Source organism: Cavia porcellus, unplaced genomic scaffold (genome assembly GCF_034190915.1).
Source record: "Cavia porcellus strain 051 isolate PalLab524CR breed Dunkin Hartley unplaced genomic scaffold, mCavPor4.1 scaffold_1, whole genome shotgun sequence".
NCBI lineage: Eukaryota > Metazoa > Chordata > Mammalia > Rodentia > Caviidae > Cavia > Cavia porcellus.
Genome location: NW_026947484.1, coordinates 131,479,961 through 131,624,139, shown reverse-complemented (window position 1 = coordinate 131,624,139; position 144,179 = coordinate 131,479,961). Strand labels below are relative to the sequence as shown.

General features: G+C 37.1%; 3 protein-coding genes and 2 pseudogenes across 15 annotated transcripts; 4 read left to right on the top strand and 1 right to left on the bottom strand.

The window, feature by feature from the left end:
• The first annotated feature begins 55,078 nt into the window (after positions 1-55,078).
• Dennd2d (DENN domain containing 2D) lies at positions 55,079-74,142 on the top strand. 5 transcript variants are annotated; one of them, XM_013142814.3, is made up of 12 exons: positions 55,079-55,320; positions 59,765-59,940; positions 60,740-60,852; positions 61,479-61,548; positions 62,230-62,307; positions 63,485-63,625; positions 64,809-64,957; positions 67,123-67,300; positions 70,054-70,095; positions 70,646-70,733; positions 71,071-71,310; positions 71,817-74,142. In XM_013142814.3, exons 1-12 carry the CDS (start codon positions 55,263-55,265, stop codon positions 71,885-71,887), a joined length of 1,404 nt encoding a protein of 467 aa, XP_012998268.1. In that variant the 5' UTR covers positions 55,079-55,262; the 3' UTR covers positions 71,888-74,142. The 5 variants fall into 5 exon arrangements, 4 of the variants coding, with proteins under 4 accessions (XP_012998268.1, XP_063111697.1, XP_003479048.2 ...); XM_003479000.5 differs by lacking the exon at positions 55,079-55,320 and adding an exon at positions 58,840-59,184; XM_063255626.1 differs by lacking the exon at positions 55,079-55,320 and adding an exon at positions 59,352-59,461.
• A 442-nt stretch (positions 74,143-74,584) lies between these two features.
• On the bottom strand, positions 74,585-112,274 carry Cept1 (choline/ethanolamine phosphotransferase 1). Of its 5 annotated transcripts, none has more exons than XM_013142815.3 (10): positions 112,154-112,254; positions 110,548-110,705; positions 105,278-105,687; positions 99,340-99,487; positions 96,759-96,900; positions 84,003-84,087; positions 77,279-77,410; positions 76,675-76,833; positions 76,012-76,137; positions 74,585-75,364 (listed from the first exon to the last, which is right to left on the bottom strand). In XM_013142815.3, the coding sequence occupies exons 3-10, from the start codon at positions 105,614-105,616 to the stop codon at positions 75,245-75,247; spliced, it is 1,251 nt and encodes a 416-aa protein (XP_012998269.1). In that variant the 5' UTR covers positions 105,617-105,687; positions 110,548-110,705; positions 112,154-112,254; the 3' UTR covers positions 74,585-75,244. The 5 variants fall into 5 exon arrangements, with proteins under 5 accessions (XP_012998269.1, XP_023417000.1, XP_012998270.1 ...); XM_023561232.2 differs by having other exon boundaries at positions 110,548-110,702; positions 112,154-112,239; XM_013142816.3 differs by lacking the exons at positions 84,003-84,087; positions 110,548-110,705 and adding an exon at positions 90,906-90,990 and having other exon boundaries at positions 112,154-112,274.
• Dram2 (DNA damage regulated autophagy modulator 2) lies at positions 112,273-135,479 on the top strand. 5 transcript variants are annotated; one of them, XM_003478999.5, is made up of 8 exons: positions 112,273-112,397; positions 119,070-119,211; positions 124,185-124,252; positions 125,993-126,132; positions 132,964-133,141; positions 133,640-133,722; positions 134,575-134,667; positions 135,142-135,479. In XM_003478999.5, exons 2-8 carry the CDS (start codon positions 119,084-119,086, stop codon positions 135,247-135,249), a joined length of 798 nt encoding a protein of 265 aa, XP_003479047.2. In that variant the 5' UTR covers positions 112,273-112,397; positions 119,070-119,083; the 3' UTR covers positions 135,250-135,479. The 5 variants fall into 5 exon arrangements, with proteins under 5 accessions (XP_003479047.2, XP_023417001.1, XP_012998272.1 ...); XM_023561233.2 differs by having other exon boundaries at positions 112,273-112,409; XM_013142818.3 differs by having other exon boundaries at positions 112,298-112,409; positions 119,073-119,211.
• Positions 135,480-139,146: 3,667 nt separating this feature from the next.
• The window catches only part of LOC134477503 (integrator complex subunit 3-like), a 13,325-nt pseudogene continuing 8,292 nt past the window's right edge, over positions 139,147-144,179 (top strand).
• LOC134476599 (integrator complex subunit 3-like) overlaps positions 140,365-144,179 on the top strand; it is a 12,107-nt pseudogene continuing 8,292 nt past the window's right edge.

Below are 144,179 nucleotides of genomic sequence, written 5' to 3'. Positions count from 1 at the left end.
CACAATGTTCATTCTTCCTATCCATGAACAAGGGATGTCTCTCCATTTTCTGAGGTCTTCTTTGATTTCTTTTTTCAGGATATTATAATTTTGCCTGAGTAGGTCTCTTACTTCTTTCATTAGATTAATTCCTAAGTGTTGCATTTCTTTGCATGTTACTGTGAAGGGTGTGGCTTCTCTTCTATCTCAGTGGTTTTGTTGTTAGTGTATAGGAATGCTATTGATTTTTGAGTGTTAACTTTGTATCCAGTTACCTTACTGAATTTATTTATTATACCTAGGAGTCTTTCAATAGTGTTTTTGGACATGTAGGATATCATGTCATCTGCAAAGAATGATAATTTAACTTCTTCTTTTCTTATCCTTACTCCTTTTATCTCTCTCTTTTGTCTAATTGCTCTGGCTAGTATTTCCAGCACTACATTGAATAGGAGTGCTGATAATGAACATCCTTGTCATGCTTCTGATTTTAAAGTAAAGGCTTTCAGTTTTTAGCCATTTAATATGATGCTGGCTGTTGGTTTGCCATAGATGGCTTTTATCATACTGAGGTAAAGACCATCTATTCCAATTTTCTGTAAGATTTCTATCATGAATAAAAGTGTTGGAACTTATCAAAAGCTTTTTCTGCATCTATAGCAATGATCGTGTGGTCCTTATTTTTGGCTCTGTTGATATGGTGGATTACATTTATTGATTTATGTATGTTGAACCATCCCTGCATGCCTGGGCTGAATCCCACTTGGTCATTGTGTATAATCTTCTTGACGATTTGCTGCATTGTTTTTGCCAAAATTTTGTTGAGAATTTTCACATCTGTGTCCATTAGGAAGATTGACATGTATTTCTTCTTTTTTTTTTTTTGGTTGAATCTTTCCCAAGTTTTGGTATTAGAGTAATGTTTGCTTCCAGGAATGAGTTAGGGAGAATTGCTCCCCTTTCAATTTCATTGAAGAGTTTGAGGAGTGTCGGCATTAAATCTTCTTTGAATTTCTTGTAGAATTCCACAGTGAATCCATCTGGACCTGGGGTTTCATTTTTGGTAGGGATTTAATTACATTTTCAATTTTGTTAATTGAAATTCAGTGGTTTTTATGGGGCTGGGGGTTTAACTCAGCGGCATAAGCGTCTGCCTTGCAGGTGTGTGGTCGTGAGTTCGATCCCTGGTACCGATAAAAAAGAAAAAGACAAAAAAAAAAAAAGAAGAAGAAGAAGAAGAAGAAGAAGAAGAAGAAGAAGAAGAAGAAGAAGAAGAAGAAGAAGAAATTCAGCAGTTTTACATCTTCTTGACCCTTCTTTGATAATTCATATGTTTCTAGGTATCTGTTCATTTCTTCTGTGTTATCAATCCTATGAGAGTAGACATTTTCAACATAGGTATTAATGATCTTCTGTATTTCCACAGAGTCTGTAGTGATTTCACCTTTTTCATTCCTTATTGCATGAATTTGAGTTTTTTCTTTCCTTTTTAAAATAAGGTTGGCTAGAGGCCTGTCGATTTTATTTATTCTTTCAAAGAACCAACTCTTTGATTCATTGATTCTTTGTATTGTTGTCTTAGTCTCTATTGTATTGATTTCTGCTCTGACCTTTATAATTTCCTCCCTTCTTTTGGTTTTGGGCTTGATTTGCTTTTCTTTTTCTAGATGTTTGAGGTGTAGCATCTGGTTGTTTATTTGTGTTCATTCTGTTTTCCTGATGTGGGAGTTCACCACAACAAATTTTCCTCTGAGAACTGCTTTCATTGTATCCCACAGGTTCTGGCAAGATGTATTTGTGTTTTCATTTGCTTGCAAATATTGTTTAAGTTCTTCTTAATTTCCTTAGTGATCCACTGATTGCTCAGGAGTGTATTCAATTTCCATATGTTTGTGGGGTTTTTGTAGTTTCTTTTATCATTAATTTCTAGTTTTATGCTGCTATGATCTGATAACATGCATGGGATAGTTTCAATTCTTTTGCATTTCCTTAAGCATGTTCTGTGCGCTAGTTTATGGTCTACTTTGGAGAACATTCCATGTTCTGCTGAGAAGAATGTATATTCTGATGTTGTTGGATGGAACACTCTGTATACATCTACAAAGTCTATTCATTCACAGATGTGATTCAGTTCTGTTATTTATTTGCTGATTTTCTGTCTAGTTGATCTGTCTCTGTGTCAATGGTATGTTAAGGTCTCCTGTTATAATTGTATTATTGCTTATTTGATTTTTCATTTCTGTTAATATTTGTTTTGTATAGCTGGGTGCTCCCAAATTTGGTGCATATATATATATATATATATATATATATATATATATTTAAGACTGTTATCTCTTCCTCTTCAAGTTTTCCCCTAACTAGTATGTAGTGACCTTCTTTATCTCTTTGGATCATTCTTGAATTGAAGTTCACATTGTCTGCAAACAGAATAGCTACTCTTGCTTTTGTGGGGGATCCTATTGCATGAAGTATTATTTTCCATCCTTTGACTTTCAGTATATGAGCTTCCTTTTGGGTTAGATGGGTCTCCTGTATGCAGCATATGTTTTGATGTTATTTCTTGATCCACTCTGCCAGTCTGTTTTTTTAAATTAGAGAATTGAGGCCATTTACATTAAGGTTATAACTGATATATACTGGTTTACTTTTGACGTGTTATTTTTCTGCTGTTGATTTTTTTACCTTTCCACTCTGTTTAACTGTTTGCCTTGCTTAGTGTTTTTTTCCTATGTCTGTCTAGAACGTCTTTCAGTATTCTTTGCAGGGTTGATTTGGTGGTCAATGAAGTTCTTCAGCTGTTCTTTGTGATGGAAGTATCTTATTTCTCCACCCATTTTGAAGGGCAGTTTTGCAGAGTGGATTAGTCTGGGTTGGAAGTCATTTTCCTTTTGGATCTCAAATACTTTACTCTATGCTCCTGTTGAATTCATTGTTTGTGTTAAGAAGTCTTCTGTGATTCTGATAGGCTTTCCTTTATAGCTGACCTGTATCTTCTCTATAGAAGGTTTTAATATTCTGTTCTTATGTTGGATTTCTGGGATTTTGATTATTATGTCTCTTGGCATTGTTTTATTTTGATCATGGTTATTTCGAGTTCTATATGTTTCACTGTTCTCTATATGAGTTTCCATTCTCTTGTTTGGGAAATTTTCAGCTATTACTTCTGTAAATAGCCTCTTGATATGGTTTGTGTGGTCATCTTCCTTTTCATTTATAACTATTAATCTTATGTTGTTTTTTCTTTACATCATCTTGCAGTTGTTGAATTGTTATTTCTTGGTTCTGTGTTATTTTAAAAGATGCTTCCTTCCCTGTTTACTATCTGCAACCATGTCTTCGAGGTCTGAAATCCTATCTTCACTTTCTTTGAGGTGGTTTTGCCAACTTTTGATGGAATTTTTGATTTCTTGCATATCTCTTTGAATCTGCTTTATGCGTTCTGTTTGTTTCTTGTATTCTTCATTCAGAGTTTCCATCTTTTTGCATTGTTCCCCTAATTTTTTGTTTATGTCTCCTTAGATGTGTTTAGCATATCTTTCATTACATTTATCATTTCTTCTTTTATCTGGGAGACTATTTCTGATTTGAGTTCTTTTATAACTTCCTGGAGTTGTTCTTTACTTTAGTTGATATCATTTCAGGTGCTTGACATATTTTCTTCAATGTCCATGTCTCCTAGGCTTGCTTGGGTTGGGCTGGAAGTTTGAGAATGCATTTTGCTCTTTGTTTTGTCATTTTCCTATATTTCTGGGTTTCCAATGATGTTTCACGGTTTCCCCCATGTGTTGAGAATCCCCTGGCCCACTTTTGGCTCCTGGGGAAGACAGCAGGCAACAACTAGCCATTTAGAGTTCACTGGGCGTGAGCCAGTTAGACCCTCAGAGACTCCAATTGGACCTCTTGTGATTTCAGACTGGAGTGTGGTCTTACCACCTGGGAACAAAGTTTCAAGGCTTCCCTCTGTGCTGGGTTTCAATCTGCCCACACTCTGGGCCCAGGACTCAATTAGGACCCCTGACAGCTGCTTGGAGTTTGCTGGGCATGGCTCAGTTAGGCCCACTTGGACCTACAGGTGTCCTTGGGTGGTTTCAGATGTGGGGTGTGGTCTCACTGCCTGGGAGCAAAGTTCTATGGCTTCCTATGTGCTGGGTTTCAACCTGCACATATTCTGGGCCCAGGGCTTAATTCAGGTCCCTGCCAGCTTCGCTTAGTTAACAGTTTGTATAATAAATGGTAGCCAAAAGTATTATCCTCGTTACCCAAAGAGTCTGTGAGAAACTTACCCAAAGGACAAAATCAGCCTAATAATGAAAAAACATGCAGAAGATGTAAGGGAACATAAGAAAGGATCAGTTCAAACCTGTGAAGATGATCTCCCCATATTATGTGTGCTGCACTGCTCTTGGGCCCACTCCTTCCTAACTCCTTATCTTGTTAGTGGGCCAAGGTTTCTTTTGACAGCTTGGACAAGAGTGTAAGGGCTCTAGTGGCAGGATTGGCCAGTGAAGTCATCTAGATCAATAGTTCAGATATGAGCTCCACAAAAGGTTAAATTATTTACAAACTGTAGGAGGCAGAAAGTACCACCAAGATTAAAAGAGACTTTAAATGACCTTAACCAAATCAGATTCAGATGAGGACTTGAGCTTCAAATGCAGAATCAAGAGTTATTTGCTTTATGGAGTTAGAATGAAAGTGGCTCAGGGAGACAAAGACAGCCACTCACTATTAATCACCTCTCAGTTTGACTTGCAGTCTATTCTCCAGGTCTGGCTTTCTCAGAGACTATGAAAACTTTCCAGGCAAATACTATGGAATTGTCACTCAGACACTCATGCCTCCTTCTTACCTTAGGTGTGGAAGGGAAACAAATATGTTTCCCAAATCTAAGAAAGGATAGGCTCAGAAATGTGGAGCCTTCTGGTAAAGTCATTCATGAAAAAGAATGAAGGGTTTGTCATGAAAGCAGGCAAAATAGACAGGCACCCTGTGTTGGCACCAATATGTACTTAATTCTCTCTCTCTTCTCTCCCCTCTTCACTTTTCCACTTAGCTTCAGTCTTTCACATCTTTTTCATCTCTCTTACCTGTGTCACAGGTACTTACAGGTATGGCTATGGGTCACAACTAGACTTGGGCTGCAAAAGACATTGGATGACATCTTAAACTTGAGACTCAGAAGCTTTGGCTTTTCAACATGGAGTATTGAGACATTTGACACACATTCACATTCCCCATTTAAAGGAATATACTCTGTCCTTGAGCCTGCTTCCCACCTACTGTGGTCTCCATATTCTTCACATCATTGTAGCTCTCTGAGCAGTTCTTCTTGACTGCATAAAGAGTCTTGTGATCCTAGTTTCTTATAGTAATTGGAAGAACTATGGGGCAAGAGGAACAAAGGGGTCATTAATAGGCTCTTATTGAAACTTTATGAGATAAATAATATATGTTAGTCACTAAGGACCTGAGAGAAATATTAAAATATTTATACCCAGTATTAGACAATGACATAACTAACCCACTGCATCCTATGGAAGGGGTGATCCAAGGCAAAAAAAACTGTGGTAACGTCTCATAGGAAATGTCACAAGCAGCTAGAAATCAGGAAATATTCAAATTTCAGATCAGACCTCAGCATTGACCAATAAATTTCTCATTTATTTATATGCAAAATTGAAGTATAGTAACACTTTCTAAATACTGTAGTTATCTCACAGTGTTGTTGTTAAGGTTTAATGAAAGAATTCAGTGATCCTCAGTTCACAAATGCTTTTGTTTGTGAACAATTCTTTTCAAAAACAAAATAATTTAACAAAATGTTGTTTTTGTTTCAAAATCTACATCAGGTGACAAATGTGACTGCAGTTATCTTTTCCACACAAACACCAATGTGGCAATCTTTTTGAAAATCATGGATAAATTAAGCTTGTGAACTGAGGTACCACTGTATGTTTTGAAATATTGTTCTACCAATGTGAGGCACTATGACTATCATCACTATTGTGCCTTACCTTATGCCTTATTATCACCTCACTCTCATCACTCATATTCTATCCTCTCCCATTGCCAGTGTACTACATCCTAGGATACCCCAACCATCCATCACCAGGTAATTTTTCTTTCTATTAATGTAAGTAAGATCTCCTAAAAATATCTCTATTGAAAAAACGCGTTTCAACATCCAATAGAAATTTAATTCTGAATTAATTATGCTTTTTGGATGATTTCCACTCATATTTACCTCAATAAATCAGAAGATAAAAGTTGGATTCAAGTATATATCAAATTGTCAAAGTTATATTGACCTGGGTAACAAAACAATCAAACTAAACTTTCCATGAGAAGAAGATGTCCATGTGCAGTGGTCCAAGTGAAAACTCTACCTGTAGATTACAAGAATGACCTCACCTGCCCTTATATTAAGGTGTTGCTTCTCTTGACCTAAACTACTCAAGGCTGGAAGTGTAGAGTTATCTTCTTCCTACTTTTGATTTGTCAGGTGCCTTGAGATTAAATGAGGACTTTCAAGACGACCCATGTCCCTTTGCCTCTGCCAATTCAATTGATAGTGAATCAATCACTCCCCAGTATGTGACACAGGAGGAAAACTGAGCAATACACTGACTAGGTGCCTCAGTAGGTGGTGATTCACTCCATGGAGCCTTCTCAAGTCATTCATCTCTAATCATATGACCTTCCCCACCATTAATTGACCACTGAACCACTTTGTTTGGCCACAACTTTGTAGTTTTATTAAGTATTATATTTGTTTTATACATTTACTTAGCTGCATTTGTATTCTACCTTCTTCTTACCTTGATTAGCTCTTCAAGACAAGGATACAGAATTATATATTTGTAGCTCCCAGTGGAATAGGAAGTATCCCAAAAGTTTCTGTTCATCAAGTTTTTATTAGATTTCTAATTTCCTCTATGATTTTTAAAATTGCCCCAGGTTCAGGGACAGAGATAAATGATGATCTGGTCAGTTGAACTTCAATTTTCATTCTTATAAGCTTTTTGACTTCTGGAAAGAATCTGACACATTTGACCTTCTTGAAACACCCACTTCCCCGAGCTTTGGCATACATTGTATGGGCTCCTTCTGCCTCTCTTGTTGATCTTTGTTGGCTTTTTTAATGGGCTCCTCTTCCTCTGCACAATCCTAGGTGCAGCAGGCCCTTCGGATTTTTTGTGGGCTCTATTCATTTCCTACTGTGTGTTATGGCTTCAAATACCTCTTTTTTGAGAGAGGGTCTCACTATATAGTGTGCACTGGACTTGGATTCACTATGTAGCCCAGGCTGGCCTGCAACTCATGGCAATTCTCCACAGTGTTGGCAATTCAGCCTCCACAATGTTGCCATTACAGGTGCACGCCATCACACCCAGGCCAAATATCATTTTTATGGTGATGATTCTCAAAACTATACTTCTGTAACACAGACAGACCTTTTGTCATCCAAATCCACATATTCAGCCACTTAGTTGTTATCTGTATGTATCCCAGGCATTTGGAAGTCCCATAAGTTCCTCAAATTCAGAATGTCTCATGATCAGGACCAACAACGTGCTATGCTTCTTTCCTGGAATCAGTAAAGTTTAGAGAACCACATTATATGGAAGAGATTAATGCTTTCCTCCCCATCCCACATGGTGAAGTCTTGCGGCTGCTCAGGGAGTCTCCAAATCAAGCAAGAGGACTCAGCCTCACTGATTTTCCTCCTAATATTCTCTGATTCAACTGATAACTCTTTTTTGAAGCTCAGGAAATTCTATATTCCCATGCCTTTTAATTTTACTTGGATATTGATTTGATTTAGTGTTTTTGTTCATTACATAAGGGGTCTCTATTTGATGTCCCTGCTCTGAACTAGAAAATAGAAGTTTTCTCTCCTACCAGTGAAGTCTTCTGAAAAACAGGAGCTGTGTCTTCCAACACACACTAATCTCTTCCTTTTTCTCTCCAGTGTGGCCATGGACTCTTCAAGTTAAGGCCAGGGTACCATAACTTTTGGCTTACATGAATCAGCACAGGGAAATGAATGTTGTCTTTCAGATCTGTATAGATCCAGTTTACATCCAATCCATCAAATTTATGGTTCCTCAAAAACAGAATTACAGAGTTAATAAACTCCAGCTATGAGGTAAAAGAAGCAATTATGGGTGGAATCTGGTTAGAATCAATGCAGGTGTTTTTTTGGAAAAAAACAGGTAATAGCTGTACGTTAGAGAAATGCTGAATACATTAGTATTAGTGTTAGAAATTCTGAAATAGTCTTCCTTTCTACAATAGTCACTAATTTTTTTATCTATCTCAATCCTTTTCTTTTTTTGGAACATATTGGAAGAGATAGGATTTTTAGGTCAGATCAAGCAAAGGAAGATTGGAGTCTCTGTACACCTTCCTGTGGGGAAATGGAGCTGTGTTTGAAAAGACCTTCTCCTTGGCCAAACTAGACTGGTTTCTCTGAGCCATCTTATCATTTTTGGGCTTTCATGTCTATCTTTGCTGAATATAATTTTAGGAAGAACTCTGCTATTGTAAAAAATCCACCTTTGAGTCTGATCACCCTCAATATTTTATTATACTCACTTTCTATCATCTCCCAGGTCTCCCTTTAGCTAAAATTTTGTTGAGTCAGATTAGCAAGGAACCCTTCCATCTCCCTAATGTTCCTTTTTTAAAAACAGTTTTTAATCTACTGATCTGATCCTTGGCTGTACATCTCCATTTGCCTTTGTTATATTAGGAATTAAACCCAATGTTATAAAGGTTATACTGATGTCTCTTTTCTCTTATTATAATACTTGCACCATCTAATATTGATATTCCTCACCATCTTTTTTTTAAATTTTATTTTGAAAGTATACAACAGAACAAGACAGAATAAAGCCAACTAAGATCGTACAATGAAACTGGTACAGAACTTCACAGCAAGTTACCGGGATAACAGTAATAGGTATCACAGTATATTTTGTTATCTTTATAATAGTTGTTCTTTCAATCACGTATATCAAAATGAGATGAAATAGAATACTATAGAACTTATTAAAACAGAATATTGAATAGAGCAGTACCATTAATCAGAAAAGAGCAAAACAGTAATAAAAATATTTGCCTTCAAAGAGATGGTAGAAGGAAGTCCCGTTATTTGCTATGTCAACCCCCCAGGAGACACTCAGATCTCTGGTTCCCATTTGCTAATGGGCAGCAGGGGTGGGGAGAGAAGGAGGATAGGGGAATGGGATATTTGGCTCTAGGCCATGCATCAGCATCAGTAGGTTCACTTTTGCTTAGCAAGGAAGCAGGCTGGTTGTTTGGTTTCACAGCATCCTAAGTTCCAACATGGTGTGGATCTCAGGAGCTGCTGCTGGTTCTCCCCGTGGAAGTGCAGCAGTTTTCCAGACCACCACTGCTTACCAGGGAGGGGGGCTGCTTGGGTGGCTTCCCAGTTTCTTAAGTTTCAACATGGCATGGATCTCAGGGTTGCTGCTAGTTCTTCCTCTGGAAGGGCCACAGTTTTCCAGACAATCACTACTTACCAGGGAGGGGAGGTGCTTGTCTGGCTTGCCAGTGTCTTAGTTCCAACATGGCGTGGACCTCAGGAGACACTGCTTGTTCTTCCCCAGGAAGGGTGGCAATCTGCCACACTGCCACTCTTATCAGAGAGGAGAGGTGCTTGCTTGGCTTCCCTGTGTTCTAAGTTCAAACATGGTGTGGATCTCAGAAGACACTGCTGGTTCTTCCCCTGGAAGTGCTGCAGTCTGCCAGACCACCACTGCTTACCAGGGAGGGGAGGTGCTTGCTTGGTTTCCCAGCAGCCTAAGTTCCAACATGGCATGGATCTCAGGAGCTGCCGATGGTTCTCCCCCTGGAAGGGGAGCAGTCTGCCACACTGCCACTGCTTACCAGGGAAGGAAGGTGTTTGTTTCTCCTCACCATCTTTTGTACTTGGTGAAGCACTTACAATGGGATGGGTTTAGAGTCAGGGGATTTGTGTTCAAGTCTTAGGTTAGAATCAAGGTACAAGTTCATTGGAAAGAAAGATTTGTATTATTATTTTTTTTTCTTCTTTGTAAGAATTTGTTTTGGTTTATACTTTGAAGATAACAATGCACAGTATATTAACTATTGTTATTCTGTTATAATTTTGTTATAAATGTTTTTTATAAATTAGAACAAAGTTGGAAAAAAGGCTGCTTTGTCATTAACCTAATCTCTGAGTTCAGTCATCTCTGAAACAGGATGGAGGATACTAAATTTTCTACATTGTCTCAAATAAAAAATTTTAACAAAGATCAAAATGTAGCTGCATGCAAATACCCTAAGTTCTATACCTAGTACAAAAAAATAATATACTCAGAGTAAGGGTTGAGTTAAATTCACCCTGAGTACCTCTCATTTTTTAATGGGTTTCCATAGCATTGATCTTTCTAGATTCTTAAATTCTCTTAGCTTTCATTAAGTGTTTATTATACATCAGTGTAGTGGTTATAAGGAGGGTTTTAGAGATAAACATATTTGGTTTGGATTTCCCTTTAATTATATGCAGGCTGTACGCAAATCATATGGCTACAGGTAAATTCTTCAATATCTCTAAGCTTTGTTGTTTGTTTGTTTTAACCACATAAAAAGAATAACAGTCTCAGTTAGTGGTTTTCATGTCCTGTGGCCTGATTAGCAGAGAACCTAGGAGCCCGTCGAGCCACGGAATGGTTAAGAACAAAGGACTCGAGACTTCCAGGAGAACATGGCAGACAAATAACAGCAGCCACGGAGGCTCTCTAAGATTACCAGTTTAGAATCCAGGAGCGGTGCCGTGTGAGGAGTCCTACGCGAGGGGAAATATACCCTGCCGACCCAGGAACAAACTAAGCTGAGAGAAACCAATTGGAAATGCAATCCTGATGCTACAACAGGAACAGATAAAATCTCAGTGTGCAAGCTGGAGCCCACGCCATTGGAAGCTGCGATTTGAATTTCCTGCTGCCACTACTGCGTCCCAATCCACACGGCAGGGAAAGAGACCCAGGAAAGCTCTGAGAGCAGGAATCAGCAAACCAAACAGCATTGAGAGCAGGACTGGCAGGGAGCCCTGATTGACCTGCGGTGAATGAGAGAAATGGGGACCCTTTCATAGACTAGGAGGCTCCAACAGAGGACATTCTGGGAATGAGCAGACTAGCTAGAACAGGGCCCTGCAGTGACTTTAGTCGCATATTCCCCTTTCAAGCAGGAGTGGTGGGGAGTGCTTGGCCTGGTGGCACCATGGACTAAGATCTAGTAGGCTAGCCCAAATCAGGTCCCTGTGCCTGGCAGTGCACCCTAGCAGTGAAGCATTCAGTAGGTTGACCTGGAGGGGCAGGCCCAGCAGAGGCTGCCCAGGTCTGTGTCTCCCTAGTACACTGCAGTGGGCGGGAAAACCTAGCAGGCAGATTCAAACAAACTGTAACAGACAAAGGGAAAAAAAAACTGGGCCTCCTATATATGCTTGTATGGAAGGAACAAAAATTATGGGAAAAGGGAGCAACAAGAAAGGGTCCTCAGTCCCCAATCTTGAGAACACTGATTCAGGAAAGGTAAATGCAAAAGAGAATGAAGACAGAAAACATGCAATATCAGACACGGCACCAATAGACATGAAGCAGTATTCCGGAGCCTCATAGACGAGTTCAAAAATGAAGTATTTAATGTAATAAAGCAAGAAATAAGTAGAATAGTTAGAGAAATGCTAAGCACCCCCAAGAAAAAACAAATGGTGGAATGGAAGAACAGAAAAAAAGGGGAGAATTGTTTGATGGAGAAAATAGAGAAAACAGAATACGTGAAGCAGATTCAAAGAGATTACCAGGAAACTAAAAACTCTATTGAAAGCTTGCATAATAGCTTGAAAGAAACTAAGGATAGATTATCAGAACTGGAGGACAGATTTGTAAGGTGGGAGCATGAAATAAAAAACTTCTTAAAAATAACAAGAAAACAAACAGAAATAATACAAAGGCTAGAAGATGATAAGAGGATCTATAACTTAAGAATTAAGAATCTAAAAGAAGAAATAGGGACTCAAACAAATGAACTACAAAAGCTATTCACAGAAATAATCCAGGAGAATTTCCCTAATTTAACAAAAGGTAAAGATACTCAGATGTATGAGGCATACAGGACCCCAGCCACCTACAACCCAAACAGAGCTACAACCAGGCATATGATAATCAAAATTCCAGAAATCCAATACAAGAACAGAATATTAAAAGCTATCAGATACAAGAAACAGATCACTTACAAGGGAACACCCATCAGAATTACGGCAGACTTCTCAGCACAAATCACCAAATCATGAAGAGCGTGGGGGGAAATAATTCAAGCTTTGAAAGATAATAACCTTCAGCCAAGATTGATATATCCTGAAAAAGTGTCCCTAGAAATTGATGGAAAAACAAGGTGCTTCCAGGATAAAGAGGAACTAGGGGGATTTGCAACCACCAATTCAACTCTACAGAGATTACTGCAGGATATTCTAAAAATGAAAAATACCAAGATTCCAGAAACAGTGGCAGAGCAGCCACAATGAACAGAGCAGAAAGCGAAATGAAGACAAACTGACAACTAATGACAGAAAAAGAGCTCAACAGAAATGAGGCAGAGAAGGTTGGATGGTAGGAACAGCCATTTTGGAGAAAACAAGACACCATAATAGGTAGTGCTGATTTAATATCCTCTTGTTTTGAAGTCCCATCAAGCTTTTGTTCTTCTGTCTCCATCGGTTTTAATGTGTTATATCTTATTGGATTTTATTATATGTGATAATATAAACAAAAAATTTATAGACAAGGAGATTATACAGAAACCATTGTTCATTTTCTGTTAGTTGATTCTAAATACCCTGTAATACTGTTATTCGCTTGAACGGTTTTACATTGTCTTGATATGTTTGATGCTATAGTATACAAAGTTATACCCAAAGATTTTAAGGGAAGAGACACTATGGTAACTACTATTATATTGAGATTATCTTGTGGTGAGACACTGTTTTGCTTAAATGGCTATGTTTTGACCTGCGCTGTTTTGTTGTTATGCCCTCTTTTTTATCTCAATCTCCTTTTTATTATCTACTTTTTCATGTTTATCCTTTATATAAGGGAAAAATAAATAAAAAATAGCAGGATACATTATATTTGATTTCCTAATAATTTGGTTTGAAACTCTGTATTGCTCTCACTATATTATTGTGACTGATTTTCCTCTATTCTGTTATGCTTGATAGTATCAAGTTTGAAAGTATAGGCAACAACTATGAAGACAATAAGATTCATTGTGAAGCCCATTCTGGTTGACTATTATCTTCTTTTGAAGTCCTCTAATGTCTCCAATGTTTTGGTTTTATTGGTCTTATTCTTTACTGTTTTGTTCAATTTTATTATAACTGATGATATAGGCAATTCTTTTTAAGATAACAAGAGGCATTATGGTAACCATTGTTGATCACCTTGTATTTTGTTTTTACATTATGTATTATGTCCATCCTTTTGATTTGACTGACTCTGTCCTGGTATGTCACATTTGGTTTTACTTTCTTCAAAAAAAAAGTAGTAAGAACTGTGGGAGTAATAAAACCCCAAAATGTGTAATTGTCATTGTACAAAAGAAAGGAAAAGAAAGTTCTCTAAAAGATATATAACTACATATATATTTAAGTGTATAAGATAGATAACCATATTACTGAGTTTTGTTGGATCATTGAACAGAACTATTTGCAGTCTCACTGTTTGAAAGTCCCCTCTATATGCTTTAATTTTGTAACTTGAACAACTATTTCTAAGAAGACAATATGTAATTAACTGGTGATTTCCTACTGTTTATTTTTTCTGAAATTCTGTTCTACTATAGTTCCTGTGTTGTTTCTTGCATCCTTTTTCTGTTTTTTTTCTTTTTTTCCTTAAATAAAATTAAAAAAAAAAAGAATAACAGAATCTTCTCTTTGATGATATTGTAAGGCCACGCAATATAAACATATTGTTTGATAGTCCTTATATGAAATCTAGGTTCAATAGTTACATTGATTATTGTTATATTATTTTTATTATTATTAGGTAAATTCTAGGTTTTGTGTAGAAAACTTAAATATGTATAATACACAGACTTGCTTCTAAGGAGTAAATCAGTAAATTTCTGTTATGTTATGTGTTCCTCTTTTCTAAAGTTGAAGGTGCCTTTCTAGTATTTCAGATGTATCATCTCTCATTGCAAGCACTTTGAAATGGAAATGAGAACTTAGAAATTGTTGTGTACCATGATTTTCCCCTCATATGAACAGCTAAAATAACATAAGACCCAAATTTCAGTTTAATACTGACTGAACTAGTACTGGGATTACAGGCATGTTCCACCATGTTCAGCTGTAATGGAGTTAGCATGCAATCAAATAAAGTACCATGATTTTTCTTCCATTCTTCTTTGTGTGTAGGCATCTACATAGGTCTTCTAATAACCAATTCCATATCTCCTCCAGCTATAACTAAGTAGTGAAAATCAGAGTGAGGATGCTGTAGAATCTGACTTCTGGGACAACAGAGATACTCCTCGCTGAGTTTATTTTATTTTTTTTTTAATTTTTAAATTTTATTTAAAGAAAGACTAAACAAAACAAAATGGGTAGAAATAATACACACTTTCAAAGAAAAAATAAACAGTAAGAAATCACTAGTTGATGATTACAGATTGTCCTCTTACCAATAGTTATTCAAGATACTAAAGTGGAGCATATAAAGTGGGGATTCAATCAGTGAGACTGCAACCAGTTCTGTTCAACTATCTAACAAAAACTTAGAAATATGGTTATCAATTCTATACACTGGAACATACATGTAGTTATCCATACCTTCAATTATGTTGAGATTGAACAAACACAAGCAGGCTAATATCACTCTGAACAAACAGTAATACTACTGCTGGGTTTCACATTATGACCCTTCAGGGTCAGCACTGGGCACTTTAGTGTCTCTTTTTTTCAGAGTATTTGTTCATTTCATCAGTTCTCAAAAACTATTTATAGGTTCTACACATGCAAGACAAAACAAAACACATTCATATAAATTCATGAAGTGAAAAAGACATATAAGACTGTTGTACAAGGTGTTCTACTATAGTTCCTGTGTTGTCTCTTGTTATCTTCAATAGAATTGTCTATATCATCAGACATGGTATAACTGAATATATCAGTACATAACAGTATGAATAAAAATACAACTTTGTTATAGTATAAAACTTCAAAAACAGAGAGTAATCAAACCAGAATGTGTATCATAGTGAGTGTTGTCATCTTCAGTGTAGTGGCTTATACTCTTAGACTTGATACTATCAATCATATCAGTTTTGAATAAAATCTGTTGATACCCAACAGCAATCAAACAAACCAGATTTAAATAAGATCAGTCATGACAAAACAGTGTAAGTCATACAGGGCTCCAGATTAAGATGATTACTGTTCTATATCCTGATGTTTTGAGGATAGCTGCCTGTACCCTCAAATCTAATGGAAGTAGACAAACTGGGACAGAATAAAATCTATCTAAGCAGAGTGGTATGAGTAATGTCGGTTTTAAATCCTGATACACTATTAACAATATCTTCACCATCTGTTTTAAGACTCTCCCTCCCCTTTCACTTACCCAGGGTACACTGTGCATTGTTGGGTCTCACCAAGACCCTTGGTTTTAAATTGGGGGGAGGGGAACCTGCTATTTATCTAAGTGGTTCTGAACCTTCTCTTTCCTGGACTTGATCTCTAATTGTATTCCTTTACCCATTAAAGCCTGTCTTTCCAACCTATCCACAAATACTGGTCTAATTGCCCCTGTTACTCTCTGGTTCTCTGTCACATAGAGCATTGTTTTCTCATATTTGATTTTCAGTCCATGTACTCTTTTTCATGTTAATTTTATTTCCAAAAATAGCATCTCGGTGTACCTTACCTCCTGATCTACTCTATGTGTGGTTCTTTTTTTAAAATTTAGTGTATCAATGCTATCTATATTAGAGATTATAACCAACCTTCTCTGCCTCACTTCTGTTAAGCTCTTTTTTTTGCCATCAGTTGTCTGTCTTCTTCATTCTGTTTTCTGCTCCATTCATTTAGGTCTGTCTGCCACTGTTCCTGGAATCCTAATACTTTTCTCTCTCACTAGAATGCCCTGCAATATTCTCTGTAGAGTTGGAGTGGAGGTCGTAAGTTTCCCCAGTTCCTCTTTGTCTTGGAAGCATATTGTTCTTCCATTAATTTCTAGAGACAGTTTTTCAGGGCATATCAATGGGCTGGAGGTTATTTTCTTTCAAGGCTTGGAGTATTTTGCTCCAGTCTCTTCTTGACTTGATGGTTTGTGTCGAGAAGTCTGCCGTTATTCTGATGGGCCTTCCTTTATAGTTGATCTGTTTCTTATCTCTAACAGCTTTTAATATTCTGTTCTTATATTGAATTTCTGGGATCTTGATTATTATTTGCCTGGGTGTAGCTGATGTTCCTGGGTGTAGCTCTGTTTTGGTTGTAGGTGGCTGGAGCTCTGTATGCCTCATACAGCTGAATATCATTTCCTTTTCCTATGTCTGGGAAGTTTTTCTTAATTATTTCTGTGAATAGCCTTTGTAGTTCCTTTGTTTGTATCCCTGCTTCTTCATTCACATTCTTTATTCTCAAGTTATAGATCCTCTTGTTGTCTTCTAGCCTTTGTATTGTTACTGCTTGTTTCCTTGTTATTTGTAAAAAGTTTTTCCTTTCATAATCCCACATTGCAAACCTGTCCTCCAGTTTGAATAATCTATCCTTAGTTTCATTCAAGCAGTTTTGCCATCTTTCCATAGTTTTAAATTTCCTGGTAATCTCTGAATCTGCTTCATATATTCTGTATCTTCTTTATATTCTTCATCAAATGGTTCTCTCCTTTGTTCGAGTTCCTCCCTTCTTCCATCTGTGTCTACTTGAGGGGTGCTTAGCATCTCTTTTATTAATCTTCTTATATCTTGCTTTACTTGGCTAAATATTTCCCTTTTGAACTCATCTTTAAGGTCCCCAAAATATCTCTTTATGTCCACTGGTGCTTTGTCTGATATTGCATGTTTGCTGTTCTCATTCTTCTTTGTGTTTACCTATCCTGGGTCAATATTCTCAGGGTTGGAACCTGGGGGCTTTGTTGTTGCTTCCTCTTCCCATCTTTTTTGCTTCTTCCAGGAAGCCCCAGTTTCTTTCTTTGTTGGTTACAATTCTTCTGAAGCACTCTGGCTAGATGACCCTTCCCACTGCCATGTGCTAGTGAGTTGCAAACAGGGGCAGCATATGCTGGTCCCTCCCCTCCAGATCAGTCAACCTGCTGAGGCCTTCACCATATTAGTGTGCTCTGCCTCCCCTCCAGGTTAGTCAACCTCCCGAGACTTTCACTGCATTAGTGTGCACCACCACCATAGGGAATTGGTTTCAGATAACCTATTGGGTCTCAGCCAGGTTGTGTGACCCAGGCCAAGCTCACTCCACCAATCCTGTTTGGGAAGGGAACAACTGACTGAAGTTACTGCTGCCCCTTGTTCTTGTGCTGGCTGAGTTTAAGATATTTAGACTTTTAAAAGTGAGTTTTAAAAATAAAGCAAAAGATATTCAAAATTAAATGAGCTAGAGATTGAGAAAAATATCTTCTATTTTTCCATCTTTGTACTTCTTTAGTCGATGTAAATGAATAGAAAAGATAATTTATAATATATGTTTTGAATTAGTTACTATTTTATTTTTAAGCAAAGATGACTCAATTGTTTCCTCTGCTGCTCTGCTAATTCCATCTGTTGCACAACTCTGACCGAGGCATTGCAGTCTACTGACAGCTATGGGTCAAGGGTGAGTTTTGAAGTGAAAATAACCACCCAGGCCATTTTTTCCATCTAAAACCATCTTATCATAACTTTTGATGTGAAAAACCTTAATGTAAAAATGTTTACTGATTATTGCTTGGGATTCAGTTTCCCTCTGGCCTTAAATAGGGAAATTTAGTCAAGCTCCTGCAGAAAATCTAGAAAATCTAGATTTCTAACACAGAAAATCTAGCAGTAATCCTCAACTTGTGATAAAACTCTGATCAGTTTTGCTACCTGGCTAAAAATATAACTCTCAAATTTTAGAGTTCACTGTTACTTCTCAAGTGGAGCAAAAGTGGTGATGATAAGAAATTATGGGAAAATGAATCAAAAAACAGGGACTATGACCTTTGCAACCAAACAAATACCTTCCAATAGACAAGAAAATCTTCAGTTTGGGATTCCTGGAGGAAAAAAAGGAAGCTGGCTATTTCTTATCTTTTCAGGGAAATTTTGCTTAGCAGTAGCATTCATGATGTGAAGAATATGGACATCAGAGCCTGGCTGCCTAGCAATGCCTTCACTGGAATTGATGAGGCAATGGAAGAACAGTTAGGATTGGAATTATACTCAAAGCAATACATAAAAAAAAACAAGCCAGTAGGTCTTAGCCCCAATTTCCCCTTCCCAAAACCAATCCAGGATGCTTCCATCAACCTACTAAGTTTTCTTAGACTGTCTTGTTACTGAGGCTGGCAAATAAATAGATGATGTGAAAGAATAAGAAAGGGTTGGTGTTTTCAGGAGTGAATTCTCTTGTTTTCTGCTGCTCCTGAGACCAATTTATAAAATAAGAAACCAATTTGTAGGCAGAACCTAGAATAAAGTGAAAAATGTCAATGAGACCTTAGTGCTGTTACTTAAGATCACTGAGAGCTAAAGATTTCCCTGGTGCAGTCCGTAAACCTTTTTTTCTCATTTGGACAGAGGCTCTGAGGGTCATTCAGCCTGGGTTCTTAGTGCTGACTCTTGAATACCCTGACCCCAGTTAGGGGGCTGAGGGACAGAGGTACCATAAATATGTAAAAAACCACAAAACACTGAGAGTAAATGTGTGTAGATGGGTAGATGAATGACACAGACAAAATGAGAAACAAATGATTCACACACTGTGTATATATGTATGTATATTTCTACACACATGCATGCAGTGAAGTGTACATGTGTGAGGGAGTGTGGGAGAGAGATAATGAGAACTGTGGACACACAAAGGCACACAGAACAAAAACACAAGTCATAAATATGTTAGAGTCAGAATCTGAGAGAGTAATCAATAGAAAAAACATGTGGCAAAGACAGAAACCAAATATCACAAATATAAGAACATAACCAGGAGACCCAGGGAGTATTGATTCATTAACTACTTACTTCCCTGTGGAACCATCAAGATCACTAAAACTGTAGTAGAGGGACAGAAAGAGCCACTGAGCCAAACCTAGTTCATCTATCCCAGACAGTGGCAGTGAGTATGTGGGTGCATGTATATGCAGGACTTAGTGACATTTCTCTGAATTCTCCAGCTACAGATGTGGTCCATATAGGGCCTCAAAATCTCCAGCTCTTGGGTTCTCTGGTATCCCTATAATCCTGTTTACAAGATAGGAGTTCATTTACTCATTCATTTATCCAACAAAGTTTTATTAAATCATCTGCTCTGTGCCGGGGTGTCCTGAGCCACATTTCCAGTGTGCACAAGAGGCACCTCTGTGCAGACTGAGAACATTCTGACAGTTCACAGACTCTGGCAATTGCTGATTTCTGGCCCATGGAGGAAAGGTCAAACTGTTGCATTAACTTGAGATGAAGAGAGAGATTAAAATGAGCAAGCTCACTTCACAGGTCTGCCTTATCTCTTCTCTCCTCGTCGTCTTTCCTGTGGAATTGTAAGTCCCACATTCACCTGTCCAGAAAGACTTTTGGCCCCATGATAATCACTTCTGTATTCTTTGCCAGCTTCCCTGGGAATGCCCATGTTCTGTACTTTTTATGTTCTGATGTTTCAAAAGCCTGGTTACTGGAAGGAAGCAAGAAGTCTAGGAGACTCTAGAAACTAGTCCTTACAAATTTGCCTTGAGAAACTTTTAGGGAATGATACTAAGACTTGAGCAATTCCAGTGTTTACATGTTAGAAAAGATGCCCTGAAAGGAATTTTTCATTTAATGTCACCTTAAAGGGACCTGTCCTTGGAGAATGGAAGGTGATACATCTTTGGCTCTATCTCTTTATATCATTGGTCAGCCTCCATGACTCATCGCTCATAATCTGTCCTCTGTTTCTTTCCTGTTCATTAACTTCTGCACTCACACCACATGTGGCCTGCTTCTTTCTGTTCATTTAATTGGACAGTGCTTACTTTTCAGCTGTTTTTCACTCAGCAGATATTCTTCACCTGTCACCTTCAAATGACACTTCTCTGTGGGACCTCACTTATTTATCCACTAGCTGGGAATAGCTGAGTCCTGTTCAAAGCACATTAAGTTCCCATTTCCACATTGTATTATTTGTCTCCTAAATTGACACTAGAGTATAAGAACTACGTGAAACACAAAACAATAACAGCATTAGCGAAAAGCAACTCAACAAATGTTTATTGAGGATTCTCCACTAACTTGTTAGAATGAATTAAAAAATTAAGGTTCTCAGAGCCTATCTAGTTCCTAACTAGCTTTCTAGTGTCTTTGAATAGCTGAGTCTTTCTGTGCCTCTCAGCCTCTCAGTTTTCATGTTTCTGTTACCTTATTACTCCCAAGAGCCTTCTGCTAGGTGTTGAGCTTTTGGTATACCATTTTCCACTTATCAGGTTTGTCATGGTTTGAGTCTGGATGTCCCCTCAGAGCCTCATGCAGTCACGTGGGTGGGCTTCTAGAGTTTGTGAATGACTCATGGTCCAGTGCTGAGATTATGGGTGTGAGTGCCACACCAAAGTGGGTGTGGCCAACATACAACATAAAGGACAGAAAGACTCTTCTCTTTGTGTTCCCCCCTTTTGCTCTTGTTGCTTGTGCTGTTTTCCACTGCCATGAACTGTTAACCTCTGCCATGTACCACTCTACTTTGGAGCCAACTGATTATGAGCTGAAACCTCAACAAACTGAGCTAAACAAACCTTTCCTTCCTTAACTTTGGGTGTTGGATATTTTGTCTCAGCAGTAAGAGACAAATAACCAAGACAAGTGTGAGGCAAGTGGGATTGAGAAATGTACTGTATCTATTTTATATCCTGACCAATGTTATTAGATAGTGTCTGATGGTTGGAGGGGTACCAGAAAGTGGGGGCTGATGTGGAACAGTGATTTGAATAAAATGTACTGTGGATAGTGATTCACTGTACATGTGAATGAAGATGACTGCAATGAACCTACAAATAAGCCCAAGAGAAGAAGCAAGTGCTCTAATTAGTTCTGTGCTCTTTATATGAGTATCATCTCTGCATGACAAGATGCAGAAGCTGTAAGTGAAGACTGACAAATTAGACTAGATAAAAGTGTATTTTTAAAAATTTCACAAAGACAAAGTGGAAGGTTAAAATCAGGAAAAAAATGTGATAAGTATACTAAAATGATTATATAATATAGAGAAAACTCCTAAAAGGTGATACTAAACTCTTCCAGGTCTAAGAGGCAAGAAGCCATCCTTGGATTGTTCCAGTGAAGTGAGATGTATGCTATTCTTTTTACCACTCTTCCCTATCCTCTTGCTTTGACTAGAACTGGCTCCAAAATCATAAGCAGGATGGAAAATGAGAGATGAAAGAATAAAGCAAGGAGTGAGAGTAGAGAAATGGCTGCAAGTTGTCTGGCTGAGGAAGATTTAACATTCAATCAAGCCTGAAGTGTTTATTAATATCTGAGACTAGCTCTGTTCTATTTGATTTTTACTTATGTATCTTCATGTATTTTGAAGACAACAAAAGGCACCATGGTCACTATTATTGACTGCATAAGATTTTTGAAGTCCTTTATCACTTATACTGATTTATTTTGATTGGTTTTATTTTCCTTGGTTTTATCCTCTTTAAAATAAAATCATGCTAAAACAATGCTAAACTCTGAGTGCAGTGGGGGAGGTGACACAATGAACTTTAATAAAAACTCTCTGGGATTTCTAGTTGAGGCAGATTAAAAGGGACAAGAGGGACTAAGGGTCAGTTAGGAGGCTGTCACAATAACCTGACAAGTGCTTTTTGCTCCAAGCACCAGGGATGTTTTGCACACATAGTCTACACTTGGCTGCTTGGTTTTTCTCTTTCTTTTTCTTCCTCTTCTTCTTCACCCTCTTCTTCTTCATAGAAAAAAATGAAAAACAAAATTTTATAATAGAATAAAAGGAGAATAATAATAGTACATTACATATTGTTATCTTTAAAGTAGTTGCTCAAGATAAAAGATTCAGGAATAAAAATGTCTCCAATCAGTATTAGCACAAACCTTAATTTTTAATGAACACTAATAATATAACTTATTTGCATTTTTCACGTTTCCCTAATGTCCTGTCCTCAGTTTCTTAAGGAGGCTGTCTTTCTTCCAGTGAATATGTTTGGCCCCTTAGTCAAAGATAATGTGGTTGACTGTGTTTATAGATGTGATTACATCTTCTAATGTCTCCCACTGGTCCACAAGTCTGGTTTCTTTTCTTTTTTTGCCAGTATCATATTGATTTTATCACAGTAACATTGTAGTATAATTTCAAGTCAGTATTTTGATGCCTCCTACCTTGCCTTTGTTGCTCAGGATTGTCTTTGCTATTTTAGGTCCTTTCTGGTTCCAGATGTATTTTAGGAATGTTTTCTCTAATTCTGTGAGGTATACTAATGGTGTTTTGACCAGAATTGCCTTAAATCTGTATTGGCAATATGGCCGTTTTCACTATGTTGGTCTTTCCTATCCATAAGCAAGGGATATCTTTTCATTTTCAAATATCCTCGTCAATATTGTTTTTCAGAGAACTATAATTTTCAATGTACATATCCTTTACTTTCTTTGTTAGGTGGATTCCTAAGTATTTCAGTTTTTGGATGTTATCGTGAAGGATGTGGTTTCCTTAATTTGTCTCTCATTGCATTTGTTGTTTGTTTACAGGAATGATATTGGTTTTTGAGTGTTGATTTTGTATTCAGCTATGGTATTGAACTTGGTTATTAAATCCAGAAGTTTTTTGGTAGAGTTTTTGGAATCTTCTATGTAGAGTATCCTGTCATCTGCGACTAATGATAATTTAACTTCTTTCTTTCCTATCCTTATTCCTTTTATTTTTTCTGTATAATTGCTCTGGCTAATGTTTACAGAAGTATATTGAATAGGAGTGGTAATAGTGGACATATCTAAAAGACTGTCTTCAGTTTTGTCCAAGTGGTTTTGCCAGCTTTCCATGGAAATTTTAATTCCCTAGATATCTGTTTTATACATTATATTTCTTTTCTATATTGATTGTTTAGTTTCCATCTTTTCCTACCCTCATTTTTTATCTACCCCTACTTGAGATTTGCTGAGCAATTCTTTTATAAATAATAACATTTCCTTTTCTTACCTGAGATACAATTTTTATCTGATTTCCTCAATATCCTCATGAAGTTTTTATTTACTTCAGTTGCTATCATTTCAGAAATTTCAGTGTGTGTCTTCTATTTTCCTCTATCTTCTTGTCTCCTGAACTTGTTCTAGCTGGGCTGGAGGTCTGAGATTACATTTTGTGTCTGCATCTTGTCATTTTCTATTTCAAAATTTTTATTTGGCTTTCTGTGTTGACACTTGTAAGTTTCTTTTGTATTGAGTAGCTTTATCACTAGCATCAAGTGACTTCTCTAGGCAAGGTATGTTCTTCAGGATGTCTTCTGTGTGTAGGAAGTTCTTGTTTTGTGCCTGTCCCAAGATCCTATCTTTCCAATTAATTAAGAGTGAGATACTAGCATGTGTTTAGCTCAGTTCCCAGTCCTTCGGTCCTGGAGTGTGATGAGGTTTTTATCCCAGGACTTCCCCATATTGTTACATAAGTGAGAACAACTGATTAAAACAGATATAACATCTAGCAAAAGTAGTATATTAGCATGGATAATAGAACAAAGCACAGTTTAGAAACAGACAAAATGTGGTAATTTTATACCTTTTGGTATAGGAACAACATATACACTTATATAATGGAACGAATTGTAAATTGTGATATTGTATGTAATGTGTTTCCCCTTGGTAGAATGACTTTAACCTGTGGTAGGAAAATTTAAGAAGGATTGTGGATAGAAAGGAAATAAAACAGACTCTAGCCTGGAGAACAAAAGATGACTACACGAGCTTTGTGAAATTAGAGAAGAGGGTAAATCAGAAAGAATGAAGTAATAAGAAAGGGATTGTTGCAGTTGATCAGAAAAATTAGAGACTATTCACTCCTATGAAAATATAATTAAGTCTAGAGAGCTAAATTGAGGAAAGAGGAAAAAAGATGAATAGATTAGAACAAAAATATAGGTAAACACCAAAAAACGGCAAAGGAATGGGAAACAACCCACAAGCCAGGAAAGAAAGAAAGAAAGAAAGAAAGAAAGAAAGAAAGAAAGAAAGAAAGAAAAGATAAAATTACAAAAACAAAGTTCATCAGGTGTCCATTGAAAGTCCAAAACTACTGGATAACAGTGCCAAGTCTGAAGCAGAGTTTGTGCTGGATTTGAGACTGATCTTGGTCTCCAGATGTGCGTCTTAGAGTCAGTCTTCAGCCAGTAGTGTGTGTATGCCCTTTAGTGGCCTCCCACTCCTTGCCCTGTTGGTCTTGATGGTGTCTCTCTCCCAGTTGCTGTGCTGTTTTCAGAGAGAGACAAGGAAAGGTTCCCAGTCCCATGCATCTCTGGCTCTTTCTGGTCTTTGTTCAGCCTTCTGTTTTCCTCCTCCACTGCTAAGTCTCTGTCCTCTCGGGTAGTTTGTTGCAGTGGGGTAGGATACGGTGATATGGTCTCAACCTCTGTTCAGTCTCAATTCTTAGTCCTATCCTGAGGTGGGGGCTTAACTTCTCATTTGTTGCTTTCCAAGTTCCACTGTCACTGTTACCCACCTTTACTATAGTCTGTAACTTCCTCAAGCAAGATGAGGAGGTACTGTGAAGTGTCTTTCTGCTCTCTCCCACAGCAGTGTGGGGCCAGCCTGGGGTTGCACAGTCCTGAGATTCGAGGGCTGCTTAATTTCCCACACCTTCTAACCACAGGTCACTGGGAGAAATTAACTGTACTATTTATTACACACCCCTGTGGTCTTTACTCATTTGTGACTGTTCCAGTTGGTGTTCTGGTGCACAAAAGCTATAGGGAGAAAAGAAAAAAAGAAAAAGAAATCAAAAAGAAGAAAAAGGCAAGAAGAAATTATAGAAAAAACTGGCCAAATGTCAGGGAGGGAGAAGTTCATGTTGACAATTTACAATTTACTGCTGAACTATAGCATCTTCTGTTTGGAGGAAGGCAGAAGAGGCAAGGGACTTTATTTCCCAAGTCTATTCTGTATGGCTTGATTTAGCCACATTATTTTAGTATTACCTTCTTCTCATTTTTCTTTTAAGATTCCAAGTATGACAGAGAGTCCAATCCAGTGACACATCAGCAGCCAGGTGGGCTGGCTGGTTGTTTTTAAGTACTTTATCTACGTTTGGTTTAATCTGGTAGTCTTGCATCAGACTGATTTTAGTTTCAGGGTGTATGTACCTATCCTTTCTTTCAATTACTTATGTTTTAGTTGAATTTCTCTGAGTGACTCTGCACAAGGCTCTTTCTCCATTTAGTGGTACTGTCTCATCTTCTTTTTAAAGACAGGATCTCACTATTTAGTTCTGGTTGGTCTTGAACTGACCATGTAGTCCAGTCTGACCTTGAACTCTCATGGGTATCCTCCTGTCTCAGCCTTCCAAGAACTGGGTTTACAGGGGTGTACCACTACATCTGGCTCCTGTTGACAAGGTGTATTCAACGGCACATTAGCATCTCCTCTTTGGGCCTGGATTACTGCCTTCGTGTCACTAAGAACTTTGTTCTTTTCAGCCTAGTCCTGATTCTGCCAGTGTCTGCAACCAGCAGGACATACAGAATTTAATAATTTTAGTAGCAATTTGAGAAACAGCACCTTAAGTGTGTGAGAGCGTGAGTACCAGCAATGATGGGACAAGCTGACTTCATGGATCTCCTGATGTAGTGCCTTAAGAAGGACACATATTTCTTAGTTGTATCCCCATAGAAAATGTATACGTCAATGTAATCCTGAGGAAACAGGACACAAATCCAGATTGGGAACGTCCGCAGCATAACTGGCCTGTGTTCTTCCAACTGTCAAGGTCATGAAAGGCCAGAAATGTGGAAAAGCTGTTTCAGATAAAAGATTGAAGAGATGCAACCATTAAATGCTACGTATACTTCTGGATTAGAAAAATGTGCTAGAAAGGACAACATGAGACATTTGGGGGAAAAATTGAATACGAACTTTAGATTTGGTAATGATGCTCTGTCAACAGCCCATTTCCTGATTATTGTGGTTGAACTGTGATTATGAAACAAAATGTTCTTATTCTTGGAAATACACACTGAAGTATTTAGGAGGGACTTGTTACATAGGCCAGGCTGGCAATGCACTAGCGACAATGCTCCTGCCTCAGCTTCCTCAGTGCTGTGATTATAGGTACCACTCTACTTGGGTTCTTGGAACTTTTCAACAGAAATGTTCTAGGAAAAATTAGTTTGTGTAAGAAAAGCATGCTATTGATAAACAAAGTACTTCTATATACAGGGGTCTCGCTCTGCTCCCCAGGCTGGTCTCTTATCTCAGCCTCCTGAGTAGCCTGGACTACAAATGTGTATGATTAGACTACCTTTCAGTGTTTGATCTGTAGAAGTACCCTAGATGAGTTTAACATAGGGTTAAGGAGAAGAACTGGCCTAGAGTTCTTCTTCACTTTTTAGGACAATCATAGTCACACCCTAAGACATATCATGCAGCAGAAATGACAACCCAGGAAAGCAGCATCGTGAAAATTTGACAGGATCAGCAAAATCCAACTCTTTTTCCTCTTAGCTTCCATGAGATTTTTCTTTCCTGGTGCTTACTGTTTTTGCCTTGAATTTAATTCTTTATATCTTTTGCTTACTAGACTGCAGACTCCTGGAGCACAGAATTCATGGAAAAATATGTATTTCTGTCCATTGTGGACTTTATCTTTTGCAAGGTTCCTCCCATTGTCTCAGCTTTTTTGGGGGAGACTATTCTTTTTCCATTTAATGGTTACCTGCACCCCTGTCAAAGATCCATAGATGTGTGGATTTTTTCTGGAATCTCAGTTCCACTGGTTTATATGTCTGTCTTTATGTCTGGAATGACTTGGCCTCTGTGTACTGAGGATTTTTTTAAAGCTAGAGTTCAGGCTAGCCTTGATCTCACTATATATAACCCAGGCTGGTCTTTGCGATCTTCCTACCTTAACCTCCCAAATGCTAGGATTGCAGGTGTGTACCGCCAAGGAGTCAGTTAAACAGAATTTACATAACTCTTTAAATATGAAAGGCTAAACACTCTAATGACTGAGCCAACAGAAGGAAGAGGATGGAATTACTAAATTTTAGAAGCTCTGCAAGTTGGCGCAGTCCTCTCTGAAGAAACTACTGAAGCCAACAGAAAAGAGACTTCGCTCTGTTTTGTTGGCTCAGAAATCAAAAGCCAACAAAACAGAGCGAAGTCTCTTTTCTGCAGGTTTGCCGTTTGCGCTCTCTCTATCACCCTCTGTTGGCCACCTGGGAGCATCTGGCAAAAGGAACTGTCGCAGTTTGAACCCTCATGTCGGACAATTTTTGCTGGAATACAGAAAGAGTGGTTGGGTCCAGGATGAGATGAACTTGGGCTTCATCATGTATATTAGTCTTTGGCATGGAACTTGACTTGTCAAGAGATTTTTCCAATTGAAATGGACTGAATATTTATGCTGTCTAAAATTTACATGTTCAAGTCATAATCCCCATAGAAAGAAGGAGCTCTATAGAGATAATTCATGAAGGTGGGGCCCATATGAATGATGTCAGTGTCCTTATAAGAAAAGATACTAAGAGATTATCTCTGTCGGTTTCTCTCTGTTACTCTCTCATTTTCTCTCTCCTATGAGCAATTACAGCAAAAAGATAGCCATATATAAAGCAGGAAGTGGGATACACCTGATCTTGAACGCCTGGGCTCCCAGAACTGTGAGAAATAAAATATTTATTGTTTATATCATACTGTCTATATTATTTTGTAATGGCATCCCATATGGAAACATCTTTCCTGATTCTTGAAAGCTCCAGAAACTTCATAGCATAGCTCTATGAAAATAACAGCCCACTGAAAGAATGCCAGATAATTGGCATGGCAAGTCTTAATCTTATTCTTGTTTCTGCCGTAAAAAAGACAATATTAATATTAATAATTAATATTAACCCCATACTAACATTAATATTAAGCTTCATATGCATATGAATGTTTATTCTCTTTGAAAATTAAATTAAAATTTTAAAAACTGTTTAGGAAAATTCTTGTATGGAGTTATTAGTGTTTATGTAGAAAACAAATAGGCATTTTTAAGAAAAATATAGAGCTTTGTACTTTTGGAACTAGTTACGTCAATGGTTCTAAGTAGTGGTCATTAGACTAGTGCTGACTAGTGGTATTCAAATTAGGGGACCCAGGGGCTGGGGATTTAGCTCAGTGGCATAAGCGCCTGCCTGGGAAGCATGAGGTCATGAGTTCAATCCCCAGTACCGCAAAAAAAAAAAAAAAAAAAAAGAATTAGGAGACTTGGAATAATCTAAACTTTGGGTCCATGCTGATATAATCACATCTGTGAATTAAAACTTAGTAAAGCAAGGAGTTTAATATTTCTTTAATATTCAGAATACTAATTTTAATATTCAGAATATTTTGGTTGGAAAGAAAATCTCAAACCTTTTCAATTGCTTATAACTGGTGATATAATATAGATTAGGTGATCACATTTTTTTGTTTTGTTTTGTTTTTGTGATAGGGTTTTTCTATGTAGTTCATGCTGCCTTTGAATTCTTTATGTGGCCCATGACTTGAACTTCCTGCTATCTCCTGCTTCAGCTTGCAAAGAGCTAGTATTACAGGCATGCCCTGCTTAGATGATGAGATCTTACGAAAAACTTTCTCAGTACAGGTAGTTTGTAAGTTACTTTATGTTTCTATAACAAAATAGCTGAGATAAGCTGTTTTAAAAGATGAAGGTTTTATTTTGTTTTATAAGTTTAAGGTTTTAGTCCTTGTGCAGTTTGCTCTATTCCTTTTGGCCCTGTGATGAGGTCATATTTCATGGTGAGTGTGGGGTAGAGCAAACTGCTCATTTCATTGTAGCTGGGAAGTAAAGAGAAAAGACCCACTATATTCTGAAAGTTCCAGGTTGGTTCCACTTCTTGAAAGTTACCCCATCTTCCGATAGTGTCATGCTGAGAACAGATCCTTTAACACAGGCATTTGGGGGACATTCTAGATCCAAATATAGCAGTCTCCTATTAAAATGATTTGACTTACTACTTTACAGCAAGGAGTTTCATTTTTAGGTCTGTACCCTTTGGGCTCCTGTGTGCCCATTGTTTACTTGAATAAAGAGTTTTGTAGCAACAACAAAAATTTTGGAAATCACTTATCAATTTTAACTCCCTTATTTTTGAAAGGAAAAAAACTGTAGCATAGAATTCATACTTACATATATAAGATTTCACCCCCAGGTAGAATTAAAACCTAAAATTAAACTCCCAATTTCTTTACTTCAGTTTGACATTCTTTGTTAGTTTAAATTGAGGTCTTTCCAATGATGGCGGGTATTTCCTATCCATGGTTAGACGAGATAATGCCAGCATTTCATAAATGTACCTATGAATTACATACTGGCTAGTATTTTTTTACTGAGATGTCTCTCAGTATTTTCATCAAATGGCCAACTCCACTTGGTAGTACACTAAAGGAAATCAATAATGGTTTCTCTTTTCCTTCCTGACATTATGCCTTATTATGTTGGTGTATGAAGAGCTGTATCTTTCTGTGTTCCTTTTTCCCTAGGACAAAAACAGGAAATGGTTATATTTTGGCTTTCACTGTAAAAGTCATGACAATTGTTTGCAGATTTTCTTCTTAAATAAGTCTTCTTCCAGGTCAAAGTTATGGATTCTATTCCAAGCAAGGTCTTCTTCTACTCCATTGCCTATTCTAACTCAAAACCTAAATTGGGGACATTCCTTATCAGACTTCTGTTGCTTTCCAGTTACAAGAAACACTAGTAGATTCTAAGCTAATAACTCCATTATAGAAAAGAAAGAATATGGCAGGTTTGTAGCCCAGGGAGAACATAAAGGTTTCAATCATCAGCTTCTAAGTCCAACAACATGTATGCAAAAATCTATGCCTAACTCCTGAATATATAGAACATGCATACTTATACTGTCTTGGGGGAGAAAGTCAGGGCAAATATGTGACATACAGTTAAATACAATACCATAAGGAAAGAGGTAAATGTTAAATACAACATCACCTTTAAAATGTAAAAAAACCTCAATTTTAAATAATATTGATGGAATGTTTACTTCAGCCACTGTATAAATATGCTTTGTAAAGTAAACTAAAAATACATCAAATATGATTTGATTGTATATTTTTAGCGATTTACACTTTTAGTGGAAGAGACAAACATGTAATCGTTCTTTTAAAAAATTTAACTGTATCAAGCATACATTACAGCAAGACCCTTAAAAAACAAAAGAATTAAGTATATTAAAATATATACTAATTCTACAAAGAAGTCATTGGTAACACTTCAGTATATATCATTTCTAGCCCTCTTCTGTCTCCCTTCCTCTCTCTTTCTTCCTCCACCACCTTCAATAATTCATCCTTTTGTGTTATTGAAACATAGTCATGTACTGCATAACAATAATTCAGCAAATGATAGACACATACATGATGACAATCCCTTACGAGTACGTCACCTAGTGATGCTGTAGCTATCTTAGTTTGTGTAAAAACAGCACCATGAAAAAAACACTAATAATGTATTTCTTGGAATTTAGCTCACCATTAAATGAAATGACTATAGCTATATCAATTTATCTACCATTTTCAATGGCTACATCTTTCATTGATGGATAGTTTAGTGTTTCTACTTCAGAATCACAGATAATGCTACAGACTTAGAGTTGAGTGTGTATAAAGGAACACACATTTACTATGGCTAACCTAATCTTCCAAATATCCTTCAGTTTATATTCCTCCAGCTGTGTGGGGAGCATGCCTGTTTCTCTATCCTAATCAATAATTGATATTAGCATTCTTTTACATTTCTTACATTAAAAAATGGTGCCTTATTTTAATTTCTTTTAAACATTAAGCAACTATTTAAAAATATATGTATCACCAATACTATCATTCCTCTTTGTTGTTCATTCTTACTGGGTTATTTTTCTTTTTGGTATTTGCTTTTTAGGAGTTTTCTCCACATTATATAATTATTTTATCATAAGTTTCACCAATTTTTAATCTTTTATTTTATGGTATTTGTGTGCAGTTTTTAAAAACTATACTTTTATGTAGTTGAGTCTGTCTCTTCACTTACTGTTTCTGAAACTTTCCATGGAAAGGGGACAGAGGTGAGACCTATGTAAGAGACAGGATGAAGGAACAGATAATTAAACACAAACACTACTGCAGTGCACACAGAATGAAGGACTGTGGCGACTGAGAACTGCCCTTTTAGGCACTTGGCTCACTTCTTCTATGAAGTGAACTGTGAGCTGGGATCCAGGAAGAGTCTGGATGGTGCCAGAGAGAAGAAACTGAAACATGCACTAAAGCCAGAACTTCCCGAGGTCTCAGTGTGGGGACCAGGAATCATATGGCAAACAGGGGAACAAGTATGACTGATGGGGATTTAGGTGTGTCATGGGAACTAAGACTTACCAATGTGTAGGATAATGAATATGTTCATTTCTCATGTCAAGCTAGATTTAAATGTCAGCCCTTAGTTTCCTTGATTTACAGGGACCAGAGGGCAAAACCTGGTTCTGTTCCAAACCTCAGGGAAGCTCCTAAAGGTAGGATACCTAGATTTAGTAATCAAGATTGGGTCAGAAATATGCTTTAGGGATCTGTCTGAGGAGAAGATCAGAATCCATTTCTGCCACAAGGAGAAAATAATAATGCAGGAAAGCTTTGTCATAGTCAAGTAGGAAACCAAAGCACTGTCAAGGATCCAAGTGCAATCCCAGGCCAGAGCCCTACAGCACTTTGAATGGCCCTCGTCTTACTCCACAGAGAGCCTCTGCAGCAGGAAATCAGGAGAGGCCACACATTCTACTACTAGTTAACAGGCAGCTCAAAAACTGGTTGGTACCATGCCAGCATCCGGAGTTGGTTCTGTGCCATTAACTTCTCAGTCTCTTCTTGGCACAAGGTTATCTCAGGAAACCGGGGGGACGGGTAGGGAGAAAGGAATGATGTCATGGCCGTGGTCACTATGGAAATAGGTATGCAATGAAAAAGAGACAAGAGGGGAACAACTGTAAATATGAAGGGGTAAAACAGAAAATAAAATTAAGAAGAAAGTGGAATTTTCTTGTTTTGCCCTAACATGCCTGCATTCCTGAAGCTCGGTACCTCCCACCTTGCTTTCTAAGGCTTAGCTCAGGCCTAAACTTGGTGTAACAGAAAGGGGCTTTTGTTAATGTGTTTCAAGCCCAAGGAAGAGAAGGCTTTTTTGGCCTATTTCAGCACCTGGTGCTTGGGATGCCTGCCAATGGTACCATCTACAAGCAGGACGTTGGAGAGAGGGTTTACAGAGGCCAAGGGTATTTAGCAGTTGGAGTGGGAGGAGAGCATAAAGCAAATTTGGAGAGGCTTCTCACTGGTGAAATCTGTGGGCATGTGAGGAGCCCTGGTAACTAACTAAACTGAGGTCTAGTGAAGAACCAGGGAGAAAGAAAGCAAAGAGCAGAAGGCTTCTGCACGTCTACTTTCCTGGGAATCTTTTAACAAGTTACTATCTAATCTGAACTAAAATCTCCTGTACCTTTTACTGGATTTACATGTCCCCAGATGGATTTCTATACAATTGTTTAATACTAGACTTGAATTCTTCTCACTTCCATATGCACACCTGTAAACCCAGCACCAAAGAGGCTGAGGCAGGAGCGTTGCCATGAGTTTGAGGCCATCCTGGACTACATAGTGAGTGAAGTTCAGTTTGAACTACATAGAAAGACTCTGCCTCAAAAAAATAAATTCTTCTCCTTTCTACTAAGTGGAGTGTGAAGTCAAGACTGTTTTCTGATTCTTGCTATCTTCAGGACTTATGCTTCACACAAAATCAATATGAAATAAGCAAGTATAAGAATAAATGTATGAATCATTCATTTGTGCACTTCCATTTCCCCTCATCCTGGGATACATAACACATCCCCCATTGGTAGTCCTTTGGTAGTGAATGAATGAGTAACATCTTAAGAGCTCAGATTTAGTGGCTACTATGTTTTATGTGAGCTAAAAAACATTGCATAAACATTTGACTGTGTTGGCCTACACGTGGGAACTTTTTTTGAATGCAGGATGTGGGCTGAGAACTTTCCTCCTATTTTTGAAGGTAGAGGTTAATCTTTGAAACATACCTCTGAGCTGCAGGCAGGACTTAAACCAGGGGCTGCAAGATGTGCAAAACTGAGTTTAGAAAGGAAGGAACACAAAAAAGATGTAAGCATCAGCCAGTCATGAGACTGAAGCCTCCTATAAAGACCCACGTTGTAGAAGATGGGGTCAAGACCTTCAGAGGATCTGAAATATCATTCATCTTCCACCCATGGACTTGTCTCAACCCTTTTCAAGACAGTCTAGAAAAGACCCTGATAAAAATGGGGATGCTAAGAATGCCTCTCCCACAGGATTGTTTGAGGTGATTAAGTAGGATAATTCTTGTGAGGCAATTAATATAACTGGATCCAATATTAATTAAAATACTATCTAATCATATTTACCAATAAAAATACTATTTAAAAAACCTCGGAATCGTGCAGAATTAAAGCCTGTGGCATTAGGGTGGCCCTCTGTGCACTGCCTGGCCTTCTCTGGGTTGCAGAGAAACTGAATGCGCCATAGATCCCATAGCCCAGTGATCATTTTTCAGTGTCACAGGTTGGGTTCTCTGGAAGCAGATGTGGGGTGAGAATGTGGGCCCAAGTTGTTTATCAGGAATCTTATTTGTAAATGTAAGAGAGAGAGAGTGGAACTGGGCTGCAGCGAGAAGCTAGATTTTAATGTAGTATTGGCTGCTTGGGTGGAAGCTCTAGAACACATGATAGCTTGTCTAAAATTCCTGGGCCTTCATATGCATACCTCATTCAGTCACTTGCTGTAGGCTACCCTGATAATGGTATGACTGTGCAAACAGGATGTGTGTACCTTAGGCAGACCCTAAAATATAGCAGGAGGAGGCTGTCTGTTAAGGCAACCTCATTGTTGCCAACAAATCCCTAGAAAAAGAGGTGTTTATGATGACCTTTTGCCTGAAGTTTGGGTCTGACACATAGAGTCAATGTTTATTATTCCAATTATCTTTGAAGAACCTAATTTACTTCACAGCACATTTTTACATTGATGGTCTCATATTGCATGCTTTACATTAGTGAAGGAGGTCTTTGGGCCATCAAGCAGGCATCAAAGTGGTAACAATCAGAAAACTCACCCTTTAGAAGGAAACGCTCATTCCTTCCAAGTGATCTGATACATAGAGGCCTGAAAAACTGTTTCCAGCTAGTCTGCACTGGGGTCTGAGGAATACTGGTGATTGAAATACTGCTGATTGAAAAAGTCAGTATTCCAAGAAATACCAGAAGGCAAGAACTGTGTGAGAGGTGTGCTCAGAGCAGCCAAGCTGGGGAAGAAGTGATATAACTTCAGCAGGAAAGCACGGGCTGCAATGCAAAACCCCCGGAGTCTATTCTCTCTGCTAGCAGTTTTGCCTTAGGCAAGTAATTTTTCCACTGTGTGTTTCAGTTCTCTACCACATACAAACCAGTGTGGTATAACCCTAGTAACTAGTAACTAGCATGCTTCACAATCTGTGGTCACCTCTTGTCACGGCTCAGCAACTCTCACCCCTTGAACTAGAAAACTAGGTAAAACACAAAACCACTGTTTTCAGACATTCAGTAGTATGTAATGCAAGACTGTCAACACTGAGAAGAGGAAAAAAATGAGGCCAGTCTTATAGGCACTCCAGCTTTCTGCCTTGGGACAATGTCCAAATGGCAACATAAGGCCGAGGCCAAAGAAGACCATGGAAATCTCACTGAGCTGAGGAGACAAAGATTGAATGAAGTTTAGAGTCTAAGATGCATGGAAACTTCCATAGAGAGAATACCAGAGAGAACAAGCAATACAGAAAAAAAGAGTCAGACACCAGGGATTTAGCTTAGCGTTATAAGTACTTGCCTGGCAAGCACAAGTTCATGAGTTTGATCCCAGGTACCAAAAAAAAAAAAAAAAAAAAAAAGATTCAGAAAACTACATGGGCCTTTACATAAATGAGGTGAGACTCTAGGAGAATAGGTACAAAAAATTAGCCCCATCAGACAACTGAGAAGGCAATGACCACTCGGACTACCACAGGGCTGAGAGATGGTCAATTTTTGGCATGATGGAAAGTCCTTGTTGAGCATCTGGGAAATGTTACAATGACCTCAAAAGGATCAAACTGCAGAAAAGGGCTATCATGGCCCTAGAGTAAAAACCATCCTAGGCCTGCCCTAACTAAGTTTAAACAATAAGCTCCAAACTACTCAAATTGATCTACAAGTAAATTGACTGCCTGCTAAAAAAACTTAAACACTCCATTACAAAAATTACTACATATGACCAAAACAAAACAACAAAAACCCAGCAGAAAAGATTATCACTAGAAATGATAAAGATTAATGTATTAGAACTTTAAAGCAGCTGTCACAAGTATGCTCAACGATTTAAAGGAAAATATAAGCCTAATGAAGAAAGAAATAAAACTATGAAAACAAAGCACAAAAGAACTGAAGAATATAAAGTTCAAAATGAAATTCATTGGATGGGCTTAATATACTAGATCCCACAGGAGAACATACCAGCAAACTTGAAGACAGAGTTATACAAATTACCTAAACCAAAACAAACAAACAAATAGAATCCCAAACAAACCTAGAACAGAGAAGTATGAAACAATGCAGGTGCCCTGAACAGTGTTTTAAGGATTTTGTGAATAACATGGGCACCATGGATGAGTTTTGTGAGCAGGGTAATACCATATACTTTACATTTTAATGGAATACTGTTGGATTGAGAATAGACTGAAAGGGGGAAAGGGTTGACATAAGTGATCAATTAAGAGAATTCTGTATTTTTATGAGTGAGAGATGCTGATAGCTTAGATAGGTGACAGTAGGAACAATAAGAATTGATTGAAATATGAGATATATTTGAACAGTAGCATTGATAAGACCTACTCATGTACTGGATTTAGAATTGAGTGATATCACTGTATACATACTGAGCATTTAACCAATTCATGGGGCAAGAACTATGTATCAGGACTGCACTTAGGTACGGTGTATAAAATAGAAACTCGACTACAATAACATAGATAAGTGGGGCTTATCTGTCCCACACACCTTGGATGGGCTTAATAGCGGAGATCCCACAGTGGAATAACTTGCCAGTTATTCCTTGTTGCTGTCATGGTTGCAAGATTCCTGCTGTACTATGTCAGCAGGTATAATGTCAATTTTGCAGAAAAAAAAAAGAATTGGTGGAAGGATGAAAGGAGCCCAATCAGTTCAGTTGGTTCCTTTTACACAGAGAAAAAAAGAAAAATATTTTTTCTTTTATTTTCTTTTTTTTTCTAAGCTAGATGCCACATCCAGCACTTCCTGTCATATCTTATATTCAGGTAACTTATCAGGCCCAACCCTGTTAGCTTCTGAGACTAGGTAAGCTCAGGTCGTTATAGTTGTAGACTTCCCAGTAGATCCCCTTGGATTGTGTGATTAACTTTAGGAAACTGAAATTATCTTGTGAAATTTCCGTGTTGAAAATTACAAGAGGACACTGTTTTGGACTAGGTTCCTGCACTAAACCTCAATAGAACAAACTAAAAGACTCAGTCATACTAAAGGTCAAAAACCAAGTTCTAATCTAGGCTTCTGAGAAATCAGCAGAAAAAAAGGTAGCAGCTGAAATTTCTATTAAGTTGGTGCCTTAATGAAGTTTCCTCTGCTTCAATCCCTATATGAAAATGTAACCTGAAGTACCCTGAAGATTGGTTATTGGGTATTGTTTCATTTGTCTGTTATTTAGTTATGGTATTCCGAGGACTCTTTCTAGAGACTATTTCTAGGTTCTTTTGGTGCTGAACAAAGAACTGGACAAAACAAACACAAAAGGTAGTGAGGTTTTACATTTATTAAAGGAAGGAAAACAAACATTCTGCAGAACGACTGTGGGCTAATTAAAAGTAAAAGATTTACATTCTGCAGGGTGAGAGTGGACCACAGTGAGAGAGAAAACACACGGACCACAAGGAAGACAGCTGCTGTCTTTTGTATTCCCCAAGCCTCAGGCTATCCTTAGGTCTAGGCCAGTAGTGGCAAACTTAGGGCACATGTGCTGCAGTGGAATGCAGAGCCCTCTCTGTTGACACATGAGCTGCCCCTGCTTTGCCCCAGCAGCCAAGCATTGGATATTCAGGTTTAATCGCAGGGATGGCACTTTGCTATCAATAAGTAGGTTTTGGGTTGCATTTTGGGTAGCTGTTCTCTAAAAGGTTCACCATCACTGGCCTAGGCCATTCTATCAAAAACTTGACCACATTCTCATGAGAAGAACTGAAGATAGTATGTTCTGTTTAGTCCCAAATGCAGGGCTTTGGGAGCTCTTTTTCTGTGCATTCCTGAATCCTGACAAATCACCACACATGCTCACCTGGTTTGCCATGCCTCATGTTTCTGACTTATGCAGAAACATAAGCAGGGTGTTCTTTTGAACTCACTATGGCACCCAGGTTGGCCTCAAACTCATGGCAATCCTCCTGCCTCATCCTTCCCAATGCTGAGATTACAGGTGTGCACCACCAGACCTGGCTAAGAAAGTAACTTTGAAATGACCAATTCACTTTTTGTTCTTTTTGCTCATCCTTCCTATGTCTATAAAACAAACCCCTGTTTCTCACTGTGTTTTGTGGCATGGGGTGTTGCTTGATTTTAAATTGAAAACAAATTCAATTAGGATCTCTGTCACAATTACATTCTTCAACAGTCTCAATGAGGTAAATTAGAATTCTCCCTTCCTTAAAGTCAAAGAACTTGTTTTTCACAAGCAGGGATATTGTTAGCAGAGAAGAAGAGGTAGTGTAAGATGGGCAGGATGTTGGGTTGGTAATGGACAATTTCTACCATTAGTAGCCTTTTGCAATTTTGTTACAAAATATCATCTCCTTGCTAAATGTTTATATAATGAAAACATTTTGATAGGATATTGATGCAACGGCATCATAATTATGAAAGATTTTATAAATAAACTGTAAGGCATAGCAGACATTGTAAAGTCATGGGCTTTGAAGAGAGCAGTACACTGTGGCCCCACAGAGCAGATGCAGAAGATGAAAGGCCAGCTTGCTTATCCAGGGAAACACGAAGTGAGAAAGTAATAAAGAAAAAAATCAAATTTAAAAAGCATATATTTTTAGGAATTCTGAGAGATTTCTTTTCCTTCATTTTTGTTTTTGAAAGTCGCATTGTGTAGCCCAGGCTGGCCTTGAACTCTCAGTGATCCTCCTGTTGCAGCCTCCAAGTTCTGGGATCACAGGCATGTGTTACCACAGGGTACACCACCACACCTGGCTCCTCTTCCTCCTCTTCTCCCCTTTCCCTCTATCTCCTCCCTTCTCTTCCTTCTCCCGCTCCTCCTTCTTTCTTCCTGAGAAATGTGGATGGTCACTTAATTCTGAAAAGTTAAATCCTGGAATCAGGTTTTGAAAGCAAAAAATGAAACAGAAAACTAAATTGCTCTGCATAGAGTAGACAGGATTTTAAGTTCTGTTGGGCAGTGCAAGAGGAGATATAAAGGGAACTGAGAACTGAGCAGAAAAAGAAAAAAAGTATAAGATGGCTTCAGGATCTTCTCTATTATAGCCAGTGAGCACTGTACTCTGTCCTCAATTTATGGGGAAGGAGTCTCCTGAATAACTTGCAGATTGGCAGACCACAATCAAGCACAATTATTCATGACATGGAGTTAGTACTGTTCTGTCTACAGCAGTGTGCTGCTTGAAGTGGCCTGGGAAGCTGTTGGTTGGTAGTTCCCAGGCTCTCACATCTCCCCGTATCTGTCTCTGAGAACTCTAAGGTAGAGAGAGGCTCCCCTTCCTTGCAAACAGGTTCATCAGATGCAGTGGCAGGAAACCTCACAAAGACATTGGGGAAACAGTCAGTTTCCTCTGGTTAGAGCTGTGGTGCTAGTTCCACTGCCTTCCCCAGAACAAAATGATAAACAACTTTGGCCCCACCTTCTTCCCCTAAAATGCCTGCTGCAACCAGGCCTATAGGGCTAGCTAAGCCAATAGAGACCTTCCATTTAATTTCCTGATAAGAAAGGAACTGATGCGTGGGCCTCATACAGTAAGAACCAATTTGCATTTAGTTTCCCTTGAGGGCAAAATAAAAAGTTTTATGATTGCGTAGTCCTCCTTCATTATGGAAAGTTGGTACTCAGAGCTTTTCACATAATCCCCAATATGATTGTTGCTCAGACCTCATATCCCTAAAGTGTTCTATTTAGGTAGGATAAGAGAAATAAAGGTAAGCAGAAAGAAGACAAGAAAAACGATAGCTGTGTGTGGTGACGCACACTTGTAATCCCAGCCCTCTTGGTTGAGGTCGGTTGTCTGCAATTTTGAGCCTAGCCTGGGAAATTTTGTGACTTGTCAAAACGGTCTCAAAAAAAAAAAAAAAAAAAAAAAAAAAAAAAAAAAAAAAAACAGAAAGAAAGATTTTTTTTTTTTTTTTTTTTTTTGGTTTGGGATGTAGATCAGTGCAAAGGCCCTAGCTTTAATCTACAATACTGAAAAAAATTATAATTTAAAAACTGCTTTTAAAATTGCAATTTCAGGGCACAAAATTACTCAAGATTACAATTATTTATTTTCCTTTACAGGCTACACAATCAAAATTCCACTCAAAAAAATACAGTGTACTGGGCCTGTGTTTTTTGCCTTTCACTTATAAATCAACCATCACTTTTGTCCTGCAGAGTGAGCTTTCACTGGTAAATAAACATCACTGTTCACCTATAAATTGAGCCCCAAACCTTCTACAGATTCACAAATTCCACAGGTTTCCATCTCCAGGTATTGCTAGTTCTAGACCATATGTGTCTCTGCCCCGTCTCCATCTCTGTCTCTCCCTCCCTATTTGTCTCTCCCTCCTGCATTCCTCTCCAAGTGTACTGCTTTCTGCCTATATTAAACATTATTGTACCTCTCACTGATCTAGGGGTCATCTGCTTCTCTAAGGACTTCCAGTAGCTATGATACCTTGCCAATGCAGAACAAACAAAATACCAATTTAAAAAAATTTTGTCATTTAAGGGAAATTCCTGTGCAAATCATAGAAATGGGCACAGCAATTTGGGAGTGATGGTCTGATTGTGGTCACACAGGGTTATCTACAGTATTTGAGGATATGATGGGCAGCTCTAAGTTCTGGGACATTTGTCAAAACCATGGATGATTCTATAGCCCAGTAAATACAATAAACTCATTCAGATGCCCCAATATCCTGGAGATACATATTCCATTTGAGCATGAATTTAGGCCTCACTCGACTTGCTATGTGGATAGGGTCTCAACATTTCTGAGCCTGTGTTTTCACCTGCATAGCAAGAAGAGTGGTATCTAACCCAAAAGAATACTGACAATGGTATTTAAAATAATGTTTACAAAAAACTTAGCATAGTGACTAAACATATAAAGTGATTAGGCCATGAGACCTATTGTTTTCGTCTTGAGTGGTCAAGGAGCACTGGGAGCTTCAACTGAAATCAAGATGGTAGGACTACATTTTATTTCAAGGAATGTACATTGATAATCTGCTAATGTTTTATTCAGAGTGCTAGGGATTTATTCATTTGTTTGAAAAATTTATTGAACAATTATTTATAAAGTAATAACTTGTTTATTCTACTTAGATATTTCGAAGAGCCTGTTGGGGTTCTGTAAACAAAAGGAAACTAAAGGGTCGCACACACTAAGGGTGAGCAAAATGGCTGCTGCCCGGCCAGCCTAATCAAGTAGCTTTTATTGAGATAAAGAACAAAGAAACTCAAACTGCACATTTGAATTGTATAACTTATTTTCTTCTTGTCTTATAGGATCTCATGTTTTTACCTTGGGGTGGCGGCAAGACTTCAAGGCCTGTACTTTTTTCCATAACATCGTCAACTGGATTTGTCTGGGACAAAATGGAGTCAGTGTGGCCTCTCTACAAGATCTAATCTGAAAAAGCTACATATTACATGATTCCAACAAGACATTCTGGAAAAGGCAAAATTATGGAGTTAGTAAAAGACCAGTGGTTGGGGATAGGGCAGAAGCAAATGTGAGGAACACAGGATTTTTAGAACAAACAAACTATTCTATATGATGTCATAATGGGTACACATCATCATATACTTGCTAAAACCTATAGAATGTACAAGACAAAGATGAGCCTTAAGGTTAACTATGGACTTTAGTTAATAATAATATATCGATATTACCTCATCAGTTATAACAATATTTCACACCAACGGAAGAGGTTAATAATAGAAAACTATGTGTGAGGGGTACAATGGGGGCTTATATGGGAACTCTGTATTTTGATTCATTTTTCTATAAACATAAAATTGCTATAGAGATTCACCTGTTGTATTAGATAAAAGTAAAATTTCACAATTTATTTTATGTAACTGTTCTGACTCCTGAGGTTAGACTGCATTCTGCAGGCTGAAATGCTTGCTGTTTCTTCATGATCCTAGGCAATGCTGTGCTTATCTTAATCCCTGTAATTCTGTATTGTATCTTCCCCACATTAATGTTACCTCTAGCAGGTCTGGCGCTATGCCTCTTACTTCTTTGAGAGTTCATGTCAGTCTTGTTTAGACTTCCTATTTCAAATGCTTGATGTATTAAAGCAATCCTATGAGATAGCTACTAATATTATCTCTATTAAATATGAGAAAACTGAATCACAAACCAGTTAAGAAATTTATGTGATGTAACAAAAGTAATAGCTGGTAGAGCTGGAATACTGTTTTCAACATCTTCAGAAAAAATTATCAGAAACTGCCAGTTTTTGCAGTATTAAAACTCAAACCTAGGGTCTTTGAGTTGAACTACATTCTCAGTCTCTTTTTGTGCAGTATTTATTTTGGGACAGGGTCTCGTTACATAACCCAGCTACCCAAGTTAGGCTTGAGCTTGTGATCCTTCTGCCTCAGCTTCTTGGAGTGCTAGGATTACAGGTATGAACCACAATGCCCAGCCAAAACTGCTCTAAATTGTAGGGTACAGTAAATATTTTGGGCAGTAAAAGTATTCTAGAATGCCTCAAGCAAATATGGTTTTAAAAATGTAAAACTAGAATAGAAAGCCCCATTTGTTAATAGTGGGAACATTATTGCATTGTGAAATTTGTTTTATTCATATATATGGATATGAGTATATATGCATGTATATTCATATATATGTATATATGCATATATACATATACACATAATATATATTCATATATATACAAATAAAACAAGTGTATATATACATAGTGTGTGTGTGTCTTTTAGGATGTGTGTGCGTATATATTTAGGATGCCACATAAGATGTATTTAGGTGGATCTTGTTTTTGATCCACTCTCCCTGTGTTTCTTTTTGTTGGTGAATTGAGGCCACATTAGTGATTATAACTGGCATGCACTGGTTCATCTCTGCCATGCTACCCTCCTGCTGTTGGTCCTCCACTTTTCATCTTCATTCAGTTACCTGTCCTGTTTGGTGATCCTCCTCTGCTGTGCTCCTGGAACCATGGTCATATTTATCTCTCTCTAGAGTATCCTTCAGCATTCTCTGTAGAGTTGGTTTTGTGGTTATGAATTCCTTCAGTTGTTTTTTATTATGGAAGCACAATAGATGTTATAAAAGTGATAACGGAGCAAACATCTAATAAAGGGAAAGTGGTAACCATGTTAGTTTTCTATTGTTTTGAATTCTTGAACCATCTTCATAATTTTGTTAGGTTTGGTTTTATTCTTTGTTCTTTTGTTAGATTTTTTTGTTAGATTTCACTGTGTCTGATGGCATGGGCAGCTATTTGAAGATAAAGGGATGTATTAAAGGGTAACCATTGTTGATTTCCTATTATCTTGTTTTGAAGTCCTATAATGTATTCATTTTTTTGATTGATTTTATTCTGTTTTATTTGTTTTGGTTTTATTGTGTGTGATGGTATGGACGCTATTTTGAAGAAAACAAGAGACATTATGGTAGCCATTGTTGATGTCTTATTATCTTATTTTGAAGTCCTATAATGTTTTCATTCTTTTGATTTGTTTTGTTTCATTCTGTTTTGTTTAATTTTATTGCATGTGATGGTACGAACAACTATTTTGAAGAAAATGAGAGACATTATGGTAGCCATTGTTGATTTCCTGTTGTCTTGTTTTTTTTTTTTTACAGACAACGCTTTTATTATTTTGTGTTAGCAGTTTGCTAAGTTACATAAAGCCCATTAAACTCATGAGTGGCAAGTTAAACATGTTAGATAAAAATTTCCATGTTTTTGATAAATGTAGACATAGTGTTCACTTCATTTTTGTGTTTTTTTTTTTTTTTTTTGGAGGTGCTGGCTTGGCTTCCCAGAGTCCTAGGTTCCAACATGGCGTGGATCTCAGGAGACACTGCTAGTTCTCCCCCTGGAAGGGCTGCAGTGGGCCACACTACCGCCGCTTACCAGGGAGGGGAGGTGCTGGCTTGGCTTCCCAGAGTCCTAAGTTCCAACATGGCGTGGATCTCAGGAGACACTCCTGTTGTCTTGTTGTCTTGTTTTGAAATCCTCCATTACTTGTATTGTTCTGGTCTGATTTGCTTTATTCTGTTTTGTTTTATTTTGTTTTGTTTTATTCTCTTTAAAATAAAACAAGTTTAAAATATATTTAGAAAGTTTACTGCCAAGTCATAAGAGTTTTTTGCCACAAATTAAGTAGTGCTGTGCTAGGCAACACCATGTGAGCCAGTCCTCTCTGGCTCCTGCTCCATTTCCCTGACAGTATGTCATCCTTGTTGTGCTATGTGTGATGGCTTAATATTGGAAATTCTTGTTATCCTGTCCAAACCCAATGATATCTGAAGGCAAGAAAATACTATCCCTCTGAAGAAAATATCCCAGATGTTTCCAGCAGATCTTCCTTTGCCTCCCTGTGAGAATAGACTGCTACTTGTCTCTCACTGACCAGATCAGGATCATGTGTTCACTTTTCCCACATCAATTTTAGGGAAGTTGCCTCATACAACAATGATTAGATTTCACCCCTGAACACACCCAGAGCAAATCCTTCCTACAAGGATGAAAGAGAGGATAGATGTTAGACATCTAACCTTTGCCATGAGTAGAGCCCAAAAGGAAAAAATGTTTCAGTCAATTTCTGTCTCCTTAGATGTAGGAGCTTAAGGAAGAGTATTCATCTATACACTCATTCATTCATTCATTCATTCAATATGTATTTATACATTGCACTTTACTCCCTGGCGCTGTGGTAGGCAGTAGAGATACAGCGATAAGCAAGAGACAGCACCCACTCTTCTTGGAAATGATTTTAGATGAAGAAAGCATTTGAATATATAATCTCAGATATGTGCTATGATTTATATCTAGATGTGAGCAACTTTTTCTCTATCATACCCTTCTACCATGCTATCCTACCTTGATGTGCAACATAAGTCTCTCCTTCCTTAAACTGTAGGTATTGAGCATTTTGTCCCAGCAATAAGGACAATAAATAAAACAGATTTTGGTACCAAAGAAATGATATCATTTCTGTGGTAGTATCTGACCTGTGGTTCAGAAACTTTCGGAACTGGTTCATGGCAGTTTGAAAAGATTTGAAGATATGAGCTACAGTAACCCCAGAATGCTGTAAAATTGAGCTTGGCTGGAGATTCTGTCAGAGCTCATAAGACCAGAATGCTTATAAAGCTTCAGGAAGTAAAGAGAAGGCTCAGGGGGTTTCTTTTGGGAGAATTCATTCACAGCTAGACTGAAGATCATGTGTATTATGGTCTGGCAGGAAATTTGTAAATATTTTGCTCATATCCTGAGACTTCTTGAGAGACTGAGATTAAGGGCAGTGGATTAATTAATCTGGTAGAGGAAATTTCAAGGCAGTGTAACATTAATGCCATTGCATGCATACTGTTGGGGGCCTGTAGTCAAGTTTACATTGAAAGCTAAGAACAAAATGTCCACTTAAAAAGTTTTCAGTTATGGGGCTAGGGATTTAGCTCAGCGGCATAAGCACCTGCCTTGCAAGCAGGCGGTCGTGAGTTTGATCCACAGTACTGATAAAAAAAAAAGTTTTCAGTTATGTCAGAGAGAAAGTGCCTACAATGATAAAGCAGAATAGAGTTTGGTTGCTGAAAAGACTATCATTAAAAAGAAGCCAGAGTTTAGAGTGGTAGCACATGCTTGTAATCCCAGCACTCAGGAAGCTGAGGTAAAGAATTGCTATGAGTTAAAGGTCACCCTGAGTTACATAGTGAGACCAAGGACAGCCTGAACTACATAGTAAGATTCTGACTCAAAAAACAAAAACAAAAACAAAGCCAAATACAGTGTATTGGAACAATAGGAAGAATGTCTTGAGGGCACATGAAGAAATGGCAAGGTCCTATCTTTCATAGGCTCAAAATTGAAAAAATAAAAGCCTTTTCTTTGATAAGAGCATCTGAGAACACTGTACTTCAAAACAACAGCTTCTTAGACAATTTATTCCCTGGTTCATGTCACTGTTCCCAAGCTATTTTCTTAAATTAGTGGCAGGATGGCACTAACCACATGGAACTATTTTTACAAGCACGCAGACAAGAGATGTGGGGTCAAAGAGTCTTTCATTCAGATTTCAGAAAAAGGTCAGAAAGGCCAGGCAATGTGCACCTGAGAGAGCAATGCATAAAACTAAGAGTGAAGCCATAAATGCAGGAGAAGGTGGTAAAGTGGAATGTCTGAGGAAAGCTGCAAAGAATGAGCAAAAGCAGCCCAAAAGAGAAGCTCTGAGGGCTGCCCAAACACTTTGGAGTTCACATGTTACCTCAGCTTGCCCTGAGTGCTTCACATAGAGATACAGGACATATTTTTTTTCTCCATTGACTTTGGTTTTGCTGTGGTCCCGTTGTTTTCTATCCCTCATCTTCCTCTTCTGGGAAGTATTTAATTTGCTTTTGATATTTACAGGAGCTCACGGTCAAGAGTTTACCTTAAGTCTCAGAGAAGACTTTGAACTTGGATTTTCCAACAATGCTGAAATTTTATATTTTATTAATTGTAGAGATTGACTAAACTCAGTTTGCAAAAAGGAATGAGCAGGAGTCTTCTGGAGACCAGGGGAAGAATGTCATGGTTTATATCTATGTGTCCCCAAGAGTTCATGTGCTCATACATAGGGCTGTTGAATTATGAAATTGGATTATGGGAGCTTACAGCTGACTTGTTATTAGCAGGTAAGGACTTGTTGAAAGAAATGAGTCACTGGAGGTATCGCCTGGAAGAACTTTTCTCTATCCCCAGCTACTCCCTTCACTTTCTGCTTTCTTGTCCACCATACCATGAGCAATTTTTCCTTCACTATATCCCTCTGTCATGATGTCCTATCCCAGAACCAGCCAACTATGGACTGAAACATGAGTCAAAATAAAACTTCTCATTGTAGCTGTTGAGTATTTTGCCCTAGTAATAAGGAAACTAAGACAACATAAAACTATATATGTTATTATAATTATAAATATTCCTAAGTAAACAAAATAAAGTCATTATTTGGGGTTATAACATGAGGATTTGATTTAAATGGGAGGGAAGTCAAGGAAGCCTTCTCAGAAAGTTATTTAAGCAAGAAATAAAGAATGAATTGGAGGGAGTGTGTGTAAATGTTGGGAAGAACATACCAAGAAGAGGAATCAGTATGTGTAAAATTCTGGAACTGAATCCATCTTAGCACTTAAGAAGAATGGGACAAAGAATGTTATAGGGAGGGACAAGGTAGCATAAGATCAGGTCAAAGTATGAACAAAGAATAGATAAATCATACTAGCCCTTTGTTCAAGAAGGATCCCTCCCCAATAAAAGGACTGCCCTATTAGATTGCTGGTTATCAAATACAGAGCAGAGATTCTTGTTACAGAAAAAGAAATACAGGAGAGAGAGAGAGAGAGAGAGAGAGAGAGAGAGAGAGAGAGAGAGAGAGACAGAGAGAGAGACAGAGAGAGAGAGAGGCAGAGAGACAGAAACAAAGACAGAGAGACAGACAAAGAGAAAGAGAGCCAGCCTTCTAGGGTGGCCACCTGCAGAAATTTGAAATGACAGCTTGCTCTCTGGGTACTGAGGGGGTGGGCAGCCAAAGAGGAGAAAAGTTTGTCCCAAGACAAAGACTCATGCAGTGATTGTGGCTGTTGTGATAAATTCGTATTCATTTTGAAATTTTATATCAAAAGAAAAAATCCTTTTCTTAGAAATTTTCCAAACAAGTCAATTTTTATTTTATGAATGAGTTACAGACAACCAAGACTGTATTTTAGATTACAGGTGTGGACATTTCCCCCTGAAGGCATCACTGAAGCTTGCAAAACCATATGTCTGTGAATTTGAAAAATTTAAAATTTTCTCAAGTTCTAAAGATGGCAGCTTGATAGGTAGCAGGTTAGAGCCCCTCTCTGAGAAAAACAACTCTAGAATTTAACAGACGCTAGAATTTAACAACATGGAGAAGACCAGACAAAAGAAGAGGGATTCTCATGATCCAGGAAGAAACTGAGGAAAAAGCAAAGGAAAGAAAGAAAGAAAGAAAGAAAGATGGATGGATGGATGAAAGGCTGGAACCAGATGGGCTCACTGGGACCCGTCCGTGCTGTGCTGGGCATGCCATGGAGTCAGACAATTCACGGTCACACTGAAACCGGTGGCCAAAATCAGGAGTTGGTGAGTTCAGGGCCTTTGGCAGGAGGACGTGGTGCAGAGTAGAGTGGAGCCAAGGTGGAGAATTGCATTAATTCTCGGTGAGTGCTGGAAATTGGGTCCTGCAGCAGGTGGGGCCGGCCGGATGACATATTGGAGTTGGGCAGGACAGGCCTGAACCTGGAACAGCAGTGGCATCAGTCAGCCACCCTGGCCCAAAAATGACTGATGGGATCTGGTTGGGCTGGGTCACACCCCTGGTCGGGACCCAATAGCCAGGGATGAAACTATAATGAACCTGTGATGTTCGCACAGCACAGACTAGTGTGCTGAAGGCACTCACTGGTTGACTGGCTCAGGTCCCTGTATACACCTCAGATAACAAACTGGAGAAGGCAGTAAGCTCCCAGCCAACACACTATAGAAAAACTGCAAGCAATACAGAGAAGGTCTGAGATCTCCACCATACACCTGTCTGATAGAAATCAGAAACATGACAAGAGAAAGAAATAAGAAAAAGCTTCCAGCCACTTACCCTGGGAAAATAAGTCCAGGAGAGGTAAATACAGAAGAGATCAAGTGTAGCAATCATGCAATATCGGCCACAACATCAGCAGACATAAAGAAATACCTTCGTGACCTCATAGATGAACTTAAAACTGAAATTCTAATCCAAGTGAGGCAAGATATAAAAAGAAATGCTAAGCCCCTCTCAAGAAGACACAGGTGGAAGAATGGAGGAACCTGGAAAAAGAAGAGAAACCTTTGTTGAAGAATATAAACAAAATCTAGAATACATGAGACAGATCCAAAGAGATTACCAGGAAATTATAAACTCCACTGAAAGCTGGAAAAATGCCCTGACAGAAACTAAAGTTAGCCTTTCAAAAAATTTGAAGATAGATTTGCAATGTGTGATCATGAAAGAAAAGACCTCTTAAAAATAAAAAGGAGCCAGGAAGTAACAATACAAAGGCTAGAGGATGATGAAAGGATCTGTAATTTAAGAATAAAAAAGTGAGCGAAGAAGCAGGAGTAAACACAAATGAATTACATAGGCTATTCACAGAAATTATTAAGGAAAACTTCCCAAGCAAAGGAAAAAGAAATGATATCCAGATAAATGAGGCATAGAGAACTCCAGCCAACTACAACCAAAACAGATCTACACCCAGACTTATAATAATCAAGATCCCAGAAGTTCACCACAAGAACAGAATATTAAAAGCAGTTAGAGAAAGGAACCATCACCTATAAAGGAAGACCCATCAAAATAACAACAGACTTCTCACCACAAAGTATCAAATCAAGAAGAGCTTGTAGTGAAGTAGTCCAAGTCCTGAAAGAAAATAACCTCCAACCCAGATTGATGTACCCTGAAAAACTCTTCTCTCAAAATTAATGGAGAAACAAGATGTTTCCCTGACAAAGAAGAACTGTGGGAGTTTGTGACTACCAATCCAATCTTACAAAAAATACTGAAGGACATTCTAGAGAGAGATAGAAAAAAATACCAGAATTCCAGCAACAGTGGCAGAGAGGCCTCAATGAATGGGTCAGACGGTGGAATAAAGGAAAAAAGTGGACAAATAATAGCAGAAAAATAGAATAACAGAGATGAGACAGAAAAGGTGGGCTACAATCTCTAATATAGGTAGCCTTGATACACTAACAAAAAGTAACACAGGTAGAATAGATCAGGAGATAGGATCCATTGAGATGCTCTGAATAGGAAATATACTCAACCTGAAAGAGGATTAATAAACTGAAAGTCAAAGATGAGAAAATGATGCTCTGTGTGACAGGGAACCAGAGAGAAATAGGGACAACTCGTCCAGCAGCTGCAGATAAGTTGGAAAGTCATGACACTTTTGTGTAGCAGAGAACTACTCAGCTAGAAGGAAGGAAAACCTTGAGGCTTTAGTAAGTAAAGAAATACAGCTCAACATCAATCTCAGGGATAAAAAGGTTCAGCACCACTTCGGTAGATAATGGGTTGCCCGCCTCCCAATCTAAAAACTAAAGGAGTTAGTGGGTCCCAAAATATACTAAGCACCATGAGAAAAGGAAAGGGGAGAAATTGTCTAAAAAAGGAAAGCAGAGGACATTGTTAATAGTGTATCAGCATTTAAAAGCCACATTAGTCTTATCACTCTGTTTAGTTTGATTTTATTTTGTTCCAGTCTGTCTACTCATACTAGATTTGAGGGCATAGACAGCTATCCCAAAAATAGCAGGATGTACTCTGGTAACTATCCTTAATTTCCTATTAACTTAACCTGAAGCCCTATATTACTTACATTGTCTTACTATTACTGATCTTATTTGAATCTGGTTTGTTAGACCACTCTTTTGTCTTGACTGATTTTATTCGAATTTGGTATGCTTGATAGTATCAAGTCTAAGAGTAGAGGCAACTACTCTGAAAATGACAAGATGTAATAAGATACCCATTCCAGTCCGATTATTAACTGCTTTTAAAGTCCTACAATGTCTCCAAAGTTGTGTTTTTATTAAAATTTCTATGTAATGCTATGTTCAATTATATTATGCCTGATGATATAGACAATTCTATTGAAAATAACAAGAGACAGCATAGTAACTACTGTAGATCACCTAGTATTATGGTTTTATATGTCTTTTTCATTTTATGTTTTTCTAGGAACTTGTGTTGTTGTGTTGTATTGATCTGTTTTTCCATATAATACAGAAAAGATAGATATACATGTAGAGATTCACACACATGTAGAATTTCTAAACAGTTTACGGGAATAGATTATATAATGCATGATGTAATGAACAGATACTCTGAAGAAGAGACACTAAGCTACCCAGTGCTAATTCTGTTTCATTATGATATAAAATCTAGCAATACTATTCTTTCTGTTCAGAGTGATATTAGCCTAGTCTCTTATGTTTGATTTCAACATTCATAAAGTTATGGACAGCTATTCTGAAGAGAACGAAAGACATTATGGCAGCCATTGTTGACTTCCTATTGTCTAGTCTTGAAGACCAAAAAAGCCTTCATCATCTTGTTCTGATTAGTTTAGGACTATAATGTTCAGTATGCATTCACTGTGTATGAAGATGTGGACAACTATTTGGAAGAAAACAAGAGACAATACGATAGCCAGTGAAGATCTCCAGTGGTCTTGCTTTGAAATCCATGTTTCTTAGAATTGTTTCCTTATGATCTGTTTTGTTCTATTTAATTTTACCCTCTTTAAAATAAAAGAAAGAGAGCAAAAGAGGAGAATTTAGTTAGGCTCTAAGAATTCTTTGTGAAAATGCAAAGGTCATTTTTGTTTCCAATATTTAGACGTTCTCTCCTAATTTTGAGCGTCATTTTTTGCTCCAGGCAAATGTGTAAATTATTGTTCCAGTTTTTTGTCACAGGAGACCAGAAGCCAAGACTTTAGATGGCTAGAAGAATACATAGCTTAAAGTTCTGTTCATCTCAAGAGTAAGGAGACTAACGCAGGCTATTAATAGTGCACAGATGAGTATATTGCTTTTATTGTTGTTTTAAAGTCTTGGAAGAGGACAAGATTAGATCCCACAATGGGATAGGGTTACTATGAACATAATAAACATTGCCATTTTTCAGTCATTCTGGAATATGTTAATTCTAAGGTAGCGTTGGACTCAAGGGCATTTCCAATGGAGTCAAATCAGTGGGTCCCTGCAGCGTGAGGGCAAGGATAAGTGGAGAAGTGCCAAAGAGAGGACTCCTAGGTAGCTCACAATGGTAATACTTACTCTTTATGTTTTTCCCTTTCTTATCACAAAGCAAATTTAACAAACTTCCAGCAAGGTCTTAATAAACTGTATTCAGAAATCTCAACTATCAGTCTGAGATTGAAGATAGGGTCAATATTCAAATTAATCAAGGTGGCATGGAGAGAACAAAAGCAACTTGTCTTCAGACAGGAATGTATAACTGAAAAAAGAGAAAATAATCATTTGAATCTCTAAGTGAACTCTAATGAAAATGAGTCTCAGAATTGGTCTGTGAAGTATGCATTTCTTGGAGTTTCTCACAAATAGGTAGATTCAGAAGCCTGATAAAAGACTGCTTTCTGCATTTAGGAGAGATGAAGCTGATAGGACAGTTATTTGAAGATTAAAGGGATGTGGAAGGGATGTGAAATTTAGGTTACAAATGTATTTTTTCTAATCTTCATGATCATGCAAGGTAATTTTATTGTCTTAGGAGGGTGAGGCTCAAAGAGGTGCCTAACCCAAAACTCAAGGGTGACTAAGAAGCAGGCTGAGGCTCATGTCCCGGTTTGTGCATGCCAGTGCCCAAGCTCATTCTGCTACATCACACTGCCTCTTTGAGTGGCAGAAACATTTGCAAGACCTTGGAAAAAGGAAGCTGGGGTCATTTTCTTCCACTTCTGAGCTAGACTTCAGGGAACAGCCCCAGCTGTGTGATCCTCAGAGTAGGAGATGGCACTAAAAGAAAAAGGACCTTTACTTCAGAAAAGACTGAAGCCTCTTATGCTATTCTTTAACACTTGCTTCCTGAGTTACAAATTTACCAAGACTACACCCATTTTATCCCCACCCCCAGATAAAGTTCCCTTTTCCTATTCAAAATTGAACCTCTACAGATTATATCCTCCTTCCACTTCTCCCAGACCTAATCTTTCCATCTAACCTTGAAGCCCAAATCTCTTTCTCTCTACAGACCAGTTGATTTTTGCCTCTAAACTGCAAAAATGTAATACCCTGCAAAAATGTGATTGTATTTATTAACTGTTTGCTCACATCTCATTTCATTCTCAACCGACTTCTACTTTCATTTTACTACTATCAATTGTGTCACTCTGACATCCTAGTAGGTACTTTTTAAAAAATATTTTTAAAGAAAAATTTCCCCGCACATATAGGAAAGTGTCTTTGCATATACAGTAAAAAGAATGAGTACATAGTGAATATTCCCATATATCCACCATCAGGTTAAGAAATGAACACGACAGGGGCTGGGGATTTAGCTCAGCGGCATCAGCACCTGCCTTGCAAGCAGCAGTCATGAGTTCGATCCCTGGTAATGATAAAACCGAAAAAGACAAAAAAAAAAAAAAAAAGAAATGAACACGACAAGCACCACAAAGCCCTGTGGTATCCTCTCAATCATTATTTCCTTCATAATCCTAAAGGTCACACCATCCTGACTTCTCACACCAGATAATAGTTTTAAACATTATATAAGTGGAAATTTATGTCATGTGGTATTTTGTGTCTGGCTTCTTTTACTCAACAGTGTTTTTGCAATGCTATTGCATGTTGCAATACTGTATTCTTTTTTTTTGACAAGGTCTTACCATATAGTTCATGCTGGGCTTGAACTCACTATGTAGTACAGGATGGTCTGAAACTTACGGCTGCCCTCTGGCTTCAGTCTCCTGAATATTGGGATTACAGATGTGTGCTACCATTTCAGGCTTATTCAATTTTATAAGCACTCTACTACATGAATATACTGCACTTCATCCATTTTTCTCTGTCAGTTTATTTTCAGGTTGTGGCTGTCAAATAAGGGTCCCATTTTCCATGAATATCCTTGTCTTTCTCTTCTTGATGTACATATGCACTTTTCTTCATTTTTTCCCCAACACTTGGGATTTAACTAAGGGCCTTTGCATTTAGCTACATTCCCAGCCCTTTTTAAACTTTGAGACATGATCTTGCTAAGTCATTAAGTTGCCTGGGCTAACCTTGAATTTGTGATCCTCAGCCTCCAGAGTGCTAGGATTACAGATGGGTACCACCACACCTGGCTCATCTTCATCCGTTTATAAAAGAAGATAGCTTGATAAGCAGCACCATAAAATGGATTGGGAAAACTAAAGCACAATAATAGTTAACCAACTGGACAAATTTATCACGAGGTGCACCTCTGGACTTACAGAGGTGCATAAGACCTGTGCACAGTCAAGAGAAACCGCTTGGGAAAGAGCTATGTGTATCTTTGATTGCAGGAATCCGGAGAACAGGGAACTGAAACCGACTGTGTAATTAAATGCAAAATTGCCTATACACTAAGTAAAGACAGCGGTTAGAATCTTGTCTGCTAAGAGCAGATGGTTCAATGCTAATACTGGCTTCCCAACTCTTGTTTACCTCAATCTGTGACTAGAGAGTCATCTAGAGGCCAAGTTTGGGAACAGGGAAGAAGGCTGAGAGACTCGGGTCATTTCCCTGAAGCTCAAGCATGTTTGTGCCAGACTATCCTCTTCCCAGCCTCCCACTCCTGAAACTGAAGCTGACTCCTAAGTGAACAGTGAGTCTTTAGACTCACTTCCAGTCCTTACAGAAAGATGTCATCGGAGGACCTGCGAAGCCAGGGCAGCTCCTGATGGGAATAAGGGGTGCTATCAAAATGTGGAGGTTGACAAATCAAGTTTGAAGTCTGCACATACTTGAAAATCAGTGAAGGTGAGGAGAGGGAGGAAGGGTTGACGGGCTGCAATGGAATTTAGAATTAGAAGGGGGTGGAGATAGTTGCAATAACGCTTCGATTTGTAGCATTTAGTAACTTACAAAAAACTTTCTACTCCCTGTCACCTCTTTCTGGGAAAACTAAGTACGGACTACCCTCGTTTTGCTGATTTGTGGCAGAACAAGTGTGAATGGAAGACAGCGTGAAGATCCTAATCTGTATCTTCATTCCCTCCCCAGCAGCTCCAAGGTGAGAAATGAATAGGTCAGAAGACTTGGAAATGCTCAGAGGCCGGGAGCAGTCTGGGGAGAGGTAAAGGGGTAAGAAAGGTGTGAGGACTCTGGGAAGTAGGGTTACCTTCACCCACTACCCTGAGCGACTGGGGTCTGCGGGGTTCTCTAAGTTGGGCTTCAGGGAGGACGGCAGAGAGGTGGCACCGCCTTTCCCGGACGCGCGTCGAGCGCCCTCTTTCACCGCAAGCCCTGGTGCCCGGGACCGCGGAGAGCGGCCCGCCCAGGTGCGCCCGGGGTTGGGCCAGAGCCCGGAAGGTGCGCTGTCCCGCCCCAGGCGGGTCCCCACTGCCTTCCCCCCGCGTGAAAGTGAAAGTGTCGCCCCGCGGAGGTCAAGGATTGGGGGCGGGGCCGGCGCGGACCCGGGAGCAGGCGCTGGGCACTCGAGGGGCCATGGATGGGCTCGGTAGCCGCCTTCGAGCCAGCCTGAGACTGAAGCGCGGCCGAGGGGGTTAGTGCCGGCCAGGGCGCGCAGGGACGAGGGCGCGGGGACAGCGCGGGACAGAGCGGGGATCCTGGCGAGGGTTGGCGACTAGGGCAGGGTGGCGCAAGCGTCCGGGAGCCACTGGGCCGGGTGAAGGTCAGGTGAGCCGGGAGAGGCAGGTAGGGGGGAACGGAATCAGGTGGGGGCGGGGGCGGAGGTCAGCGGAGTGACCAGGCCTGCAGAGACCAGTGGGAGGTGTCAGCCCCAAGGAAACCGTTGAGGGGCTCCGGGCCCACGTGTCCTTCCATTCAGGAAGCTTGTGGTGCAACCGCAGGGCCTCTGAAGCTCCCCAGCTATGGTGCTCTCTAGGAGGCGCCTTCCCTGCCCCACATTGCTGCCTCTGAGGGTTGTGGCCTTTGCCCAATTCCTGGGAGACAATCTCCTTCTGACCCGCAAATAGCCACCAGCCGTGAAAATGGTCTCCCTAATGACGTTTCCATTCCCCTCTTGGGCCGCCAAGTGCCCTGGGGAGGGTTGCTGTGGCTGTCCTGTCAGAGCTGTGAAAGAGCTTGCTTAGCTGCTTCCTCAGAGCGTGATCTCAGATCCAGATAGACCTACCCCACTTCTCAGCTTCCCACAGTGAAAAGAAATAATTCATCTGTCCAGCAAGTGGAAATTAAATTAGAAGCCAATGTTAGCTTCTGCTCTTTGTTCTTAACAGGAGTCTTGGACTTTGGAAGGAAGGCAATTAGGATTTCATTAATTTATCCATTCATTTGTCAAACAATGTTTGGGTTGTAGCTAGTCAACTCTGTGTCTGAGTGGCTTTGACTCTTGGACACTTTACCTAAAAATCCTGCTTCTTAAGAGAAGAGGACTGGAAGGTGAGGAGAGATCATTTCCAGGCAGCCCAGACCTTCAAGGCTGGCAATTCTAGAGCACAGTGAATCCCTTTCCTACTCCAAGTCCTGGAATTGGAGTGAGACCAGGATTAGACTAGTGCCTCTTTCTCTGAACTGCACTAACTCCTCAGTGATCTCCTCATTGTTCTTTTCCATTCCTTTTACCACCCCTGTTCCTTCTTCAGTCCTGCTGTTCTCTCCACCATCTCACTATTCCATCTGAAAGAATTCAGACACTGACTCTCTGGACCAAGCAGCTGGTTTCCCTGGACCTCTCAGACCCCTGCTAATCTGTTGAATGAATAGGATCTGCTTCCTGCAGCCCAGATGAGACATTCCAGTCTTCCCACCCACCCCTCTCACATCAACGTGATTGTTTGGAGGAGCTCCCTAACCCGTTAGAACTGAGAGATAGGCAGTCTGTCTCACCCGTCATAAGGTCTAGTGCTTGTCAGGCCAGGAGAATTGTGCTGTCTTCATCTTCCACTCTATTTTCATCTTTCTGAGGACTTTTCTTTGCTGCTTTTGCTTTTCTGGTGCCAGGGCAGTTGTTAGAAAGGTGTGTGTGTGTGTGTGTGTGTGTGTGTGTGTGTGTGTGTGTGTGTTGTGTGTCTGTGTAAATCATCTTGGTTGGGTGGAATTTTTTTTTTTGTCTTTTTCATTTTTATTGGTACCAGGGATCGAACTCATGACTGCCTGCTTGAAAGGCAGGCGCTTATGCCGCTGAGCTAAATCCCCAGCCCCGGTTGGGTGGAATGTTGTGGTCCTAGGTTGAGAACATCTTAACTCAAAAGAGGAAGGTCCGGTTGGTTTTTCATATTAGGTTTCAGGAAGTCCCCTTACCTCTGTTAGAATCTAGAAAGTTCTGAGACTCTGCCAGGTGCCTGTGGGAGGGGTTTTTGATGGAGGAACAAGTGTAACCAGCCTCCTGGCTTCCTTAGAAAGGGCGGTTCTCTCATCAACTAAAACTCAGGTAATAATTCCTTTCCAGGGTTTTGGGGAGCATATAATGTACCTTACATGAACCATGGGTTTGATGAATGGTAGTTTTCTCTCATGCTTTTCTCTTCTGTTGATAACTCCTTTTGTAAGAGGTGAGGGAGACAGCAGTATCTTACTGAATTTCTTAAGCCTCAGCCCAGAAGTCTAGGGCTATCTAACTATCAAGGATATCTGAGCTTTATTGTTGTCTTGTCTCTCCAGATAAACCAGAAGGAAATGACTGAAAATGCTGTCCAAAGAATTTAGGAAAGAACATGATTTCCTGAGGTTCTGGAATGATCAGTGACGAGATTCTAGTTCTCAAAGCCCTTTGTAAACCTTTGCAAGGTGTTTGCTGTGGAATGTACCCAGAAGGCAAGGAGCCTGGTCATAGAGCTTTCATAATCCCCACCTTTAGCAAATTCCATTAATTTTAGATAGTCTCTGAGTTACTCCGTGCCTCAGTTTCCATGTCTATATCAAGAAAGTGTTTATTCCTCAGACAGGAAGTAAGGATTGTACAGTAAGTCCGTGCAAGTTCCAAGTAAGGCATGGTGATGGCCAAGTGTTCTGGTTCATTCTTCGCACATGATCTATACCATGCCTATTTATTGTGATTAGGGCCTCCCCTTTTGGAATCATGGCTAATCTATTGAGCCCTAGCTTTTATTAGTGCACAAAAGCTCACTATAGCTGCCTTTCCCACCCTACCATCTCACTGCCTTCCAGCAGGCTGCTAATTCTTTGCAGGAATGACAGGTATTGGTACCAAATCCCTTTGCCACCTGACTCTTCTTTGAAGCACCTTTGTGGCAAAAGTCCTTTTTTTGCCCTATGCATTTTTTATTTTTTGTTCCTCAGTTTCAAATGCAGCAGTGGGCTAGCACCTCAGCTTGTTGACCTGACCTTGTCATTCAGGGAAAATAGCTGAGTAGGAATGGAAGTAGGGTAGAGATCATCCGAATGCTTTCCACTGGCCCTGAGTAACCTCGGGCCGTTGATGCAGCCAGTGTCCTACTCTAGCTGGGGACCATTTCCTGAGTCAGCGCTTCATATTTGGAAAAAGGGAATATGCTGGAGCCCTGGAACAGTCCCAGTAAGAGCGAGAACTTTCTGCTTTAGCTCAGGATATGTTGCAGGAGGGAAGAGAATCTCACTGTAGTAATTCTGGAAATCATAGCAGGAATTTTTAGTGGAGAGGCAGATTTTGTTCTGTACTTTACTATCATGGAGGAGAAGATTTTGGGTTCATACTGAATTCTAAGACTCCTTTTGCTGGAAGAATTAATCCATTGAGATCATTATTTGACTGTCTCATCTTAATCAGGACATGGCAGGCAATGTTTGGCCTTGTGCACTTGGTTAAGGTTCTGAAGTCTTTGAAGCTCTGAAATGTGGCAGGTGGTCTATCAGGGGTTTTCAGCTGCTTTTGACAAAACTGAGAAGTGAAAAGTTAACAGTCAAAGTTCTGGTGATGTCAGATCACTGCTCTGAGACTAGTGGTGTTCCACTCCCCCAAATCTGATGCTATTGGGCATTCTTAACTCTTCCAAGTTTCTAAATAAATTCACTGAATAATCCAGAGGCTAGAATTTAGAGCTCTTATCTCAGAACTACTGAGTCTTGATGGTGTTTGCTTATAACTTTTTTTCTTACCACACCCCGGGGCTCTTGGGAGGAGCTAAGAGCCAGCAGCGGTGCCAGGATGCTGCCTGTGTTCGTGCCTATGTTCAGCTGCCTCCTGGGTCCCGTCACATCCTTCTTGCTCAACCACAGGGTGCACAGGATGGAAACTGCTTTCTCCTCTTTAGACGACAGCGTGGAGTGTAGCTTCATAGAGTTGTGGCTTGAGATCGAAGCAGTGGTTGCTTTCTCAGGCTCTCTGTAGCCACCCTGTGTTGGGGGAAAGGAGAGTACTTAATGGCCCACAGGCGCAGGAAGATGGAAGGACAAGGGGTAGGCCGGGTGCTCAGGATCCTCCGGAACCAGCTGCCACGACTCCGAGCAGGTCAGGACAGGACAACCCACTTCCTTTTCATTAGGGTGAACCTCTTAAACTGGTCTGTTTCTTTCTTAAAGTGCTCCTTCCTCTTTTTCTTTTGTTTGTCTATCACCACATGGTCTCCCATGTGACCAGGGTAGGAGACCATGTATACCTGCTGATGTACAGAGCTGGGGTTGCCCTCTGTAGAGGAGAGAGTGATCACAATCACATGCCTTGGGCCTGTACTGGTAATTTAGTACAAGTTTACTTTGAGACATGCCGTTCTGGGCATACCTTATAGGTAAGCTGAGACTTGTAGTGGCTTGGGGCACGGGGCCTCCAGGAAACTCTGGTGTATTTCCTCAGCTTCCACATCAATGTTTCCCCCCGCCCCTTCTCATCTCTTCCTGGTTTCAAGTTTCCTAGGTGGGTGTGGAAACTGCCCACTTGGCTCTGGTCCTGTCCTGTGACTGCTGGTGCTGGGCAGGTTCCAGGTATCTAAAGGCTGGCAAGGTGGCTTCAAGGTGTGGAAATTGCTCGGATTCTCACAGATTCATAGAACTGATTTGTGAAGTACTGAAGGGCCTTGGTGTTTTGGTTTTAGGACCTTCCCAGAACAATCCAAGGGAAGCTGTAAAAGAACCAGAAAGCTCCCAGGAGCACGCTCTTCCCAGCTTTGCTGGAGGGCCACACTTCTTTGAATATCTTGTGGTGGTTTCTCTCAAAAAGAAGCGTTCAGGGGATGACTATGAACCCACCATCACCTACCAGTTCCCCAAGGTAAGGACCGAGAAACGGTGTGGGGGAGGGAGGACAGAAGATTAGAGTATTTGCAAGGTGATAGTGGAACTAGTCTCATTTCCTTTTCAGCTCAGCCTTAGTTTTCTGCTATCATCTGTAGAATCTAGGTCTGACTGCTTTGTGAGAGACTGACTGAGGCTCCTAGCAGGGAAACTAGGCTAGTACTCCTCTCCTTGCTGGGGCCTCCTAATTCTTCCCAATTTCCTCTCTTCTTAAAGAAGCTTATCTTCTGCCAAATCTCTTAGAAGGAATTCCCTTTGTGGACTATGTGGGAAAGAGTAGGGTGGGGCAGGCACCCAACTATAGACAGGCCCAGGACTTTTCCATGGCCCAAGTAGCAGGTTCTTTCTTGTCTGATTCTGCATTGAACAAGAGTATGAGAATAGAGCATCCTTCTCATTAACCTCTTTTTTAGCAGGCACAGCAACTGAGGTGGCTGCTTCTCTTTTCTGATGTGGTATTTTTCTGACATTGCCCTCCTATGGTGGTTGGACAGGTCAGGGCCTTTCTGTATTCGGTGTGGCCCCTGACCTCTTTCCTATGTAGACCCACAAATTCGTGGTGATGTGGCCAAGGAGGAGCTGTCTTATCTTTGGGTTCATTCCTGCCAGACTCAAAGTACAGAGTGTACCAATTGATAGGTAAAGGTGTCTTTTGGTCCCTGTGCCTATGAAAAAGCTTATCCTTGGATACCCGTAAAGCCTCAGAAGAAACCCCATCAGCCCTCTGACCCCCTTCTGCATCAAAATACATGTATATGTTTTTCTTTTCCTTACAGCGAGAGAACCTACTTAGGGGCCAGCAGGAGGAAGAGGAGAGGTTGCTGAGTGCCATTCCCTTGTTCTGCTTCCCAGATGGAAATGAGTGGGCATCTCTCACGGAGTATCACAGGTAACCACCAGCAGAGGTATCAGGGGCAGAGGTATCAGAATGGTGGGAAGGGGACACGTGTGAGCTCTTACCTTGTATGCTACCAACAATGTGTTGCTCATACTAATTTTCTGTGAGGGACTGTGGATGATTCATTTGTAAAGATACTGCAACCAAGTCCTTAAAGGTTTTAATTGTGGCTTGACTTCTTTTGAAAGGTGAGTGAGATTCTCTCACTTGTCCTAGGAATCATTGTTTTTGACTCTGCTGGTGGGAGAAGCTGGACTCACCAGAAGTCAACATAGCAAAGATCTTTAAAACATGAGCTCTGGAAGTTGACTGCTTGTTTAAATTTTGGCTTCACCACTTAGAAGCTGAACTTAGAAAAGAAATACCCTCTCAAAGTCTTAGTTCCTTTTTCTTTAAAAGGGAGATAATAATTGAACCTACTTTAAAGGTTGTTTTGAGAATCAAGCTGGGTGACACATTCAGGGTGTGGCATTAATGATCACTTAATAAATTACTGGGGTTATTCGTGCCATACCTAATCAGTTGCTCTTTTTATCCTCCTCTCCACACCTGACACCATCTTCCTGTTTTAGAATCAGTAAGCAAATGCAAACCATGTTGTGTCTGGTATTTTTTAGGGAGACCTTCTCTTTCGTCCTGACCAATGTGGATGGGAGCAGGAAGATTGGATACTGCAGGCGCCTTTTGGTCTGTGCTGCTCAGAACTTCGCCTCTTCTCTCCCAATTCACATTCAATGGCTGGGTTATTTAAGTCCAGCTGCAAAAACTCAGACTCCCTGGCAATGTAGTAGTGGAGTGCATAGCCCATAACCTACTGATATGAAACCATATCAGTGTTCCCTTTTTTTCTTGCAAGAATTAGGACAAGGCCCTCTCCTTGCCCATTTTGGGAACCTCAGCTGCCCATGTATTGATCTGTGTGCTCTCAGCTTTAACAGCTGTCATCGTTGTATGAGTTTTCATCTGACTCCTCTCTCAGTCTTCTCCATCTAGGCCTGCTGGGAGCCTCCCAGAACAGAGTCTGGGATTTGGACAGCTCAGTTTAATTCTTGGGTGTCAGAAGCATTCTCCATGGCATTTTTTACAGTGATTTCCTCATCTCTGAGACACATTTGGTGATCTTCAGATTCTGTTGGCCTTGAGGGCAGCAGTGGTTGTCTATGGTTGTCTGCTCCTCTGAAGGCAACTTTCTTTTGATCTAAGTCACCATTTTGACTCTCCTGAGGCAGAGCCAGGCCTTTTTCCACCGGGTTACTGTTCCCCCACTGAATCCCTGCCTCCAGCACTCAGTCTTGCACCCTGTTAGGCCAAGTGGGAGAAGTTCCTGGGTAGGCTACAGCACTGAAGAAATATTTTGTCCCTTCTCAGCCTGCTGGCTCTGGTCCTCGCCTTCCGAAAGTGTACTGTATCATCAGTTGCATTGGCTGCTTCGGCTTGTTCTCCAAGGTAGGTGTGGAACAGGATTCTTTGGGTCCTGTTAGACTTGTTCAGCTTTCAGGCTCTGCTTGGGTATCTGCCCTTCATAGTAACCTAAGCCCTGAGTGGGCAGCCCAGCTGGCATCAGGACATTTGGGGAAACTGAAGTGGGGGGCTTGAGGTTGACTTAATTTTAAGAGAGTTTGGAGGATTGTCTCTAAACCACTTATCCCACTTTAGTCAAATAAGAAAGCAGTTGAGGTAGCTATGCATGGTGACATGTATCTGTGATCCTAGCACTTGGGAAGCTGAGTTTGAGGCTATCTTGGGCTATATAGTGAGTTCAAGGTCAGCATAACTACATAATGAGATCTTGCCTCAAAAAAAAAAAAAGCAAAATTTAGTTAAGCAGGATAAAGAAAGACCTTCAAGACTGTCTTATTCTGAACTCTAGTTTCATCTATCCAGTGGAGTTAATGTTCTTCCACCGTTCCTTCTCCTGTACTTGTATGAAGCTCAAATGAAGTTTTACAAAAGTCAGGTCATAAACAAATATAAAAGCAATATAAAAAACCCAGTCATCATAAATTGGGGACCCTGAGTTTTGCTGTGACCTCTTTGAGAGGAGAAGAGAAGTTGTCCCTGAGGCTTGTGCTGCTGCAGGGGGCTAGTTAGAGTGTCGGTACACCTGAGTTAAGATTCAAAATGAATCCCTTGGAAGGGACAGGGCATATTTTGGTGGCAAAAATGGGCTTCTTTTTGTTCTGCTTCAGCAAGACCAAGGGAGGAAGAAAAAAGAACTTTGTCAGCCTCTGCTTGATTGGAACTTTCATTTGTGCAATGTTGCAAGGATTGAAGGTAGCCCTTGCCTCTGGGGAGTGTTCCATGAAAACTGGAAGATAGAGTGACATGAGGTTAGACTACTAGGACCACAATCCTGAGAGTATCATCATGGGTGACGAGTTTACACTGAATGACTCTGTGGGGACAACTGTTTTAGAAGAAGAGAGAAATATGAATTGGTAGAGAAAGGAAAAAGAAGGTTAGGAAATAGCAGCTCTTGTTCAGGAAACAGCAGATTTAGCATGAGACCAGTCTCTGCAAGGGAAGTCAAAAGAATCCACTGGTTGAGGGACCTAGGATTGCATGAGAATCAGCTGGACTGTGTGAGAGCCTTACATGTGTCTCCTTCAATCCTTTCCTATAGATCCTGGATGAAGTGGAGAAGAGGCATCAGATTTCCATGGCTGTCATCTACCCGTTCATGCAAGGCCTCCGAGAGGCAGCCTTCCCTGCTCCTGGGAAGACTGTCACCCTCAAGAGCTTCATCCCTGACTCAGGCACAGAGGTGGGTTAGCAAATGGGTGAGGTCCCCTTGGCTGGAGAGGGTGGCTTCTGTGGCACCTCTCACCCCTCTTCTTCCATTCACCAGGTTAAAATATAGAGAAACTGAGCCAGGAGGGGACTGGGACTTGGTTAGAATTATTGGCAGTGCTGAAAAATCAAACCCAAATTTCCTGAGCCTTCTAACCTGATGTCCACAAGCACCCAGTTACTGTTCAAGCCACCGAGACTTTTATTTGTGACCAATACACCATGTAAGTTGAGGTTTTTGGTGTTAGAAGGACTTTTTTCCCCCCAGACCCCAAGCTGGCACTTGCCCCTACACTTCTTCTTTATTCTGTATATCTAACCTATATCTCTACCTCATGGCTTCCATCTGTCTGTCTAGTCCTTATCATCCATCCCCCACTCCTGAGTCCTCACCCATGCTACCTGGGGATGCCACTGTTTCAAGGCTTAAACAGACTGAAGCAGAAAGTAGAACACTGTCTAAGATTCTGGTCTGAGCCCTGGAACTCCAGAGAGCCTGTGTGCCCCTCTGAACCTTGGCATCCCCACAGAAAAATAAGGGAGTGGCTAGGACTTTTTTCATCTACTTGGAAAATAAGCACTGAATGTTTGGTGTGTGCCAAGCTATCCTATTTCCTGTGTACATGTGGTGACCAAAATGAACATAATTCCTGATAACATGGAGCTAAAAGTCTGGTAGGAAAGACACATATTAAGTAAGTAAACACACCAAATGAATATATAATTAAAATTGTTATTATTGTGATGAAAGGAAAAACCAGATTGTTACATGAGAAACAGGGAGTATCAGGTAGCAAGGGTGTACCTAGGAGGTCTTAAAGGGGATAAGAATGAAGGGAAAAGAGAAGTTCAGGAGAAGCCAAGCTAAGAAGGGCTACATGACAAAGCACCCTCTCTGCTCCAGCAGTAGAGGGGAGCTGTGGTGAAGCAGGTTAGAGAGGATAATGTGCTTGAAGCAGGATCTCACACCATGCTAGAAAAAACATGGTGCTGTCCTCAGAGATGATGAGTGTCATGGGTGGCTTTTAGCATGGGAAATGGGAAGAATCAGCTTCCTGCTGTGGGGAGAATGGAGTAGGACAGGTAGAGACCCAGAATTCTAGTTCCTGCATGATTTTGCAGGTGTGATGACATTTGCCTCTCTGATTTTCCCACAGTTCATTTCTCTGACACGGCCCCTGGACTCTCACCTCGAACATGTGGATTTTAATTCTCTGTTACAATGTCTCAGCTTTGAACAGATTATTCAGATCTTTGCCTCTGCAGTACTGGAAAGAAAAATCATCTTCCTGGCAGAAGGTCTCAGGTGAGCCCAGACACTGAATGGCTAGATTGGCCTTCATCCTGGATTGAAGGGAACAGGGTGGCATTTCTCAAAGGAAATCAAACTATAGGACCTGTCTGCCTCCCCTAGCACTTCCAGTTTCTGGATGTGTGTATTAGGCATAAGGAAATAGCTGCTGCAACCTTTCTTCCCTATCTCCAAATTTGATTGCTGCCAAGGCCTGAAAAAGTTACCTGATTTAGTTCTGAGAAGGACATGAAGGGTTACTGGCACAGCCTAGGCAGAAGCAGTTAGGGTAGATGCAGGTATGACTTTACCCTTCAACAGCCAAGGAGGAAAGAGGGTGGAGAACAAGACAGGAAAGTGTGTAATGATATAGAGAGTAAATCCATCTGTCAATTTGTTTACTCATTCAACAATCATCATTTATTTTGTGTCAGCTGTTTGCCAGATGCCAAGCATTGGGAGGATACCAACAAAAGTTGGTCCTTGGCCTTCGGGGATGCAGGATTATGTAATGGTAGTAAGCATGAAACTCAGAAAAATGAGTTTCCAGTCCTGTTTTTCCACCTTTAGTTGTAAGGTATACCGTAGGTCACTTTCTTTTTTTAAAGTTCTGATCTCATTATGTATACAATGGAAGTGATAGTACCTAACTGTTAGGTTTGTAAAGAAAATAAATAGATGTACACTGAGCATCTAGAATCCTGCAAGGTGTGTTGGTAAGCACACATTGCTGTTCTTAGTAAGTTTACAATTAAGTATATTTCTGTGAATAGTCCAAGTGGGCCACTGTCATGATTTTCTTTCTACCTCTGAGAACTTCAAGACTGAAAATGACCTGGGAAACACATAAGAAAAAAAAAGCATGGGGGGCCGGGGATTTAGCTCAGTGGCGTAAGCACCTGCCTGGCAAGTGTGAGGTCGTGAGTTCGATCCCAGGTACCACAAAAAGAAAAAAATTTTAAAAAAGCATGAAATAGTAAGGGCTTGACACTAATACTTTTAGAAAAACAGAAGGAAAGGATGTTAGGGAAAGTAACAGAGGTCTGAGTTCCAGGTATTTGTCATGCATTTCAGAAGAAACAAACCTTAGCAGGAATTGAGGTCTCTGTTGAGGATTCTAAGAAAATCAGTGATAACCAAACACTGTATTATAGGGACTACTTATAAGTTAATCTTTGTGGGGAGGGAGTATCATCTTTTGCCTTGGAAATAACTCTTCTGCTTCTAACCCTGTGTGAAAAAGAAGTTTCTGCTTTGCATGGGTGAGGTTCTGGCCTTGTTGCTCAGATTAGTGTTTATAAAATAGAGGCTGCCGGATTTGCCTCTCAGGAGCAAACTTTCTCCAGGGAAATATCACTACTGCCATTTCCTCCCCACACTGAGTTTTCAGATCTCTGAGTCTCTCTGTGGAAGCAGACTTCTAGTCAGCCAGAACTTTAGCTATAAGCTCAGATGCTCAATCTTTCTAACTCAGAAAGAATTAGCTTGATAACAAAAACTGAAACAAGGTTTCCTCATCTGTGTTTTTATTGGCCTTAGATTTGGAGCAATTTGGCTGGGAGAACTGAAAAGTCACGAAGTCAGTGTGTGTGTGTGTGTGTGTGTGTGTGGCAGGGGGGTGGTAGGACAGGAAGGGCTGAGTTGTGCCTTGGGTGCTAACAACATAGAAACTGCTTCCTTGCAAAGGCTAGAGAAGCCACCTCTGTGGGACTTTCCAGGGAGGAATTGTCAGGCAAAGGTTCCTGGAACCTAGGAATTTCCCAAACTCACTCAGACACCAACCTGGTAGCTTTCAATAAACTCAAGTGGCCAGGAAGGGCCATGTGAAGTCAAAGCTGAGGATTAGGGTAAATAGACATAAGAAAAGGCTCTCTGGCTTTCTGCTGAGGCCCCATATTAGAATAATTGTCCCTTGTCTACACTAACATTTCCATAAAAGCAGAATCAGTCTAATGTTATACCTAGTATCTGCATCTTTAACACAGTTATGAGCACATGTAGTGACTTAGTCACTTCTCTGAACAAACTGGCAACAAGTAGCTACAAGCTCTGTGACCAGTGTGGCTGCTAAACTTTTTTTTATACCAGCACAGGTAGCACTTGTAGGAGGTGTTGTGAAGGGATGGACATTTAAGGTGGAGGAATAGGGGCCTCTGACATGTCCTTGTTCTCTGCTCCAGCACCCTGTCTCAGTGCATCCATGCTGCTGCTGCACTGCTGTATCCCTTCAGCTGGGCTCACACCTACATTCCTGTTGTCCCCAAGAAGCTTCTTGACACTGTCTGCTGCCCCACCCCCTTCATGGTTGGAGTACAAATGCGCTTTCTGCAGGAGGTTATGGACAGCCCAATGGAAGAGGTATGCTGCAGCGAGACGAGTGCATGATTTAGAGCCAGGCAAGCCTGGATTTGGATCTCAGCTTTGCTACTAACAACTGTATGATTTGGGACAAATTACTTAATCTCTTTAATCCTGAGCTTCCTGATGTGTAAAATGGGGACAACAGAGTTCAGTTCCTAGCAACTTTCAGGGAAATCACCTGTAGAAAGCTTCCAGCCTGATGCATGGCATACAGCTGATATTCAATAAGGGTTGACTCTCTTCTACTGAATGATTTCTCTGTGGTCTTAGGTGGTGGTACATAACTTATCTGGAAGTCATGAGATAGCCCTGCACAAGCTAACCCAGATAAGCGGTTTCTGAGATATGCCATCCCTCAGCTGAACAGATGAGTACAGCTGTCTGTATAACACAAAACACATTCAAATTCTTTGGAAATAACGCTTTGGAATTCATTCAAATTCTTTGGAAATAAAGCTTCCTATAGGGCTACCAAAACTATTAGGTTTTGAAAATGCAGATTTATTTTCACAAGACCATCTTTCTGATTAGCCTAGAGCTTGGTTAATGAGGATATAGGTTCAAATTCTCTTTGATTTTGTTAGCTTATTTCTTGGCAATGCCCCTGACGCAGCAGAGGATTCCATTGTGAAAATGGGCATTAATCACATAAATCTATCCCTGAAGTTGAAAAAACAACACGCACTCTTCTTTGAATTGTTAGTAGGAACTTATAAGGATAGAATGTTATCTGAAGGAGAACTACTTAGGAAAGTTTGCCCTGGCTAACCATGGATTCACTCATTTTATGCAGAAAGGGTCTATCAAGGGAAAGGGAATCTAGAAGAATGCTTCTAAAAAGGCCTGGAGCTAGCCCTAATGAGAGCATTTTCTCATTGTATATTAAGAGACAGCTGAGATCAAGAGAACCCAAGTGTCTTAGAGGAGCCCATACAGGCAATCCAGCACAGATGAAACCGAAGTCCTTTTGGAAAAGTTACTCCTGTGAAGAAGAGAAGCAGGCTGTTTCCCTTCTTTGCGCCTCTGGCTCTCTCACTCTTCCTTGGAGCTGCTGAGCACATATGCCCTTTGAACCACCCTTAGCCTTGTGACTAACTGGGACAGAGTATTTGCCCTGTGTTTAGCAATAAAACTTAAAATGTCCCAACCCCAAAAGTTATGCAAGTTCCTGATCTTGCAGCTCCAGCTCATCAGAAGCTAGGGCTCCTCCCCTCATGGTCAGGCTTGAAGACAACTAAAAAGCCAGGAAAATTCTGGCTCCTACTATCCAGGCTTATTTTTATTACTCAGCAGCTGCTCTGAGAAATAGGCGTGGAGTAAGGGGGTCAGAGTAGGAATGGGAGAGGTTTCTTGACTCTACATAGGCTCTCATGAAGGGATTATTCCACAGACAATAATGTGATCAGATACTTCAGACTTCAGGAAACAACCTCGAAAAAAGAATTCTTCGTTAACAGTCTTTTCTTCCAACCCTCCAAAGGAACAGCTGACCCTGCTTGAAGGCTTCTGAGCCTATGTATACAAGTAGTTTCATGCCTGAAGTAGTTCAACTTTTCTTCCCTGGATAATTACAGTGCACACAATTTTTTGGGGGGGGGCATGTTTCCAGTCCCTTTTTCCTTGTAAATGGAAAGAAACATGTAAGAATCCTTCACTCTTATCAAGAACAAGACCACAAACTAAAGAGGATCCCTACATAGGTCCCAAAATGCCTGGCACATGATTTGGGGGAACAGTAATACATTGGTGACCAGATGTCTTTCCTAAAGTGGGCAGCTGAATATTGCTTTTTAAAATGTGGATCAGCATTAGAACTCCTTAAGTTTTAGAAGTTCCAAATCAAAGTTTAATGTAAAATATACTAATTTATATATAGGAACTAATCCACTCATTAAAAAATTATTCTGAAGACCAAAGAAAGATCTGGTTGGAATCAGCCAGCAACATGTTTGATTTGTAATTTCTGGCCTATGCTGCAGGCTCCACAGGATGTGATGGACCGAAATTCCAGCCTTGTGCTTGTTTCTGTAGCTTATTAGCTTATAGTCTCTTCAGTTAGCTTTCCTTCCCTCTTCCTATTGACCCTGGACTTATTTCCTTCCCTTGTTGAGTTTCCTGCTGGACGACCAAGGCTCTGAGGGAGTTTTTATTAGAACCCCAGGCAACTGTACCTAAAGTTGTTATAAGCATTAAAAGATCAGAACATGTCTACTTTTCCTTGAACTGACCAGAGGAGAGGGAATGGAAGGGGAATTGTAGAGAAAGAAATGCAATCCGATGGATAATACAAGCCAGGCTTGGAAACTGTGCTATTTGTTAGCAGTATATCAACTTCTTCTGCAAAATAGAGATAATACGTGTCTCACATAATTGTTAGGAGGATCAAATGAGGTAAAATATGCAAAGTGCTTCCCATGTGTGCCATGTTCAGAATGCTCCATATATGGAAGTAATTTCTATGATCAATGTTTTATTAAGGGAGTGACTGACTAGGATTTCCCTAGATCCTACTTTCTTTTTACCTTGGCTCTTTCCTCTTCTCCTCCTCTAGACACACACACCCCTTCCCCAGGAAGGGAAGTGAGATAGCCTGAGGAAAATGGTGAGGGGACAAGAATGTATGACAGGAAATAAGAATTGAAGATGCTGATTTTGTTAAGTAGGTTCAAAGATACAGCCACAGGCAGAAATGGGGTGATAAGTCCTCCTGAGAACTATGAAGAGATAAAATCATTTTGTATTTACTTCAGGTCCTGTTGGTGAATCTTTGTGAAGGAACATTCTTATTGTCAGTAAGTATCTGGATTTAGAGCCACCACCAACTCAACCACTACGGTCTCATTATGTTCTACTTATTTCAACAAATATTTTGAGAACTGCTAATAAGACCTCCCTTTTCTTTTTTTCTTTTGGCTTTTCAGACATAGAGTCTCACTGTGTAGTTTAGGCTGGCCTTGAACTCATTATGTAGCCTTGGCTGGCCTTCAATTCATGGCAATCTTCCTGGCTCAACCTCGCAAGGGCTCGGATTACAGCCATGCACCACTAAGCCTGGCCAGATCTCCCTTTACTTGAGGAGGCCTCAAAGACCTAAATGCCTTTACTATAAGGCTATCTGTTCAATACCTTTCAAATACAGGAATACGGAGTGTTTAACGTTGCACTTGCTAATGTTTAACGTCAAACTGAAGATGAAGAAACAGTTTCTGTTGTTTCTGCATGTGGGCAATTACTTGGTTGTAGAATGGGATATGGTGTTCAGGCCCTCATACTCTTTTTCCAATCCCTTCCCTTCCCATCACCTCTCTGCTTTACCTCTGAGCTTGCACTGTCCTCTCCTAGGTTGGTGATGAAAATGACATTCTACCACCAAAGCTACAGAATGATATCTTAGATTCTCTTAGTCGGGAGACCAAGGAGTTACACAAGAGTAAGTTCCAGCTCATTCTCATTGTGAGTTCCTCTACAGAACTTGAGGGCATAATTCCTAACCATTTCCTTCTGGAATTAAAATGGACTCAGTAGATCTGGGTCAGCACCAGAGGCCCAGATCCCAGGGCAAGTCTGAATATGAGATTTTATTTTTCTGAGCAATGGCAGAGAACCCATACCCAAGGTGATATTTCAGTCAGCCAGTAATTATAAACCCTATCTCATTGCTTCCCTTGGGAGCTTTTGGCCTGCAACAAGAAAATTTACATAGATGATTTTGAGCAAGTTTCATCCTTTTGCTACCCTCTGAGATGATCTGTATCTGTCCCTTGCAGCTTCAGAAGAAATCAATGAGCAAGTTTCAGGTCCTTTTGTGCAGTTCTTTGTCAAGACTGTGGGCCACTATGCTTCCTATATCAAGCGGGAGGCAAATGGACAAGGTCACTTCCAAGAACGGTCTTTCTGTAAGGCACTGACCTCCAAGACCAACCGTCGATTTGTGAAGAAGTTTGTGAAGACACAGCTCTTCTCCCTTTTTATCCAAGAAGCTGAGAAGAGCAAGAATCCTCCTGCAGGTACAGTCAATAATACCCAACAGTTTCATCCCAGGGAGGGTCACCTCCAGGATGAGGAGAGGCAAGAAGTCTTTCCCAGAGAGCTACAAACAGGTTGAAAGGAAGCTCTCTGAAAACTAAGACAATACCTCACAGACTGATAGTTTATAAAAGGTGTCTGGTCTGTTGATTAGCTAGTACAATTGGATCCTTTTTCATTTTAGGGCTAATCTCTGGTAATTATCCTGTTTGTAAGCTCTTTCCTGGGACAAACTGAGTATTGATCTCTAGATGCCTGCAAGGGCCTGAGGATACTAGCAGGGATGGGTATGTGGGGGAAGTGTGGGACACAAAAGTCATTACTTTTTTTTTTGGTACCAGGGATTGAACTCATGACCTTGTACTTGCCAGGCAGGTGCTTGTGCCACTGGGCTAAATCCCCAGCCCACAAGCTTATTATAGCCTGAGCTCATTATAGCTTGCCTGGCCAGATTAGATGCCTCTAATACTTGTATCTGCACCCACAGGCTACTTCCAAAAGAAAATACTTGAATATGAGGAACAGAAGAAACAGAAAAAAAACAAGGGAAAAGACTGATTTAAGAGCTGTGGTGAACAGGAAAGAGTAAGACCTATAGGCCAGTTCTGGACTTTGGCACCCACCAGTAATGGTAGGACCGGCAAAATTCTCAGCCTCTAGAATTCAAAGCTTCCTTCCAAGTCCTGAGTCCCAGTGGCTAGGTCTTGCATCAAACTGGTATCTGAGTTTAAGATACTTGGTACCAACTTCCCCAGGACTTTTGAGGGCTTTGTCTCCAAACTCAAAGAATAGGATTTTAAATGGCATTCCCCCCCGCCCCCCAGAGGTGACACACAGCAGGAAACAGTAGTACTGGTATTGGAGGTGCTTGGTTGAGAGGTACTGTAACTACCATCTCCTGGGAACCACTATTTGAAAATCCTCAACAGCAAAAGCCCCAAAGTTTGGTTCCTTCAACAAATAGAGGTCTATGGACATGTGAGGATGTGAGTAAAGATGCAAATCTTATTGCTTATGTGGGGCATGTGAGAATAAACTGGACTAGAAGTGGGCTGTCTTTGGAGTCAGTATCATATGGGTCAGCAGCTCTTTTTTTGACATTGAATATTAAATCTAGGGACTCTGCGTTGAACTTTGTCTTTTTCTTTGAGACAGGGTCTCACTAAGTTACAAAGTTGAGATCCTACTGCTTCATCCTCTGGAATGCTGAGCTTTACCCATGTGAGCTACTATGCTAGGCTAGCAGCTCCACTTCCATTAGGAAGGAGAAGAGATCCTGGTAAAGGCGGAGGCAGCACCAGACACAGAGAAGCAGAGTCTTGTTCTCAAGAGATTCTTCTTAAATCTGAGGAGGAGAGGATGCCAGCCAGAATGAGGCAGCTACAGTCTAGGATAACTTGAGGGGAAGAATTGCAAGCTCCAGAAGCTACCTGGCTTTCATAAATAGGTTGCCTGCCTATCACTCCCAGATTGGACCAGTACTTTACCATCAGTCTTACACATCCTACCTCTAACAGCTTGTTATTTTGAAAAGCCTAGTTAGGTCTTTTTCTAGCTAAAGGTTGAGGAATCCTTGCCTTGACATATTTTTAACAAAACAAAACAAAACAAAACAAAACAAAACAACAAGAAACCCCCACCAGAATAATAACTTTAGAGTTCAAAAGGGTTTTGTGGTCACTGACTTCCTCTTCCTTCTACGCTGCCACTGACAGCTTCTGTTTAAACACTGCAAGACACAGGAAACATTTTAAAAGGATCTTCTTTTTCAAAAATGCTACCTTTAAAATGTGTTCGAGTGTGGTCCTCAGGTCTAACTTCCATACCAGGAACATTTTGGAGGGTAGAACAGGGCGAAAGGGGTTCCAAACTAAAGTTAAAGCCAGTGTGGTTTGATTTAGAGACGTGGCACATTCTACTGTTGACACCACCCATTAACTATGCTGCTATTCTTGACAGCGTCAAAGAATCATACACCTTTTTAGGTTAATTTATCACTAGTTACTAAACCTAGTTTTTCCTCAAAAGGTTTTGGAACAGGAGCCAGAATCTTAGGAATCTTATGAAATACTGGGGACAGCAAACTAGTAGTTTTTAAAAACTTCTTTGGGTAATTTTGATAGTTGGTAAGATAAATAAACACAAGAATCAGGGTTAGTTGAGACTTTCTACAAATGTATCCTGGATCTGATGCAATATCTAGCACTGGAGGAAGCACACACTGAATATTTGGTATTTTCCCAGCTTCCCTTTATTCTTAAAAAGATTCTAGTATACATTTCAATTAGTCTGCACAGTTTAGTTTGGCTTTCAGCTATGTATGGTGAAGGAGAAAACAGTGGACATAGATTCAGAAGATCTGGATTCTAGTCTCTAATTTTAAAAATATCAGTACTGTGTGAGACTGGTATACTAGTTAGCCCTCCCCACCTCAATTTCTATTGTAGGTAATTAATACCTGCTGAATATGGTATAATAATCAAGTAAAACAACAGGTACAACTGTGTCCAGCAAGATTTATCCTTCCTTCTTTTCACTGCTTTGTCCTAGCTTTCTAAACTTGAACTGATCCAGAACTTTCCTATACTACATGTTGGAGAGGTTGTTAGCAAGAAAAGGTAATGAGAAATTTTCTTTCCATCTGCAGTCTGGCAAAGAAATGAAAAATTTAACTCTCGCTGTAAATCCAGATGTACACTGGATTGTTAGAACCATTAAAAGTGTAAGAAATCATGGTCCCTGATGCAAGATAAAGAGTGCAATTACTATTTATTTGTGATTATGGAAGATAATAATAAAAGTCATTAATAAGATATCTTTCTACCCTTCAGTGTTTTCCGTCGTCTCCCTTCTCATTTAAGCAACACAGCTATATAAAAAGGAAAAAGATCTGTTTCAAGAGGACACTTAGTTCCTATATAAATATGGGGAAGAAGAGTACCAAAAGGAAAGTGCGAGTGACCCCTGCTTCCCAGGGAGGCCTAGGCAATTATTGAAAATGTAAGGGAAAGGTAAAAGATCCCGAATGATGGATAATCACAAAGATAATTATTGCAACACAACCCATGGGAGGGAAAATAAACAGTTCTCTTTTTTAAAATCAGTTTCTACAAGGTATGAAGGTTATAGGACACATTTTGACAACATAGTTGATTGGATTTCCTTATTTATTAAAGAACAAATAAATTTTCTTAATTTTTAAAAAGGACATTAACACTTAGTTTACCTTTCCACTGAATAAAATTACAAAAAAACTGGTTTTCATATCATATATTTATTTAAAAAAATAAAATGGATCGACAAAGTTATCATATAATGCATGCTAGCAGAATGTCCCAAGCCTATGAGAGATACCATTTCTTGAGCAATGATAAAAATTTTTTCCTCTCAATAATGTAAAGATAGAAAACCTTTCAGTTCAAATTCAAGGTCTTTCTTACTCATTGCACCTCACAAGCTAGTAGAATATATCTGTCACAAGCCGAACTCCTTAGTAAAGAAAGCTTGAAAAGACACTAAACAAGGATATTACTAAAAGAATGATTTGTTAAAAGTATAAAGCAACCATCTTTTGGCCTATATATATTCTACATTAGAAATCTCCACCATTTGAGACCTGCTCCCCACAACATTATTATTCTGAATCCAGGATAAGTAACAAACATGTGGCATTTTTTTCCTGCATGCTTTCTTGGGCCAAATGCTGTATGACAACATGTATAATTTACAGGATGGGACTTGAACTTCCCATTCTCACCCAGGTTAGGGAGTGTTACCAGTAACAAAGAATGCAAGTTATACAACATTGATTATTATAAATTATATTTGTTCTCACCCCCTCCCCCATTCTCCTTAATATGTTCAGATTCTTTCCAGCAAAAAAACATGAGTTTCTTATATAACACCACTACATCATTAATGATGATTAGAATGACCTGTAGAGACCTTGATTCTGAAGACATGTATATGCAGGTGAGATGCAATTTGATTACAAACACTGACACAGTAGCGAATCAAATCAAAGAAAGAGAAGACCTGGAAAGAAAAGAGACTATTAGATTCTTGGCACAAGTGTAGACATTCCCTAAAGTTAAAAGAGGAGTGGCCTCTTTCTTCAGATTTGCCATCAATTCTACACAATTGAGTAAATTACCTCACGATTTTTCCTTTACATTAAGGAACAATAAATTTTAGTAAATATTTTAAGCTTTGTGCGCTGTACTGTATTTGTCACAACTGTTTAACTCTGCTACCACTGCATGAAGCAGACATAGACAGTATATAAATGAATGGCTACAGCTGGGGCCCACAGACTATAGTTTAAATTTTTGCTTTACACAGTCAGAAATTTGAAATTTGTGAGTCCTGATATAGGCAGGACTAATAAGCATAATGTAAAAGTAAAAACTGCTGAGAATGATGCCATCAGTAACTCTTACAATGGTTCATATATGGGGATTTTTGACATTTTCAGTCAAAAATTATTATTAATCCTGCCTATATCAGGACTAATAAGCATAATGTAAAAGTAAAAACTGCTGAGTATGTTGCCACCTGTAACTCTTTGGTTCCTATATGGGGATTTTTGATATTCTCAGTCATTACAAGTCTATGATCTTTCTCTCAATGAAACAAGAAAATAAGTAGCCTCAAATTATGAAATAAGATACAGTATGACTTACCAGAGCAATCCAAAGCACAATATACTCATCAATAAAGCTGTTAAAATACTGGTCCAGAAACAAAAGTGCTGGACCAATAAATGCTGTGTCATGCAAATGCATTTCACTTTTTGTCATATGTGCAACCTATGAAGAGAACAAAATTAGTGTTGTAGGCATTTTCACATTACAGTAACAATGAGAAAAATTGTAAATTGGTATTATACTCAAATATTTGAAGTCTTGAGTTTCAAGGATTACTTAGCAATGGTTGTTGAATTTCCAAAACTGAAAACCCAACAATGTACAGGATGTCTGAGAAAGAATGAAATATATCATGTCAACTTAGTTTGTAAAAAATGTATTTTATAAGGAGCCTTAACTTGACTGTCCAGATTGGGACTGATAAAATGGAGATACACTGAACAATCGAGTGCAGCAGTGGACAAAATGGTGAAAAGTTGCAGAGGTTCAAAGGAGTTCAGTTATCCTCAGATTTATGTAGCTTTCTGTTAAGAGTCAAAGCAATTCTCATGTAGATGTCAAAAGATTTTTATTTCCAACTGTAGGACCAATTAGAAAAAAAATTAAAACAAAAATTAAAAAACCCTACAGAATAAAAACCATGTCTGTAAAACCAAAGTAAGAGGCAATTTATAATCAAATACAAATTGAGGTGCTTACCACAAGCTTATTCGTGATTTTAGCTGACACAAAACCAAATGTCAGTATATAAAGACAAGGATGCTTTTCGAAAAGCTGAACTGCTGATTTCTTGTAGATCATTACAGCTAATGTAATCACTGATCCAATATGGAGAAAAGGAGAGAGTACACTTGTTCCCTATACAGAGTGAAGAGAAGAGTTAATGGTATTCAATATTCATCAGATGTACCATGGATTTGCCATAAAGTAGTTCAACTAAATTTTCTAGAACTTCATGGTGCTTGACAGTCAACAATTTCTATAAACTAAATACCAGAATGACTATGAAAACAGCGGCCTGAATTAGTAAGGCACAAATTCAAATTTTCACACAGCAACAGGTCAGGCTTATTTTTACAAGGGTCATACTTATTAAAACTATTTATTAAGTGTGTGTGTGTGTGCACCAAAATAGGCACATGTAAGTATGCAAGTTTATGGATGTATACAAAAAACAGGTTATGCATTTTTTTTAAAGTAGAAATTATAAATTAAATAATTTTATACATTTTAATTGAAAAACAAAGTGGTCACAAACTAAGTCTTAGTTTGGAAATAACTGAAAATCTAAAAATGTACTTACTGCTATTGTTGATCCATTTTTGCCAACACCACCTGTGAAGATTACACGGAAGTAATTTGTACAGGAAAATATGGTCCCTGCTACAGTACAAAGTGCAGGAAAAATTTTCATTTGAATATTCAGCACTGGAATCTTTAATGGATAGAGAGAAAGAAGAATTAAAATATATACAAACTAAAATAAGAAAACAGTACAAATATTTGATTTATATTCCCAGATTCTCTCCATTCCTTCTAGTTAGTATTTCAAGCAATAGAAACTTCTTTTTCCTCTTCATTATAAGCAATATAACACGCCTCAAGAAATGAAGCTCTATAAAAAATAATCTCATTTTGACATCAATCTTAAAAACACAGACCCAACTTTATTAATTAGCCATAATCTAAGTAAGGTTTTTCTAATGCATTCCAGAGGTCTACCAACAGTAACTATGGCATTGTCTGGCCTTTTCATAAAGGGATGAGCCTTGCCTTTTTCTTTGTGTATATTTTGAACTCTTTCTCTAAATTTGTAGTGAATTTCTCATTATTGTAGGAAAGTATGGAACATAAAGCAATAAAAATATCTGCAAATAGATTTTATCATCTGCAAAATATAGAATGGATGAGTCCCCAGCTCCAAGTTGTTAGGATACAAGCAGCTAGTGAAAGCAGAGGGCAACTGAGGTGGCCCTCATATGGAGGAGAAAAATCCACGCAAAGCCACACTGGTATAGCTCTACAGTTGTATATCCACATTTTTAATATGTTTATTTTTCAGGAATGTTAAGTAATATATTGTTATAGGATTGTTACTGAAAATGCAGGTTTACTTAAAGTAAGAGGGGCTGAGTGGATTGATAATCTTGCAAGCACAATATCCCTTATTTAAAATGGAAAAGGCTTATAATAAACTTTTAAAATCATTTCAGATTCTGTTCTTTTTTGCATCCTTAGATTCTCTTTCAAAATTTGTTCAATATGGATTGAAAAGAAACTAACAGATAAATTCTAGTAACACAAATAAACAATTACAGAAACAAAAGATTCTAAAAGCCCACAATGGTTCATTAACAGGGTTGAACCGAGGGCCTTAATACTAGGCTACATCCTCAAACCATTTTAAATTTTGAGACAGTCTTGCTAAATCATTAAGTTGCTGAGGTGGGGCTCAAACTTGTGACCCCTCTGTCTCAGGCTTCCAGAATGCTGGGATTACAAGTGTGTGGCACCATGCCTGCGTGAAAACATTTTAATTCGGGCTATACAGTACTTTTCAGGCCTGTCATCTACCTATACTTTCAAAATCAAATTGGAGATGGGATTGTCCCTTTTGTTCAATGTTTAAAACCCCAGTAAAATTGGTAAGCATAAATTTTATTCTTTGGATACTCCATTTCTTCAAAACTCTCAAGAACTTGGCTTTGTTTATACAACTCAATGACACTTTACAAAATTGTACCTCTAAAAAATGAAATCAGAGGTTCAGATTTCAAGATATACTGCAATAGTATTTTTTAAATGAGATACAATCAAGTCAAGAATTTTATGAACATCCTGAATGATCTTTCTTCCCCTGATATCCAACTCTGACAGTCCAGTTCAAAACTTGTTTTCATTTAAAGAGTAAAAAACCACCATGGATTTTCCTGTTCTAGTTCAGAAAACTAGGGACACTATAATCTAAATCTGATGCATTTGAGTAGAACTCTTATCTGCCCAGTTTCCTAGTTCCAGTCTCTTCTCTAGTCATCCCTCCCACTCTTCCCTCCATAGAGACCAAAAAAGTCTCTAGCAAAGGTGGAAATACTACACTTGCCCAGATTCCAAAAGAAGCAGAGCGTTACTCCAGTACAGGGGCACCCTGTATTAGGGACAGGGTACTGGATGAGTGCCAATTGTATATAATAGAAACCTGTGTCATGATTGAACAGATTAAACATCATAGCTGTATTTACAATTTGGTGACATTGCTTTAGGATCATGGAAATTGTTTCCCTTTGAAAGAAGAAAGAATAAACACAAACATTAGTACATGGCTTGGATCAGAAAGTAAGCAAGCAAGCTAAGATCTAAGAGCAAAGTCTCATAAACATTTTTAAGCTCTTACCACTTCTGTCATATATATTACTTTTATACAAATATAAGCGCTTAGGTATAAGATTTGTTTGAATTAATTTTTATTCTCTGTAGAGCTCTGATTTTTGTAGGTGCTTAATATATGCTTGCTGAAAAAAATATTATGATCTCTCTTTTTCTTTCTGTTAGATATAGTTCTTGTTGGGGGAAGAGCATGCAGAAAAAGTCTGCTACCAAATTATCAATACAAAAGGTAAGGCAGTTATAAGAAAATGTGAGGCAAAGGGAAGGAAAGCTAGAGTCAAAGGAATCCCAAGTCTTACTGGTACCAGATAAACCACTTATGAAAAGTAAAACTAGCTGAAAGTGTTGTCATTTTTGCTCCACATCCATGATAGAGGAGGATGGGCACATTCTGTCCTTCCCAATCTTTCTTTTTCTATCATCTTCTTATTATAACTCATCAAAGGTGGATAAGTGGATCTACTCCATAGAAAAAGCCAAAGAGTTGTTTTAAAAATACTTTTATTTCAGGCCTGCCTAGAATTTCAGTAGTTTTAAAATCTGGGCTGATTAAGAATTCCCTTGGGAACTCAGCTTGGTGGTACACACCTGTACTTCTAGCACACTGGGAGGCTGAGGCAGGAGGACTGAAAATCCCAGGCCCAGCCTGGCTAATGTAGAGACCCCACCATCTCCAATCAACCAACCAACCAACCAGCCAACCAACCAACTAACCAACCAACCAACCAACCAACAAAACAAGGAGCGGGGGATGTAGGTCAGTGCAAAGGCTCTGGGGTTGATCTTTAATCCTAGAGGTGAGGGAAGGGAAAGCAAAAATTCTTGGATTATGGTATCTGTCCAATAGCCAAAACCCTCTATATTCATGTCAGGAAAATATGTATTCAAATAATATCAATTTAAATGTAATTACTTTGGGAAGCAATAGATAAAAACAAAACAAAATCTTAAATTGTTAGCAACTCTGCTAGATTACAATGAACACGCTTTTAGTTTCAGAATTTGGATTAATGCATATTAGTATCAATTATTAAACATTAAACTTGTTTTCTGATAAATATAATAAATGTTCTTATAGGTTTTAGCAAAAACTGAAAATATCATTTATAGATTTGACACATCTTTCCAAATAAATATGGGAATGCCTATTTGTAAATCATTTTAATTTAAATGAACTCCACCCAAATATAGCAATGTTAACATACAGCACTCACTGTGTTTATATCACTATGTATGAATTATTTATTGTCTTTTAGTTAAAAAATGAGATGAAAAATTTGTAAATGTAAGATTCTAATCCTAATAAATGATCCTAAAATTTCACCTGTAATAACACTCAGTTGCTTTAAGTGAATCCTAAAAAAGTGTGTTTGGATTAATGCATATTTAATAAATTATTGCATTTAAAAGGGTCAAATGTCAGGAAAAGTAACCAGGAGTAGATTATATGTGGGTCTTTTTCAAAGTGAAGACATTCTCTCTAGTGAACAGATGTAAGATATTTTAAAAGAAAATATGCCTATTGGATCACGGAACAGAATGGTTTGCACTGTCAATGTTTGAGTGTTTATCTACTTTGATTTTGTAACCTGAACAACTAAGATGATAATATGTAATGTATTAACTAGTGATTTCTTAGTGTTAATTTTTTTTGAATTTTACATTATTTCTACCTTTATTCTATTTTTTCTTTTTTCTTTCTTTAAATAAAAATTTAAAAAAATTTAAAAAAAGAAAGAAAATATGCCTTTGGGGAAACGACACACAAAAATGGGTTTTTTGTTTCTTAAATAAAACACATCCTAATTTTGTACATTAAAATAATTTCTTTCTTTAAAACACAAAAACAAAATCAATCAATCAAACAAAAAACTCTGGGAAAACAGAAACAACACAAACTAATTACAATCTTTAGTATGAATCCAACTCTTCAGGGAAAAAAAAAGTAGCAAGGAATGGGTAATCCAAATACAATAGGTGACAATTACTTACCTGTTCAAAATAGCTGATCTTCAGGAATCAATCTTATGAAGACATTTGCACTGTTTTATCATAAATTTACTTCCTGAATATCAGTAAAATTCATCTATTCTAATTTAATTAAATTCAGATTAGTTTAATTTAATGAAGATTTGGACAGCAATTATTTACTTTACGGTCTCAATCAAACAGGAAAAATTTATGTATGTTCTCCCTTTTAGCACACAAATAAATGGTAGCATTACATGTAGTAACTGTTCCTAAATTAATACAATGCAATTTAGAACACTGTATCTAGTAATGAACACATAAGCTAAGAAAAAATAATACAGATTAACTATCTTCAATCCTAAAATATAGTGTTCTAAAATCTAAACTTTGACCTTCAAAAGGTTTCAGATTTGGAACATTTCAAATTTTGGTGTTTTAGGTTAGAGATATTCAAGTGGTAGTTTACGTTAACAGACTGAAATAATCCAAAACATGAAATATTTGAGGGAATCTGTTGAGAATATTTTACTGTATTTCCTATTATTACCCAACTCAGGTACTTCCTTCTCTTTTAGTTTAATATTGCCAACAGTAGGACCAATGAAGCTAAATAGGATTGAGGTCTAAGAATTTATTTTTATTTTCTTTTTTTGGGAGACAGTTACATAGTTCAGGCTGACTTGAACCTAGTATGTAGCCCAGATTGGCCTCATATTTGCAGCAATCCTCCTGGCTCAGCCTCCTGAGTACGGGGTTTACAGGTATATCTCACCCCATCTGGCAGAATCTGTTAATCTAATCTCGTTAATCTTAAATTTAGACTGCTTGGTCTTGTATCTCTATTTCAGTCTTAAATCTGAATTTCATTGATAACTTTAAAAAATTATGATGATTTTATGATCTTAGATTGTTAGTTTACATCTTAAAGAGTATATTATTTTATATTATGTTAATTACAAGTAAAGGTAGGACAAAATATTTGCCCTTTAAAAATTTTATTTGTTATATCCCTATATAGATAATGTGTACAGATCCTACAGAGAAAGATTAAAAAAGTATACCTGGAGCAATTTAATGCTACATATTCCCTAATAAATGATACGGTATGATGTATACAGATAACTTCATTTATAACAATGCTTCATGCATTTCCATATTTGAGCATAATTAGCTACATAAACCAGAAGCTGGTTTTTTTTTGGTTGTCATTGTTTTTTTGAGACAGGGTCTTACTATGCAGTTTAGGCTACCTTGAGCTCACTTCGTTGCCCAGGCTGGTCTCAAACTTGCAATGATTCTCCTGCCTCAGCCTCCCAAGTGCTGGGATTACAGGTGTGAGCCACCACGCCCAGCTCTAATTTGTTTTCAAATGCTAAAAATCCAATTTTTAAAATTTAAATGTGCTGAAACCTCATACATAATTTATATATGTTCGATGTATTCAAAATCACTTTTGGTTTATACCACAAAGTCTACAAAAATAATAAACAACTGGAGGTTGGGATAGACTTTAGGTTTTATGTTCTGTTTTATAAAATCAAAATCTATTCTATCTCTCCTATAAGACTAAACAGAAAAATTCATTGAGTAAAACTAACAAAATTCAAACGTACACAATCTTAAAAAATAATACAATTTCTATAGTAAAATCTAAGATGTATGAATAGCTTCAGAATTGCTCTGGTTGACTGCGCATTATTTTAATTCTGAAGGGGTGGTAGTGGTGCCTGGTAGTTAACTGATGCCCAGGAAATATTACCTACTTTGATCTAGATCTTACAAACCGAATTGAAAATATTCAAATAATAAGAAAAGCATCAGCTTTCACTGATCAAATATTAGCATATTTAATCCACATATAACTTTATAGGTATTATTATTGTCCTCATTTTACATGGGAAGAAATGAAGCCAGAGAGAGTTATGTAACATATCAAGCTCACAGAATAGGCAGAGAGTCTGGATCAAATGCAGGTAGTCTGCTTCTAGTTTGACTTCTGACGCCAATGTATTACCTCTTTCAGAGATGGACCAAAAAGAATTTGTGTTTGAACAATGACTATTTTATGTTAGACTGTAAAGCAAGGTCCTGGCTTGTTAAAACAACCCTAAGGCACTGATTTCATTTAATAAGCATTTGTCTTGTTTTTACTATTTCAATTTTTTTTTTTTTTGAGACACGGTCTTGTTATGTAGTTTAGGCTGGCCTCGAACTTGCTATGTAAGTCAATCAAGCTGACAGTCTTCTTGCCTCAGCCTCATGTTAGGATTAGAGGCATATGCTACCATGTCTGGCATTCCAAATTTGTTATTCTTCTTTTAAGCACATGTCATAAAAACTGTAGACTTACACAGTTCAGAAAGAAAATGGTTTAATTTCATCTTCTCACCAGTTAATTTATTACAGTACTTATTTCCTCATATATAAATTAAGATGACAATAATGATTCAATGCTTAATAGTGTTAAAAATAGCCATGGGACAAACTTAATGAACTATGGAACTCCAAGTACAGAAATTTGCCATGCTTTAAAGGGAAGTTTGTGTCCTACTGTTTGCTGCAACTTTTCACTTTCAGAAAAATAATTTTACATATTGACTTTTAATTGAGTAATCCCATATTAGAAAACAAAAGACATGCATTACATGAGGTACACAGGTGAACAAAGTTACCATAGATTGCCAAAAAGGTGGTCCTCCAATCACTGCCAGCAAATGCATGATTATTATGAAGATTTGCACTTCAGTCACATCAATTCTGATTAGGTACAAAAAGCCGGAAAAGCAGAATTACTCAAAACAATTTCAAGTTAATTACTTGCAAGCATAGCAGCATTCCTCTATCATGCACAATAGGGTAAAAAAACCGTCAAATATTGAGGAAAAGGAAAACAGCCTTTTAATTTGATAAAGTTTACAGAGCAATAAAAACCCCTCCTTTCTAAAGGAAATTTCTGACTCATTGAAGCTGGGTTTTAACTATAAACCTTTCCCACCAAAAATAAAAATAAAAAAGTATATGTGTTACATTCTGAGTGTCAAGCAGAGGATTACATTGCATGGCTATGTCCTATGAAATCCTGCAATAAATGCTTTATAGTATCAAATGAAAAGAAAGGGTGAGCTTTAATTAAGTAACATAAATCCCTCACACATTACAAAAAACTTACTACACTTTAGATATATTCATTTGATGCCTGCCATGGTAAACATATGAAAAAAAATTCATCCAGTTCTGAACTTCTCATTCTCATTAGGTTAACTACCCTCACATTTCTGGAAAGAAGATAATGAAAGCAGCCAAGAAGCCAAGAATTAAGTTTCAGATTGCTACAATAATCTTACAGTCAAGAAAAGAGGGCAACAGAAATTAGAAGTCTGGAAGTCCAGAAACAAACAAACAAATAAAAAAAGAATATAGGCAAAAACACCAAAGAGCAAAGCATATATGCTGGTGTTCCTTTCCTTCTGTACACTAGCACTGCATACAACCTTTGCAATACTGAATCCAAATGCATATCATATAGATATGCTTGCTTATACAAGGTTGTTCATGACAGAATTATTTATAATGCAAAATTTTAAAAAAGCTCAGTGAGGGAGTAAGCTATATAATTATGATACTTTCATATCATGTAATATTTTTGCAGCTTTAAAAGATATTGGGGGTAGAAAGTAGCTTCCTAAATACTGATATGGAAACATAACAAATATATACTAAGGGAAAAAATTTCAGAATATACATAAACTATTTTTTTGTACAAAAACGGGGAAAATTATTCTTTTACTTTTATAAGTAATTGTAGGTCACATTTTTGGAAGGGTATGTTACAAACAGAAAAATGGTTACTTATTAGATAGGACAATATGGGATCTGGGCAGCTGGGAGATAAGAATGAGGAGAGTCTTTACTGTAAACCTTTTCATTGTGACAGTTTTCAATAAAGTGAATAATTTGTTGAAAGTAATCAGTCTAAGAAATAGCATCGGATTTCAATTTCCAAAAAATAAAGAGTTCCCATTTCTAAAACTAATACTTAAAGCAGATAACCTATAATGTGAGTTTAAGATATGAAAGCTTGCTTGTCCTTGATAAATATGGGGGTTAAAAACAGTTTCCCGCAAATTAAAAAAAAAAACCCAAAAAACTAATCATTTTCTGCTCAACAATGTTTTATTAAACAGAAGTCTATTTAGCTGTAAACAAATAATAACATTGTTATGCTGGTTAGTACATTTATTGAAAAAAAAAAATGGACTGAAGTAGGCTATGAACAACCTGTAGAGCTGACCTGGTGAGTGGTGTTGCCAATAAAGGGAATTACACTCAGTAGCAGACTCAGGAGACTAAGCAGGTAGGTGTCAAAGATGATCGACTCTGTCTTGGGTCAAGGAGGGTAGACATCTTACATTTTGCTGGACATATGAAGCAGCCTTTTGGAAGGGGAAGGGCCAGAAGTATAGAATTACCAAATAAAAATGGAGGGAACCTCATGCAATTAATCTCTGAGTTTCTGGGTATTTTTGGAGGTATACCGAGAATTGAACTCACAACCTCATGCTTGTCAGGCTGTTGCTGTGCCACTGAGCTAATATTCCTGGCCTTGCAACTAATCTTTATACCATGTATGAATACAATAGGAAAAAGGAAACATGAAAGAACTTTACAAAGTATCAAACTGGAATTCTTTGGGAAAGTTTTACAATATAATCTATTTGAATTTTCGGAGGACAGAATTTTTTACACAATTCAGATACTATCACTGTATGTAGATAAAAAAATGCCTTAATTAGGAAAGAGGGCCAGGGAAAACTTACCAACTCGCAGGTAGTTAAAGAGTATTTTTCCCTATTTGCTTGTCTGTTTTAGAGTAATATGAACTCCACAGTGAGAACCTCCCCCCCGCCCTGCCCCACTCTTATGAACCCAGAGAATTGCCTATGACCATTCCTGGAAGTGTAGCTGTAATACTGATTGAGAATGACAAAAGGTACAGCATGAAGTCATTTCCAGGATGGAAACAAAAGCAAGCTAAGAGAGACAAGTGGCAGGTATTAACAATAAATAGAACAGCTTGCTATTTGACATTCCAAAAGGAGTCTATCTGCATGGGCTCAATTTACTGTACCTTATCAGGAGGGCATTCATTTTAATGTGTTTGGCTATGTAGGAAAGACATTATTTACAAGGCAGAATATTATCATAAGCAGGAATTTAGTATTTCTGTAATTACTTTCTTATTACTATTTTTAAAATGTGGAGCTATAGTTCATAATATTTTCAATTGTTAGGGCTATTCTTCAAAAGCAAAAACCAACAAAGAAACTGATAACCACTAAGAAGAAAGGAAGCCCTTCAAGACACAGGGGTATGTTGTAAAAGGGCAAACAAGACACCAAAGTGACTTTTTTTAAAAAATGGAAACAAAAAAATCTTTCATTTATAGCATTAGATTTATACTACCTGAAGTTTCAGATGTAGAAAACAAAATTTTCTGTTTCCATGAAGATATCTGAACTCTTAACTTTGAAATAAATTCTTATTTTTACATTATTTTAATATAAATTGTTAAAGGACAAAAAGAATCACCCTAATGGCTGTGGATAACCCACAAGAAAACCTCTGGTAAGAATAAATGTGAATTATTCTAATCGAGAAATAAACATTGTTTTGATTACTACAGCAAAAGAAAAATAAAGAAAGGCAAACCTGTTGTGTGACATAAGCTCACACATATACTCTTCTGATATGGAGGCTGTAAATGTGGCAAGCCAACCAAAATAAACTTTAACACCTAAACTAAATTCCTTGAGTCAACTATTCAGCAAATACCAATGGTATATTAAGCTGTAAAGAAAAATTCTTTAATGAGTATCAATAATTTTAACTTCTAAACAAGGGAATAATGAATATTTTTAGTTGAAGTGAGGATCTCGGGAAGGGGGTCTTTATCACCACAGAAAGGCGGTTTAGGAAACTCACTGAAGAGGACAGTTATTACAACAGAAGGACAAAAGAGCCTCCAGAAGTTGGGCATGGTGGCACATGCCTGTAATCAGGAGGATTACAGCAAGTTCAGCCTGGCTACACAGTGAGTTCAAGATCATGCTGAACTATATATTGAGATCCTGTCTCAAAAACAACAACAACAACAACAAAAACAAAGGCCTCTAATAAAAGTGATAAAAGAAGCTGGCTTCCAGGTTGGGAGCACATGCTTATACTCTGAGCACTCTGGAAGGATGAGCCAGAAATTTAATGATTTAGGAAGATTTGTCTCAAAAAAAAAAAAAAAAAAAGGTGGGGCAGGGATGATGGGTTTGAATTCAGTGCCCAGTACCAACAAACAACCAGGAGTGTTTTTTGTTTTTGTGGGTCTCATACATGCCAGGTAGGAATTCTACTAACCCCTGACTATTTTCCAAGTTTCATTTTTATTTCTCAGTGCTATGAAAGCAAACAAATGCACAAACACATTTGACCTGAAGTCTAATTCACTATTTAATAAGTGGTATGAAAAGAATTTAAATGGCATTTTGTGAGAGCTGATAAGTTTATTAATTATCTTTTACTAGATTCATTTTTTTGTGTGTTGGGGAGTGAACCCAGGTTCTTCATTTTGAGCTATATCCCTATCCCTTTTCATATTTTATTCTGAGACATGACTAAGCCATTAAATTGCTCAGGCTGGGCTCAAATTTGTGATCATTCTGCCTCAGTATCCCAGTGTGCTGGGAACACAGGCATATGGCACCACACCAGGCTTCCAAGATTTTTAATGTGTCTTCACCTCTAAAATCAGAAAATGATCTAATCTACAGTATCTTCTACACATGTTATAAGCACATTAAAGGCATACTTGCAGTTAATTTGTAAATATAAATGTGCTTTGAAACTATTATCAGTAATGTAAATATGTTATAATTTAGGTTGGCTATTAGTTTGGAGAACACAGAATATGTACTAAGGATAACTACAAAGTCAAAGAAAATCTGATTTATATAATTTTTCTTATGAATTTTTGTTAAGAAGCATTTTGTTTAAAAAGGCATCAATTTAATGATATCTGGAAACAGTCTAGGATTAGATTGTTATTAACAATAAATCAGTAAATAGATCTGAATCTGAACTGCTAAGGAATTTATGAGCATGATATTAATTACATATTTTACTGGAAATCCTATGGATGGGGTAGAGTGTTAATGAGCTAAAATAAAGATTAGCTCAGAAATTCAATATACTGTTTTCTAATATTTTATTTTGCAATCTTATTTAGGGGTGAATTAGGCATGGCAATTAGGGTTAAATAACATGAACCACACAGTAAAGTGATAACTTTAAAGAGCAGTTTTAACTCAAATGTTACACACTGAGAAAACAACTCTTATATGTCTATGTTTGAAATAAAGGTGAATTATTAAAAACAGTACTATCTATCACATGAATAACTACATAGATCCTTGATTTTCTGTAGCTAAAAAGAGCAGGCCTATTGAATAACTAAGTGGAACACAATGTAGCCAAAAGCTAAAACAGAACAAGCCTTCTCAAAGAAGTGGAACTAGAGTAGAGGTTTCAAATTTAAGAAGTTTATCCTTATCACCTTTGCAAACAGAAGCACTGAAAGGAGAGCGCTCTCACCTATTTAGTAACAATTCTGGAGTTGAACTGTGAACTTATTCCTCCTCTCTACCATAATGAAGTCTAAAAGAAACCTGCAAACTATTAGACATTATTAAAATAAGTCTTATAGGACAGAAGTTTTTACTATTTTTAGTATATTTTACTATTTTTAGTATATCTATCCTTTTCAGGATGATGCTTCTGTACTCTAACACAAAGTTTAAAAAGTGCTAGAATACAACAAGTGGAAGCTAAAATAAGATTTAAATGCTAAGAAATAAAATTCATTTATATAGAAATAAAATAATTTTTTCTAAACATTTTTCTTGAACTCTGTAAAACAGAAATTAGTATATCTAACCTTTCACCTCTGTAACCAAGTAGGTTAAAGTAACAAATAGCAGCAGCAAAAGAAAATTTCTGCAAGTTACTAATGGGTAAAAGTGAGGAGACTATATATCTATAGAAAACATATCTTGAAAACATTTTTTAACATAATGTTAAAATGCATTTGTTTCCAATTTGTTAGGTTAGCAAGGTGAAAGTAAACAAAATAGTCAATATTCGGTTAATTTAAGAACACTGATGAAGATGCTTGGTGAGCAAAATCAACAAAAAAAAGAGCCAATTATAAAACAAGATAACTGCAATGTGTTTAAAGCTATCAGATTTTGAAGACAGTGTGTTAAGACAAGGTAAGAGTAAAGAGAGGCTGAAGAGTTGTGTACGTTACTTTACCCTGGAGTGGAACCCACAAATAATTATGCAAAAACATTATAAATTCAACAGAAATGGCTTTAGTTTTGCCCCTAAGACACATCTAGAGTACTTCTCAGTATTCTTACATTTTGAGGGTATTTTGAAAAAAGGTGGATTCCTCACTTTTAATTAGTCTCCAAAAGCCATCAATACTGCCACTGAATAACTGGATCTACAAGGTTGATATCTACTGTCAGAAAGAACTCTGCTAATAGGGGATTATTATTTCTATTACATTACTGAAGCAATATTAAAAGGGAAATTAACGTAGAAAACCTAATGCAGCTTTGGAAGAATGATCTGTCAAGTTTTCATATGGATAGTTTTCCAGTATTTCCTGAATATTTACTTTGAATTCAATTTACTCAATTAACTTTTATTGTTCAATTATTTGAATAAAGTGAATCTAAGCTATGTTTTTTTTCCTGTAAATGAAGTTTTCTACTAAAGTATAAAGGATTCTGGATTACCTTACTAATAAGAAAATGTTTCCTAACAAATATTTTTGAACTTCTAAGTGTCTTAAGGTCAAAAATCATAATTTTAAGAGGAGAGAAAAACACTGTACTACATTTAACATCTCATTACGTGTGTATATGTACATACTTTTTTTTTGATTGAAAAAGGAAAGTATTCAAAGGATGATTATAGTGATATGAAAAGTTAAGCAGTTTTTAAAGTGCAACTAAGGAAGAAAAACAAGTGAAAATAGCTTCTAAAATTTTTTTGTAACAGCAAGATCATTAACTCAAGCAGAAGAATGCTTAAAGTATATGCTTAAGAAGAAAAGAAGCAGAATCATTCCTACACTAATATAGTTATCTCAACTTATCTAAGATAAACTCTGCTTGCTTCATTATGATTTTTAAAATGAAAATATCCTTCCCCAACCTATCTAACGGTGGAAAGGCATTTTTTTAAAAAAAAGTACTATAGAAAGTAAAAATAGTATTAAGCATAACAGGTAAATGGAAGGAAGAACTGGCTTTAGCATCAAACTGCCAGAAATATTAATTAATAGGGTGGATTTTTATTGCCCTATTATATATTAATATTTGTTTTCTAATAATCGGTAAAATAATCTGGAAGGTTTTGATTTTTCATTTTTAAAATTACTCTGTGCATGACAAAGGGGCTGTCTTTATGAGTTCACACCATTGTTCATCAGACAGCATGAATATTCTAGCAGTTACCGTGAAGTTCCAGAACCAAGGCCCCAGGGTTCCTGTGAGAAGCTGGCATATTATAATTATGATCTGGGACTCTGTAACATCGAATCTATGCATAAGGAAACAAACATTTCAAATAACTTTACTCAGAGCTGTTGCTAAAGAGTCCTACTAAAACAGGTAGTAAAAAACAGATTTAAAAGGTAGCATTTTTTTCCTATAAAGACATGTAGAATTTCATTGTGCAACTTGTATATTACTATATTGTCTTCATGCATACACAAACACTTATCCAAATTAAAAGAGCAGAAAAGTTTAAAAAAATTGTAGCACATTGAAAAAAATGTATGGTAACCAGGCAGGCAGAAACACTAATAAAAATAGTCAACTCTCAATTATTTAGGTGTAGAGAATACTACTTGCCAAACAACTATACTGCCTATTATATAGATTCCTTCAGTACTGGAAGTATCCAGACCTCCCTGTAGATAGGAGACGTATTTCCAGCCCTACTTTGTATGTTTTACTTTTATTTCTGTTTTAAGAAATACAAATTATAAATGCATTTGTATTTCTAATTCTAATTCACTATTTAATGAGGAATATGAAGGGATTTAAATGACTTTTTGTGAGAGCTGATAAGTGTGTTAGTAATCATCTTTTCCTAGAATTTTAAATGTGTTTTCCACTATAGACTCAGAAGATATTCTAATGTATTTTTTTTTACAGAAGTTTCTACATATATGCTGAAAATTCACTGATCTCCTACTTTTTCACTACCCCAAGCCTCATCAAACTCTGAACTGTGCTTTATCAAAATATTAGCAGGTGTATGTGAAAGAGTTAAAGACTTCTCTCTGGATACAGATAGAGCAATGATCAAAGTGGCTATCTATTCTATTGCCTGATAATCTCAAGTCCAGAATCTTTTCATTTTGTTATTCTCTAATTCTGCAACAGCATTATACTTCACTACTACATTGGATAAGTTTATTAATAATTTTAAAAAAGCATTTAGTTCAATTACTAAAGTCTTAGAATACAAATGGTGAGAGAAGAGCCGTAAACAGTGTATCAGTCAAAATTAAGAACTGAGGAATATCAATATAAGTCCACAATTTTACCTAATAATCAGAGTGCCACAGTGACACCTAGGTTTTGTAGTAATATCAATATTTTAGAATTATAACAACTGATAAAATTAAGCTAGAGTCCAAATAAATGAATCAGTGTTAAAAAAATTCACAGGAAAATTACAAACTAAAAGGAATATCTCGAGTACTTAATAATTCATGTGGTAAGTCTTAAAAATATGCAGATTCCACATAGGAATTTGTTAAAAACACTTTTCGAGAACCTGTTTGGAGGTTCTAGCAGGGCACACTGCTACTCCTATCTCTGTGTGGCGGGTGGAGACGTTCTCCTCTTTGTCAGAGCGCACAGCATTGAAAGGGATACACATGATGTGTTGAAGAAGTGAGGGGACACCTGCAGATAGTATTGTTTTCTCTGAAACAACAATTTAAACAAAGTTCTGCCTTCACCAAGTGGAAGAGTACATGTTTTACATAAGTATAGTTTTATTAAAGATTGTTTAGGACTTCTAAGCATTAAACTTACAAAAATGACTCTAATATCTTCAAGTTATAAATTTAAGACTTGAGCATGGAAATATGAATTCTTCTATTGAATACATTCATGACGATTTTAAAGAAAGTTTAATATTTATTTACAAATGAGTTTCAATTCATAATATTTAATTTTCTTTCACCAATCCAATCCTTCCATTAAGTTCTCTAGCTTCATTATCCTCCACAGTCTTTCATATGTAAAATTCCTAGGAGACTAAATGAAGTCAGGAAAAGTCCCATTCAATATTCAGTACTCATTTCTGTCAGGGCTCTACTTGCTCAGTCAAAGAGCACTGCAAGCATAGGGGTCTGTCCAGATGTGACAGGTATTAACATTTTCCGTGAGTAGCCAGTTATTAGCTGTGATCAGAATACAATGCTGGAAGATATAGCTCATGACTTCAGGAGACATGTATTCAAAGAATATCTGCTTTCTTATAATGCTACAGTTTGAGCAGAAATTAGTTATGAATGAATGAAAGTCTTGCGTTGGTTTTAAAATTAAAGATATTATGAGCAAACAACTGCAATTCAAGAAGGTGACACTAAAAAGCCTAAGGAGCCAGGTGCGGTGTGTATGCCAGTAATCAAAGCACTTAGGCTGAGGCAGAAAGATCACAAGCTTGAGTGTCACCTACATGAAATAGTGAGATTTTATCTCAAAATAAAACATTAAGAAAAGGGGCTGGGATAGTAACTTAGTGGTGCATACTTGGGTCTGATTCCTACTGCTAGGAGCTGCGGGGGAGGTGCAATAGAAAAAGAATAAAAATTTCTTATTTGGCAAACACTATTTTATAAAGTTATAAGTATAACCATCTGAGTCACATATTAAAAAGAATTTTTCAGGATACTTTTTACTATGCATCTAAGGATAAAAAAAGTAATTCTGATAAAAATGTTTCTAAGTAAAATTCTCAATATTTTTAAGGCTGCTCTATCCTCTAAAAAGAGTAACAAAAAGCAATTTTAAAAATTTCTTTATTTGAACTTCTTTTGAGTTTGTTCTTTCTTTAATATGCAAAATCAAATTTAGATTTTCTGCTCCATGCATACAAACTTTAATATTTAATCTGTTATATATCTGCCTATTACATATCCTTTTGGAAAAATATGTGAAACCTAATCACACTTTAAGACTTCTTTAGGTACATATATATGTATTCTATACACTTGCACTGCAAAGTATGTTTCTATAGTTGTGGCCTGCTTTCAATTTAAAAAAATATTCTGTTGCTTAAGCAAATGTAGAACTTCTAAAAACTGGATCTGACTTCCAAATCAAAACCGACTCTTCGTGTTCACTTAAAATCAGATGTTAACTTTAACTTCAGTTATTACTAAAATTTTTTTAAAAGCAGAAATATAAGATTAGTTTCAGAGTTTCCTTGTCATCTGGCCCTGTAACTATTACCCTAGAACTTCTTTGATTTCAGATCTTTATCTATTTTTATAAATTCTCTCCCTTGTCTCTTTTTCTCAGCACTGTCGTTCTCTTTATTAGTGGATTTTTTTCTCCATGCTCAAAGTTCTTCATTGAAAATATAAAACTCTCCTAACTAACTCGGTGCATATTCTCTCCCATAATCAATGTCTCCTTCCTATCATACTCATAAGTAACCTTTGCAATGTTTAATAAGTAATATTCTACTTCACTCACTACAATCTGCTCTGGCCCACCATTATTCAGAAACTACTACAGATGGCCCTTATTGCCAAATTAGCGTACAGTTTTTTGTCTTCATTTTGAGTCTTGGCAGCATTTGGTACTGTTCTTTTTTGAAATTCATCCATTTTCTGGTCTTTAATTCCAGCACATCTCCACTGATTCTGGCTGTTTCCACTGGCTTCTTTCTTTTTTTGGTACCTGGCATTGAACTTACAACCTCCTGTTTGCCAGGTAGGCACTGTGCTGCTGACCTATATCCCTGATCCACGGTCTTTCTAAGCTTTCTCTTTCAGGTTTTCTGTTATTCTTATTTTATTTGGAATCTAATATTCTTATTCTTCCTTTAAATAAGTCCCTTTTTAATCCAGTCACCCAGGAGTCAATCCTATTATCTGCCTCCTCATTCATCCCTAAATCTAAATAGGAATCATTCTCTATAGTTTCTACCTCTTTTTCTTTTCTTTCTATTTTTGGTTTTTTGAGACACTGCTCTATAGTTCAGGCTAGCTCTAAATTCTTTATGTGGCACACGGTGGTCCTGACTCTCCAAGTGGTGGGATTATAGCATACACCACCATGCCCAGCTGTTTCTACCTCTAAATCTCTAATCTGTCCCTCTCTCTGCAGAAGTGTTGCTTTTTGTGTCAGCTCCAGCTGTCACTCATGTTGGTTATATTGATGATCCTAATTGGTCTCCTTGGTGTCACAACCCTCTGCTCCAATGACCTTTTAAAAAGGAACTTTTGTCATTTCCTGGCTTTAGATCTTGCAAAAACTTACAGATTCAGGATAAATGTCCTTATTTTTTGGCATAGCACAAAAGGCCCTTGATTTTCTAGATCATTGTCTACTTATCTCCTGCTACTCCCTCACAGGCATCTTGTGATTCTACCATATGGACTTGCTTGTAGTTCTGCAAAAGCAAACTTCATTACAGGAAAACATTATAAGGGAAATTCTAAGACTGCAATACCAAATCACTCCTAAAAACGCTATTTGTTTTTCTTTTGCTTCTATGGTTCATTTTATCTCTTTCATTTAGTTTCCACACCATATGGTTGGTGGTGCTTTACTTGAAAAAGAGTATGTTAAGACTGGTTGGTAAGTAAGTTTTAAAACACTATGAAGGCCTGCAGCGTAACTGCAAGATTAAATGCCTAGTACCAGGAGATGTTGTGAGACAACATACAATGAAACATAAAACTGTGAAATCCAGATAGAACAAATTCTGCCATTTCTCTAAACAGCAGCATTACTAAAAATTAAAAATGAATTCAGTCAAATCAAATGATTGTAGTTTGTATTTTGTGATAAGGCAGAGAAAGAGTATAAAAATGTTAAATACAAACTGTACATAATACTGAGAAAACTGTACATTTTCAATTACTGTTTTATATCTCAATTCTTTAATATTTTTTACTCTATTGCATATTTGTTGGGGTTTTATTATTAATTTCTGCTTTTTTTGACTGGTATATGTTTTTAGTATTTTCTTAGCAATAATCATTTTATAAACTGTTGATGAATGTATTGGCATATAGTTTTCACACAGACACTTACGTCTGATATATTTTCTAATAATGACACATTAAGATGGACCTTAAACATTTTCTAAACCCCTTTAGTTTGAAATTAATTTTAATAAACTTCATTTAAATAGATATGATCCAGTATATCAGTAACCATTCAGTTACTGCTATCTTAATTTCTATTTAAATAAAGTTAGGAAATAATCATCTGATCTTGTAATGAACAATGGAATTCTGTATTCTGGCTTTTTCAAGCTCTAGAACACTATGTTTACCAGGTATTTAAATTTTTTCTTTTTTAAATCCATGATTCATTTTAGAGACTAGGTTATTTCACTTGTCATTTGGCATCATGGATTTTATTATGACATTTCATGAAGTACATAGTCTTTTCTCAAGCTTTCTCTGAAAAAAAAAAAAAAAGAGTAACTAAAGTGGTCTAAGAGGATCTGTGATACTTAATTAAAAAACAGTTGGTGAATGTATCCTTAACCATGTCCTAAGACTGGTTTTCTCATTAATTCTTATGGAAAAGTACTGATCCACACAGAAACTCTTCACTTAGGAACTTAAAAATGTGTACATTTCATTTTAAAATTTTTATTCTTTTTGATTGCAGGAATAAACTATATGATGTGCTCATATGTACTAAATTTTTAAGAGCTACAGTTTTGGAGATTCACAAATGTTAAAAAAAACTAATTAAGCTATGATGTTTAGAGTAAAAGTTACCCTTTCCTCTCAAAAGCTGTCTCATCTTTCCAAAAATACATTTTTATATATATCAAAATACAGTATGGAGTTAAGGTAAATGATGGTAAGGAAAAAGGTGAATTTGTCTGGACAGACAAATGGAGAGGAGTGAAAAGGTGTTACTACTTTTTTTAATATTGCTTTAAAAATACTAGTTTGAAAGTTTTGTATTAAAGAGTAACAGACACAAGATAGAGATTATTATGAACTATACATTCCTACTAGCATAAATTCCTATCAAATAGCAAATATTCTCATATTTTAATACAGAAACAAAATTACCAGTGTTACTCACATTCCAAATCGCAATGTTCCAGAAACGTATGTTTGCCAGTGTGCACAATAAAACATGAATGTGCCAGCGAAGCAACAAAAAAACATCCAATCAGGATTTGTCCCAAGTTGTACTGCAATACATGTTCCAAGAACCACAAAAACTACAGAAGGAAAATTACAATGAAAACTTAACACTATGATTATCGAACATTATCTGAGCTGGACATGATTTTAGATGATACAAAAAAAAAAAAAACATTCTGTGAATGCATAATCTCCTCTTATTTATCAATGATAATAAGAAAATAGGATACAATCTTTTACATTGACTTTTATCTCATAACTTCAATCCCTTTTTTAGTACAGCATTTAGTGAAACCAAACCTTTTAAAAGCAAAACTGAAACATTTTGCTATTTTCTTTTTTTTTTTTTTTTTTTTGTCTTTTTCATTTTTCTCGGTACCAGGGATCAAACTCACGACCGCCTGCTTGCAAGGCAGGTGCTTATGCCGCTGAGCTAAATCCCCAGCCCCAGCATTTTGCTATTTTCTTTGAATAATCTCTTATTATTAAGAGTGGTGGTACTACTGAACAGTAAAAAGTTACAAGGCAAATTAGCAAAAGAAAATAGGAAAACAAAAAACAAAAAAAGAGCTTAAATAGTCCACAAAGGATCTATATGCATCTGACTAATAACTTTCTTATTCAGCAGATATCATTATAGGTAACATATAGACAAAAACTTCCTGTAATAATTTGGAAAATGACTGTCATGTCAACTGACAAACAGGATACCTGACATTCTATAATCAGCTGGTTAAGTAGCAGTCTGTCCAGATACCTAACTGATTTTATTCAGTGGAACATTTGAGGTTTTCCTAATTTGACTTTTAAAAGTTCTAAAAGCTTTTTTCCTTGTTTCCTTTGCAAGCTGGTATCAGGATACAGTAAAGCAATTATTCTAACATGTACCTATGAGGTGTGATCATGAAACTATGAATGTTTAATTAAAAATAATTGTTATAGTAAAAGACATGTTGAGATTAATCTCCCTCAAAATATTTCCCCTCCTATTGATCACACTTTTAGCATCATTTTTGCCACTTTATGAAGTAGTTCAGGAAGTCCTCTTTCATCGATGTCTTTTCTTGGTGGCCTTGGTTTCCTGAATGGATTAAAAACATCGCAGTAATTTCTGTCAAAAAACCCTCCACTTTATCCACTAGATATGGCACTCTGTGACTTTTGGTCCTTCTTCAAAGTAAAAGTGACGATGGAAAGTAAACATTCTGAATTGATTCAGGACATTGAGGTAGGTAATAGCCCATCTATGTAAAGACATTCACTAAAGAGGACTTGTAGAACTGCTTCACATAGTGGTAAGAATTATGGGATAAGTGTATTAAAAATAAGCAGAAGTAATTTGAATAGGATTAATGGCAATGCCTCATAACAAACTAAGTTAATGTTTACTGTATTTTTTGAGCACACTGTGTACTTATGCAAATCTGGATTCAGGAAGTAAAACCATTAGTCTTTTTTGTTTGTTTTCTTTAAATACCAAATGATAAGAAAATTAAGCAACTATATTTGAAAAAGGAGAGTTATAGATTCATTTAGTGTTGGAGGTGTAGTTCAATAAGAGAGAGCTTTCTCTAGCACACACAAGGCCCTTGGTTTGATCCCTAGCACTGAAGAAAAGAAAAATCATTTAGTTTCTTAATCTCTTTTTGCTCTAAACACATACTAGAATATTATATTAAAACTTCCAACATGGTACAAAAAAGATATATCCCTACACTCTACCTATAGCAATCCACTGAATCCTAGCATTTTACTGTTACATATATTTAACATGCTATTTGATATATAGGTATATGGTGACATGATTACTATAGTTAAGCAAATTAATTTACCATCTTTTATAGTTACTTTCTCTACTGTGTAGGAATGCTTAAAGCCTACTCCCTTAGCAAATTTTTCCATATACAAAACTGTTAAGCAGAATCCTGTTTACCTCTTGTTTTGTGTGTTTTTTTGTTTGTTTTATTTTTTTTGAGATATAGTCTCACTATGTAGAGTTTAGTCTGGCTCTGAATTCACTATATAGCCCAGGCTGGCCTTGAAACTATAGTGATCCTTCTGCCTCAGGAGGATTCTAAATGTTGGTATTATACCTAGATTCATCCTGGTCTTTTTTTATCTAAGCCCACATTATATATTTGTAATCTAAGTCTAAAATGTAATTTTAAATGTCTATTTAAGATCCACTTAAATACAGACTTTAACTTACCAAACCAGTCTTTTACTACTGTATTGTTACACATTTTTTGACAATGAAAATCTTAAGATTTTAAAAATTGGTTAAAAGCAATAGTTAAGGTTAAAAATAAGTATAAATGAATTTAATTGCCACATTTCCCAATGCTGAAAATAATGAACAACTATTAACCAAATTTATAGTCTTAAAATATACTAAAATGTAATACAAAATCACTTATTTTAGTAACTACATAAACCTCTTCTATATCGTAACACTGTTTATCACACTGTTGTTTATCAGTTAATAACGTTAACATTAAAAAAGCAGCAATAAGTACCTGTTGATAGCGAATCACAGCCATGATCAAAAAGTTCTCCTAAAGGAGAACTACTATTGGTTCTTCTTGCTTGTTTCCCATCTATAGCATCCAAAGACTGATAAATGAAAAGGCCACATGCACAAGCAATATATGCCCAGAGAGGTGCCTGCGAAATAAAATAAGAAAGGCAGGTATATTGTAGAATTATTAGCTACTGTGTCTGGATAATGTGCTACACATATTTTATGCTCATTCTCTGGAGACGTACAGCTAATTAGAAGCTATAGAAGACTTCCCATTACAGAAATGCCACATAATGAAGAACTTACTGAAAGAATTAGGATTGTTAGGAGAAATAACTTCTCAGCCTTTGGAAATATTCAAGGATATCTTGGATAACTTACAGTCAACTCTTCACATCCCTGGGATTCTACTCCATAGATTTACCCAACTGAGGCTTTAAAATATTTAGTATGTATCTATACTGAATATGTACAAACTCTTACTTTTGTCATTATTCCTTAACAATATAGCATAATGAGTACTTCCAAAGCATTTATATTTCATTAAGTATAAGAAATCTACTGATGAGTTAAAGTATAAGGAAGGATGTATGCAGGTTACATGCAAATATTATACCATTTTATAAAAGAGACTTAAATATCTGCAAATTTTACGATCTGCAAGAGTCCTACAACTAATTCCTTGTCCAAATGGTGACTGTAATTCACAGAAATCCTACAAGAGACTAGGGTAACTTTCTACAAGATTCTTCTCAGTGTTTTGATTTTAAGATTATGAGTCAATTAATTATAACCTACCATGCTAATCTCAGAAGGAGACCAGTGGATTAAACACATATTCCTATTGTGGAATCTAGTCTGGTCTTTAGTACCGCTAATACATACTATGAGCATTCAAGGGGAAATGACATATTGATTTTCCACATTTACTTAAGTAGGGTAATTTAAACTTCATCATTGGTTCATAAAACACTAGGGAAATGATGATCTAGTGCATATAGTGTTGAGAATATTATTTTTTAAATACTTATAGTTGTACCTTCAAGGAATAGTTTCTCTTCTCTCAGAAACTGAACTGCTGGTATTGAACTTAAATGTTATATATTTACAAAGAGAGCCTCTACTTGGTTTATTATCTTTAAGAAAGTATGTTTTATACCATTTTCACTGTTTTTCCATGCCCAGGTGATTAATATATTCTGCATAGCAAATAAGTTTCTATCTGAAAGAGATCTGTTTAGAATTCAGTTATTAGAAGTTAAGGATCTTCCCTGAAATATTTTCTTGATGGCCCATATCAGAGGACACTGAGGCTATTAAAAGAATCAAAGAATACTCCTTCCTTAAACTAGAGTTATAAATCTGGAAAGCAATTATGCAATCATATTTTACATGTAACAATACAGAAATGGGCAATTAATCCAGTGAGACGAAGAACCTACTGTTCTGGATGTTATGTTTACTACTTCTTGATTGTATTTTTAAAAAAATTGTTTGTTTTGTTTTGAGACAGAGTTTCAATTTTTCTGCTTCAGTCTTCTGTGTGCCACTACGTCCAGCTACTTGCAAAAGAATTCAGTAACAGACTGCACTACCTTACACAGAAGTCATTAGCCATGTCTAGCTATTTTACTTTAAATTAATTAAAATTGAATAAAATTAAAAATTCAGTTACAGTAGGTGCATTCTAAAGCTAAACAGCCACACGTGGCAATGGCTAAACACTGGACCATAGAGACATTTCTCAGCATCCCAGAAAATTTTACTGGACAGCTACACATTAGGAAACTGGAAACATAGGGACTTTTGGGGGTCTAAACTTAGTATCTTAAAGGTGTGAAAGATTATTAAGGATAGAGATTTAACTTCAACTATCAGTATACATAAAAAACAAGAAAAATAATTACATACATAATAAAGATAGAATAAGGCTCTCTTCTGATTTTCCTGTAAATATATCTATAGTATATTAACCTAATATTTATATACTTCTTTCTTGTTCCCATTATTTTACAACTCTCAGAGGTAAACAAACACTTTGTAATTCTAAAAGTACAGTCTCAGTTAACAGCTTCGGAAAGATACTACATGAGGAACACATGCATCAGTTATGCTATCATTAATCCTGGAAGATGGGTAGGGGACTAAAACCAGCCTGCAAAATTTTGCAGAGATCATCTTATATGAGTCAACTAAGGTAAAAACTGACAAATACATGGTATTTCTGAACTTCTCAAACAGAGATGCATATAAATGTACACATATGTTGGCCAGAGAGCTTTTTTTCCTTGGGAGGACACATCAGAAAAAGTTGTTATACATGGTTATGTTTGAGTAGAGGTATTGGAGGAAGGGGTAAGAAGCAAAGGTAGGTAAAAGAGGAAGATTTTACATTCTGTATATACTCTTTTTTTTTGATTTTCATATGTACTTTTTCACCCTTTGCTTTTTAAGATCAATCAAAGCTTACTGGGTAGTGAAATTATGGGCAATGTACCATTTTAATTGTCTTTCTATACTAAGAAAAATCTAACAAGTGAGTAGAATCAAAAGCATTAATCTTACCAATAAAAAAATCAAAACCAAATGAGCATTTAAATCAAAATTTATCACCAGATTCCAAAACGCTGTATACAAATCCAGAATAACTCTTACTGGTAAGTAGTAGCTCAGATTTGATTTTCAAGTGTACAAAATAGATAATACTAACATCCTTTATCTGTCTTCTATAGAAAGCATATTAACATACATTAAGTAGTAAGACAAAAATCCAAATTAATGATACAAAAAAGAAACTAGCTGATGGAGTTTAAATACTTAGTAATACACAAATCAAGGGGTTGGGAATATTTTGATACTCTCTATGAAAAACAGAAATCATCCAGGCAAAGTGCCTCATACTGGTAATCCCAGCACTCTGGGAATTGAGATCCCACACACAAGTCTTGCCCAGACAACATCTTTTGTTTTGTTTTCTTGACAGAGTCTTGCTACGTAGCCCAGGCTGGCCTTGAACTCCAGTGGTCCTCCTGCTTTAGCTTCCCCAGTGCTGGGATCACACGCATGCAACACTTTGCCTGGCCCAGTCCAGATAACTTAGTGAAAACTTTGTTTGACAATAAGAAACAAAAATGGTTGGGGATGTAACTCAGTACAAAGGTCCTGGGTTTAGTCTGTGATATCACACATAAAAGAGAGAAAGAGGAAGACAAGAGATTGAGAGTGCCCTGGGATGCCATGGCAGAGAACTGTTAAGTTCCAGCCAAATTTGGGTAATTGGCAAACTGTCTTTAAAAAAAAAAAAAAAAAAAAAAAAAAGCTGAAAATAGAGCCAAGTATAAAGATCCATTCTATCTTTCTATCCTTAGGAATTTAAAAATAAGTACTAACTCATTTTCCTTTCTTAACTACTAGGAAGTGTACCTTCTATTACAACAAAAAACTGAAACAGTATAAAGTAAAATAGTCAACTAGTTAACTTTTCATTGCTGGGACAAAATATCTGACAAACCTTTTAAAGGAGAAAAGGTTTACTTTGGTTCACAGTTTCAAAGATTCAGTCCATACTCAGCTGCTTGGGGCTAGTAAAATCACAAAAGTCACAACTCCATGATCTACTTCCTCCAATGAGGCTTCACCTACCCAACACAGTCCAAACTTATCTAGGGGCTAAATCCAATCACCTCTTAATTCAATCAAATTGGCAAGTAAGATCAACTGGCACAAATGGTGATGTTCTTTTCTGTCAGAAAGACTATCTGAAACTGATTCATTAAAAACAAACATGGAAAGTTCATAATACATACATATGAAAAGGCCCAAAAGAATTACAGCCATAATGAATGAAAACTTTCCTGAATGATAAATGTACCTCCAACACACTTGTTAGCAAAAATATAAAAATTTAGGGAGTTAGGTAAATTTATGACTCCATATATTATGTATCAGAGAAAATCAGGAATGGGAGAGGTTGCAGGAAGAAAAAGTTTGTATTTAACCTTTTTTTGACAAATGTAGTAATAACCACCTCGTCATATGCTAGGTACCCTGAATGCATGATCTTATTTAATATAATACTCAGTATACTACAAATAAAATTGAGAATGATTAAGTATGACTAAGAAAATTTACATACCTTACTGAAGATCAGAGATAATAAGGACCTATCATGGAAGACACCATGACCTATTTTAATGCCTTCTGACTTGAGCTTAGCAAGTTGTTTTTCCTTGCAGAGCAATAAACAGTGGCTTAGTTATGGTCTACCTTGGTTCATCCCAGTAGCGATTTAGAAAATTTTCCTATGATCAGAGTATTTTTTTATTCTGAAAGTTCCCTAGAGTTTTAATCAATTCTGGGGTTACAGCAATAATTCCAAATCACTTAAGAACAGTGGCCAAGTAAAATAATGAAAAGAAACATGATATCTGGTATGCAGTATATGTTAATGGCTGAGCTACTTTTGAATCTACTGTCACTCACTGAACCCCATCCTCTATTTACTTTAGGACTATTGGAGGGCTTTCATTGGAATCAATCTACCTTCCTTCTCTCACATACCTATACCTATAAAGACATGAGAGATCTGTGTAAAAAGTGTTCAGAGCTCAGGTAAGCTCCATGTGAAACAATTCAAAGGACATATGATAAACAAATCCCAGGACATCTTTAAGCAACTGTACTGGTTTTTGCTATTAAAGGTCTTGATTGAGGTAGAACAGGATACTGAAGAAAAAAAGGGAAAATCAGAAATATATAATCTATATTAACAATGTTTGCATGGTAGAAAGGAATTAAAGACATTCAAGGTGGTGGAAATAACTACCTGGAGGGTAAAAATCACATTTTTACAGGTAACCGTAAACTTTAATAGCCATTCACTTTAAGAGATATATATAGAAACAAATGAACTGAAGAAAATAGCAAAGAATCGGATTTTGGTCATCCTATCTCCAAGGACAAGTCACCTAAAAAGATTGCTTTAAAAAATTACTTCAAACTTAAACCAAGATAATGAAAGATCTGGCCATTATGATCTCATACAGTATATAGTCATGACATGTTTTGTTGAAGATCATCTTCTATCTTCCTGTAACCTGAGATTGATTATTCTGATTAATACAGGCAAAACACGTATTTCTAATTCTGTTTTATCTAATTTAGTTTACCATTTAACAAGGAAATCTTAAAATGAAAGAAATAAACATTAATTTACCCATTCTGATCAAGAGTAATGGTTTTGCTTTCAAGCAATGAGTAAACATAGTAATAGAAATAGGTATGAATTTGAACCATAGTAATAGAACCATAGTAATAGAAAAGAGGTATGAATTTGAGAAGGTCTATGTAGAATCTTTGTAAGTAATACTACGCTTCCTTTCTTAATGGCAGTCAGGATGGGAGACAGGAGAGAAAACATATCACTCTGACTTTTTCCTTTCCCCATCAGATTATAGTGAAATACATAAAGTCGTTAAGCCATATTTGTTTTTAGAAGAAAAGAGACATTCAACAATTCTCACTGGAATGGAAAAAAATACTTTTGATAAGGCTAATTTACAGTTATGCTACCTTAAATACCAGAGATGTTTCTCTCTGATCATTTTAAACTTTGCTAAGGCTTTATTCACTCATCTAAAAAAGTGGGGGAGATGGGGTTCTTTTGTAAAAGGATGGGACTGTATATGTTAATTTCTGCTAGTATTAATTTACCTGCTAGGATCAACCTTCGCATAAAGTTGATTGTACTTACCATTTTATTAATATAGTGTACATTAATATAGTTTTACATTAATATAGTGTATATGTATTTAAAAATAGCTGACAGCTGTCACATTGTCTTACCTTTAATTAAAATGACCCAAAAATCCCACCTGTAATGTTTCTGGTAGAAAATAAATATTGTTACAACCGTTTAAGAAAGTCCCTCTTACCTGTTCTGTAGCTGTGGGGCAGTAGAAGACTAATAAAATAGTTGTACAGATGTTTATCAATAGTCCAATGATAGTGATGAGATTTGGGGCAATCCAGGAGGGCACTCTCCCAACTAACCATTCCCAATAACCCTGCATTAAAGGCTCAAGCAGGGACCGTCCAGCACTCTGGTATCTGTGTTCTTCTAGTCGTTTTAGCTGGTGTCTTGACAATGGTGGTGTAGGTAACTGAAACAATTTACTTAATACACATCCTGTAGTACTCATATGCCCGAAGCCCATGGAGGACTCCGGATGAAAATCTCCACATCGTTTCCTTGTTGACCGATGCCCACTCATGGATCTTGGCTTTCTTTAATTTGGAAAGAGCAACTTATCCTGTTTTGTAGATTTTTGTGGCTAGTATTTATCTGGAAATAAAAAGACATTTGTCAGTTACTACTTAGTATCAGTACATTAAAAAAAATTCAATCTGCTAATAGAATAATACTAAACAGGAATTAAAACTAGGGGCCAAATTTTGCTTCTGGTTCGTGTTGAAGGTGTATAACCTCACCTAAAAGTGAACATTAAGAGATTTTAATAGTCATAGTTCTTGTTACCTTAGTTTGTCTAATCTTAAAGTTCATACTTCTTTCTACTACTCTCAGTTTATACATATATATGAAAATTGATGCTCCAAGGCTAGCAGTTTTACTATTAATATCAGAAGAATGACTCAGTTGAAATGGTTCTTTCAACTAAAACCTAGATTTTTAATGAAATAGCTAATATTTATAAAGCATTTTCATTATAGTATTTAAAACTAAGTACTTTTTGTATGTAAACTAACTTAATTCTCATGATTAAGTTAATTAATAGGTACTATTAATTATCTTCATTTTTTTTTACAGAAAAAGAAACTAAGGCAAAGTGAGGCTAATTAACCTGTCCAAATCACACATCTTATACATGGTGTTAAGACAAATCCAAGATTTCTGTCTAAGCTAAGTTGAAAAATGAAACTTATTGGTGAAAGAGGATATAGACCATATTCCAGTTGGGAAATAGCAGCAAAAGAAGTAAAAAGTAGTATTTCTCAGTATTGTGACCTAATGATATGGGGTAATAAAAAAACAAAGATAAATAGATTAAATAATTACTACTAATAAAATACTTTAATTCCTGAAGTATTTTTATTTGGTTTAGAAAAGATAACATACTTTACTATAACTAAGGAAATAGCACATGATTTCAATAGTTTTAAGTGGTGATGGTCTAGAGTAAGGTGGTAAAAATGGAAATATAGAAGACAGTCAAGTTTATAGATAATTTCTTAGGAATTAACTTGGAGAAATCAGCAGAAAGAACCTAGGTATTAAATATGAAAAGTGAAGCAGCAGCAGAAAAAAAAGAGTCTAATGGAGTATGCTGGGAAGCTGAGGTAAGAGGATCACAAATTTCAGCCCAACCCGTGCAACTTAATGAAACCCTCCCTGAAAATTTAAAAATAAATAAACAAATTTAAAACAATAAAAAGGGTTGTGGATGTAGTTTGGTGTGATGCCCTGTGCTCAATCCCCTGTACCATTAAAAAAATACGTCAGTAATGAGAGATTACTGGCCCTCGTGTCAAAAGGAAAAGTTGCGAAGAAAATTCCTTTGCTATTCTGTGGCTTTTTGGAGGGAGAGAGTGAAACTAGCAGTAAGCACAGGGAGATAAAAACATATTCAAGTTTTTAAAAGAATGTTTCCTTTTTGTTTCATTTGTCTTTTGGGAGTGCTATGGATTGATCCCAGACCATATGCCACACAAGCACTCTACCCTCAGACCAACACTACCTCCTTTCCTTACTTTCACTTTCACTTTCTCTCTCTCTCTCTCTCTCTCTCTCTCTCTCTCTCTCTCTCTCTCTCTCTAACTTGCGTGTTTCCATACGTTGCCCAAGCTAGACTCTTACTCTCCGATTTAAGCAATCTTTCTGCCTCAGCTTCCAAAGTAACTAGGACTATAGGCATGAGCCATTGCATCGGGTTGATACATACAACTTTTAAGTAGACATGTTTTAGAGTAAATCAAAAGTCTTGAGTTTAAGAGCTGAAAATTTCAAGTCATCATTTAGAAGCTATGGCCCAAAGACTAGAAAGGAGAAAATTTCAAAAATATGAGTTTGCAGGAAACTCATTGTGCTTAGGAGGAGGGACAGAAACCCACAGATAAGGTGGGTTGGCTGTGGGTGTGGGTGAGGAGAAAGACAAATACAAATAACAAAAAAGAACAATCTTAATTGGACTAAAAGAAAGGAGTCTGGCATTGAAGCAAGAAAGACATACTTTGATCTTCTGATTGAAAACTATTAAGAAAACAACATAAATTCCCAGAACTTGTGCGCTATGGTAATACAGAATGTGATAATGTGTAGGACATCTCAACAGTGGATCTAGTATCATGTCCAGTAGTCACCCTTGCTTTTTTTGGTGTGTGTGACACGTTTTATTCCCTTGGCAAGATGGCCAAAAATTAGAAAAGGACATACAACAGATGGGGAAGTGTGTGTGTGTATGGTGGTGGGGTGCAAAAGAATACTCAAACAGGATAGGCTAGACATGTAGATATAATGTTGGTGACCATATACAGGCCAGGACTTCCTCCTTATATCTCTATAAATATCAACTTCTAATTTTTTTTTTTTTTTGTCTTTTTCCTTTTTATCGGTACCAGGGATCGAACTCACGACTGCCTGCTTGCAAGGCAGGCGCTTATGCCGCTGAGCTAAATCTCCAGCCCCAACTTCTAAATTTTAATTTTTAAATGATGTACAGTAGTACCCAAGGCCTCTATCAATCATGTACTTCAACATTTGGTTCAAAAAACAGTCACTCTAGTCAAGCTAACTTCATAAAGTAATTTTAAAACCTCAAAAGAATCAATGCCACAGTTTAACTATGGATCTCTAAAATAAAAAATATTTAATATTTCAAACCAACAATGCAAATCGAAGCTAACTCCTTACTAATTTAAAGAATTCTTCTTCACAACTGCATCACAGGGCTATTTATTAAAATTGTTTAAGCAACGTTTTTATAATGTTAAACATCCTGTGATGAGATCACTTGAAATCAAATAACACTGACAATGACCAAAACGCTTAGTTTTCTAGTACCCAAACTTTTTCCAATCAATTGGAATGATACATTTTCATATTAGGTAAACTGCCATGAGCTCTTATGCAGCTGTATTTGAAAGAATAAAAAATTTAGTCAATTTGTATTTTATTGTTGCAGTGTTCAATTCTCTTACTACTAAAAAAAAAGGTAATACCTCGAGCCTGCTTTTGACATTGAACAGCTCTAAGAAACTGATCCTCATGGTTTTAAATTTGAACATTTGGCAGGACTAGATGACCTAGACATTTTTAACTTTTTATTTCTCCTTTAGAAACATCTACATTTTGACAATTTAGATTTAGCCATTACATAATTTATACATGAAAAGAGATAATTGAGTTTTTGATGAGTTTTCTTGCTAACATTTCACTTTGATAACAGTATGTCTATGAAGCTATTAGCAACAACATTGTAAATATACTCAAATATGATAGCCTCTAACATAAAAATGTTAAGTCTACTTTGCTGTGGACACATACAAGATTGCTGACACTTTCACATGCCAACCTCCTTCCTTCCTTCCTTTCTTTCTCTTTTCTCTGTCTTTCCTTTTTTATGACCTTTTTGAAACAAGGTTTCACTATACAGTTCAGACTGATCTTCAACTCCCTTTGTAGCAAGGCTGGCTTCAAACTTGAAGTGATCTTCCTGCCTCAGCCTCCCAAGTGCTGAGATTACAGGTGTGTGCCACCTCACTGGGTTCATTTTTTTTTTTTCCTCTTGTAGTGAAAACCATCTCAAGAAACAGAGAAGTTCTTATGTTTTAGCAAATGAAAAGTAAGCATATGTCAATTGAGCAGGTGGCTACAACAGGAAGATCAGGGCTACTGTATACATGGAGAAAGGGGAAAAGGATATGAGAATGGAAATAAGGAAAGGAAGCACAACTATTACAAAAATTATCTAAGCACTTACGAATTTTATATGGAATCAGTTCTATGCCAAAAAGTGTAAGCACTAAAAAACAAAGTGTTGAGCCAGAAAATAGCTTGCAGTACACACTTTTAAACAGTTGTTGAAATTTTTGAAGAACTAGCTTTTATACTAAACAGAGGAAAAGAAGGAACCTGACATCTTAAGAGCTGGAGGAAGAATAGTCTATGAGGCAGGAAAGAACTTGTCTTGTTTATGTACCTGAAAAATCACAAAGGCTGCAAAAGCAAGAAAACATGAAGTTTGAAGAGTTGCAGGAATGCAGAGGTTTATAGACTATGGCAAAAACTTGAGGTTTTATTGATAAAATGGTAAATTTGACAAAATGTAGTATTTTTCTGATATAATCACTAATTAGTTTATAATAAACTTACAATTTTGGAGCATAGTTAAATCGATAACTGAGAATGTATTTTTATACATCACATAAGTGAATATTTTAAACTGTAAAAAATTCCTATCATCTGTAATTCAGTTTATGATAGTACTGATTGAAATAGTGATTGCAACCATTCTGTTTGCTATAACCTGGCTCTAGAGCTCTGCTCCCTTTGTAGTACACATTGCATGGAATGTTTTCTGCCTGTTGACCTGTTTTGTTTCTTTTCACATACTGCCCAGTAAGCTCCATGAACGCAGGGGCCGACCCTATTTTGTTAACATTCTTTTCCCACAATCTCATACTGTTTCACCTAGTAGGTAAGTAGGTAATCAAATATGATTCATCTAATGTTATTGAGCACTCTGAGTTGTTTTAGACCCTACAGGAATTTCAAGAAAAACAAATACACCATTCTGTACTCTTAAGAAGCTCAAAAGGTTGGGGGTAATGTTATACACAACTAAATTACAACATGCTGTCAACAAACTGCATAGTCCAAAGAAGACATTTAGTCTTACAAAGCACTTTCTTTGTGCAGGAGTGGATAATTATATGAAAAGGTCAATGAAAGTACAAAATATAATCAGATATTTAATGAAAACATTTACTAAAATTACAATTTATAAGTCTTAAAACATCCAGCATGCAGAACATTTGTACTTATGGCAATTGAAGATAATGGCATCCCACTTACTTTATTCCTACTGTGGACTTCAGCATGAAGTGAACATCTAACACGTATTACATTTAAACAAAAAACAAAACCCATAAAACTCCAATTGCTGAGCAGAGCATAAAGTAAACTTACACAACATCCGACCTGTTGTGTGAAATTCCAGAATTTCCACTCCTCCTCCCCACGTCTAAAGGTGCCAAGTTTTGATCTGCACTGATTCAGCAGTATGTTTACAATCCCTTCATTGGGAACTGGGTAGTACATAGGTCTTTCCCACCTTTATGGCACTGCTAAAGGAAAATACTAACGGTCAACACTATCTGGAAAGAGGGTAAGTAATAAAGAACAAGTGAAAAAAGGAAGAAAAAAGAAAAACAACAGGATCACAGGATTCAGTTCAATGTTATTTTACAAAAAATTTGTAAAGTTTTCAAAAACAAGGGGCTTTTCGGCAGACTTGGAAAAGTGGTAGTGTGTAATACAACCTGGATCTAGTACTTTGTAGAAGTGAAACTATGCATTTTTTAAAAAAGGAAATAATTTTTTCCTAGGGGACAAAGGAAAAAAAAGCAACACCCTCACATTTTAGAAGTTATTTTCTATTCAGAACTGTACAGTATGATCCTTAAAAAGAACACAACAGCACCTTCTGCTAGTTTTACCTAATTTATTTGTCTAAAAAATTTACCTAATTTATTTCTTACATTAAGGGTTGTGAAGACAAGTTGCTCAAAGACTTTTAAGTAGTTTTTTTCACAGCACAGAATGAATATGCAGCTTTTATAACTTTAATTCCTGCAATTTTATATGAATGTCAATGACTCTAAATTGGCAATGTTACAAATGTCCTTTCCACAATATTGTGTTTTGAGTCAGTCACTCTAATACACCAGTATTTGTTCACATTCCTAGTAGTTCGGGAGTAGGAACGGAATATTATGAACATATAAAAGGAAACATTAATACTTGTTGAAAAGCAATTTTGCTCACTGTCATAATATACACTCAGTGATAAGCTACAAGACTTCAGGCAAAATCATATATTCAACAGTAATGATGCAAAGTGACAAAAATGCTAACCACCAAACTGGAAAAAAGAAACACAGCTAAATGTAAAGATCTCATTCATCCAAACATTCCTGGGAACACCGGCAAACACGACATCTGATATCTTTTCTCTTTCTCTCACCGAAATAAAATTTCACCGGGAATCTCAGAGCTTGTCAAAACGATCTGAAATTTCTAGAAGTTGCTGATCAAGAAGTGAGGCCCAGCTACAAAACACCACCATCACATTCCAAAAGTAAGTCAAAGCAGGCACGGGATGCTACCAGGTTTGTGGACTGGCATGCACCTGGGCAGGAGGGTGTGGACGTGACAGGCAAGGTCGGTTTCAGGCAGGCAGCGCCCTAGCCCCGGACCCGCTCAACACCGGCTAGCGGCGGCCCTTGCTACTGGGACTTCGCTCCCACGTTGCTCTCAGACTCCCGGGCCAGGGCTCCGCCACCTCAGGCTCCAGAGCCCCCTCGGAGAGAAGTCAGTCGCCCCTAGCCGTCCCCACAACCCCGCGCGCGAGGCTACCCTACGAGAGGAGGAAGAACCCCATCCGCCTTGGCTAGCCAAGCACACCACACCGCAGCGCCCACCCGAGCTTCCAGCACATTCTCCAATCCGCCTGGGGGAAAAGTTCCCACCAACACTTCTTTCTCTCAAAGCCGATCCCCGCCCGCAGCCTTACCCTGACCCCAACAAGTACGCTCCTAGAAAATAACTCCGACTCTGGGGCTCTGAGTGACACCGATCGGCGGCAGCAAGTTCACGACAATTTCGCGATTGCCGTAAAGAGACAGAGAGTAGGAAGGAGCGGCGGCGCGCCCCGAGTCGGATGGATCTCTCGGGAGCGCGCCCAGGCCCCGCCCTGACTGCAAGCAGCTGGCAAGCTCCAGAACTTGGTGCTGCGCTGGCAAGGTCAGCGGGTTAAGGTAGGCGGAGAGGTAGGTTGCGGGAAGAGACTTGCCTCCTACCCCTCACCCCCGACTGCAACTTCTCTGCCAACTTTCCCTGTGGAAAGATGTGTTGGAGGGTGGGAAATTGTGAATGTGGGAAGTGTGCGCGTCGTACCCGGGTGACCCAGTAACCCGGGTGGCCGACGCGCGAAATGCGCCAGGCTCTCACTGCCTTCGGAGATTACTCTGCGGGTCACCAGAGAGGGGTTGCGGGTGGCGGGACTGGCCGGAGCCCCATGGGGAGCGGGTAAGTGCTGACAGGCCGAAATGCCTCATGTCGCTGCCCGATCTGTGTCCTTTCCTAGGTCCCTCCAGGGTCGCCACTTCCCGCCTCCCCTAAGTGATATCTCGCAGCTTCCCTTCGCATGAGACAAAGCGAAGCCGAGGCTTTACATTACTGCCACAAACTAGCGGAAAAATGCAGCAGTCTAAAGACTTCCTGAGATTTTGCTTGCGGATATTCCAAGATCTTTGCCCCCAGTCCCATCAAAAAAGTGTCTAACTTTAGGTCATCACTTCTGGACTCGACTGCCTCTTGGGAGCAGGGTGGATGGAGTCGAACTAATAGTTGTGCCTCCATTCACGGTTCTGGTTGCAAACTACATTGGTCGCGAACCGACTCAAATTCGTTTAGGTTCAATGTGCACATTATGGGAAATCTCATTCCGACCAGTTTGATTTGCGACCAGAATCGTGGAGAGAATTTAATTTGTAAACGAGGCAGGGACCTCTTTTAGGACCTATTCACACAGAAATCAGTTTGTTGCAGAGTGGTCCCCATACCGAAAGGAAATTACTGTTCCTTTGTATTCTCACAGTCGTGATTTAGTATAATAATGCAGCGAAAAAACAGAAAACGCTGTACAGAAATTGTTTTCTAAAGTTTTAATTTATAAATCTACCGAAATGCAACTCTAGATTTGTGTTATTATCCGATTCTCATTTTCTTCCGTGTAATTTATTTTAAAAAACCCCAAAACAAAAACAGTACACAGTCTTCTAAATTGTTTAGAATTTAACTGTTAGAAAATGTATTTGTCAGAAGGCCAGATTAGAAGTTAGGAAAATAAATGTTGTGTATTATGTTTTGCTTTGAGCCTGATGGTTCTTTGGACCCCTGAAAGCAGCTCATGACTTTTGTCTGTTTACTTGGAACATTCGGAATTTATTTTATTTCTTAGAAGTCACCATTTGGAGGAGACTGCACAAGTTAATCTTATTACCAGTGGCTTTTTAATCTTTTGAAAAAATTAACTGGATTTCTGATTCATGGATCTTCAAAGAAAGCACAGAAGATGAGAGGTGCAAGAACATTTTGTTAAACAGTGTTGTTAATACTATGTAAATAAAGTATATTCCTAAATATTTTCAAATATTTTAAAAGTTTTTTTTTTTTTTTCCTTTGGCATGGTTTGGCTTTGTGGTGTAGGCAGGCCTTGAACTCACTATGTAGCCCAGGCTGATCTTAAACTCAACTATGTAGCCCAGGCTGGTGTCCAGCTGGTGGCAATCTTCCCGTCTCAGCCTCCTAGGATTACAGGTGTGCGCCATCACACCTGGCAATTTAAAAATTTAAAAAAAAATTTAACTGTTAACCTTTAAAATTGTAATTTTGCTTGATTTTACCCTACCAGGTCTTCAGCTTTCCAAGGTGAAGTTCCATGTGCAAGTAGTTAACTTTCTTATCTAGCCTGCATTTAAATTTCCCAGTTGTGGTTTGCAAACTGGCAAATCATTTCAGCTGTTTAAACAACAGTGTGGGCAGGCTAAGGAGTTATGAATACAAGATGGTGTATACCTAGAAAGCATACATAGATTGTATCTCATATAATTGATTTGCTATGATAGTATAAAATTACTAAATTGATTGTCCATATATATTCATATATATATGAACCCATTCCTTGTTAATTTTTTTAAAGTTTGAGAAAGGATCTACTAAATCCTTAAGCTGCTGAGGTTAGGTACACTAGTGATCCTTTTGCCTCTGCCTCCTAGAGTGTTGGGATTCATTATATTTTATGCTTCTAGTATCAGTTCTTTAAGGAAAAATAACCTGATATTAATTCTGTAGCTTCATGTTCAGTCCATAAATACTATTAATGTGTTTATATTGTACTATTTAAAATCATGGAGATTTAAATAATTTACTATTTTCTTTGTCTATAGATTTTAGAATTTATAAATGGTGGTTTGCATAATACATACCTGTGTTTCAGTGGGTGACATTTTCATAGAATAAAATGTAAGTATTGCCATTTGAAATTATATAACTCTTGGCATCAGAGAACCAGCTGTTTCCAAAATCAGTGAGGATTTCAAAAATCTACACACTCAGTGAAAGGTGGGCCAAGAAGATACTGTAATTCCCTACTGAAAAAAGAAGGTCAAAAAGGATTTTACATTTTCACCATAGGTTTGGGTAAATAAAGATACCACCTGAGGGCTGGGGATTTAGCTCAGTGGCATAAGTGCCAGCATGGCAAGCACAAGGTTGTGAGTTCGATCCTCAGTACAAAAAAAAAAAAAAAAAAAAAAAAAGATACCACTTGAGAGCTTGAAACTATGGAGTCTGCCATCACTCAGCTTCAAGGTTAATTTACATCATAGCCTAAACTGGAAGCCACAAAATAAAGACATTTGATCCTGGTTATTGATGTGCCCAGATGGCTTGATAAAAGTAAGTATAAACCTTCTGGGAATAATTCACTCTTAATTTAAGCCTTTTAGAATTCTCTGGGTTCTGATCATCCAAATATAAGCGCACAGTTAAAAACCAATAAACTCATGGCAAGGGTTGGCTGACCAACAAATAATGAATGGAACTGGATTCCTAAGGACTTTAGTTAGGAATAATTGGAAACTGAAGTGATTCAGCATTTGTACAAATTGAGAACTATTGTCCCAGAAACCCATGCTAGAGAAGACACCTATAGTATCTTAGGAAGGAATTGGCATTATTAATTTACTAGATGAGGGAAAAGAAATGTTGGTTGGGTCTTAAGGACTCAAGAAACAAGTCTAAAAAAGAGGATATTGTAATAACTTAGGCAAGCAATTACTGAAATAAAGTCTATAGTGACATTGGGGATAATGAAAGAAACTTACTTAGCAAGATGTAAATATACTTATTTAGCAATAAGTCAGATGACCAGAGTAAATGGGAAGTACAAATAAAAAAATAACTGAGATTTCATTATTTGGAAAGTCAGTCTGAGGTAAGGAAAATGAGCACGGTGGAGAGTTGTGGTGAATAGTAGTAACTAGGATCTTTATGAAGTTCTTGAGAAATACTAAATTCTAGTCATCATGCTATGGGAAAATACTCCTCACACTGTTGTATACACACAAGAACAACTTTTTGTAATTTAAAAGCATTTCTATGATTTTAAAAATTAAAGAGGCACAAAGGTATAGTATTTTCTAGTGCACATTATTGACTATTATATAACTTTCACAGTGTGGAATTTAAGGGAGAAAATGATGTATGACATATATGTATTTAGGGCCTCTTTTTTTCCCCCCATGTAGGAACTGGAAATGTAATAATGAATAAAACAGTTGTTTTTTACTATAAAAACTAGTGAGAAAGATAAAATCAAATAGGTGATCAATAAGTATGGTGAGTGTTCTGGTTGGAGGAATATAGGGTGCTGCTGGAAAAATCAGGGATGTTCAGCTGGAGTGAGAAAGAGTAGGGATTTGAAAAAAATATATAGAAAATTAATTGGGTAGGTAATTTGAATGGATTGGTAGCATTGTAACCTGGTCATCCAGACAGGCAACGATGTACATGAAGGTCTGCAGATGTGCAGGAGAATATGGCACATTTAAAAGTGTGTAAGAAGTTTGCTGTAGCAGTGCAGCATATTCTGCAAACTCAAGAATCAAGTTGTTTCAGTTTAAATTTTGTCTCTTCCATGGTCCAACCCTATGGCCTTGGGTAGTTCTCTTATCCTTCGTAATACTACTGGAAAGAGTAAATGAGATCATATATTTAAGGTGATTAGAAACATTGCTAATGCTTTGTTTGCTTTTGTAATGATGAACATGATGAGGTTAGGACAAGGAATCAGGCATAAGAGTAACTGAAGGTGAGTATAGAAAGGTAAATAGAGATTGGATGATGCAAGGACCTGTCAGACCATGTTAATGAAAGACAGTTTGTAATGTCTTACAAGAACCATTGAAGAATTCTTTGTAGGAGAGTAAAGTGATCAGATTGGTACTTTAGAATTAAAAGAGTCACTATAGTTTTAAGGTGGAGTCTAGATTAGTTTTGATCAAGACTGGAAGAGCAATGAGTATGGGAAAAATCAAAAACACTTTGAAAATACTGTTTTTTCTTATATTATTTAGAAATTAATACATGAAGAAGCATAGAGATTTCTCCCAACTACAGGCAATCAGTTTTGCAGCAGATATGTGCTGATTCAATTTAGTTCTGACAGTTCTGCGTATAGATAGCATCAGATAGCACAGGTTGCGAGCTCAACCCTAAAAGATCGCCCCTTACTTCACATACTGTTCACTAGCCCCGAGTTACTTCTAATGGTCAGCTGTCCAAGGGGATTCAATGATCCCCTTCATTAATTCTCTAGAGTGTCTAGAAGATGAATTAAGTTTTTAGTGGCCACAGAACTCTTGTGGTTATTAATTTATTATAACGGATATTACAAAGGATATAGGTAAAGATGTGTATAAGGTGGGGGAGGAGCAAGCTTCTGTCACCCTCTGTCTTTATGGCGTATGCCCTAAACCATCTGGGCACACCACTCTCAGGATCTTTCTTTGATTCAGCTATCTAAAAGTTCTCTAAAACTTTTTATGGACATTTTATTACATAGGCATGACTGATTAAAATATTGGCCCTTGGTTATTAACTTTAGTGCGCATTAGCCTCTTTCCCTTCCTGGGGGGATTCAGTGGGTGGGAGTGGAAGTCCTAATCCATGAATCATGCTTGGATCTTTCCTGTGAATGCTTCCTAGAGACTGCCAATCCCTAGTCATCTCATTATCATAGAAAAGAGGATTCTAAGAGTTTTAGCAGCTTTTTGCCTAGAACAGAAGACCAAGTACAGTTCATCTTCCATATCCCTAAGTTTGCATTTGCTGATTCAGGCAACTAACAGCAAGTTGGTTATTGTTGTTCTCTTATTAACCTGATTTGAAACTTTGTTTTATTTCTATTGTTCTTCTATTTAAAATGAAATTTAAAAATATTTTAAAAAGTGTCATCTGGGCTGCAGCAGCCCCAGGGGGAGAACCATCAGCGTCTCCTGAGATCTGCACCAAATTGGAACTTAGGACACTGGGAAACCAAGCAAGCAGCTCACCTCCCTGGTAAGCGGCTGTGCTGTGGCACGCTGCAGCCACCCCAGGTGGAGAACTACCAGTGTCTTCTGAGATCCACACCATGTTGGAACTTAGGACGCTGGGAAACCAAGCAAGCAGCTCCCCTCCCTGGTAAGCGGCTGTGCTGTGGCAGGCTGCAGCCACTCCAGGGGGAGAACCACCAGTGTCTCCTGAGATCCGCACCATGTTGGAACTTAGGATGCTGGGAAACCAAGCAATCAGCCTGCCTCCCTGTTAAGCAATAGTAAGCCTACCAGTGCACGGGCTTAGAGTCAAACATCCCACTTCCCCTTCCCCCCTTTAGCAAATGGGAGCCAGAGATCTGAGCATCTCTTGGGAGGTTGAGCATATGCAATAGAGCAAATAAGGGGGATTTCCTTTACTGTCTTTTTGAAGGAAAATATTTTTACTACCATTTTGCTTTATTCTGATTAATGGTATTGTTCTATTCAATATTCTGTTTTGATAAGTTCTATAATATTGTGTGCTTCATTTTATTTTGCTATACATGATTGAAAGAAAAATTATTGTGATGATAACGAGATATACTGTGATATCTATTGCTGTTATCCCAGTAACCTGCTATGAAGTTCTGTACCAGTTGTTCACTACACTGTCTCAATTGGCTTTGCTCTGTCTTGTTCTGTTGTATTTTACTACCTTCAAAATAAAAAAAAATGTCATCTGTACTGAACATGTATAGATTTCTTACCTTGTCATATTCCCTAATAGCTATTTACATTTCACTTATATTGTGGTAGTTATAAATAATCTAAAGATGAGTTGAAGTACGGGAATATTTGCGTAGGTTTCATACAAATACTGTTGTATTTATATGAAGTTTCAAGAATAACACTTTATAATAGGTACTTAAGTAACTGCATAGTTTGGAAGCAGCTGTCCTGAGAATATGACAGTACATATATATATATATATATTTAACAGCCTCACGAGGTCAATCTAGGAAGTTATGATAATAATATAGCCCATGATAATGATGGTTTAGAGTATGGACAATGAAAATAGAAGAGGGAGATTGGGAAGAAATTTAGGTGAATCAGTTCTTGGTTATATGTAGCATGATGGGACAGCAAGTCAGCTTTTGGCTGTAGCCAGTAGGTATATCTTGGTTCCATTTACTAAAAAAAGCAAAAGAGAATGGTTGCTGGGATGTTATGAGGGAGACTTTCAGAAGGGGAATAATTTAAGATGATAAATACCAGGTTGTGGGTATGGATGGTAAAGTAGAATGGAAAAAACTTACGAATTACTTTTTCTAATTTTTTTTTCAGAAGATCTGCTTGAAATGTGGTTTCAGCAAGGTCTCAGTTTCCTTCCTATAGCCCTTGTTATTTGGACAGCTGCTGCTTTCACGTTTTCATACATTACTGCAGTGACACTCCACCATGTTGACCCTGCTTTGCCTTATATCAGGTGAGTGATACATATTCTTTGTATAGGAAAAGCATATGTCTTATTCATAGTTTACATAGTTTAAAGCCAATGTTTTGTGTGACCATTTTGTAATTAAAATTTTTACATTGAAGTTATAAGAATAAAGGAATGTAAAATGAAACTTGTGCTTAACTCTATGTGGTACAGAAAATGTGGAGACAGCAGGACAAGATACAGTTAGTGGCTTGATTAATGAATTGTCACCTTTTAGTGCCTTGTCTTCCAAATAAGTGTTCAGAGTTATCTTAGAACGTGTAATTGAAATTATTCTCTCCTTAGAATTAAAAATGCTACAAACAATAGTAGTAATGGAAAACATAGTAATGAGTAACATTAAGTTTATAATGTAGAAGATAATGTTCTAAGCATTCTTCATGTCTTAGAAATGGAATCTTTGCAGCATTTATATGAGGAGAAATGGGAACTGTTATCCTAATTTGAGAGAGGAAGGTGTCACCTTGCCATTAGTTGAGATAATCATGGTTTGACTCATGATTTTGAAGGTTTTTGTATATGATCAGTTGGCCCAGTTACTGCTGGCCTGTGGTGAAGCAGTGAATCATAGTGGGTACATATAGGAGAGCAGAGCTGCTTTACTTTATGGTTTAGGAGCAAAAGAGGTTGAGAAGGGGGCAGAGGGTTACATTATCCCTTTCAAGGGAATTCCGGTTGTCTTAGTTACTTCCCTTTTCGCCAAGGCAGAATATCCAACATGCAAAGTTACAAGAGAAAAGATTTATTGTAGCTTACAGTTTGTAGAGGTTTCATTTCATAGTTGGCTGGCACCAAAGCAGGGTGGCATGGCACAGGGGCATCACAGAGAAGAAACAGTTCCTGGCAGGCAAAAGGCAGCAAAGCAGTGATGTAGTGAAGAAGCAGCAGTAGCAACAGCAAGCCTCTTTTTATCCCTTATATTATATCTAGGCTACAACCCTCAGGTTGGGTACCACTCACATCCAGGGTAGGGTACCTTGCATCACACCATAAATTACACCCATCATCTCAGAATCACACATTCTTGATCAAGCCACTTAGAAAAGCTCCACCTATCACCATATGATGCTTTGAGGGGACCTCTAGATACAAGCCATAACATCAAAGATGATTTACAGACCTCCCACCGGGCCCCATCTCCTAAAGAATATTGACTCTGAATAGCACTTCTCCAGGAAGCAGCCTCACACACATGAATCTTTATAGGACATTCAACATTTAAACTATAGCAGAATGTTGGGACCAAGGTACAAACCCATATAGTTTACTGTATGGACCTTGCTCTTACTTTTCACGACATGCTGCCTAGATTTTTTTGACTCATTATCAACAGTTACCAGTAATGCTTTTGAAATCTTAAAACTGCTGATGATATGAATATGAATATTCTGTTTATAACCCTTTTTTAATTGCAAAATTAATGAAAAATTATTACAACAAATTTTAAACAGTACTACAGTGCTGGTAATAAAAGTAAAAGTTCCTTCTTGAACCCTCCAGTTTCTGCCTCCAGAATTGACTGATGGTTTGATAGATTTCCTTTCATAGTTTGGTTTGTTTTGTCATCTGTATTTTTATAAAACTCTTTCTTCCTTTTTTCTCATTTTCTGTTTTATTATTTTGTTCTCAATTTTATTGTATTTTTTTTTTTTGTCTTTTTCCTTTTAATCAGTACTGGGGATCGAACTCACGACTGCCTGCTTGCAAGGCAGACACTTATGCCGCTGAACTAAATCCCCAACCCCTATTTTATTGTGTTTGTATAAAGCGATAACATGTTGATTTTAAGCAATTACATGCTTAGGGTTTTCCCTTTTTCTGGCTATTACAAACAGCACTGTAATACAGATGTGGTAAACACACCTTTATACATTTGTGCTGATATTTAAGATTTTTTGGTAGATTCCTAGAGGTGGAAATGCTGGGATAGGTAATAGAATATTAATATTTTTAGTTTGACACTGCCAAGTATTCTTCTAAACCATTGTTATCAATTTGTGCATTCACAAGGAGGATAGGAAAAAATCATAAATGAATGGTTTTAGAGCTAATAAGGTTTAAACTTTTATGTAGAAGTTATATGAATTAAACAGGAATTGGAGGTGGTAGAAGTTACCAAAATACTGTTCTTAAATGATTAATCAAATCACAGTGTTTTAATCTGTTTCTACTAGGAATGCAGTTAGGTCTTAAAAAATGATGATTGAGCTTCTGTATGATAGCTTTGAAATATTTCTCTACAGAGATGCTAAATGAATTTTTGTTAAGTAATATTATTTTATGTTTGTTGTAATTGTTTCATTTATTTATTTGATTATCTTGTGAAAAATAACTGTTCCAACACAGAAAATAGCAAGGTTTTAAAGAGTGATAAAAGATACAGAAGATGGGGTTTAGCTTTCAAAAATGTCAAGGAATAATCTAGGCGTTATTATCTACATTCATTGTTATTTATCGTATATACAATGGGATAGTATCACAAAGGATGTAAGAAAATTAAGTGTACTTTGGGAATTTTTACAGAATTCCCCAAATTTTATTACTTTTAAGGTTGTGATTTTTAAGAGTGATTTGGTAAATAAGCATCAGTGTCCTAGAGAAACATGTAACTTAAGGAACTAGACCACCTCTTTATTTCTTGAGCGTTTGAGATAGCCTAGCTAGCTTCCACTTCACAATGTAGCTTAGGTTGTTCTCTAAGTTGTGATCCTCCTGCCTTTCTGCCTCAGTCTCCTAAATGCTAGGATTACAGGCACATATCACCACACCTGAACAGACTATTTTTTAGTAACTCTGAGAGAAGGTACAATATATGATTCATGAAGATCATGCAGTATTTTGGTTTCCCCTTCTAAAAACTTGTCTTATTTCACTTTAAAGAGCTTTGAATAATTTAAAGAGACCACTGACTTCTTTTTGCGAGTTTCAGTTTCCTGATAGTACTGTTTGTAATTAACTGATAGTACCCTAGACACCTCTTTTTTCCCTCTTGCCTTCTGCATTTTTATTTTTCTGCTAGTGAGCTTAGTTACTGAGGGATTTTTCCCCAACATTTAAAAATATTTAAACTCTAGTACAATACTTACTTTTACTTCTTAGGCTTGTTTCCTTTGTATTCAAAGTAATTAAACTAGTAATTAAACTTTTTCTTAGCTAATAGATCCTGTTCAAAAGGTTTAGCTATTATAGCCATAAAAGACAGAACCAAATATAAATTTCACTTTAAAAGCAGATTTTGTTGCTAGTGTGCTTTACATATTTTTTCTTAGCCATTTCAGGTGGTGGATATCTAAGTAAGGTGAAGTAGACTTGCGACAGCAGAAAAAAATAGAATATGTATGTATGTGTATTTCTTATATTTCTTACTTAAGCCTTACAGATATTTAATTTTTGGGATAATAATAATATACATACATGTATTTTGAAGTTATATAATCAAGACTTTTTTTGTGCTAGCATGTAACCTAAATAGTTTGATGAACACTGGATTGAAGTTCTGTGCTAATAAGTTGATGTGCATACTGTTTTCATTTTTAGGCCAGTTGATACCATTCTGTTTTCAAGCCATGTGTGTAATTGCAATATATGATTGAGTCAATCATCTTGGAAACGCATGCTGTTACTTATTTATGGGGCGATCCAAAACAACATCATTTGGAGTACAACCTCTGTTTTAAAATTACTATAATACAGATACATTGTAGGCAATTTTAAAGAAAGTGTGTGGGGATAAGGACTACTTTATTGCCATTCCTGAAGATGGTAAACAAGTAATAAAATCTCTTGCTTGTGAAAGATATTTTATTGTTTTGTAATTACTTTTTTTAACCAATACATTATTTTTTGTTTCTTTATTTTCACTTTAATTTCACTATAAATTTCTAAAGAGAAGAAGTTGGATGGAACAATGCTTAGAATTCATATTTGATAATTTCTTTTTCTTAAACCCCTAATCTAAGTGTTCACCTAATGTTATTTTTTACTAGACATGACTTTTTATTTCTTTTTATTCCTAGTGCATTATCTCAGTTGAGATCTGGATTATCTGATTCCTATAATACTTGAAGGCCAAAGACTTTGTCTTTTAATCATTGTAGTAATTGAAATAAGAGACAGGAATAAATATTTAATGGATACCTTCACTCTGCTGGATACTTTCCATACTTTACACATTACATCTCATCCTTAGTTTCATACAATGAGGCTGAGAGCAAATAAGTAGTTCCATTTTGCAGACAAAGGCATAATCTTAGGGAGATAGGAGAATGTGCCTAGGGTCCCAGAGTTAGTAAATGGTGGATTTTCTGAGTCTGTATTTCCGTGTCTTGAGGGACTACCATATAAACAGACACATTGCAGTGCAGTGCAGGTAAGTGATTCTGATAGAAGCCTGGACAGGATACAGTGATTCACTATCTCCTGGAAGAGTAGTATTTGTCTTGAATGTAATCTTCATGAAGGCAGAGGCTTTGTCACTTTACTTTCCTCTGTATTCCTGTTTCAGGAATTCTGGCACATGGAAATAGTGCTTGATAAATATTTTCTTAATTGATCAATAAATAATCAGGTATTAATTTAGAGGTGGAGTTAACAGGTTCAGAAAGGCAGATTGAAGGGAATCATGATATTTATGAAATATTCTAGAGAGACAGATAAATACATACGATTTGTTGCTGGGAAGTCAATAATACAGTCTTAATATATCAGGGATAGATTTTTAAAAAATAAATTTTTATGTTGATTTTTATTATGTAGGTAGGAAAAAATCTTAAAAGATATCAGAAAATGAAATAGGCAAATATTTATAAACTCAAATTAGCCAATTGTCTTTACAAAAATGATGTAATAGAACTTAGTAGCTTTTTATAAGATAAAGGATTCAAAATGACTTCTATTACTGCTTACTCCTTAGAAGAATCTAATATAAAAAGTCCAAGTACTTTGTCTTTTTCTTTCAGTGACACTGGAACAGTGGCTCCAGAAAAGTGCTTATTTGGGGCAATGTTAAATATTGCTGCATTTTTATGTAAGTATTAAAAGTAGTGATAACAAACAAATAGGTAAATTTTTTCTTCGTTAAACAGAATTGTGTTAATTATTATCTAGTATTTAAAGTTGTGCAAATATAGTCACTAAGTTATGTATTATAGTTATGTTCTTTTTTTTTTTTTTTTTTTTTTTTTTTTATATCGGTACCGGGGATCGAACTCACGACTGCACGCTTGCAAGGCAGGCACTTATGCCGCTGAGCTAAATCTCCAGCCCCGGTTATGTTCTTTTTAAAAGAAAAAAATTATGGAACTGATAAACCTTTAAGAAAGAGCTGTAGGGCTGAGTACTCATTCAAATAGAAGTTGTAAGCACAATATTAAGCACCAAATATTCCTTGAGGCATTAAGTTGATGTCGTAAGCTGTTAGTGGTGAGGCAAAAACTGGATGCAACTGACCCCAATTAAATTGCATTAGTTTAGAAGTTTAAGAATAGAGATGATGTTGATCACCTTGTATTATGTTTTTACATTATCTATTATATCCACCCTTTTGATTTGACCGACTCTGTTCTGTTATGTCACATTTGGTTTTACTCTCTTCCAAAAAAGTAATGAGAACCGTGGGAGCAATAAAACCCAAAATGTGTAATAGTCATTGTACAAAAGAGAGGAAAAGAAAGTGCTCTAAATGATATAACTGCATGTATATTTAAGTGTATAATGTAGAAAATGATATCACTGAGTTTTATTGGATCATTGAACAGAATTGTTTGCAGTATCATTGTTGGAATGTCCACTTTACAAGCTTTAATTTTGTGACTTGAACAATTATTTCTAAGGTGACAATATGTAATCCATTAACTAGTGATTTCCTACTGTTTATTTTTTTCTGTAAATCTGTATGGCTTGTACCCTTTCTCTGCTTTTTTTTTTCTCCTTAAATAAAATAAAAAAAAAAGAATAGAGATGAAAGTATGTTTTGATTTTTGCATCTTAATCTAATGTTAAAGGAACCTATCGGGTTTTATATTACTGTTCATTGTATTTTTGAACCAAATTTTTATTGACTTTTTTAACCAAATGTGATCATTTTAAGTATTTACTTTCATCCGTATATTTATTATATCAGAAATAGAAGTCAGGAAAATGATTGAATGTATAGAATTTTGATTTTAATAAGGTCTTCAGAAATATATCTACAAAAGCCTGTTATGTTTTCTATACTCTTGACTTCTGTGGCAGTAGTTCTACAGTACAAAGTTCAATTTGATCCATTGTTTACAAATAAATAAAGTGGCCTTTTCTATTTCGTCTTTATAATTTGACTGCTACATTTGATTGAGCCAAATAGTAATAATTTGAAATAAAATTATATGAAAGTGAGGCAAGTAAGTTTTTGGAGCTTTTTTTTTTTTTGCCTATGCTCATTTCATCCAGATTCTGGAATTAACCTTGATGCTAATGTAAAAAAGATTTTTATATAACTCTGTGATTTTCAGAAGCCATGAAACTTACCTCTAAAATATTATACTAAATGTTTTTATATGTGAGATTAATGGAAGGCAAATAATTTGCTCAGGCTCACAGAAATTCCAGTAAGTTAAAGACACAACCTTAATAATTTTTTAAAATTGAATTTTGTGTGTTTTGTGTGTTCTCCTAGATTAACTTTGAAAGGGAAAAAATATATTTCTACAGAAGTGACCTTTGTGAACTCGACTTTGGAAATTTTATTACTTGGTTATTTATTATATTGTTGTTTGTCTATTCTCAGGCCTTGCTACCATTTATGTTCGTTATAAGCAAGTTCATGCCCTGAATCCTGAAGAGAACCTTATCATCAAATTAAACAAGGCTGGCCTTGTACTTGGAATACTGAGTTGTTTAGGAGCTTCTCTTGTGGCAAATTTCCAGGTTTGTGTTTTAGCCCAGCATAGACATTTTCCTGAAATACATAAATGTACGTATTGTTGTGGGCCAGGGATTTAGCTCAGTGGTGTAAGTGCTCACCTGGCAAGTGCAAGATCGCGAGTTCAATCCCCTGTAATCACCCCATAAATAAATAAATAACCTGAAACATTCAGTTAAATGCTGCTATTGTTTCTTTTCCTTAACAAAGCAAAATCTACTGCCTTCATATTATTTAATTCTCTTAGAATTAGCTACTTTTAGCTACAGTTAGAAAATTAGCTACAGTTAGAAAAACTCATATTCAGTAATCTGAACAAATGAAAATTGTTCTTTTTTAAAGTTAAAAGAACAGTTACTATCCTCTCTTACTATTTAGTTGGAGATTTTTTCAAGACCAAACAGAGAACTATTATAAATTTAACTGACACATTTAGACATTTAAGCATTGGTTTTTTTCGTTTTTACTATACCTAACAACTTTCAGTCATTTATCTTTTCATATGCTTGTTTGGATGGTTCTGTTGTTTGCCGCTATTCCTAGGTGTCCAGCCTTGTACTTCAGGATGTAAAGGAGTAGTGGTAACATTTCTAGCTTTTTCTCATAGAATTCTTAATGTTAAAGTAGCAGTCAACAGATACAGTCATATAATTGAGGTCACCTTCTGAGAAATGTATTATTAGACAGTGTTGTTGTGGAAACATAATAGATTGTGCTTTTGTAAGCTGGGCTATCACATCATCAGGAAATGTAATGTTTATTATATGTATGTTTATGCCTCATAATAACTAGTCATTCATCATGGAGAATCGGTACATATGCATTATCATATCTTGATCATTTTTACTGTCCCTTTCTCTTCTCCATATAATCTTATGCTGCTGAGCTAAATCCCCAACCCCAGGTTTTTTGTTTCTCCATATAATCTTAATTGAGCTATCATTGTATACTTGATCTGTTGTTGGCAGAAAAGTTACTGTGTGGTGCATTATTCTATTGCATACTTTTCACATTCCTGTTGGCATCCTTTCAGAAGAGTCTATATTAGTGACTGCATCCTGTTTGTGTGCTTTTTGATTAAGCTCTCTGTAAAAAACTTTAAACATTTGATAACTTGCTTAGTATCTCATAATTATTTAAATATACAGACATTTATTATACAAATACAGATGTGTGAGCATATTTTGTGTCTCTTATTTCATTCATACTCAGCTTTTGATTGGTCTGTCTTGTTTTTCAGTTTTTTAATTATGGTTAACACTAGAGGTTGAGTATTCCTTTACCAAAATTCTTGGAACTAGAAGTGTTTCAGATTTTGGAGTGTTTGGGAGCTTGAAACATTTCACATTTTGGAGCCTTCTAGATTTATGAGCATTTTGGAGTTTCAGGTTTTGTTTTAGAGATGCTCAGCATGTAGTAGCCTTTTTAGAGTCTGAAAAATAAGGTAATTCTAGCTACTGTGAAAAAGCTCAAATTTCAGTGGCTTGTCACGTAGAAGTTTATTTTTTAGATATTTGTAGTCAGTGCAGGTTTTTTGATTGACAGGTAGCTTTTTTTCCTCCCACAATAATTTAAAGTAAAACCTTTGTTCCTCTCTCATCTCTGTTATGCCATATGACACTACTGGGTGCTGCATCCAGTTGGTTGAAAAAGTAAGAGATGCAGAACTCATACATGCTTCTTAAAAACTTCACCGTTTTTCTTTTAATTATCCAGTAACACTTTTTTGGGTGTGGGATACAGGGATCGAATTCACAACTGCATGCTCACCAGGCATTTGCTTATGACACTGAGCTAAATCCCTGGCTCCCCAATAACACTTATTAAAGAAGATAATACAGACGTTGTTTAGGACCATCTTGAAAAATAAAGAGACCACTTTAATAGTATTTTACAATAGGGGAGAGTAATTGGGCTCAATTTACAATAGAGAGTAAAATGGGAATTTATAATCAAGAAGCAGGTGATAATCAATAGACAGAAAATTACTAAGAGGAAATATCAACTATAAGGAAAGATTCTGGATCGCTCCACCTAAAAGCATTCTTGGTGAAGGCAGGTCACAGTGATTAGATATCACCTAGGGAGTTGGTGGTGGAGGTTGAGGAATCCAGTCAGATATTCAGGTATTTTTAAGATGGAGGATTCCTTCCAGCTTACTTGATTTAGGCAGAATTAATTCTGCTAACATTGGACAATGCAGAAAGGTAAATAGAGAACCCTAGAAGTTAGCCTTAATAAAGAAGAAAATCTGGAGAAACCTATGTAAAGTTTGGTTGAGGAGAGATTTTTTTGACTAATTTTATTCCACTGAATTTCATATGCTAGGAAAGGATTGAGAGATTTTATCTGGAAAAATGTAGTTTTATTGGACATTAGTTTTCAGGAACAACTCTGCTATAAATGGGGAACAAAAGCTAGCCAGCTGTGTATGGTAGTCCTGTGCTTCCTAAACAGATTTTGTAGCTCAGTGTTAAAAAAATATCTTGTGAAATTTTAAAGGTATGAATAGTCATTGTTTGCTCTAGTTGTGATCAATTTAACATATTTCTCATCATCTGTATGCTAAGAATGAAAATCCAGTATTTACACAACCCAGTAAAATCCAATAGCAGTTCCAGTAGCGCACATATGAGTTGCCTTTTGCCTTTATTTCATTGCCTTTGTAAGACATTTCATAAACTTTCTTTGTCATTTCCAGCTTTTATTTTAATTTACCCTTTACTACAAATGTCTTCTTGTATTTATAATTTTGGATCAGAGTTTTTATTCTCTTAATTTCATCTCTTCATGTAACTGAATCTCTTGAACATCTTTTTCTTCTCTCATTGATGATTTTCTTGTTAAGCTGTTTTCAGCAGACGCTACCCTTACATAGATATCAAGTAACTCCCCTTTATTTCTAATGTAAACTTGTTAATTTAAAATAAGTGCACTGTATCCTCCTTGTCCTGCTCTTCTTTCTTCTATTTCTCCTCTCTCCCTATTCTTTTCAGAGACAAACTCTAGTTGATTTATTCAGGAAACCTTATTTACAAACTAGGTCTGTAAATGATTTACAATAATGTTGTCTTGGCTTGAAATAGAGTCTAGTACTGTTTTAAATAGAGTAAGGACTTTCTGGTTTTCTCTCTTAAATATTTCTTGAATGCATCTGCTTCTCTCCATTTCTGCTTTCCTCCCCACCATCTCCTTTTCGACCAGTGCAGATTGCATCATTGTTCATCTGGACAGCTGCCGTTGCCTCCTCAGTGGCTCCTCTGTAGTCGTTCTTACTTTCCTTTAATCAGTTCTTCATGTTGCAGCCACAGTGCTCTTTTGGAAATATACAAATATCTCTCTGTTTCTCTAAAATTCATGAAAAAGAATCAAGAGAGGAACAATAATTTGATGTTGTCAAATTATTTAATGAACATAAATATCTTACATAAACTGGCTCTTACCTGTCTCTTTGGCTTCATTCTACATTATTCCCATTCTTAATGTCTCCATTCTATGTAATTCTGACCTTTTTTGTTGTTGTTCCTTTGTCACAACCCCCTAAACAAAATGAATTCAGGCAATTTAAGACCTCAGTGTTGATCATACTGCCTCAGGGAAGTCTTCCGTTCCTATTTATAGTGTATTTTGAGTTTTTGTTGTGTTCACTAAGCCTGTGATACATATAGCTCTTATTACCAGTCTAATTTTGTATCAGTAGTTTAAAATTTTATTTATCAGCCAAGCATGTTGGTGCATGGCCAGTATCCCAAGACTTGGAAGACTAAGGTAGGAGGATTGATACAAGTTCTAGGCCAGCCTGTGCTAGGGAGTTCCAGGCCACACTGAAGTCCATTGTGACACCTTGTTTCAAAAAGCCAGAAATAAAATAATCTGTTTTTTAGTTTATTAATTTCTTCATTGACTGTTAAGTGCTGTGGTTCACTGTTGTATCTCTAGTACTCAAAAGAGTACTTAGAATAAATGTGGTCTTGTTCATTATGTAAGAATTTATTGAGAGGGCCAGGGTTTAGTTCAGAGGCACATGCACCTATCTGACAAGCGCAAGGTTGTGAGTTTGATCCCCAGTACAAAACAACAACAACAATAACAAAGGGGAAAAAAAAGAAAACAAAAGATTATTGAGAGATGCTAAAGGGTCTAAGTAAGTTGGGAAAAATCTTTCTTATCTGTTTGTCTATATTTAAAGAGATGACTAAAAATTGCTATATTACTTGAAACATATAAATTTAAAATACAAGTTTCTGAGTTTTGCATTCTGTATATAGTATTCAACAAAATGAATATATGGTAAATGACCTCAGTGCACACTCAGAGGGATTTTCTGCTTTCAGGAAATTTATTTTCCAGGGGATAGGAAATAAGTAATCAAAAAAATGTATTAGTTTCCTAGGGCTGCCATAATAAAATACCACCAAGTGGGTAGTTTAAAGCAAGAGAAATTTAGTCTGTCAAAGTTCATAAGCCTGGAACTCCAAAGTCAAGGTGTTGGCAGGAATAGTTTTCTCTTGTGTTCTCAGGGGGAGCATCTTTTCCTAGTCTCTTGTGGTCGAGAGTAATTTTTAGTGTGTAATTTTTAGTATTCTTTGGTTCAGGGCAGCATGACTCTTTATTTCTTGTGATCAAATGACATTCTTCCTTCCCAGAAAATTTATTCTCAAGGAGACTTTGGAAAGGCTAAGAATAAGTAAGCAGATTGGTTCTTAAGTTTCATTAACTGCTTTTAGATAAAGATTATAGACTGCTCATAGGTAATGTATAAGTTCCATATCTAAGATTTGCTTTTGACCATTTCTGTATTTTCTCTTTTTTGTTGTTGTTGTTGTGTCAAAGCATAAATTTTTGTGTTTTTTTGGTACAGAATATGTTTTTATGTATGTGTATATGTATGTATGTATTTATTTTTTGGTACCAGGAATAGAACTTGGGACATTGCACTTGCCAAGCAGGCATTGTGCTACTGAGCTATACCCCCCATCACAGATATATTTTTAAGTAGAATAAACTTTTGAACATCTATCAAAGATTTTAACTTATTAATCAGAGAAACAAGATATAACAAATCAGTTCAAAAGAATAGTACGAATACCATACATTGATAGAAAATGTTGAAATGCATTTAGGAATAGATGCAACATTAGCAAAACTGGCCATAATTCATAATCTGATAATCAAGTTGTATTTCATAATACACAATTTGCATTCATCTGGGTAAGAAGTTTTAGTAACAATTTTTTAAAAATTATTTTTCTTAACTGTGAAAATTTAATTTTTTATTTATGCTTTTTTTAACATAAATTTTCTTTTAACTTTTTCTCTATATAATTCCTGTTATATTTGCTCTGTAACATAGCTTAGTCAAAGCCAAATAAAAGCTTCTTTTTGTAGGGCCAGTAAATTGTCAGTCTGTAGTATTTCTTTAAAGGGGCATTGAGTAATCTCAAGATCTTTCCCTGTCTCTAAAATGGCAAAACTAGAGTAAGAAAAAAAAAAAACCATTAAAACCAGTTTCTTGTATCCCCATTTCAATAATAAAAAATAATAAATGCTCTCTGTTCTTTATGGTTTTTCTTTTTGCTTTTTAACTCATGAAATTTTGTTAAGCTACAATATATTGACATTGATCAGGCTATATGTATATTTAACTTTATCAAAATATAACATGTCAAACCCTATAAAAGTAGTTCTTTCCAAAAAAGAAACCAGAAATCTATTGTTGTATTAGGCACTTCCTATAATTAAGGCGATTGAATTAAGAAAATTGAACATTGTTTATAATGTAGTACAGATTGTGTAGAAAGTGTAATGTAGAAAGAAGGAAACTAAACTCAACTCTAATCCATCCTTGTTTTTTTTTTTTTTTTTTTTTTTTTTGGTCTTTTTTGAGACAGGGTCAGGCCTGTGCAGTTCAGGCTGGCCTCGAGCTCACTTTGTAGCTCAGGCTGCTGTCGAACTCACAAGATCCTCCTGCCTCAGCCTCCTGAGTGCTGGGATGACAGGCATGTGCCACCAAGCCCAGCTTAATTCATTTTTGTTGTTATCTTAGTTTTAAGTAATCTCTGTACCTTTTCATCAGCAGGAAATACAAATTTCGTATATCAGAATTTCAAATTTCCTTTTCATTAGCAGGAAATTCTAAATTTCATGTATCAGAAATTTAGAAAAAGCAATTCAACCAAAAACTTTCATGTAGTATTTTTAACCATAGGGTATATATAATTGTCACTTTTAAGCATGGAGTATATATAATATTAAAAGTAAAATTAAGTAGATATCTGTAAGAGGAGTAAGACAAAGGAAAATCTGTGTCATATAATCAAAACCAAATAAAACTAGAATAAAGGATAAGTATTTTCATTTCTCAGACCTTTAAATTATATTTAAGTGTAAATTGGATTTCTTTTAACACTATATGCTATATTGTGGAATTTCCTGATTTCTAAAGTTTATTCGTTGTTTGTAAATCTTCACTAGAATTAAACTGTATGAGGGTTATATTTTTGTCTCTGTTCACTGTGTATCTGAGGACTTTTACAACTTTCTGGTATCTGATAAGTACACAAAAAAACATTAAATGAGTAAAAAAATAAATGATTAATTACCATTATATTTTCCACAGTGACATATAAAATTGTTTGGTTTTACTGTAATCTTCAGGTTTATGTTGTTATGAGAGACAATTAATACAGGAAGTCCTTTGCATGTGGAATTTGCAGTTTCTCCACTTGGTGAATGAATGCAGTGTTTAAATCTGGCTTGTACTTTTAGATACTGTGTTGCCAGTGTATTCTGAATTTCTTTTACTGACTTACTTTTTTTTTTTCCCTACCTCTCAGAAAACAGCTCTTTTTGTTGTACATGTCAGTGGTGGTGTGCTCACTTTTGGTATGGGCACACTTTATATGCTTGTTCAGACCATCCTTTCATACCTCATGCAGCCCAAAATTCACGGCAAACAAATTTTCTGGATCCGACTACTGTTGCTTATTTGGTGTGGAGTAAGTGTATTTAGCAGTATCCTTCACTGTAAAGTATGGGTACAGTTGGAAGGGAACTGAGTAGCAAAATTTAAGGGAGTACTTATTGGCACAATGTGAGTACCTTTTAGATAAAAGAGATTCTTAGGTTAGTAAACCCTAAACCAAAAGATTTGAAACATTAAATTCAGATTGAAATTCAATAACTGAGCCAGAAACTAAGATACTGTTTAGGTTGGTCATACTCATGCCAAAGAAATGAAGGCTAAGTTAGTGTTTCCCTACATAATTATAAGTTCATGGCAGAACTAAATTTCCAAGAAAAAAGAGAGGGATTGACTCTGAGAATCATTTTGTGGGAATCTTCTGGGCATGTTTTTGGTTTTACTACTCAATGTGACATTAAATATTTAACAAAATGAATTTGGACTTTGGCAACAAATGTGTGAGTTATCCTTTTGGGCTTTGAAAATGAAGGGTTTTTTGGATCTAACGATCTCTGAGATTCTTCCTTGACTTATTTTCTTTTTTATAGTGTTGATTTGCTCATCAATGTTGTATAGTGGTGACTTTGGCACTGATATAGTACAAAAACTTCACTGGAACCCTGAAGATAAAGTAAGAATTTAGAGACTGTAAAGACTGTTATCATATTAAATATGACTCTCTTGATATATTTTCATTTTATCAGTATCAAAGAAACTTCCTTGATAGAATAACGAATTATGTGTTAAGATTTTCTTTCTAGTTACGACTGAGTTTATATAGAACCATTCACATTAAGACATGAAGAGAACTATGAGGGCAAAAGAGTTTTCTCAAGAATTAACTCCCCTAAATGTGGACGTAGTATATCACTTGAGATTTATAATATAATTATTAGAATATTTGTTTTCTGATTGAAAAGATATCTTCTGCATTTTATTATCTGAAAATTTCTGGACTTTGCATTTCATTTCCAGTAGAGAGGCTTTCTGCATCAAGGCAACATCTTTGATCTCGGTCTTAAGAGTAAAAGAAGGTTTTCACAAATGACTGAGTGACATTTTACTTTAAACTATTTTTAAAAGAATCATTTCTGATTAAAATACCTTTATGAGAATAAGTAAAATTACTAGATTCTTCTAGTTGTATCCTAGATATTATTTAATACTGTAAAAGGAATCGTTTTAGTTAGTATTGTTTAACTTTTCTTTGTGACCTTTAATAAATCATGTTGCTTTGGGAATGTACACTAGAAATTGTTCTGATTCTCTTAGTTACGTAAATGAAAATTTTACTTGTTCTAAGTGATTTTAAGTACCATTTAGGAAGAATTTCTAATGTCTAGTCTTTAATCACAAGATATATTCAATAAATTGAATTAATTTTCAGAGGGCAGACTGGTTTATAATAATTTAAGCTTTTTTCCTTGAGAATACTATAATTATTTAAATGAAATTTCACAATTCTTTCTTGTCCTATCTCAAGGGTTATGTGCTTCATATGGTCACTACTGCAGCAGAATGGTCTATGTCATTTTCCTTCTTTGGTTTTTTCTTGACTTATATTCGTGATTTTCAGGTAAGAAAAATAAATTTTATTTAAGAAAACTTTTTTCAGAGGGAGTAAAAGAAAAATTCCTTGGTAAGTTCCAGGCTTTTTAAAAATTAACAGCTTAACATCTGGCACCATAAACAACATAAAGGCATCTCCTCTAGTTGAAATTATTTGGTAAGGTAGTGTATTATTAGCGTGTTTCAGCCTTATTTGAAGATACTTTTAAAATAGAATTTTCATGTTCATTGTACAGTTACAGAAGCCATACTTGACATTTAGTTTTATTGATTTTGTTTAGTAGAAACTAAACAAAAAATAGTGCACTTTCTAAATATAGAAGCTGGTTTTTCCAGATTACTTGGTAGTAAGTAAGGATGATGTCTTACTACTCCTTCGACTGATTCGTATCTCTAATCAAAGAAGATAGTCTATAGAATGTATTGAAGAGATAATTGCTAAGGAGCAAACTTCTCTGTATAATTTTCTCTTCTGTTCCAGAAAATTACTTTACGCGTGGAAGCCAATTTACATGGATTAACCCTCTATGACACAGCTCCTTGCCCTGTTATCAATGAACGAACACAACTACTTTCCAGAGAATTTTAATGAAAGGATAAAAGGTTTCTTTGATGTTTATGATTCTCAGGGCTGGGGGAAAGGTTCACAAAAGCTGCTTATTGCACTTTGAAATTTCAACTAGTTAATCAAGCCGTCTGTGACATTGATGAATACTAATAATCAGGAGATATAAAACTGTTCAATAGTTATTTTTGTGATATCACTTAAAAATATTTATGCCTCTTTTTATTCTAGAAAATAAAACCAAATGTCTACAACATTGTTATATTTTCACTGTAAGAGAAACAACTTCGGCCTTTCACAATTTGTAAGTCATTGTAAAAGCATGTTTTCATAGAAATACTTTCATGAGAAACATTTTCTTTTACCTCAAATAAGCAGTGTTAGTCATCATTTAGAACTGAGTTTTGAAGTTGGAGTGTTGCCGTCCTAATACATTTCTTACGGTCTTGGAAAAAATTTTATTTTATTTTATTTATTTTTTGGAATCTGCATATGACAGAACAATTCAAGTGAATTCTTTTATAACATAAGCTTTGCATAAGTGAATCTACCATAAGGCCAAGAACAATGGTAACTGAAATATCATACATGCTTGCAGTAGTTTCCTGAAGCCTGTTCTCTCATGTAAGATTTTAATTACCAGTCAAGGAGAGAAATACCTATAATAAATTTATTTCCATCATGTTTTATATAAAACAAGGGTTTATATTCATAGATGAGAAGTTTGTGAGTTGTAGCAGATATGATCATTATTAAACAGAAACCACTGCGAAGTATAGTCAAGAGCCACTCAGATTTTCACTTAGAGCAAATGATTGATTTTCCTAGTGCATATTCTGAAGAACAAAACCAGAAATCCTAATACAGAAACAACTAAGTTCAAAATAATAGGCATACAATCATGTGTCAAAGGAATTTTCTTTGCTTTGAGGTTATATAAGTTATATATATAGTTTTTACTTTGAGTTGTATCTTTGTAGATACAGAATGTTTTACACATCTCTGATAAGATTAGAAGGGAGATGATGTATATCTTGAATGTGCCCAGTGACAAAGAGATTTGCAAGAGAATATTTGAAGAAGATTAGCAAAGCTTAGATTTTTTTAAAGAGAGAGTTCCAGGGGTATAAGAAAAGGTTGTAAGAGAAAGTTTAAAATGTAAGAAACAAGGGAAAATGCTTATATGTTGGAACTAGAGATTTCAATTATAAAGAAGTTGCTAGATATAGAAATCAATGCGAATAATAGGAATAATGTGTCTGAAGAAATACTAATTCTGAGCTAGTAAGAAAATGAAATTAAACACTATTTACCTATATTAAACATCATGGAACATGGGACCGTTTTCATCAAATATTAAGTGTTGCATCATTATAAAAAAGTTATATACAAATCAAAAAAGTATTATGTTTTTGAAAAGTATGGTATAACTATATCTGGGAAGTGCTGTCCAGTTCTTTTGCTGTATATGAAAGAAGCTAATTCTGAATATGAAGGATGCACAGTAAGATGACAGAAAAATTGATAAAATTGAAGCTCATGAAGCTAAATTATGTGTAAAAAAAGACAGGTGTAGACTTGTCTATTGCTAGAATATTAGACATAGAGATATATGACACATATTAAAAGAATTGCTTTGAGACAAAACAAATTACTTTGATAGTATTTAAGTCCCACTAGTATTAACTTTTACCCTTGGAAATAACATAGACTGAAAACATTAACCTTAAAGCTGAATTACCAGAAAACAACCATGCTGTATCCCAAAACATACCTGGCCTCTGCTGTCAAATACAATAGCTTGAGTGACTAGATAAAACATTTTTTACTAGTCAACATTTTGTGTTTAATCTTTGTGAGGTCTCTGCTAAATAGAATTACTGTTCTTCCATGTAGAATATTCCAAAAGAATAAGGTGAGTCAAATTAGAACTGTAAGTCAGATATGGCAGCATACACCTGTGGTCCCAGCATCAGGAGGCATTAGTTTGAGACCAGCCTGAGCTACATAGTGAGTTCAAGCCCACCCTAAATTACATATCTAGACCCTCTCTGGGAAAAAAAATTTTTTTTCCACTGCAATGAAGCCCATCTCTCCCTTAGCTGAAGATCAGATTGATTCAACTTCCCACTCCTGACAAAAGGAGCATACCCTATTCTAGAAGGACCTGTTATTTGTTTTCAGACATACTATTCTTTTATAGAAAATACCTAGCACATAGTAAAAAATTATAGGACATGAAAAGAAACAGAAAAAGTTGATCCAGAGATGAAAGTCAATAGAGGCAAACTTAGTTTAACAGATATTTGAATTGTTGAGAATTGATAAACAGATAAAAATGCTGAAAGAACTAGCAGAAAAAATGGGGAGAAGGAAACATTTGAAGAAATATAAAATTATAGCAGAGACACAGATACCTTAGAAAAATACCAACTGTTCTAGAATATGATTTAAGATAACCCATAAAAGAATAGGCTCATAAACTTGAAAGCATAGCAATTGAAAATATATAGTTAAAAAAACAGGAATGATAATAGAATATCAAAACTAACAAATCATCAGAAATTTGAAGGCAAATTCAGTTAGTCTACCATCTCTGTAACTGTGCTACAGAAGCAGATTGAGAAAATATTACAAAAGAAATTTTCAGACATCTTAACTATGGATTTCTTTGGAATTTGTGGAAATTAGCACAGAGAAAAATCCACAGAGCTCTTTTAAATAATTAAAGTTGATAAAATACATTGCAAAGACATTGCAAAGCATACTAGGCTGAACGAAGTAACCCCAGGTTTATATTCACCTGGAGCTACAGAGTGTCACCTATTTGGGAATTGGGGTTTTGTAGATGTAATTAGTAACTTCATGTTACATTAAGGTTGGCCTTAAATCCAATAACTTATAAAAAGGCCATAAAGAAACAGGCATTGAGAGAAGGCCATGCGAAAATGGAGGCAGAGATTAGAGTGATGCAGCTGCAAACTAAGAGATGCCAAATATTGCCCACAAGGAAAAGTTAAGGAGAGTTTGAAGAAGGATCATTTTCTAGAGTCTTCAGTGAGATCTCTAGAACTGTCAAAAAATAATTTGTGTGTGTGTGTGTGTGTGTGTGTGTGTGTGTGCGTGTGCATGTGCTTGTGTGCATGTGTAGTACTGGGTATTGACCTGTGGCCTTTACATTGATCGGTATTCCTTAACCCTATTTTTTAAGTTTTGAGACAGGATCTTGCTGGGTTCAAATTTACGATGCTCCTGCCTCTGAGAGTACTGGGATTATAGCACTACCACATCCAAGATAAATTTCTCTGTTATAAGCCACCCAATTTATGATTATTTGTCATATTGGTTTAGGAAAGTTGTTCAAGTTAAAAAGGGATCACAGCCATGCCTGCCTTTGTGTGGTGTGGGGAAAATCTGGTCATCTGTGTCCTCTAGTGCTTACCCCACCCTATAGGGTCTGGATGCATAGAGCCCTCATTCCCTAACCCTTGAGATACCACTCAGGAAGGTTTCCAACCTTTTCTTTCAGGGGCAGGACTCACTCCTACCCCTTGGAGAAGAAAGTTAACATTTTCCCTCCTTTGAGAGTCCAAAGGCATGAAGGGCTCCCCTTCTACCTCATGAGTGGAAGTTCTATGTTCTTCATGCTATCCTGATCTGGACTAACGAACAGCCAGTTGTAAGACACAATTAGTTTGTCGTTAGAGGTAGCAAGGGGGCACAGAGCCTTCTCTAGTGACCTTCTGATCTAAACAGCTTTTCCTAGCCACACCACAGACAGTGTCTGGAGGACTGGGGCCCATGTTCTACTTGTTTGTTCCTCTTGTGCCCTGTCTGGTAGAGCATTTCCTGAGTTCCTCATTTCTAGAACTTTCCACCCATTTATTACTATGATCTTTTTCTGTTTCCTGCCTGCAAGCCATGGAATTAACCAAAGGGGAAATGGCAACAGCTGCTTCAGGAATTTCAGGAAGTAGAGGAGGAAGAATGGAAGCAGGAATCCCAGGAGGCTGGAGGCTGCTGCTTTCAACCAGTTTGAATACCAAGGCAGTTAGAGGAACAGTTGGAAAGGTATATGAGTATTGTGGTGTTAATAACAATGCAAACCTCTCCCTGTTGTCTACACTGAATCTGCACTAACCCAGAAGTGTTACTGGGACATGGCTATGGTGAGTCATGCAGCGTGAATATTATCCGCAAAATCATCCACTGCTAATGGAGAAGTACCTGAAGTTGCAGGATTCCTACTGTACTCATTTGGTGTATTTGGTTTGAGAATAAGGAAGATTGAGGTTCTGGGAGCCAACAGTGCTTGCATAACATTTATGAAGCAGCTTGCAGGTGGTAGCCAAAAATACCTGGTTGGCAGAAAATGTTTTGAATATTCTGATGGAGCAGAGGGAATGAATACTGTGTCCTTATTACCATGAGGTTTAAATATGTTTCCACCTCATTGTGGCCACCAGGGGACTGCCCAGGCCCAGGCTCTATGCCAGAAGGAAGTGGATTTCAGTATAGCACTGTGTCAGGAATTGTTTGTGGAGTGTTTGATGGCTGGCCAGGATCTCTTAAGACTACTTCAGAATGTGTTGCTAGGATAACAGAATTTGAACTGCCTAGGAAGGTAGTATTCATAAAAATACTCAGACCTTGAGTCCTCAGTTCACTGGTATTTTATAGCTTCTTCAGTCAAGAACATCTCAGAAATCCCTAACATGTCATCTAAACCCAGAGAATAAGCTCTTTATACCATCTTGGTTGCAGTTTGGTCAACAAAAGGAATACCAAGATTGGTTCCAGCACTATAATTTCTTCAACCCAAGGCAGTCACTTTCTGTTCTGTGATTTTACTTACTGTATTTTTGAGGTAGTACACCCTTCTAATGAAGTTATTATTTCAAATATCTTGCCCCGGCGAGCCATCATTTGATGGCTGTTGACAGCATGTATATCAAATGTTGCTACCTCTGATGACAAACTAGCTTTATATGACTTACTGTTCTTTTGTCAAGATATGGTAGAGTGATGAACATAGCGGCAACCATCTTGGTCATACATCACTCCTTGAAGCCTTATCCAACCACCATTTCCTCACTCCTGGACTTTACGTGCCATATTATTCTTGTCCTGGTTAAATGACTACAGGAGCTCTTTAAAGCCCATTTCTGTGGAGAAAGTGTTGCCCCAGGAGATCACTGAGGAGTCCCTGGAAGAATCTGCAGGGAAGCTTGTTTACCTAATATTTTAGAACCTGAGCCAGATGCAGAAAGACAACAGTAGCTTCTCTGTTTCTACACCTCTGTGAGAAGCAGCCAAAAATTTGCTACCACATGCTCTACTGTCTGAAAACCAGCAAAGCTGCCTCAGGGAAGATAAACCTGGTCTAAGCCACCCAGAAGGGTGATCTGTTTATCTGCCTAATGATGGGCATGAAAGCCTCCCTGGAGAACAACATGTAGCATATTCATCAAGAGCCTGAAGTGGAAAACCTTTTAGCAGTCTTGTGCCTGGAAGCTCTTGGTAGCCCACAATATCCTCCTGAAGACCATAATCCTCATCCTGTGGCCTGTCAAATACAAGGAGCATCCAGAGACACTAGCCTGCCTGCTGCTTCAGCTCCAAAGAGAGAAGCCCAATGAGGAGATGGTAAAGTTGATACCGAGTTGGCCTTACTACCCTAGTGGCCAATTCACCATCATCCTGTGGCACTGTACATGAAGCATGATGAACTACCAGGAGCACACATCAAATTCATGCTTATCAAAAGCATCTGCCTCCCTCACAGAAGGTAGAGTCTGAGGAGCTCCAGCAGTAAATTGCCCAGCTGAACCTGGAGCACCTAAACAACCTGCAGCTCAATTTGACTGACACCAAGCAGGACTTTTTTAGCCAGATCCTTAATACTTTTAAGTACTGTAGAATACATGGGCAAGCTGTGACAAAGCCCACAAGATGAACTTGAATGATTACACCTGGAGAAGGAATAGGAGGACTCTTACACTAAGGCACCAAAGAGCCAGTGAAAGGCAGTTCTGTTGAGCCTTCCAAGTTGGAAGAATGCCATTCAGCCTCCCAAGGCTGAGAGAAATAGGCTCGTGTAGCGCTTAGAAGAAAGAAGACATAAAACCCAAGCCCTGCAGAAATGAAAAGGACCTTCTGCAGGTACATTCTGACAGTGACTGAGGCCCTGTGATCCCATGCCACCCTAGTTGGACTGCTCTCCTTCCTGGTGAATCATAGTGTAATAGGGGCTTGGGTGATATAGGGGATGCACTCTCTCCCTACTGAAGTTTGAGTAGTGGGAAAAATGAGCTGCTTCCTGGAGCCTATGCTAATAAACTGCCACATGGCACTCCTCATGCCACCTCTCCTGCCCCTATTCCTGCTGCTGCTTCCACTGTTGTTTGGGTTCTCCCTGCAGCCAGAGACTACAAAAAAGCCAGACTGTTTATCATTACCCTGCCAGTCTCACAAGGAGCTATTTCAGCAGAGAAAGAAAATGACGAAAGGGCTGCTGGATAGAGAAGCTAGAGAAAGAGTAGATGCTCAGGTTTGGGGATGTCCTTACCTGATGTTTCCTGTTTTGATTTCTTCTGAACAAACATCTTGTGGTCAGCGTATCTACCCCAGTGTGAATTGTATTTCTGACTTGGTGTGGTCATCATCCATTCTAGGAAGATGCTATGGCTTTCAGGAAGAATCCTGAAAAGTTGCACTCTGGATTGCCTTGTCTTGGAGGCTCGGGTTGGCCTGAGATTAATACCTCAAGCGGGGTCAGAGACCAGTGGAGTCCCAGAGACAAGCTCTTCACAGCTGTGAAATGTTTCTATTTCTTGATTCCATATTTTTCTTTTTCCCTGCCTCCTCTTCCTCTTCCTTCTCTTTCATTCACGCCCTCTTCCCCTCATCCTTTTTATTCTCTTTGGCAAACATAATTATGTTTTAAAAGTTGGTTTAAAATGTAATAAAACAAGCCATAATGAAAAAACACAAATTGCTAATATCAGGTGAAAATGAGATCACTACGTAACCTGTTGGCATTAGAGATACTGTAAAAGCGTGTTGTAAACAACTTCATGTGAGTAGATTGAATAATTTACATGAACTGTATCAATGCTTTTGAAATATAACTTGTCAAAAATGTTGCGGAACAAATGAACTAAATTGATAATCACAAACCTTGCCAAAATGAAAAATTCAAGCACTGGTTAATTGGGAAAGTGTGTCAAATACTATATACAAACTCAAAAAGCAGAAAACAATTTTCTGCTTTTCTTAGAAGGCAAGGATAACCCCACTAAGAAAATTTGACAAAAATATTGCAATAAAAGAAAATTAAAGATCAAGATATCTTGTCAGTATTTATGGAAAATGAAAGAAGAAAGATGAAGTTGATATAGATATTTCCTCATAGAGTATGGGTCCCAGATCCAGATCTTGTTATTCACCAGACAGATCAATTTCCAAGATTTCAGTTCCTCTAGACTATCTAATAAAACATGAGTAAATCCTCTGGAGGAAAATAATATCCTCCAGAGTTTCAAATTATGTCTAATTTTCCACATTAAAATATCTAACAGTAATTAAAATGTATATATGGGGAAACAAAAATTGATCAAAAGCAAGAAACATGTTGGATCCTGAGGATACTAGATATAAACTAAAGTAGTATAGCTAAAATTAGGTAACAAAATGGAGACATTTGGCAAAGAACTGAAAACTCCCCCAAGAATGAATCAAATATATATTCTAGAATTAAAACAATGATCAAAATTACTAAATTAGTACGTACATTTAAGTGATAAGATTTAGGAGAAAGCAAATTGGCAAACTGGAAGTTTAGTTAAGGGGAAACATTTAAATGGAGTCACAAATAACAAATATTAGTTAGAGTAAGATGCATGAAATATATTGAAAAATATTGGAATGAAGAATGGTCATAGCATGGGATGAACAGTACTGTTGGCTAAGAAAAAGACTAAAATTGAAACTTCAGACTTGTTACAAACCTCATATAAGGTCAGTGAAATTCACCATATCTAGATACATTATAGTAAAATTACTAAAAATCAATGGCAGAATCATCAACATACGTGAAAAAATCAATAGTTTTTCTGTTCACCAAAATGAACTGTCAGAAAGCAATCCTAAAAAAACAAAATAGGAATCAACATAACCAAGGAGTGGCAGACTACAATGGAAATTACAAAACACTGAAGAAGGAGATCAAAGAAGATGTCAGAAGGTAGACCTTACATGTTCATGGCTCACCGGAATTAAAATGGCAATGTTACCAAAAGAGATCCTCAAATACAATTTTTATAAAAATTCCAATGATTTTATAGATTTATAAAAAAATCCTAAAGATTGTATGGAATCACAAAAGACCCTGAATAGTCAAAGCAATCCTGAGCAAAAAGGTCAAGGAATCACAGTACTCAATTTCAAAAATACACTATAAAATCAGTTGTAACAAAAGCAGCATGGTTTCATCACAAAAATTGACATGTACACCAGTGAGAGAGAATAGACACAGAAACAAGTCCGCAAATCTATGACCATCTGATTTGCAAAAAAGGGCAATACAAATTTGAGAAAAAACAACCTCTTCAACAAATGTGCTGAAAAAACTGGATATCCATTTGTAGAAAACTAAATACCTCTCATCCTATACAAAAAACATTCAAAGTTGATCAAAGATCTGGATATAATAAGACTTGAAACATTTAGAAAACAGGAAACATTGGAGGTCATTGGCATAGGGCAAATAATTCCTGAGTAAGATTCCAGTACCATGGGAAATAATGGCACAATCAACAAATAGGTGTACAAAAAATTTAACAGTTTCTACGTAGCAAATGAAAAAAAGTAAGCCTACAAAATAGGGGAAAATCTTTGCCAGCTACTGCACTTGTGATTGTTAATATCAAGAATGTATAAAGAACTAAAAAAAA

Coding starts and splice junctions, on each gene's coding strand:
- Dram2 (XM_003478999.5), top strand. CDS start 119,084: ATGTGGTTTCAGCAAGGTCTCAGTTTCCTTCCTATAGCCCTTGTTATT. Junction 133,142..133,639: donor TGGAGTAAGTGTATTTAGCA/GTATCCTTCACT, acceptor TCTTTTTTATAG/TGTTGATTTGCTCATCAATG. Junction 134,668..135,141: donor CTTATATTCGTGATTTTCAG/GTAAGAAAAATA, acceptor CTTCTGTTCCAG/AAAATTACTTTACGCGTGGA.
- Cept1 (XM_013142816.3), bottom strand. CDS start 105,616: ATGAGTGGGCATCGGTCAACAAGGAAACGATGTGGAGATTTTCATCCG. Junction 90,991..96,758: donor GGAACATTGCGATTTGGAAT/GTGAGTAACACT, acceptor CCTTATGCATAG/ATTCGATGTTACAGAGTCCC. Junction 77,411..90,905: donor CTTGGTTCTGGAACTTCACG/GTAACTGCTAGA, acceptor TATCCATTAAAG/ATTCCAGTGCTGAATATTCA.
- Dennd2d (XM_003479000.5), top strand. CDS start 59,097: ATGGCCCACAGGCGCAGGAAGATGGAAGGACAAGGGGTAGGCCGGGTG. Junction 63,626..64,808: donor TCCCTGACTCAGGCACAGAG/GTGGGTTAGCAA, acceptor ATTTTCCCACAG/TTCATTTCTCTGACACGGCC. Junction 70,096..70,645: donor AAGGAACATTCTTATTGTCA/GTAAGTATCTGG, acceptor GTCCTCTCCTAG/GTTGGTGATGAAAATGACAT.